This window comes from Oncorhynchus masou, chromosome 22, assembly GCF_036934945.1.
Source record: "Oncorhynchus masou masou isolate Uvic2021 chromosome 22, UVic_Omas_1.1, whole genome shotgun sequence".
Lineage (NCBI taxonomy): Eukaryota > Metazoa > Chordata > Actinopteri > Salmoniformes > Salmonidae > Oncorhynchus > Oncorhynchus masou.
In genome coordinates, this window is record NC_088233.1 from 41,103,189 (window position 1) to 41,226,580 (window position 123,392).

The 123,392-nt window shown below is 43.3% G+C and overlaps 5 protein-coding genes and 1 pseudogene across 7 annotated transcripts in view; 3 read left to right on the forward strand and 3 right to left on the reverse strand.

The window, feature by feature from the left end:
• LOC135508732 (protein kinase C-binding protein NELL2a-like) overlaps window positions 1-11,068 on the reverse strand; it is a 99,318-nt gene extending 88,250 nt beyond the window's left edge. The window contains exons 1-2 of one of the 2 annotated variants that reach the window (XM_064928961.1): window positions 10,730-11,068; window positions 10,290-10,412 (exon numbers count right to left, since the gene is read on the reverse strand). In XM_064928961.1, coding sequence (XP_064785033.1) covers window positions 10,290-10,412; window positions 10,730-10,778 — 172 coding nt within the window. In that variant the 5' untranslated portion in view covers window positions 10,779-11,068. Of the gene's footprint in view, window positions 1-10,289; window positions 10,419-10,729 lie in introns of both variants that reach the window. The other variant, XM_064928960.1, reaches the window with a different exon arrangement.
• A 9,293-nt stretch (window positions 11,069-20,361) lies between these two features.
• On the forward strand, window positions 20,362-24,433 carry LOC135508837 (uncharacterized; annotated as a pseudogene).
• Window positions 24,434-29,260: 4,827 nt separating this feature from the next.
• dbx2 (developing brain homeobox 2) lies at window positions 29,261-34,294 on the forward strand. Of its 2 annotated transcripts, none has more exons than XM_064928962.1 (4): window positions 29,261-29,721; window positions 30,690-30,779; window positions 32,860-33,044; window positions 33,379-34,294. In XM_064928962.1, exons 1-4 carry the CDS (start codon window positions 29,412-29,414, stop codon window positions 33,652-33,654), a joined length of 861 nt encoding a protein of 286 aa, XP_064785034.1. In that variant the 5' UTR covers window positions 29,261-29,411; the 3' UTR covers window positions 33,655-34,294. The 2 variants fall into 2 exon arrangements, with proteins under 2 accessions (XP_064785034.1, XP_064785035.1); XM_064928963.1 differs by having other exon boundaries at window positions 29,261-29,589.
• Window positions 34,295-39,873: 5,579 nt separating this feature from the next.
• LOC135508734 (secreted frizzled-related protein 5-like) lies at window positions 39,874-41,784 on the reverse strand. Its single transcript, XM_064928964.1, has 3 exons — window positions 41,304-41,784; window positions 40,705-40,970; window positions 39,874-40,529 (listed from the first exon to the last, which is right to left on the reverse strand). The coding sequence occupies exons 1-3, from the start codon at window positions 41,585-41,587 to the stop codon at window positions 40,219-40,221; spliced, it is 861 nt and encodes a 286-aa protein (XP_064785036.1). The 5' UTR covers window positions 41,588-41,784; the 3' UTR covers window positions 39,874-40,218.
• Window positions 41,785-48,789: 7,005 nt separating this feature from the next.
• mov10l1 (Mov10 like RNA helicase 1) lies at window positions 48,790-69,937 on the reverse strand. Its single transcript, XM_064928965.1, has 25 exons — window positions 69,844-69,937; window positions 67,312-67,499; window positions 64,009-64,171; window positions 63,746-63,858; window positions 63,156-63,343; window positions 62,596-62,739; window positions 55,493-55,604; window positions 55,200-55,279; window positions 54,863-55,057; window positions 54,339-54,453; window positions 53,995-54,172; window positions 53,775-53,845; window positions 53,577-53,668; window positions 53,049-53,107; window positions 52,763-52,915; window positions 52,387-52,568; window positions 51,784-51,930; window positions 51,563-51,684; window positions 51,359-51,458; window positions 51,060-51,206; window positions 50,549-50,722; window positions 50,019-50,168; window positions 49,681-49,788; window positions 49,214-49,446; window positions 48,790-49,084 (listed from the first exon to the last, which is right to left on the reverse strand). Exons 1-25 carry the CDS (start codon window positions 69,935-69,937, stop codon window positions 49,060-49,062), a joined length of 3,333 nt encoding a protein of 1,110 aa, XP_064785037.1. The 3' UTR covers window positions 48,790-49,059.
• Window positions 69,938-88,259: 18,322 nt separating this feature from the next.
• nuak1b (NUAK family, SNF1-like kinase, 1b) lies at window positions 88,260-118,231 on the forward strand. Its single transcript, XM_064930230.1, has 7 exons — window positions 88,260-89,612; window positions 102,717-102,837; window positions 108,283-108,434; window positions 109,466-109,531; window positions 109,743-109,862; window positions 112,057-112,189; window positions 113,313-118,231. The coding sequence occupies exons 1-7, from the start codon at window positions 89,322-89,324 to the stop codon at window positions 114,407-114,409; spliced, it is 1,980 nt and encodes a 659-aa protein (XP_064786302.1). The 5' UTR covers window positions 88,260-89,321; the 3' UTR covers window positions 114,410-118,231.
• Window positions 118,232-123,392: the final 5,161 nt, after the last annotated feature.

Here is a 123,392-nt window from a genome sequence, read left to right on the forward strand (position 1 = left end):
CTCTTTTGCCTGTCTGTACCAACAACTGAGGCATTGTGAATTGTTTGTGGCTTGTTTAATTTTCCTGCATCCTACTGTCTTTATGTAAAGTTTCAGTGACAGAGTAACACCGTTCTCCCTGTCATTAATACACATTATGCCCAAAATAATGGATATGTCTGAGATAGCATTACGGTTGAGCAAACATGAACATTCTTTGCTCAGATGTAGGATCTTAATCTGGTCACCCTGTTGATGAAGGAAATTTCCTGTGAAATGCAAAATTATATATATATATATATATATACACTGCATGACCAAGAGTATGTGGACACCTGGTTGTCAAATATCTCATTCCAAAATCCTGGGCATTAATATGGAGTTGGTCCTCCTTTGCTGCTATAACAGCCTCCACTCTTCTGGGAAGGCTTTCCACTGGATGTTGGAACATTGCTGCGGGGACTTGCTGCGGGCACTGATGTTGGGTGATTAGGCCTGGCTTGCAGTTGGCGTTCCAATTCATCCCAAATGTGTTTTTATGGGGTTGAGGTCAGAGCTCTGCACAGGCCAGTCCTGTTCTTCTACACCGATCTCAACAAACCATTTCTGTACGGACCTCGCTTTTTGCACAGGGGCATTGTCATGCTGAAACAGGTAAGGGCCTTCCCCAAACTGTTGCCACATTTGGAAGCCCAGAATCGTCTAGAATGTCATTGTATGCTGTAGCGTTAAGATTTCCCTTCACTGGAATTAAGGGGCCAAGCCCAAACCATGAAAACAGCCCCAGACCATTATTCCTCCTCCACCAAACTTTACAGTCGTCACTAAGAATTGGGGCAGGTAGCATTCTCCTTCACCAGATGGTGAAGTGTGATTCGTCACTCCAGAGAACATGTTTCTACTGCAACAAAATCCAATGGCGGCAAGCTTTCCACCACTCCAGCAGACGCTTGGCATTATGCATGGTGATCTGCATGGCTACCGCAGTATTCTGCAGCAAAATGCCATCCCATCTGGTTTACACTTAGTGGGACTATCAGTTGTTTTTCAACAGGACAATGACCCAACACACCTCCAGGCAGTGTAAGGGCTAGTTGACCAAGAAGGAGAGTGATGGAGTGCTGCATCAGAAGACCTGGCCTCCACAAACACCCGACCTCAACCCAATTGAGTTGATTTGGGATGAGTTGGACCACAGAGTGAAGAAAAAGCAGCCATCAAGTGCTTAGCATATGTGGGAACTCCTTCAAGACTGTTGGAAAAGCATTCCAGGTGAAGTTGGTTGAGAGAATGCCAAGAGTGTGCAAAGCTGTCATGATGGCAAGGGTAGCTACTTTGAAGAATCTAAATCTAAAATCAATTTTGATTTGTTTAACAATTTTTTGGTTACTACATGATTCCATATGTGTTATTTCATAGTTTTGATGTCTGCACTATTTTCTGACAATGTAGAAAATAGTAAAAATAAACCCTTGAATGAGTAAGTGTGTCCAAACTTTTGACTGGTACTGTATATATACAGTATATTACATATTATTTTCAGATCTCTGTGTAGCCTAGCTAGTCTTCTGTAGCTAGTCTTCAGTTCTCCAGTCCCACCAGTGTGCCACCCTCTCCCCTGACTCTCCCCAAACGTCTATGCTACTTTAATGGAAGCATCAATAAATGATGACATTTCTCAGAAGCGATCACATCAAAGGGTTGACTCCTGCCAGGGGACTCATGCAGGATGGCATTCTTTAGCACTACGGGAAGCTAAGCTAGCATCGCTGCCTCTCCTCAGCGCATAAACATTTAACTTCCAGCTGGTGGGAGTAGACAATTAACACAATGCAATCTGCAAACACTACCAAGGCCACGATGAAGCCTGACACTGTGCAGGGAGAGCATGTAGAGTAGTCGACGATGCGTGTGATAGGAGACAAGCACGTTATACAGTCTTCAGGGAAGTAACGTGTGCTGCTAGCATTAGCATCTGTCGGATGCTGGCTAGGCTACTCCATGGGGAGGCCATGTTTTGAGTCGTTTCTGTCAACAACAAAAAAAGGTTGTCTGGTTTTTAGGTCCACTAGACAGATGCAACGCTAGACTGCGTCCTCTCACCACAGCTGGTGTCATTAAAGTGTCATTGGCTGAGGTGGGACAGATGCAATGGTGACATGTACCAGATTAGTCTGCCCAGCAGTAACCTGATGGTAGCAACAGAAAGCCTCTGAATGAATAATTAAATCTAAGTGGCCACTCTTCATAATAATGTAGGACATTGGGGGAAATTATTAATGCTTTGAGGTGTCTTTGTGGACTACCTCATTGAATCGTAATTACAGATCAAATAGGGTGACACATAATGGTTTAGTGACTTTTCCCTACAACAGAAATACAATGAGCCATTTGTCAGACTTGAAAAACAAAACTGAACCCAAGCTAAAGGCTCTGGCCCGCAGATGGTACAGTGCTGTGCTTGTCAGTCACGTGCCAGACCTCAGCATGGTGGGTGTGACAGACCAAGACAAGGGTACCACACTGATATCTCAATCCCAGGCACAATGGAGGGGCAGAATGAAGGTGAGGTTGGGGACAGTTTGGGCCGAGGGGCCGAGGGACTGAGCCCGGGGTTCCACAGCAAGCCAACAGCCTGTGATCTGGTGGTAACCTCTCCTCTTCAGAACACATCCTGCTTCCCCATTGGGGGTGGGGAGTGTCAAATGGGGGGAGGGACTGGTTGGGAGGATGAGTTAGGGTGTGGCTTTAGGGAGCTAGATGGACCCCTCTTACTGATGAGCATTACTGTGTTTGGAGACGCCCGCATCAAAAGCATAGAGATAGGACCTCTGCGTCGGTACTGCTCACTCAGGGCATAAGATTAGCCCCAGACAGTACCCTACCAGTAACCCTCCCAAAAACCCTCCACATGAAAGAGGAGTGGATGAAAGGGCCAGATTCCCCCGCTCTCTGCCAAATCAATACCCTAGGCCCCATCCCTATGCACTGCACTGCAAGGCAGGAGCCATCAGAAGCCATCAGTCGATTAGGTATTGGCAGGCGCCTGCATGGGGCGACCACCTGCTTTTAATGACCACTCTAACATGGGCAAAACAGACATTAAGTAGCCTGGAAAGGAACATCCATGTCATACCTTATCTCACATCGGCATCGCTTTCAATGCTATCATTGAACTAACGGACACAGATGAATTAAGGGGGAAAAACACTCATTTTCAGGCATGAAGAAATGCATTGACAAAGTGAGAAGTACAAAGCATCAGGCTCAGAGAGGGTTCCTGGAAAGCAGAGCTTTGTGGTAGCCTAGCCAGCACACTAATCTCATCTGCAGAATGTATACAGCTTTAATGGTTTCACACCAGGTGATTGACTCTAATCTGTAACTGAGTAATGCTACTTTTTTCCTATCAGTCTGAACTCCAAGTGTGTGCACAATGGTGAATGCTCCCCTCCAATTGTATAAGAAATATTATTATTATGAGGCTAATCAAACCCCATTTTATTTGTCACATACTTCGTAAACAACAAGTGTCTACTTACTTTACGTGCCCTTCCCAAAAATGCAGAGAGAAAAATGTAAATATAATAGAAAGATAATAGCACAAGGAATAAATACACAATGACTAATGATAACTCGGCTATATACACAGGGTACCTGTACTGAGTCGATCTCCGATCTACAGGGGTGCGTGAGGTTGATACGTACATATAGGTAGGGGTAAAGTGACTAGGCAACAGGACAGGTAGTAAACAGTAGCAGCAGCGTATGTGATGAGTTAAAAGAGTTAGTGCAATAAGGGTCAATGCAGATAGTCCGGGTAGCTATTTGGTTAACTATTTAGAAACGCATGGGGGTAATGCCAATCTAATCAATGGTTCATAGGTTTACCATTTGGAACAGGTGCCTTTCGAGCTCCAAACCTGGCCTAACTAGCACACAATCCTTTCACACTGCTCCCATATCTTCCAGTATTTTCAGAATTAACTCCTACGCCGTACACATGTACACCGTACACTGTGACTCCTTAAGTGTACAATGTACGGGGATGTAAACAGCCTCTCAAGGACAAGATTCATTCACTGGGTAACATCTGTAGATTACATAGATAATATAGATATTTATTTTTTCATCATTCTGTAAGAGTTGCGCGGGCCTTAATTTACAATGATGAAGATGCCTGACTTGACCCAGAACAGAGTCCAACAATAATAGCAAGTTAAAGATCACAGCTAGGGATGCACGATATATCGGTGAGCATATCGGAATCGGACGATATTAGCTAAAAATGCCGGCATCGGCCCAATGTCTAATTTAACGCTGATGTGCAAAACTGTCAAAGCTGACGTGCATACCTATATAACGTAGGTAGATGACGTGCATACCTATATAACGTAGGTAGATGACGTGCATACCTATATAACGTAGGTAGATGACGTGCATACCTATGTAACGTAGGTAGATGACGTGCATACCTATATAACGTAGGTAGATGACGTGCATACCTATATAACGTAGGTAGATGACGTGCATACCTATATAACGTAGGTAGATGACGTGCATACCTATGTAACGTAGGTAGATGACGTGCATACCTATGTAACGTAGGTAGATGACGTAATGATGCCACTAAAAATACAGCGCTACACAGAACAAAAGCAGAAAAATACTAAGCGCACACTTCCAAAAACAGTGGGTGGATGAGGATTTCGTACTGAGGAAAGACGTATTGCATGCTCAGGAAAGTGCTGGTTCTCATACCGCTGCTACCATTTCAATGGCAATTGAGAACATGTTAGAAACTTGGCTTGGAAACATGAACACACTCCTCGCGCCATTCGAACAACTGACTCAAGAAATAAGTTAATCAACTGCAACTGTAGCAGATGTTATACCCTCTGTCATGGTATTGAAACGCCTGCTCAACAAAACTGCTGATAGAGACCGTGGGTTTAAAACTTACAAAAGTACTCGAGGTTGTGAACAAGCAATTTGGTGGCATTCTCTCTGAGCCTCTTTACTGTGTCGCCACCATGCTTAATACTAGGTACGAGGACCACTACTTCGATGCAGACAAGAAACAGGGTTTACGTGAAATGTTACATACACAGCTGGAAAAGATGAAAATGGACACAGTGACTGTGCTCACCGAGGAAGAGAGGCCACGGTTGAAACTTCACTGCTTGACATGTATGATGAAATCCTGGTTGAGAATTAAACGACTGAACAAATGAACAACCAAACAGCACAGCAAGTAAGTGAAATAAGTAGGTTTTGATTATGTTTTACTGGTAATGGGGACATACGTGAACGCCAACAAAATAACATTTTGGTCAGTGGTGTGTGTGTGTGTGTGTGTGCGTGTGCGTGTGTGTGTGTGTGTGTGCGTGTGTGTGTGCGTGTGTGTGTAACCTTTAACTAGGCAAGTCAGTTAAGAACAAATTCTTATTTACAATGACGGCCTCCCCCGGGCCAAACACGGACGATGCTGGGCCAATTGTGCGCCGCCATATGGGACTCCCAATCACGGCCGGATGTGATACAACGAGGATTCGAACCAGGGATTGTAGTGATGCTTCTTGCACTGAGATGCAGTGCCGTAGACCACTGTGTCCATGTGTGTGTTAACTATTTAATTGTACTAGAATGCTTAAAAAGACGCTAAATGTTAAATATCGGTTATCGGAATTGTGTTTATTTGGCAAGAAAAATATTGGATATCGGTATCGGCCAAAAATGTCAAATCGGTGCATCCCTAATCACAGCGATGTTTTGATCTAAATAATGAGGATAGTGTTAACTTTATCAAGTGGACTACTGGGACAAAATAGCACTGGCCACGTATTTAAAACAACTCCTCTCTAACATTTCACAAATATGCAATCTCTTCAGCTCTCAAAATTGAACCATGCATAAAATACGTTTAGCACAGAATGACCAAGTGGGACCAGTCAGTCCAAACATCTAAAAATCCCCAAACAAAGAAAACAAATAAGGAAATATACCACAGATAAAGATACAGCAGATAAATACATTCCTGCCTCACTCAACATTGTGTAACACCGCCAGTTAGAAAATGACATAGAATTTTCCCCAAACACTCTTTGTTTTAAACATTGGAGGTGAGGCTGAGGTATTTGCGTGGGAGGGTTGGATCCGAGAACGTCTCTTTTGGGACATAACAGTAATGATAAACTCAACAGCAACTCCAAACCCTCCATTACCCCCCTTTGGCTAGCAAGCTTCTAACTGAATAATCCAATACCAGCGCCGGCTCCAGCAATCTGCATTCGGAGGATGGTCTATCCCTCTTCTGTGTGTCCACTCTACTGGAACAAACACTAAACTGAGCCAAGGGCACCTCCAGGACTGCTGGGGCAGCACTGTCTCCAGAACTCTCTGATCGACTCTGCACTGCCATCAGTCCGCCAGCCACTGACTGTCTGACATTCAGAATCTTTGAGCTGGTGTCAACCAGCCACCAGTCCTTTATCTATGTAAATATATGGTGTATGGTGGCCCGGAGGTGACAGAAATAACCCCCAACCACCATCAGCACTTCTGTAACAAAGGATCAGGTTGGCTTGACAGGGCTAAAAACACCTTGATTTGTGGGACAAGTTACTGTCACAAGTCCTTCCACATAGAAACAGTCAGATGTGAATGCTGTGTTTCTGCCGGAATAGCTTTAGTAGCTGTCTGTAGCCCCAGAGGTTAGCCTATTAGATGCCTCCTGTTTGGTTGGTAGACACACACACACACAGAGAGACAAAGACACACACAGGGAGTGCTGCTCTATAATAAATGAGTCTCCTCCATCCCACAAGAACTAATGCCTCTCTGACACAGCTCTGGCTGGCTGGTGACACAAAAGCATCACACGGCACGCAGGGCTCTGGTTTCACACGCATGCAGCATTGTGGATAGGACACCACTCGCTGACCGTTTACTGTCGTGACCATGGCAGGCTGCTTTTCCAGCATCAGTTACTGTAGTAAGACTGTGTCCAATAGGAGTTCAGTGCTGTTTGTGGGTGTGCTTCATATGTACCACAGAGGGATCTACTCTGAACCCTATTTTAATCATGAAGATGTCTTGTTTGCAACCAAAACATAGGATGAACAAAGTTCCTTCTGCAGGGTGCCACCTGCCCCAATTAGGTGCGACTGATATAGCCAGGGGCATTCCTTCCTCCAGCTTTACCATACCAGTCCCTGAGGCATGCCTCTCTATCTGAACTGTGTTTTGCTGTAATGCTGACATATACCTTCAAAAACAATCTGCTGCAGGGGGGGTCGTTCTAAAATGCAATCCCATCCTCCCTCTCTCTCTCTCTCTCTCTCACAAACACACGTGCATGCAAGCAAGCACACACACATTCCCTATCTTCCTCCCCTCCTTTACCACCTCCAGAATCCTCTCTTCTCCTCGCCTTCGCCCACCTCCTAGAGATACCAGCCATCCCCATGGGCAGGCAGGCAGAGAAACAGGCAGCCACAGCCCTGTATACATTCAGATTGGTTTCTAATGAGAGTAGGAATGACCCCATGCAGCCATGTTAGCCGAGCCAGAGCCACACATCTGGATTACAGTCTATCAGCCCCAATCAGACAGACAGCTCTATATCCAGTGAATACACTACAGAGGCCAGAAGGTTTGGCTGCCGCTCTGCACCGCGCCTCCACCCAGCATCACTTACTTAACAGAGACATCCTAAATGAATGATGTCAGCAGGCAGAAGCAGCCATAAATAACGCAGCGCTTTCCTTTCTGCTGGGTGGGTAATTGAATGTGCTTAAACTCTGTTCAAAGGTAATCCAGAGAAATAAGGGCTGTATTGACAGAGGCACACTGAAGAATGTACGGGGGAGTCATGTTTCCATTTTGTGACACCAATGGCGAACTGGAGGAGAGAGGGTGGCATAGTAGAGGATGGGACGTTACAAAGAGGAGAAGGGGCTCTAGCTGCAGACATTGATGCACTATGCGTAAATGTGCTGGCAGGGTCATGGTTAGAAGGGATACAGCTCATTAACCCTTGTCCTAACCTTAACCTAATTCTCCTAACCTGCTACGTTAATTCTCCTAACATGATGAATACGTTATCCTAACCTGCTACGAAAAGTCAAATCTGATGTGAATTTGACAAAAGCTAGATTCCTTTTAGCCATGACCTGCTGGGCAGGGCTACAGAGCAGTAGATTTAAATGAAAGGATAGACATGAGGTATGTGTAGTAGAAGGATTTGGAAATTAGGTATTCCTATAACATCAATGTTCATCCTTTTAGTATTGAATGATATGCTATAAGATGCCAAATGTTCCTTTTGAAGGCATAACTCCACATTTTGTAGACATTGTCCTGGATGCATAGAGCTTCTTCTCCAGAGAACTTTACCATGGAAACACCTATGGGTGAATCCATTTGAATTCAATCATTTTTTGACAGCATTCATTTTGATTGAATTCTTTCCATGTATGTTTGCACATGGTAGAAGTGGCCAGAAAGGGACCTTTTGGAGCCGAATGCCAAATCATTCAGAAGATAAAGGTATTCAATGTTGACCCATTATGCATCCCCCACAATCCATGTTTTTTCACTGGAAAATATAAACAGCTGAGTTCGATGTCATTTAAAAGCTTTTTAAAAAGTGTTGTCAAACGATTTGATTATTTCTTGAAATTTTTTTTATTTTTTAAATAAAAATAAACATTTAATGTCAATTATCTAAAAACATAGATTTTTTTGTTGTTGTAGCTTCGACCCTATTTCACATCATCAGAGGTTTCTGTGTTGTGCCCGCCATCAGCTGAGACACAACATGCTCTTGAACACAGGTTGGGTGTCATTTCAATCATAGAAACATATTTCACCTATCCCTTCAGACTACTGCAATTTAGCTGGTACACCATTGAAATGTAAATTTGACTGAAATTGTACTGTAACTTCTAATTACAACCACAAATATGACAGCAAATGATCTATTGGGGGATTGACAGTATAATTTAAATACAACAGATATTCCCATTCAAGTCAACATTTTCTGACGTGTGGATCTACAATCATCTTTGTGGTACCACTTGAAAGTTGACATTTCAAATGTATTCCCATTTTAGTACATTTATCAGCCAAAACATGACAGCCACCCTGTACTGAAGAGCATGTTTTGTCCCAACTGGGGGCGGACACAACACAAACACCTTTGATTATGTAAAACAGGGGCTAAGCTACAACATATGTGAATATGACAAGAATGGGAGTTTGTGCGTTTTTAGATAATTAGCAACAACACCCGGGTGGGTCAAAAAATGGGTCAAATTTGTGTACCTTTACATCTTAACTGCTTTGGCATTCAGGTCCAAAAATTCACTTTCTTAGCACTTCTATAATGGCCAAATGGGTATGGAAGGTTTTGTTCGAAACGAAATAGGTGCTGTCAAAAAGTGATTGAATTCAAATGGATTTACCCTAATTTAAAATGATGTATTATTTAGTGCTATTTTAAAAGGTGCGAGGGCAGAGCAGTAAAACCTACAACTAGAGCGCGACACCAGCAGAACTCCTGTGACAAACGGCATTTCTCTGTCCAATACACCACCACTTTGCCAGTCAGATGATCAAGACTAGCATGTTAAGACGGGACAAACGTGGAGATTGCTTCTAGTGATATTCTTACTAATGGCTCCTATCTCTGACAAACTAATACAGGTTCAGACTAGACAACCCATAATCAAATAAAATATAATCAAATATACTTCAGACACCGGGGGATCATTGAAGGACCAGTCTGACTAGGGTCCATAGAGCGGCCAATTCACCGTCGTCCACGCTCCATACATCTCCAGGAGCCCGGGGTGTTGTTGCTGACTAATCTCATTATGCCGTCTTTCCATCGTTATTTGCATGTCTGTGTCTGCCCCGATCTGTGTCCTCCCCCCCTCTCTCTATTATGGGAACCATTGCCTTTGTTATGGGCAGGTGGCATCCTGGGCCCCTGGCCTGGCTCAAAGAGAAATCGACAACACAACGCTACTGTATGTCAAAAGAGATGGTTGTGCAAACAGGTTGTATTGTGCAGAAGATGCATAAATTGAATGCTTTCATTTTTTTTGTGAGAGCTTCTAAGAGCATCAACGCCCATTTACCATTAGTCAATCTAATATTATATAGTACAAAACAAGTGTTTCCCCTTACCATGTTTGATGAGTTTGGACTTCATTCTTATGAAAAAAAAACTGCAAACAATCATTGTTGCCCTGTCAACTTCAGCCCAACGCAGCATATTGGATGTCTTTATGGCAGCATCTTACCTTGAAAGTGGAACGCCCGAGACTCGCTGTGAAAGCCCTGGACTTGAGTAACTCCATCAAAACCCTCTCCAAGCGTCAATTCATCGAACACGTTGATGCGTAGAGCAGGATCAACCCCGAAACCTAAAACTTATTGATAGAAAAACAAACACAATAGGCTACGCATGAAGGACAAAATTCATAGCATATTCCGTGACCTGTCCTGAAAGGTTATTGATGCTGGGTAGATGCGCATCTAAGTGTTCAGAAATATATCTGACATTTACAACTGCAATTTTTAATAATAGCTGAAAGTGGATAGGAGAAATAGTAAATTACACGACAATGACAACCCAGTTAGATGATAGCCTACAATCATGTATGTTGTAAAGTGGGTGTCTCAAGTCGTTGACATTAATTAGCTACGAGACATTATGATCAATGGCAAATGTGTGTCCTACCTGAGGTGACGCAGAATAAACCGAGGACAAGAAATAGTTTTAATCCCATTGTGAATCAAAATTAGTCCATGTTTTGTCCACTTCCAAGAGGCAGTACTGTTCAATCCAACGATGTCACAACAGCTCAGTAGCCTTTTACAAATCCCACATTTGTGATAACCGGCTCACCAAGAGATATTATTCCATTCAGTGCGAGCTACCTTATACAGGTATGTTATACTACTGGCATCGGTCAGTCGGCGACACAGGTGGGTAGGCAATAGAGGTTGTAACAAAGCAATCTTCCCAGTCCCTGAAACGCTCCTCTGTTCAGCAGTCTGCACGAGTGCGACAGAGGAGAGGAGAGGAGAGAGACGGTACCCGCTTTCAGGGTGTGAAGGAAAGCAGAACGAAGCGAATGGATCAATAAACCCCCTTGTGGTCTTGGTTGAAAATGCCTTGATAATCCCAAACGCGCACTGAAATACTGTAGTCGTTATTCACAGTATACAAAACATTAACAAGAACACCAAACAAACACTGTATAGCCTCAAAACATAGTTAAATCTATCATTTTTATATCATGGATGGTTGGTCCTTGTATCTAATGTACTATGACTTTGATTGTGGTTACATTTCTCCAGCCCTATACCTCAGGTTTTTTACCAAACAAAGTGGTGTGCTGTCGCATTGTTATGGTTTCAACTGCGGATATACCCTTTAATGACAGGGATACTTGTTGTGTTGTTGATTCCTCCATCAATCCACTCAAACCTTATTTCCCCAAGTTACTGTAGTTTCTCGCATGTGACCCATCATCGTGTGGAGAAGTGGAATGCTCGGCTCTGACAGGAATCTGTTGTTAATTTTCATAGACCACCACAGATGCTTTGTGCTCCACAATTGTGTTGATACCACTTAGCTCTTTCTCCTCCATGGGAGCAATTGCAATATGAAACACTTAGTATACAGAGAGCTGTGCCAGTAAATACAGTGCCTTGCAAAAGTATTCAGACTCTGGATTTCTTCACATTTTATTGTGTTACAAAGTGGGATTAAATGGATTTAATTGTAATTTGTTTCTTAACAATAGACACAACATACTCTAATGTGAAAGTGGAATATGTTTTTCATGAAAAATAAAAGCTGGAGAAAAAAACCATAGTAAATGTATAAGTATTCAGCCCTTTTGTTTAGGAAATAGTAAATTAGTTCAGGAGTACATTTTGGCTTAACAAATGACATAAGAAGTTACATGGACTCACTCTGTGTAAAATAATAGGGGTTGACATTATTTTTAAATGAATAACCCTTCCTCTGTCCCCCGTGTATGCTACATCTGTAAGATCCCTCAGTCATCAAGTATTGAATTTCAAGCACAGATTCAAACAGCCTCATAAAAAAAGGTTAGTAATTGGTAGATGGGTAACAATAACAAATCAGACATTTAATATCTATTTAAACGTGGTCTAGTTAATAATTATGCCGTGCATTATGTATTAAATCACCCAGAAGCCTCAAAGATACAGTCATGCTTCTGAACTGAGCTGCAGGAGAGGAAGGAAACTGGTCAGCGATGTTACCGAGTTCAATGGCTGTGATGAGATAGAACTGTGGATGGCTCAGCAACAGTGTATTGACTCCACTATAATGACCTAAATGACAGTGAAAAGAAGAACACAAATATACAAAATATTCCAAAACATGCATCTTGTATGCAACAAGGCACCAAAGTAGTACTGCAAAAAAACATAACAAAGAAATACATTTTTTTGTAAAAGTAAAGGTGAAAGTAAATGTAAAAGCTCTATGTTTGTGGTATATCCAAGACATGGAAGTGGCAGCATCATCGTATGAGTAGGCTTGACAAATACTGGGGAGATTTTCAGGATAAACATTTATTTTCTTCCACTTTGACATTAGTGTAGTTTGTGTAGATTGTTGACAGAAATGTTTCAATTAAATTCCTTTTAATCCAACTTTCTAACACAATAACGTGAAAGAAATCCAAGAGGGCTGAATAATTTTGCAAGGCACTGTATGTTAATTCTCCCCAAATCTGGGTAAACACTGTTTGAGTTGCAAAGAATCCGAATAAACCGACTGCCAGATGGACATTAATAAAGTAATTTCATATTTTTCAACAGACAGTTCTGATTCTTAAGCAATCTCAACTGCAAGACGGTTTGGCCAAACGTCGGATCTCAGTGAAAATCTCTTGGATTACTGTGTGTCTAGCTGGGATGACTGGAAGAAGACAGTCACAGGATAGTGTTGCTATCCAAGAGCCAGAAGATTCTGTTCTGGGGACATTCCCAAAACCAATCCCAGATTTTCCCATGTGAAAGTATACTACTGTGGTTAAATACTACAGTATTAATACATGTATATAATATATTCACTGTAATGTTTTTGCGTACGTCTGTAGTATTCTATGGTATTTCATTTAGTGCTTTTGCAGACTTTAATGTAGTCTTTTTGCATTTTTGACAGTAGTATACTGTAAATCAAATCAACGTTTATTGGTTGATTTGCAGATGTAGCAAAATGGTTGTGTTTCATGAAAACAGCCCCAGACCAATATTCCTCCACCAAACTTTACAGTTGGTACTATGCAATGGGACAGGTAGCATTTTCCTGGCATCTACCAAACCCAGATTCATCCGTTGGACTGCCAAATGGTGAAGCGTGATTCATCACTCCAAAGAACACATTTCCACCACAGGAGGTTGGTGACACCTTAATTGGGGAGGACGGGATCTTAGTAATGGCTGCAATGGAAAAATGGAATGGTATCCAACTCATCAAACGCATGGTTTTCATGTGTTTGATACTATTCCATTCACTCCATTCCAGCCATTATACAAGCTGTCATCCCCTCAGCGGCCTCCTGTGTTTTCCACTGCTCCAATGGCGGCGAGCTTTACACCACTCCAGCCGACGCTTGGCATTGTGTATGGGGATCTTAGGCTTGTGTGCGTCTGCTCGGCCATGGAAACCCATTTCTTGAAGCTCCTGATGAACAGTTATTGTGCTGATGTTGCTTCCAGAGGCAGTTTGGAACTTGGTAGTGAGTGTTGCAACCGAGGACAGACTATTTTTTACATGCTTCAGCACTCGGCGGTCCAGTTCTGTGAGCTTGTTTGTGGCCTACCACTTTTGCGTCTGATCCATTGTTGTTTCTAGACGTTTCCACTTCACAATAACAGCACTTACAATTGACCGGGGAAACTCTAGCAGGGTGGCATCCTATGACGGTGCCATGTTGAAAGTCGCTGAGCTCTTCAGTAAGACCATTCTACTGCCAATGTTTGTCTATGGAGATTGCATGGCTGTGCCCGATTTTATTCACCTATCACCTTTATACACCTGGCTGAAACAGCCAAATCCACATGCTTCTGCATATATATATATACACTATCGTTCAAATGTTTGGGGTCACCTAAAAATGTCCTTGTGTTTGAAAGAAAAGCAAATTGTTGTCTATTAAAATAACATCAAATTGATCAGAAATACAGAGTAGACATTGTTAATGTTGTAAATGACTATTGTTGCTGGAAACGGCTGGATTTTAATGGAATATCACATAGGTGTACAGAGGCCCATTATCAGCAACCATCACTCCAGTGTTCCAATAGGACGTTGTGTTAGCTAATCCAAGTTTATCATTTTAAAAGGCTAATTGATCATTAGAAAACCCTTTTGCAATTATGTTAGCACAGCTGAAAATCATTGTTTTGAATAAAGAAGCAATTAAACTGGCCTTTTTTAGACTAGTTGAGTATCTGAAGCATCAGCATTTGTGGGTTTGATTACAGGCTCAAAATGGGCAGAAACAAATAACCTTTTTCTGAAACTCATCAGTCTATTCCTGTTCTGAGAAATGAAGGCTATTCCATGTGAGAAATTGTCAAGAAACTGAAGATCTCATACAACGTTGTGTACTACTTCCTTCACAGAACAGCGTAAACTGTCTCTAACCAGAATAGAAAGAGGAGTGGGAGGCCCCAGTGCACAACTGAGTGAGAGGACAAGTACATTAGAGTACAAGTACATTAAAAAGACCCCTCACAAGTGCTCAACTGGCAGCTTCATTAAATAGTACCCGCAAAACACCAGTCTCAACATCAACAGTGAAGAGGCGATTCCGGGATGCTGGCCTTCTAGGCAGAGTTGCAAAGAAAAACTGTCCAATAAAAGGAAAGATTGGCAAAAGAACACCCACACTGGACAGAGTAAGATTGGAAAAATGTGTTATGGGCAGACAAATCTAAGTTTGAGATGTTCAGATCACAAAGAAGAACATTTGTGAGATGCAGAAAAAAATGAAAAGATGCAGAAGGATTCCTTGACGGCATCTGTGTCACGTTCTGACCTTTATTTCCTCTGTTTTGTATTTATTTAGTATGGTCAGGGCGTGAGTTGGGTGGGCAGTCTATGTTTGTTTTTCTATGATTTGGGGATTTGTATGTTTCGGCCTAGTATGGTTCTCAATCAGAGGCAGGTGCCATTAGTTGTCTCTGATTGAGAATCATACTTAGGTAGCCTGGGTTGCACTGTTTGTTGGTGGGTGATTGTCTATGTTAGTTGTTTGTGTCAGCACAGTCCTTATGATAGCTTCACGGTCGTTATTTGTTTATTGTTTTTGTATTCAGTGTTCAGTACTTTCTTTAATTGAATATTCATCATGAACACATACCACGCTGCATGTTGGTCCTCCGATCCTTCTCGCCTCTCCTCTTCAGATGAAGAGGAGGAAGACCGTGACAATCTGTCAAGCATGGTGGAGGCAATTTGATGGTCTGAGGGTGCTTTGGTGGTCGTAAAGTGGGAGATTTGTACAAAGTAAAAGGGATCTTGAAGACGGAAGGCTATCACTCCATTTTGCAACGCCATGACATATCCTGTGGACGGTGTTTAATTGGAGTCAATTTCCTCTTACATCAGGACAATGACCCAAAGCACAGCTCCAAACTATGCAATAACTATTTAGGGAAGAAGCAGTCAGCTGGTATTCTGTCTATAACGGAGAGGCCAGCACAGTCACCGGATCTCAACCCTATTGAGCTGTTGTGGGAGCAGCTTGACTGTAAGAAGTGCCCATCAAGTCAATCCAATTTATGGGAGGGGGGTGCTTCAGGAAGGCTGCAATCTCTTCAGATTACCTCAACAAGTTGACAACTAGAATGCGAAAGGTCTGCAAGACTGTAATTGTGGCAAATGGAGGATTCTTTGGCAAAAGCAAAGTTTGAAGGACAATTATTATTTCAATTAAAAATCATGATTTATAACCTTGTCAATGTCTTGACTATGTTTCCTATACATTTTGCAACTAATTTCATGTATGTTTTCATGGAAAACAAGGACATATTTCTAAGTGACCTCAAACTATGAATGGTAGTGTATACAATATATATATATATATATATATATATATATACAGTACCTGTCAAACGTTTGGACACACCTACTCATTCAAGGGTTTTTTCCTTTATTTTTAATATTTCTACATTGTAGAATAATAGTGAAGACATCAAAACTATGAAATAACACATGGAATCATGTAGTAACCAAAAAAGTGTTAAACAAATCAAAATATATTTGATATTCTTCAAAGTAGCCACACTTTGCCTTCTAAATAAATCACAGACAGTGTCACCAGCAATATTACTGCACGTTTTCTACCAGAAGGTATAACCCCCTCACTCCAAATCTTATTAAATAATACCAGCAGAGCATGTATGACCTCATCAGGTAGATGATTAAACATTCTATAGCACAATTGATCATGACCTGGGGCTATATATCCACAGCCTATTACGGCTGAATGCATTTCATGTATAGTAAAAACAGCATCCAAAGAAGAGTCAACAGTATCCCTTTTCTGATCCACATTAACATGAGGATTTAAAATCTCACACCTGTGTTGCTTATATACTTCATCCAAAGTAACCCCACTGTGTACCCGACCAAATGTCTTCCCCAACAAGTCAGCTTTTTCTTTTATCAGTTACGGACATTTTTAACCCACAACCAAAACTGAAATTCGAGTGGACTTCCTTCTTCAAGACAGCATGGTCACAAAATGGTTGCGAACAGAAATAAACCAACATCACCAACACTGTACAGCCTATACACACAAAGGCCCTTCCAAATAGAACGCTCTCACCTGAACATGATAAAGGCGTGCCTTTATACATTTCCTGCATGTCCTCCCCTAATAAAGGGAAACTGACCAAAACGTTGGTTCCTAGCCTGTCACAATATTCTTCAGTTACACGATTGGAACTGATTGAAGTTTAGGTGAGGGTTATGGTGATGCCCATCTACCGTGGGACTCCTGTTAAACAGCAGGCGGAGGCAGAGATGCAGTTCAGTTTAAGAGTCTTTATAGATTCAGGTAATGGAGATGATACAGGGCAGAGAATGATTGACTGTTGTTGACATGAGACTTGTCTTGAATGGAGACTTGGTTGGCTTTGTATAGAGTATGGTTTATCTGAGAGGAGACAGAAAGGAGCAAACAATAACGGACAATAACAGCAATGAACATACACAATTAATAGGCTGTTATTAATGGCAATAATCAATGAAAATATAAATGCAATAAGCATATAAATTGTTAACCCTATGCATAAATATAGCAGCAGTTATTAACAATGAATGGCCAGAAAGGGGGCTCAATAGCATGCTGCAGCAGGCTAATTTATCAATGGCTACATAGCATGGCTACATAGCATAGCAAAATAAAGCTAACAAAAGTAGCAAGCATAGCAATAAAACAAGCCTAGTTAGCATTAACAGGTGTCCATTAACAGTACAAGTGCCAAGTAGAACAGATCAATAGACTCAAAATGGCTGCTTGACTGAGCTCCTAGCATTTCACAGTCATCAGGATACAATATGAATTATACAAAAAAAGGGTAGACAGAGCAGGTAGGGTAGACAGAGCAGGGAGGGTAGACAGAGCAGGTAGTGTAGACGGAGCGGGTAGGGTAGACAGAGCGGGTAGGGTAGACAGAGCGGGTAGGATAGACAGAGCAGGGAGGGTAGATGGAGCAGGTAGAGTAGACAGAGCAGGGAGGGTAGACAGAGCGGGGAGGGTAGACAGAGCGGGGAGGGTAGACAGAGCAGGGAGGGTAGACAGAGCAGGTAGGGTAGACAGAGCAGGGAGGGTAGACAGAGAAGGTAGGGTAGACAGAGCAGGGAGGGTAGACAGAGCAGGTAGGGTAGACAGAGCAGGGATGGTAGACTGAGCAGGTAGTGTAGACAGAGCAGGTAGGGTAAACAGAGCAGGTAGGGTAGACAGAGAAGGGAGGGTAGACAGAGAAATGTTTGGTGTTTGCAGCCCTGCTCCACCCCTCTATTCTTTATTGATTCATATATGAAAATACACCTGCAATATTTAGCAAATTAAGCACATATAATTGTCTATATTTTAACACAAAATGTACAAAATAATACCTGATACAATAATAAAGTGTGTAGTACCTTCTAAGAAAATGTCACGTCCTGACCTTAGTTTCTTTTTTTATGTCTCTATTTTAGGTTGGTCAGGGCGTGAGTTGGGGTGGGCATTCTATGTTTTGTTCTATGTTTGTATTTCTATGTGTTTGGCCTGGTATGGTTCCCAATCACAGGCAGCTGTCAATCGTTGTCTCTGATTGAGAACCATACTTAGGCAGCCTGGTTTCGCCCTTGAGTAGTGGGTAGTTTTCTGTCTCTGTACCAGACAGGACTGTTTCGTTTGTGCCGTTTTGTTATATTTGTTCTAGTGTTCAGTGTAATTAAAAGATCATGAACACGTACCACGCTGCACCTTGGTTCTCTCCTTTTTCCACCTACGACAGCCGTTACAGAAAAAAGTTTAATACCTGAATTCCCACCAAAATCCCTGAACTCCATTCATGATTTGTCTGCACCAGAAAAATGTTTTATGTGCTATAATTTAGTCAATATCTGATGGATTATAAAAATTCCCAAATGTGGGCTATCTTCATCCATTGTCCAACTGTTGTATTTATTAGAATTGTTTTAACACTTCATTGCTACTGTCTTGATTGGAATTGTTGCTTCACAGTTATGTTTTGAGCTTTGTTGTGAATCTATGGCAAATACTCTCCATACTCCAACTTTTAGCTGTCTGTCTTTATCCAACTTAGTTATCTACTCTTCAACCTATCTTTGGTAACACTGGGCAGCCGTTGTGAATATAACCAAGTTATTGTTTCCAATACGACAACCGTGCCAAGGAAGCACATCTGCTGTATGAGAGAGCTTCCAACTCTCAATTCATTATTAATACTGAATCTCATCTGGGTCAAGGCACAGGAAATGTAATTACTTTGTAATGCCCACATGTCATCATTTCCTAAAGTGCTGTCAGGAAAATAAAGTAATTCAAACATGTGGCCATGCAGCCAAAAATAAACAACAATGCAAACAGCCTCTTATGACAATGACAGAGAGAGTAGGCAGATGGAGGATGCATAGCCTGTCGTTCACTTGGGAACTCACCCACTCTCTATAATCTTGGCAACTAGCAATACAAATATCAAAAAGGCTACAGCATTAAGCAGTCATAGTCAGTGTTGGTAGCTACTTCAGGGTATTTGTGTTTGAAACTAGCTTGGGGAAATGGCTATTCTCGGCCCCCAGTGCTCCTTTCAGCTCCTATGGGATATTATACTGTAACCTGATACTGTACAAGCTTCGTAGGGACAGTTCTCCTTGACTGTTACATAAATCACTTCTAATACTAGACTTGTTGTGATTATACAATCTTCATTTGTCCTGTGCAGGAGCCATGACAATTGACTTGTCTGGAAAACATGTGAATAATTGGGATAAGACATATGATTTCAAGTCTGGAAAACACATATTTGAAGAATTGGGATAAGCCTGAATCATTCCAAGTCTGTCATTATCCAAAACGGTGAGAGATCCTATAAATACAGACACTGTTCCTATTGCTAAGATACATTCATTCACAGTATGGTGAGTAATTAGTAAGCCTATGGACTTGTTACCTACAAGCTTCAAGTTTACAATACAGCTCAATGGAAAGTACAAATCCTGCTTTTGCAGTGGAACACTTGATTTTGGTCTGATTTATATTTCTTGGTGCCATCTTGTGAGCATGGATGGGAATTACAGAGATTTGACCAATGTATTAGTAGAAGTACTGGATCAGAACATGTGGCGTCACTGTGGCTCCACTGTATGGAGGCTGGGGAGAGTTGATACTTTGGACTTATGTACACGGAACAAAAATATAAATGCAACATATAAAGTGTTGGTCCTGCTATTTCATGATCTGAAATAAAAAATCCCCAAAATGTTCCATATGCACAAAAAGCTTATTTCTCTCATATTTTGTGTTTACATTTGTTTACATCCCTTTTAGTGAGCATTTCTCCTTTGCCAAGATAATCCATCCACCTGAGAGGTGTGGCTTGTGCTGGGGAAAATAAAAGGCCTCTCTAAAATGTGCAGTTTTGTCACACAACACAATGCCACTGATGTCTCGAGTTTTGAGGGAGCGTGCAATTGGAAAGCTGACTGCAGGAATATCCAACAGAGCTGTTGCCAGATAATATGATTGTTAATTGATCTACCATAAGCCGCCTCCAACGTTGTTTCAGAGAATTTGGATGTACATCCAACCGGCCTTACAACCACAGACCACGTGCACCACGCCAGCCCAGCGCCTCCACATCCGACTCCTTCATCTGCTGGATCGTCTGAGGAGGAGGCGGGTGCTGCTGTCTGTAATAAAGCCCTTTTGGAGCGGAAAAAACTACTTCTGATTGGCTAGGTCTGGCTCCCCAGTGGGTGGACCTGACTCCAAAGTGGGTGGGCCTATGCCCTCTCAGGCCCACCCATGGCTGCACCCCTGCCCAGTCGTTTGAGAACTCCATAGATTAGTGCCTAATTTATTTATTTCAATTGACTGATTTCCTTCTATGAACACTGTAACTCAGTAAAATCTTTGAAATTATTACATGTTGCCTTTCCATTTTTTGTTCAGTATATATTCTACATTCAGCCATATATATTTTATGACATCTAGTTTATCAGTTTAGAGAGAGTGTAAACCTAAGAATAAAAGTGATAGATTTACACACCTGACTCCAGACAGTATTTTGAATCAATTCCTATTGGGCCAAACATAATCTCCCGGAATCACAATTAAAACAATCTGTAAACACATCCAACGAGTTTGTTGAGTCACAAGCTTGATTGATTTAGTCATTGCGGGCTCGGAATATGGGCCAAATACTATATTTCTGACTACTTTAACCCTCTATTGCACATCGTTGCCATCAGGTAACAGAAAACCTGTTTACTCCTCACACAACCTCATATTATTAAAAAAAAAATCTTACACATGACAATATGTGATGACATGTCTTTAAACAATCCAATGAGGTGCAGAAGTTGGTATGATGTATCAATTAAGGGATGGGACCTTCTTTCAGGAAGAAGAGCAACATAAGCGCATGGTGTGAGTGAAGGGTAAGATACATTTCTCTAAAGAAGCATATTTGATTTAATATATATTTCAAAAATGTTGTTTTCCTGTTTCCTCAGGACAATGTTGTGCAGTTAGGCAGCTTTTTTGTTGGCTCAGGGCAATGTTGTTCAGTTCAGTTCAGTTTTAGTGCAATGTCATTCTCAATGATAGACATGTAATTTGATGTAAAATGATGGCTTGGTCAATATCTTTGCCAAAATATCCACAGACATTCACATGCAATGGACACAGCGACGTTCTATGGGCGAAAGGATCCTAATGGAGCAGTTAGGATCACCCTCTGATAGTGAGGACAGTGAGCTGGAGGACAGTGACAGCGAGGAAGAATCAGGTTTGAGAGGCAGTGAAATACTAGTTTATGCCCCCAACTTGTATTTCTTTATTTTTTAATATATTTTTTTCACCTTTATTTAACCAGGTAGGCTGTTTATGAAAACAGTGCTTGTTTCTATTATATTTCACTTAATAAATGTTTCCCGAAAATATCTAATTTTCCTTGGTGTTTCAGTAACCTGATGGCACGGTGTTGAGGCAACACACTGGGTGTGTGGGTAAAAGTGACCCTTTATATTATTGCTACATTATCAGTCTGATGAGGCAGCCTTAGTCTCATCGCCATTTTAAAAGGTATTTCAAATGTATTTTTAATGAAGTTAAATAGTAAAGGTACAGTATACACATGTGGGGTTTGGATAAAGTGCACTAGTCGATTGCAATGCATAGCTATCTACCAGTGTAGATGTTCCTGACCTTAACTGTTTGCTACCGTATTGGTTGCTCAGGTTTAAGCAAGGTGTGTTGAGTTAGATAACCAGCGTGCAATTCCGCCATGCTTTCAGTCTCCCTGAGTAGTAGTTCTAATCATGCTCTATTTGATGTAGCTCTGTCTTTTAAACTAAAGTTTACTTGACTAAATATGGTCATTTAAACAAATTAATGCAATTAACTTAAATCATGTTTTCCATAGTGTTACCTGGTCTAATAAACAACGTAAAGTTATTCTAATGAAATGCTCTTTCTCATTGGTTAATAAGTGTGGGCGGGTTCGAGGAGCAAAGGTACATATGCTGTGCTCAGGTTGAACACCATTTTGCAATGTGCTCCATAGCAGTTTGTTTGTTTTGTCCCGTATGTGTAGGCAGTTGATTTAGGCTATTCCCAATAAGGAGAGCGTTAGGTTCTGTTTAGAACTGGAAAGGGGTAATTCCTTGTTATGCTGTTTAGCATTTAGGCCTTGTCTTAGCTGCAGCAGGAACCCCATTGAGGGGCTGAGCTTTAGACTCGCTGTCATTTTTGTCCGTTTCCGTATCCTGAATGTTGGTGCTAAGGAGACAAGCCATGTATCCTGAATGTTGGTGCTAAGGAGACAAGCCATGTATCCTGAATGTTGGTGCTAAGGAGACAAGCCATGTATCCTGAATGTTGGTGCTAAGGAGACAAGCCATGTATCCTGAATGTTGGTGCTAAGGAGACAAGCCATGTATCCTGAATGTTGGTGCTAAGGAGACAAGCCATGTATCCTGAATGTTGGTGCTAAGGAGACAAGCCATGTATCCTGAATGTTGGTGCTAAGGAGACAAGCCATGTATCCTGAATGTTGGTGCTAAGGAGACAAGCCATGTATCCTGAATGTTGGTGCTAAGGAGACAAGCCATGTATCCTGAAACCCTGCATCCGTAATAAATTCAAGTATTGTTTTTGTACAATCATGGGTCCCAGCTATCACCTCCTTTGGCTATTCTGGGTCGACAATCAGAAAGACTTCATCTTCCAAAAAATCATATGTAATTGTTTTTCCATTTAAAACCAAAATGTGTGCAGTAGAGGTTAAGTGGATTTGGCCAAATACTTATGACTTCTTCAAATGAGGGGGGACTAGATACATAAAGTGCTTTCATTTTTAAACAGTAAAACAGATATTTATTTCTTTTTCTTTTTATTTTACATTCAAATTAAAGGTACTGTCGCCTCATGAAACATTTGATCTCAATTCCAAAATGCTGTAGTATAGAGCCAAATCAAAAAAACGTAGCTTCACTCTCCAAATAAATACGGACGGGAGTGCATACCTACTCCACAAAAGCTGTAAACCCAGGGCTAACATGTGCAGACTTTATGGAGATGGAGAGAACATCAAACAAATAATGGGTTGAGTTCTCCCACAGCTTTATGCACTGTCAGATTCAAACACTCTGCTATGAGGTCTGCAGCTCACCCAGTGTTTCACTTTATCAGAATACATTACAGCTTAGGTGTTGGCTCACTACCTTCTGAGTGCATATCAAGAAGGGGACTGCGGCTCATAGACCACATCGGTGTTGTTTTAGAATAAGGGGTGCTGTAGATCTGCGGGTGTTGCTAATCTGTCTGTCTGGATTATGAGCTCAGGGAGAGAGCAGAGGGATCAGAGAGAGTTTCATCGAGAGCCAACGGACTAAAGCTACAGAGACGACTTGCAAGCAGACATGCAGCCGGACAACTACAACCCCTGATATCTGGACCGAGCTGAAAGAACTAAGAGACATGGTGGTGGAATGGAGAACAGAGCTGAGGAACACGGAAGCCAGACTGAAGGACAGCGAGGACCAGGCGGAGGAGCAACGACTTTAGCTTAGGCTGACCAAGGAGGATGTGGAGGAGCTGAAGACAGGAAATGCAGCCCAAGCTGATGAACTATCAGCTATGGAGGCCAGAGTGACAGCCAGTGAGAGTGGGAACACAGCCTTGAAGGCCAGAGTGACAGCCAGTGAGAGGGAGGTAGAGGAGCTAAAGACAGAGAGCCCAGTCAGACCAATGGTGGCCTTCTCTGCTCGTTGGGCTAATTTAGGACGAGTAGGACCATTCAATCATTAATATTGGTATACAGTAGAGTCTTCAACACTGGCATGACCTACAACCCAACTGCAAGCATCTTCACAGCACCAGTGAAAAAAGTGTACTACTTCAGATGTACAGCCCATGATTACCACACTATACATTATATGACCGTTTTCCTCCACCACAATAATCAGAGCGTTCTGGATAATTCTATATATGAATCTAATGTATAGGATGCACGTGTGTCTGATACATTGTCTTTAGAGCTGGAGGAGGGCGATGTGGTCTCGATACGTCTCCCCAAAGACCACGCTGTCCATTGCAATGGTTCCCAAACCACGTTCAGTGGCTTCCTACTCTGCCCTATGTGAGGGGAGCACCATGCTGTACTGCTGCAATGAACATCTGTAACAAAAATCTTTCTGGTGTGAGCAGTTCTGGGGGTAATCACTAAGAAGCCATTTAAAAAAATTACTGGTGGTTGTGTTATTTTCTTGAAGGGTGAATGTCTTCAGAGCATTGAGTCGATTGATTTCCCCGGTGTCTTTATTCCAACTTCCATACATTTGTACCCCATTCAGTTGGATACAGACTTAATTATGGTGATTGTGAAGCGGAATGCTTCAGCGGCTGTGACGATGATGTCCGGTCCTTAGACTCGTGAATGACAGTCATGAGAGTCTGAGGAGACATGAGCCTTATGTCATTGTGACGTTCTGGGAATACAGCAGATAGACGACACACAGACACGCACACACAGACACGCACACACAGACACACACACGCAAGCAATATTTGTCAGACCATGAGACATCCTGAAAACTGGTCCTCTCACAAAATCGTCTGTAGCGTCCGAACAGTTTGGCCTACAAACTATTATGACCCTTCTATGGGGTTACAGCAGATAGACACACACACACACACACACACACACACACACACACACACACACACACACACACACACACACACACACACACACACACACACACACACACGTCAGAAGCTGCCACTTACTGTCTGTAATAGTGACTCAGTCACATCAGGGTGTGCATGGCTGAGCTCCCTGTAAGCTCAAACAAATAACATTGTTCTTTGTTTACTATAATAACACATTACCAGTGACAGTAACACTAATTATATGTACATTTAACTCAGTCAAAACAATGAAACCACACATTTCAGTATTTACCTACTAGGCACAAAGTAGTTGAATAAACGTTGTTTCAATGTCCTTTGTCAACATATTGTGATGAGGAATTTACGCGGGGAATACATTGGATTTGAAAAAAGTCATCAACTGTTGTTTTGAGGGTGACATTTCAACCAAAGGATTATGTCATCATGGTAACCAAATTTCAACATAGACAATCCTTGCATAAAATATGTTGAAATAGGCTGGGCAGGTCCTCCTACTGGAGAATTGATCTACTGTATCTACAGATACCATCTGGTCTCCCATTCAGGGTTTAACTAAGCCCAGCCCTGATATTATATTTGTTCCTGACTACTACCAATGAGCTATCTTGAGAGTGACCATTGAGAGATCACCACTTAAAAACGAAACAGATTCACTGTTGCAAAGTCATTCCAAAAAGGTAGGTATAACAGAGCAAATGAAATGGGACCATACTTTCTCACTCATATATCATCAATGGTGCTATTTTGTATAGCATTTGGGAAGTCATCAACAGCTTTTGTTTCAATTCAACACAGAATTCAACTAAAAATAGACAACACAATAGGGCTAGGGTTTCAAGCTCTGGTTGATTTCAAATGTAATGATATTTAATGATATTGCTTGTGGTTGTCAACAGACAAATGTCAGCATTTGAAACATCTGCCTGGATAGTTCCATCTGTGCAACGGACTTAGTCTGTCATTAATTCCAGTTTGTCTACATATTAATAATTGATATGTTGGATTTACGTCTCCATCTCAACCAAGAATGTAAGTTAAAGAATAGGACTAAATCACAGCAAACTTTATTTAAAGCACATTTCAAGTTCGATTTGATTTCGTCCTATTTTTGTCTTTGATTTTTGGTTGAGCTGGAGACGTGAAATCAGCATATAAGTCATTAATTTAACATTACTGTAACTATAAATATCTTCTTATGTAATCAAATAAAGCTTGCACCTTGTACTTTTAATGTAATCTCAACTGGAATCCGGGTCATTTGGTTCTGCTATTAGATGAAGGACAGTGACAACACATTCATCTGTTGTATAAATAAACTAAATATCTGACATTGTATTCCGATTTGAACTTTGCTTTTAAATGGTTGAAGGCGCGGTGATAGACATTTGGGTGACAACTCAACCAAAAATCAGACATTGTTTTTTTTGCACTGGAATTTGGCTGTGCTTTTTAGATGGTTGAAAACATAGTGAGAACATACTGAACATGTGTCCAACTTTTATCTAAATTAATCTAACTCTAACACCTGTTGGAGTGGGTGAATATAGGTTGTAATGTCATTGATCAACGTCTCAACTAGATATTACCCAATTATCCCCGTTGAAATGACGTGGTGTGCTCACTGGGTATTCAGAGTGGGGTTATATTTGATATATCTCTTTCTCGTTGTCTTGCTATATATTACAGACTGTCATAGCTTTGCTTGGCTGTGTTCCTGCAGTGCAGTGCCTGCCTGCCTCCCCTCATCTGGGTTCCATTGTGTGGGTGTGCACAGAGCTGGCTCTGAATGGGCTTGACCATTCATCCTCCACGCTGAAGCTCATTAGAACTCTATAGAAGCACAATTGTGAGCCTCACATTAGACACTTCCTCGCTGCTGCCACAGACACCACACAAAGTGCCAGTTTGCTGCTAAGCTAAGCGCATTGTCTTCTGATTCATAGAGTCTGGCCCTCCATTCATGATATTAAGTTCGAGTGGTGGAATATCAATTGAGTGTGTAATGGCCCGGTATCTTTTTAAGAGGCCAGGGACAGAAAGGACCTCAGCTGGTCTGCACAGTGCTGGATCTCAACAGGACCATTGTGGAGCTCTGAATGGGGGACCCCACTTTTTCCCTCCAATAGAAAGTAGAATGGACATCAAATAAATTCACATGAACTTGCTTTCAGGGTATTTTCAAGAACTGCATTCCCAATGGCTCAATTATACCTCCCTCCCTTGGAATGCTACCTACGGAATCTGGCCCGTTAACAAGTTGTGAATCCTAACGATGCTTTTCATACCAAATATCAAGTCTTACAAGATTACAAGCCATGCACAATCCGTTTGTTTGTAAGCGTAGTCAAAATCATCAAAGAAATAACCCTCTTTGGTACAGAGCTGAAATGGAAATGGAACAACTCAAAGAAACATACACGTTACATCACCAGCTTCTCAAATGACACCTCTCTTACACAAACAACATAGCACTCATCTTGCAGCCATTATCCTAAGCACTGCAGTGTGCTTTATGAAGGTTATACTTTGCTTTTGCAGTATCTATTTATGTGGAGATTAATTGTCTCACACTACTGCCTGTGGCTCAGCCTGTGCTTCACTGTGTCATGAACAAATAGCTCCCTTCCACACCAGACAAAAGCCTATGGCTGTATCACAAACAGTGGCCCATGTGGAGCATGTAAACCCGCATTAGGTACACACAGAGGTAGATAGCACAGCCTGAGCCCACTAACACCCCTCACACGAGACACCACAGTCGCTTTCTCCACTAGTCTGGTGAATATAAAACCTCAAATTTGATTACAAGCAACCTTTGGCTCCCTGGTGGCCAGACAATGGGCCCGGCTGTCTGGAGCAATTTCCATGCCCAGCATGAGGTGTCCCCCGAACCGTGCACCCCCCCTCGCCCTGCCCGGACATGCTTGTTTACTGTCCCCCAATGTTGTTTCATTTCAGTCGGCCTCCTTTTCCCCAGCTCCTCTATTATGAGGCTGGGTATCATTAGCAGGAGCAGTCAGATCAGGGTTACATGGTTACACGTGATGCCAGCCACCCATTGGTTAATATATACCACACGCAACCTCACTGTGTTTGTGTGTCTGTAGGCTTCAACTGTGCCTCTGAAATTCAATGAATGTATAACAACAGGTCTGGGTTTGAGTCCCAGTTTGGCTACTCCTGAATTTGCCGCAATATTATATACAGTGATAAACTGCAGCCGCTTGTCTAATTCTTCTTACATAACCACTTCATTTGATCTTTGATATTTCAACTCCACAGTACAGTAGGAGTGGAGTCTATAGTTTTCATCTCTTACCAAGTCTCTCCCTTCCGTCCTCATCAGAACCTGGCGTTAACTGCTGTAGATCCTTCACATACAGTACTGTATCAGCTTTGTGCATATTTCTGTCAAGCTGGACGGTAAGTCTTTTTAAAACAGACAGAATCTGGCAATTGGGGGCAGAGTAATTTTCTATCTTAAGCAGGAACCAATAGGCCTGTCAAATATGTGAGTGACAAGCCATAGTGGAGTGGTCCAAATAGTCACTGAAAAGAGGAGGGAAGTGGCTGGAGAATAGCACTTAGGCCATTACTGAGGCAATCTGAAAGAGGTATTAATTGGTTTGAGTTCATGGAGTCAGAAGTTGAATATGAATGACCTGATGAGTCTGACATTTGACTAGAAAACAAAGGGGGGAAAATGTTCATTTAAATGTCAAGGATATTTCAGTTCTATGTCACACTTGGACAGTATTACACCATCAGAATAATTATACAAGTATTGACTTTTGAAAAATGTATTAATGAGAACGCAATGTGCAGAATCACATTCTATGTGGGCATTAGCTTTTTTTCTAGTTGGTCATCGTGCAACAAACTTAACACAAACGGTGACCTAGATCAGACCAAACCAAATACTATTATTGTGCACTGTGTGAACGAAGCTGCAACTATTTAATTGCCTCCATGCCTTTCTATGGGACACAATGGGTGCTCTGAAGGTGGCTGCAGAAAATAGAAAACTATTTACTGCAAGACTGAGAAATACATTTGGTCCACGTTAAACTTTGGCCAGCAGTCCATTGTCTCGGGTGTCTATCATTTAATAGGCAAGTTGACATAATGAATGGAGACGGACACACCTTCTGCCACTCCAGAACGGACCCAGTCTTATCTGAATTGAGAATCACATTAGAGCCTCTTAGCCAATCACACGGCAGCCCCGGAGCAAACTGCAGACCCTGGAGAAGAGAAGGAGAGCAGAGAAGAAGAGAGTTAGAGAGAACTTTTGTTTTCCTGGGACTTTAATGAAGTTGGCCCTGGTTAGTCTTGGAGGGATTATAGCTCAGACTGGAGTCACTTGTGTTACTTGGCCCTGTGACTGCTGTGCTGTGAGGTGAGTGAGGGCGCTTTCCTTAGGGTCACATGAAGGGGATGATCGCAGGGCAGAAGCAGAGCGGGAAGAAGACCATGAATATGGCGGCAGTTTCACCTACTCACCCAGGCTTCGGGAGATCAGGGAAGAGCTTCCTCATCGACAATCTGCTGCGCTCGGCGGGGCCATCCTCTTCCTCATCCTCGCCCAACTCAGATGGACCAACAGGTGGGTTCTTCAGGGGTCCACTGACCGGCCACCACAGGAGAACCTGGGGCCCTCAGCATGTTGTCTACGAGGGCCAGAGTCAGAACTGTAAACGAGTCAAAGTAAGGGGGCTCCCTCCTCGGTCACACTCAGGTAAAAGCCTCATATGATACAAAACATCATGATGAGTATTATGTGTGCTGTTCTATCATATTATTGATTGTGAGATCTAGCCTGTAGACATTTGAAACCACACTTGGGGAAAATGCACATTATTTTTCTTTCATGCGTTCAGTTCAGATATAATATTGATTTTTATGGACATAATATCAGATAAAAATGTATACAGTGTACTGTAAATATAATTCTAAAACATTAGAAATTGTATTCATCAAAACGTTTACAGAAGAATGCTCATGTTTAAGATCTATTCTAAGAAATAAGACATAACATGGCACTACACATGTAAAACATTGTATTGTTCACAGTCAAAGTAGAATATTAAAACGGTAATCAACAGTTGAAACAATAACAAAGAAATGTCCCCACCCTTGTTTTGGTAAATAGCTGAGGGATGGTCTGGAGAAATGTAACCACTCTCAAATTCATAGACAGAGCTATGGATGCAAGGACTAACCGTCCATGCTATCAAATTATAGTTTTAACCATTTATTGAGGCTATATAGTGCTTTGTTTACAAAGATTTGACTTAAACAAGCTTATATTTTGTTTTCTGATGGGGTACAACAGTTGAACAAAGCTCATGAGACATATATAATATTCTCAAAGAATCATTGAGTGTGTATCATTAATTTACAAGTCCAAAAATGGGGATGTAGCAAACTACAGTTTGCCCCTTTAATGACCGTATAACCAGATGCTGATATGTTCTACCACATTTCATTTCACTACAGCCATTAATTTATTTTTAATACATTTCATTTCCAGACGATAATCATTTGGCTACTCAAAACATGATGTATGTAATTGTTTTTACACTGAGTGGAAGGTTTAGCAGAAAAATATACTTCCACCGCAGTTCATTCATGGATTTTCACCTGCCAGCATTTATTATACATTTACAGTGTAATTTCATGAAACTCCCTCCCTCCTCTCTACAGGCCTGTTGAGCAGCGTGTTTCTACGAGGCCCTCAGTATCTACTGGCAGCAGTGTGCTGTGGTGGGTCCAGCCCTCCGTCTGTCTTCTCCGGTGAGTGTTTTATGCTTTATCAGCGATGCCTCAGCTCCTCTCTAAGCATTAACAGCAGGGTCTCCAATATTCTCTACGGCTAATTACTGATGCAATGCCAGGGAGCTAATTCTCCACTCAACTCTCTGCACTGCTATTCATGACCATTCACAGCTATTTAGACCCAGAGGGTGGGGTGGGGAGGAGGTTATGGAGCAGTGGTGGGGGGGGGGGGGGTAGAGGCCCCCATTTGCACTCATATAGATACACACACCGACTCACTCAAATATGCAGAGCTAATAAACATTTTGTCTCGGTCAGATTAGGACAGTGATGATCAGTGAGATGCCACTGTAACAGTCTGTTATTGGTCTCTGTGTGACATTTTTATTGCCTCTCAGTGGCATTGAGCTCAGACTCAGCAAAAAAGGAACGTTTGGCTGATAGTTGATCCTACTGTGATAATTGGTCCAGTGTGAGGAAACTGTTTATGATCCTTGCCAAAGGAGGGGATTGTTTGTGTTTATAATGAGGCTCTTAAGATGATTTCCTGTAGCTGATTATCTGAAAAATGCACATCAAACCAGAATCTATATCCCCTGGAATATGAATCTGAATTAAATTATGTAATTGCATTGGTTGTGAAGTCTGTATTAACCTTTTCATAGGGAAAGTCTCATTACGTGGACAATATCGATTTATCCTAACTTCTGTCAGGGTTGTGATGCTACTTGCTAAGTCCTGTGACTTCTGACAAGTGAGGCAGCAAATAGCATCCCTCAGTAAATACCCCCTGGTCCCTCTTAGTGGGCTGACACTTTCCCACAGTGCCCAGCAACAGGACAATGCCATGCTCGGCCGTGACCAATCGGCACTTTCACTCCACCATCCACACGCGACCCCGCTGCAATTTTTCCCCGCAGCAATGAATTCTGCGAAGCACAAAAACACAGAAAACACAGCCATTCCTCTGCAGAAAGGGGGCTGTGCCCAGGAACAGCCCACTCAGCCTTTGTGTGGCCAAAGATCCCCGTTTCCCGACTCCCTCCTTTCTCCTGTCACCTCACTCTCAATCCTGCCCATTTAAAGTTCCCTTAATGGGACATAAAGAACTCAATGAAAGTGACTTTTATAGACTTATTCGAGCTCATCTTCCCATAGAACTGGGCCCATACCTGCAAGAGAAAAGATTTAGTGAGGAGCGCTGAGCCAGCAAGAGTAGTGGCCTTTCAACGAACAGTCTCTTTTGTGGTGGGTCCCTCAGGGTTGCGAGCTCAGACCAAGGGGGCAGACACACACGTAGCCCCCGGGAGTGACCTGTTAATCGTCCGTTTAAGTGGAAGCCATTGAGGCCCAATGGAGGCCTGAGGAGCATGTCTAAACCAGTTACTCGCTCCCCCGAGGTGGTCTGTGTGCAGATTTGTCGTACAGATTAAAAAGGCATTGCTCAATGGTATTTGGTCAATTGTTCCACTTGACTTTTGTTGTGCGTGCACCTGTGAGTGAGGCAGCGTGGGATTGCTCCTCAGAGTTCACCAAATCCCTTTCTCCCCGGTGAAAACGGGTCTCCATTCTCTCTTTAGTCACCCCCATTTTGTTAAATTAGACAGATTGACGCAAGTGGAGAGTAAGCGTGTATAAGATTGGCTACAGTAGATGGGCACAATCCATGTAGATAGTGAGTCAGGAAGTGAGCCATTTAGTGGATGAGTGAGTCTGCCTTTTATCATCAGTATGAGGATATATTCAGTGCTTTGGACTGGACTGGACATGATAAACCAGAATGATGCTGCAGATCATTTCCCATTTATTATTTGGATGATTTTCTAATTCGGTCCGCTTGATATGGAAATATAATACATTTCTTTTCTTATTCAAATGCATGCTTGTTATTGACCTTATTTAAGTTAGACCCATTTCCATATTCAATAATTGGTACTTGTCTCTAGTAGTGCAATGTGCCATTGCCTTCCTGCAACAGAGAATATATGTCAATGCAAATGAGTTAACTCATCCATAACCCTGTGCCATTTCCCTTTCAGGTTATTATTAGATGGAATAAAAACATTAATATGAATGATTTTGACCTCTGACCTTCCAGAGGGAGCCAACATTCCCATGTGGTCCCCGGATACGAGCCCCAAATCCCGGCGAGGGATCCTGAGGAGGGCGGTGTTCTCTGAGGAACAGAGGAAGGAGCTGGAGAAAACGTTCAAGAGACAGAAGTACATCAGCAAGACAGACAGGAACAAACTGGCAGCAGATCTCAGCCTGAAGGAGTCTCAGGTAGGATACCATATAACTCCTGTCTAGGTCGGTGCCCATAACAACCTCCTTTTACATCCCATGCTACATTATAGGCCTTCTCATCTCGCCTCTTCATTGCATGCAAACACATATTATTCGGGTGCTCCAGCCTAGATTTAGTAAATATCTAATCACTTCTATTGTAAGTGTTCCTCATCTTAAAATGCTATTACACTACGGCTTTCACTACTGTGATAATTGCAAGTAGATCAAATAGATCATGCTCTCTGCTGTATCATAGACTTAGATTTGACTAAACAAAATGAATGGCACCTCAGTCTGAATCTCTCACTAACCTGTGTGTCTACTGTAGGTGAAGATCTGGTTCCAGAACCGGAGGATGAAGTGGAGGAACTGTAAGGAGAAGGAGGCCCACAGCGGCCGCTCCCCCATGGAGGAGCTCATGTCCCGGGGCTGCAAACAGGAAGAGGAGGCACCAGAGAGCACGGGCACGGCATTATACAGATCATCATCACAGCAGTGGGACAGGGAAACAGGAGTTACCATAGAGAAAGAGCCATGCAAGAAACGTGTGACTTTGATACAGCCAATAAGTCTGCACAGACACACTATGACCTCTGACCCCTGAGAGGATGAAAGACTGAGAGAAACCACTGGGCAAAAACTGGTTGAATCAACGTTGTCTCCACATCGTTTCAACAAAAAAATTATACATGATGTTGAATCAACGTGGAAACTGATTGGATTGGAAAAAAGTCATCAACATAAGGCAATTGAGTCTTTTTTTCATCCAACGTTTTACCTAAATCCAACGGCATGGTAACATTTTTTGTTGATTTCACATTGAATTCATGTTAGTTGACAACTCAACCAAATGTAAACCAAAACTAGAAGTTGAAATGACGTCTGTGCCCAGTGTGAAGACGAGGGTCAGTGTTGTGAGGCATGATTGAAAAGGGACTGTCTGAACATTGGATAAAACGACTAACACTCCATAACAATAAAATACTCGTCATTTTAATATTGTGTGGGTTGCTATTGTGTAGCAACATTTTGTAGACTGACTAAAAGTGTTTTTGAATGTGTTTTTGGAAAGTGTTTTTGAATGACCAATACAAATCTCAAAAACAAAACATTTATTAGACCATACATTGTATATTAACACACATTGAAGGGTAGTCAGCTACACACAACCATAAATGCTTTAACATGTAATATTGTTTTCAGAATGTTTGTTTTACTCCTAACTGGAAAAAAATCTGTAAATAAAATATTGATTAAATGCTGATTTCTTCATTCCATGTTAATATTCAAGACGCTGAGCATCCCATATTAATACAAGACAAACTTAATAAGTTAGTCTTTAATATTTACAAAAATACAGTTCATCACTAAAGATAGTGCTTTTAAGAAACACGGAATTAAACAGAACAGAAATGTGCTATTTGTTAAGTATTAATCGCAAACTATTAATATCAAACAAACAAGGTAAATATTGACTCTTTGCATCAACTTAATTTAATTGTCAATAAAAGCCTTTGACACTTATGAAATGCTTGTAATTATACTTCAGTATTCCATAGTAACGCTTCTCCCTCTCACAACAGCAATGTCCAAGCGTTGGTCTATATAGGCTACAATGTTGTGCAAACCATAAAACCGGGCTGGCCCAACATTAGAATATCCGGCACGCTTTCACATGACGTTTTATAAGGGGCAGGTGAATTACAGAGGAGTCTATTTGAATGATCTCTGATTGCTTTTATTATAATTTTTACATTGCAAAAAGTGAGAGAAAAAAATGTTTCATTCCACGAGACAAGGCATTTGGCAAATGGGTTTCGGAACGAAACAGTCCAAAACGGAGAGAATCCAGCAGAATTCGGCCCAAATTAAGCCCAACATTCTTTAATGACTCATGATATTTTTATAGCTCCACTAAGCATAGGCCTACTCACTGGATGCAAAACCATGTGACAATCATAACAATTCCCTTGCTCTTCATTCAACCGAGAGTCAAAAGAGATCCCCAACGTCTATGCCCCTCGCACACACTGTCATCTCGCGGTAGCAGCTTCCCCATGCGAAATTGGGGAGCTGACTCAAATGTTATGCATTCATGGACCATACTTTTACAGCATACACTGACATTATAGACAATTCTGTGCTTCCAACTTTGTGGAAACAGTCCTGCACAGAACCCTGACCTCAACCCCATCGAACACTTTTGGGATGAATTGGAACACTGACTGCAAGCCAGGCCTAATCACCCAACATCATTGCCTGACCTCACTAATGCTCTTCTGGCTGAATGGAAGCAAGTTCCTGCAGTAATGTTCCAACATCTAGTAGAAAGCCTTCAGATGTTTTTTTATTTTACTTGGCAAGTCAGTTATGAACAAACTTACAATGACAGCCTACACCAGACAATTGTGCACCACAATCACAGCCAGTTGTGAAACAGCCTGGCTTTGAACCAGAGTGTCTGTAGTTACCCATCTAGCACTGAGACACAGTGCCGTAGAACACTGCACCACTCAGGAGCCCACCTTCAACAGGTGCCTGCCTTGTCCTGGTTCTAGGAAGGATCCTTTCTGTGTCACTAAGTGTTGATCTCTGTTCCTTTAGCATAGATAGCGTGTGACAGGTTGACAGTATACAGGTTGACAGTATATGGATTATGTATGATGATGTTTGTGTTGACAGTATATGGATTATGTATGATGTTTGTGTTGACAGTGTATGGATTATGTATGATGATGTTTGTGTTGACAGTATATGGATTATGTATGATGTTTGTGTTGACAGTATATGGATTATGTATGATGTTTGTGTTGACAGTGTATGGATTATGTATGATGATGTTTGTGTTGACAGTATATGGATTATGTATGATGATGTTTGTGTTGACAGTATATTGATTATGTATGATGATGTTTGTGTTGACAGTATATTGATTATGTATGATGATGTTTGTGTTGACAGTATATTGATTATGTATGATGATGTTTGTGTTGACAGTATATGGATTATGTTATGATGATGTTTGTGTTGACAGTATATGGATTATGTATGATGATGTTTGTGTTGACAGTATATGGATTATGTATGATGATGTTTGTGTTGACAGTATATGGATTATGTATGATGTTTGTGTGTTGACAGTATATGGATTATGTATGATGATGTTTTGTGTTGACAGTGTATGGATTATGTATGATGATGTTTGTGTTGACAGTATATGGATTATGTATGATGATGTTTGTGTTGACAGTATATTGATTATGTATGATGATGTTTGTGTTGACAGTATATTGATTATGTATGATGTTTGTGTTGACAGTATATTGATTATGTATGATGACGTTTGTGTTGACAGTATATGGATTATGCATGATGATGTTTGTGTTGACTATATGAATTATGTGTGATGTTTGTGTTGACAGGTTGTCCATGAGGCGATGCCACTTAGCACTGGACCAGAACAAGCACTTTGAAGAGAATGGTGATCTTGGCTTTTGTTTCTCAATCCCATTTCCAAAATGTGTTAGTCAACTATTTCTTCTTCTCTTCTCTCTCCTGATCCAGTTTCCTGTCTGGTCTGGTCCACCCCTGGTTGTGCGTCCTCTCTTCCCAGTGTTTTTCCCCCAAAGCTGTGAACCTTCAGGCCCTTCTATGAAGTGTAAATCTAAGCTCTGTTAAAAGTATACTTAAGAAAAACTTTTATTGATCATAGTGATTCATGAGTATCATTAAGACAGGTTAATATGCCCCCCATCAACATAAGACAACTATAAAGAAATTAAATAAGTGTTGGAGGAAATTATAGTTGAAATGATTAATAATGTATACATTTCAATTAGAACCATTTATTCTAAATCATATTATGTATGGGCTCTTGGTTAAGCTGTTACTGAAATTGTAAGCAAAACAAATTAATTGTCTGTACCTCTCGGGAAGTTTAAGGGAGAGAGATGACGTATCTTTTCTGACAGATAAGAATGGTCCTTGATGTACCATTTGTGGAGGAGAAGATATCTTTTAGACGGATTGGAATGTCTGGTTTATGAGGGGAGTAGAAAACATCTCCGGACCTGAAAACACTGGGCTATTGTGAGAATCGGAGAGAGTGTGGGAAACTGATGATGTAATTTTCAGTTTATAACCTGTGGAAATATGTGTATGGGGTTAGTACTCTCTTGAAATAAACACTGTTACCTTTGGCTCTTAAGACTGGTCTCAATCTACTTCATGTATAATTAATGAACTTACAAATCATTAATGAATTAGAAATGAATGCAAATTTGGTTTTGGCTACAAAACATACGGGAATATAGAAATTCCACTATCAATAAGTCAATCAAATCAATGATGAGAGAAGAGTCAGAATAACAGCTAGCTGACACAGACATGGTGGCGTAGCAGGAAGATCAGAGTACTGTGAATGAAGTAGTTTGTAACGGCTTTCCTCCTGGGAAGGAGAGGCGGACCAAAATGCAGCGTGGTTATAGTTCATTTTTTTAATATAGGAAAACTCAACGTGAACATAATACAAGACAATAAACGTGGCAAAACCGAAACAGCCCTAACTGGTGCAACAAACACAAAGACAGGAAACAACCACCCACAAAACAAACCCCAAAACAGGCTACCTAAATATGGTTCCCAATCAGACACAATGACTAACACCTGCCTCTGATTGAGAACCATATCAGGCCCAAACACAGAAACAGACAAACTAGACATCCAACATAGAATGCCCACTCAGATCACACCCTGATCAAACAAAACATAGAAACATACAAAGCAAACTATGGTCAGGGTGTGACACAGTTGTGAGTTCAAATCCGAAGTGAAGACATGCTGAAAACTAATTAAAGTGTAAATGAACACACCCAATATAATCATGTATGTCAATTTCAAAGACTTCATGTTAAAAAGCCCTGTGTGTGTATCCCCTAACCTTGCTAACAGACAAAGAGCTGTGGCTGTATCAGTGGTTCATCAATCAGGGCCTTGATTGGCTCAGCAACAGTACCTTAATATGTTCTTTCAATGTTCCTATGAAACGTGTTTAGAACATTCACATATTATGTTCTGGGAACATGGCAACCATTCTCTGTGTATGTTTGGTGGGATGTTGATGGAATGTTCTCCTAACCCACAGAAAACTGGACCCATAAACTCAGCAAAAAAAGAAACATCCCTTTTTCAGGAGCCTGTCTTTCAAAGACAATTCGGAAAAATCCAAATAACTTCACAGGTCTTCATTGTAAAGAGTTTAAACACTGTTTCCCATGCTGGGTCAATGAACCATAAACAATTAATGAACATGCACCTGTGGAACGGTCGTTAAGACACTAACAGCTTTCAGATGGTAGGCAATTAAGGTCACAGTTATGAAAACTTAGGACACTAAAGGGGCCTTTCTACTGTCTCTGAAAAACACAAAAAAGAAAGATGCCCAAGGTCCCTGCTCATCTGTGTGAACGTGCCTTAGGCATGCTGCAAGGAGGCATGAGGACCTCAGATGTGGCCAGGGCAATAAATTGCTTGTACTGTGAGACACCTAAGACAGCACTACAGGAAGACAGGGCGGACAGCTGATCATCCCCGTAGTGGCAGACCACGTGTAACAACACCTGCACAGGATCGGTATATCCAAACATCACACCTGCGGGACAGGTATAGGATGGCAACAACAACTGCCCAAGTTACACCCGGAACACACAATCCCCTTATCAGTGCTCAGACTGTCTGAAATAGGCTGAGAGAGGCTGGACTGAGGTCTTGTAGGCCTGTTGTGAGGCCTGTCACCGGCAACAACATCACCTATGGGCACAAACCCACTGTCGCTGGACCAGACAGGACTGGCAAAAAGTGCTCTTCACTGACAAGCTGCGGTTTTGTCTCATCAGGGGTGGTGGTCGGATTTGCGTCTATCGTCGAAGGAATGAGCGTTACACCGAGGCCTGTACTCTGGAGGGGGGTTGATTTGGAGGTGGAGGGTCCGTCATGGTCTGGGCTGGTGTATCACAGCATCATCAGACTGAGCTTGTTGTCATTGCAGGCAATCTCAAACTGTGCGTTATAGGGAAGACATTCTCTTCCTTCATGTGGTACCCTTCCTGCAGGCTCATCCTGACATGTCCCTCCAGCATGACAATGCCACCAGCCATACTGCTCCTTCTGTCAACTGACATTAACTTCCGAGGACATTATGCGCCCTTAACAAGTGTGATTATTATTTGACCCTGCTGGTCTTCTATGAACATTTGAACATCTTGAAGAATGATCTGGCCTTAATGGCAACTCTTAAAATCTCAGCACAGCCAGAAGAGGACTGGCCTACCCTTAGAGCCTGGTTCCCCTCTAGGTTTCTTCCTAGGTTCCTGCCTTTCTAGGGAGTTTTTCCGAGCCGCCATGCTTCTACATCTGCATTGCTTGCTGTTTGGGGTTTTAGACTGGGTTTCTGTATATGCACTTTGTGACAACTGGTGTTGTAAAAAGGATAAATACATTTGATTGACTGAATGTGTTAACGTGAAAGTGTATTCAGGTAATACTTGTTTGTTGTACATAATACATCTTACACTTGGACATCTTACACTATAAGCACATGTAAGCACAACGCACAAAAAAAAACATTCTGCACTCACCTTAGCCATAAGGGTCCAGCTATTCGGCTATTTTAAATCAAACGTATGTATCAATCATAGACAGTGGAATAACCAACACTACTTCAGTCGAAATACGGTCGGTAAATATTTTATTATAATATCCTTTTCACTGACTTAACAAGACAAACATACATGACACATAAATACGGCATTCACTAAATAGAAAAGAATACTCTTTAGAAATCATTTACATTTAGCTCTTCCTATGTACAGTTTTTCGAGTGCATTCTGTTGCAGTGTGCTTTCAGACAGAGCTGAGCTACTGTGAAGGAGCAGCAGAGGGCAACAGAGGGTCATGTCAGTGAGAGAGTCCAGCTCCAACTCCACGCTCCTCTGCCCTCCTGCATCAAGTCAGTAACATCAGAAAACGTCATATACTTAGGCCTTATACCAATTATTTCCAAGAATACTGATATTATGCCGAGTTCTGGCTTGTGTGAGTGAGGATGTCGTTCTAAACAACACAGATTCATCAGAGCTCAGGTTTTTCCATTCCGATACATCGTCAAGGATCAACACTTGTGGTACTTCCACCTGCGCGTGGCAACTGCGATGCTGTGGTCCTTCTTGTGCCATGGGAAGAGGCGGGTGAGGGCCAGGGTGCCTTCTGGCTGCACCGCCCCAGTCAGCAGGTAGAGCTGGGCGCGGCCGGGCCGGACTAGGGCGTTGGCACACCGTAGGTTAATGAGCAGCCACTGCTGGAGGAGGTGCTGGGTGTCGTAGGGAAGCAGGGGGCCCTGGCGGATAAACTCTACCCGGCCCTCCACCTCAAACTCTGGCTCCCCCGAGGGCCGGCGCCGGCGAGACAGCTTGGCTGTTACAGCTGGGGGAAGAGAGAGGGGAGAGAGGGTCAGTACGCTAGCTTGGACAGAATTACACACATATGTATGGTACAAACGCACACAAATGTACACACAAAAGAACATTAATACATTTCCGTAACACACTAATCAATAGAAACATGCACAGGCATAAAGTACATTATTGCACACGCTTACCAAAGTCATCCTGGCACAGAGCGTCCAGAACTGTCTTCAGTGTAGGGTGCTCCTCCACGGAAGGACAGGCTTGGCATGCAGGCTGAGGCAATGCTTTGGCGAGGTGGCTGTTGCTGTGTTTGGGGTGGGGGGTCAGACACATGTCCTCCTGGGCAGGGAAACGGTCACAGTCCAGCGCCTCTGGCCAGACGTGGCCCTGACAGGCCAGTACTGGGGCACAGCTGTCCCTGACGGCCACGCACAGGCTACGGCACGGCTGGATAAACCTGGAGATGGGAGAGACACAGGGTTACGTTTAAGAACGCAGTGGGCACTCTCTGGAAATTGAAGGAATGTTACACTGTAGACACACACTGGTGTGAATAGTTTGAGGGTGAAAATTGAGTAGTGGATAGATTCCTCTGAAGGAGTTAGCAAGAGAAAGTGGGAAGGAACTTGGCAGACCGACTCAAACACAGGAGAAAGAACAGCCAGATTGACTGAGAGGGATGAGAGAGGTATAGTATGGAGATAGAAACACAGACAGACAGACAGACAGACAGACAGACAAACAAAGAGGACATGAATAGGTAAAAGGCTAACAGAAGCTATAGACGTACGTGTCGAGGCAGATGGGGGCGATGAGGGAGCAGAGGAAGGCTTGGGCATGGGGATGGCAGCCAGTCTGCAGCAGGGGTCTCCAGTCCTCCGAGCGGGGAACCACTTCGCCCTCCAGGCTGCTGTGGCCCAGGAAGTTTGGCAGCCTCATCTCCGAGTAGCCCACGTCCTGGCACACACTCATCTGGTGGGGGATGGGCACACAGCGGGTCGACTGGCCCATGTCAAAGCCCCAGGCTGGGGTCAGGAGAACCAAGAGAGCCAGGGTTACGGTGAGGAGATCCATAGAGAAGAGAAACAAAGTCCTGACTGAGAATCCAAACGAGAAGGTGGATGCTGCGGTTGTTTGTTTCTGTAGGAGAGGTAATGTCTCTCTGTACCAGTGGTCTCCTCTATATATGCAGTCAGCCCAGCCCAATCAGACTGTTATCAACTACCCATCAAAGAGACAGAGACGGCTTGTGAGAGGAGACAATGGCTTGTTTTGTGATGAATGCAGACAGAGAGGGGGGTAATAGATGAATGGAAGGGGGGGGGGAGCATTATGAGAGCAATCACAACCAAAGCATTGCAATGCAAACTATTATATTTGTTTCTACCCAGTACATTTCACCATTGAAAATCCATGACTTTTACACTAGACACTTGACATAGCTACCGTACTGTTTAGTTCACACAGGCTGCTTTGCTGGACATTATGTATTCATGCATATTGCACTTTTTTTTATCTTATGAGCTTATTGTTTTGACAGGTAAACACAGTAGTGTAATGACAGATTCTCTTCTAAAAAACGATTTTGTGAAGACTGTTTATAGTTCATATTCTACACAGGAGTAAAAGTGTATTTGCTTTTAGAGGGTTGTGTAGACAGACAGGAAGTCTCCTTAATATTGAGCCTCTTTCATGTCTCCTCCTTTACTAAAGGGTTTCCTGAGAAGGTTCCCGAGCAGACAGATCACACTACCATTAGCAGGACAGTGTTTCCAGCTCTCTCACCTGGCTTTCATGTGATACTAGATTACTGTCTACTTCAAATGCTAAACAACAGCAAGCTACAGCTGGCTACCTACTGTACATAACTTATCATACTTGACTGCAGCATAGACAGACACAAACAGTCACATGAAGCTATGAGTCTCTATGCTGCTGCTGCAAAAAAAAACATAAAATCCCATTGGTCACACCATGTCATTTTAAAGTGATAATTTCATCCATTTAAAGGCACAACAAAGTTCAAATGGGAATACAATGTCATATATTTTGTATTTATACAAGAACTTCATGTATTATCACTGTGCTTCATTTAACAGCACAACCGAATGACCTGGATGGCAGTTGAGATTACATTAAAAGTACATTGTGCAAGTGGTCAATGCTGTTCATGATTCTGCGCCAGATGATTATTGCCAATTGTCAAGATCTCCACAGACCTGCGACCTTTGCATGTTATCTTGAACCTTCGTGCTTTCTATGATTACGTATGAAGACATTTATACAGTGCCTTCAGAAAGTATTCATAACCCTTGACTTATTCCACATTTTGATGTGTTACAGCCTGAATTCAAAATGGATTACATTTTTTATATATATATCACCCATCTACACACATTATCTCATAATGTCAAAGTGAAAACATGTTTTTAGAATGTTTAGCAAATTTATTGAAAATGAAATACAGACGTATCAAATTTACACAAGTATTCACACCCCTGAGTCGATACATGTATGAATCACTTTTGGTAGCAATTACAGCTGTGAGTCTTTCTGGGTAAATCTCTAAGAGCTTTGCACACCTGGATTGTACAATATTTGCCCATTATTACTTAAAAATCATACAATGTGATTTTCTGGATTTTTGATTTAGATTCCGTCTCTCACAGTTGAAGTGTACCTATGATAAAAAATGACAGACCTCTACATGCTTTGTAAGTAGGAAAACCTGCAAAATCGGCAGTGTATCAAATACTTGTTCTCCCCACTGTATATAGCCATGTTATTTTTTTGTCTTTATTCTTTTCTTTTTTAATCGTTATTTACGGTCACTATTTCTACATATGTTTTAAATATTATCTTTAACTCTGCATTGTTGAAAAAGGACCCGTAAGTAAACTGTTAGTCTACACCTGTTGTTCCCAAAGTGAGAAATAAAATTAGATTTCGATTTTTGGTTGAGGTGGAGCCTTGAACATTTTGGTTGTTGAGGGCATGAGGATTATTGGATAAAATGAATCAGGAGGGCTTGCCCAGGGCAACAACAAAAAGGTATACTTTTGGCTGTACCCCCAGGACCAGGACCGGATTTGGGAAATACTGCCCTCGGCCTAGTCTATTTGTAGGTGGAACCCTGGGTTGAATTGAAACAATAGCTATTGATGGCTTGATTCCATATAAGCCTAAATAGTATCACTGATAATATATGATTTATGAGATCTCTCACGATAGCACAATGGTATAGTCAGAGGCAAATATCAAAGCTGGGCTTGGTTAAAACCCTGGATGGGAGAACAAATGAATAGCTGTAGATAGAACCACTTGCCAGTTGAATGTGCTGCCCAGCCTGTAGTTTTTCCCCCCTCATAATGGATATAACATTGAAGATCTCTCTTGGTTTCAAAGGTACAAATCCAGCATATTTTATACACGGTTTGTCTATGTAGAACATTGGTTACACTAACCAGGTTTCCATCCAACCATTTCATGCAGATGTATTAGCTCACATTTAAAAAAGTAATAACTGGGCTGATGGGGACAGGATTTGCCCGTTCAATTTTATACATGCGACAGACAATATGTTCGTGCGACATGGTGGGATCTTGTTGTTCCGGTAAAATTCATTATGCGAGAAATTGCGGTGGAAACGCAATTTTGATATAATAACCATCATATCGAAGTGAACTTGGGAGTCAAGCGATGAAATGTGTGGTCCTCCAGCTACGACTCGCGAAACATGCAGTTTATTAGGCTACAGATGAAATAAATAATGATCAACTTGACAGAGTGGTGAAAATGCACGTGATGAGGTTGATGCTCCTTTCAACTAAATGTCGAGGGTCTTATTCTGGTGACATGAGGACCGATATGACTGCCGTTCGACAAAATACAAATAACACAGCTCTTATCCATAATTTCATACAATAGGTAGCCTACCGCACTATATCTGCCAGCTGTTGGCTCCAGCGCCGCCAAGAGCAGAGTGGGCGCATATCAACCGTTTTTTTATGACAAAACCATGGAGTAGAAAATGCGATGGAAAGCCATTTAACTTGTATTTTTCATTCGGTACATAGGAAATTAACCGCAAACGTTATATGTGCAGGACGTCATCACGCACAAACTTTTATTCGCAAACATCAGTTTTGATGTAAATCTCTGGTGGGAATATGCGCAGTGCTGTAAAGTACTAAAAAGTACTTAAAGTACTAATTATGTCGTTTTTTGGGGTATCTATACTTTACTATTTATATTTTTGACTACTTTTACTTTTACTTCACTACATTCCTAAAGAAAAGTATGTACTTTTTACTCCATACATTTCCCTGACACCCAAAAGTACTAGTAACAATTTCAATGCTTAGCAATACAGGAAAAAAGTCCAAATAACAAATACTTCCTTTGTAAATTATGTGTTGTTGAGTGCGCCCCTGGCTGTCAAAACAAGTAATACAAAATGACCTTTTGCTGTCTGGTTTGCTCAATGTAAGGAATTTGAATTTTACGTTTACTTTGTACTTCTACTCAATTATGACAATTGAGTACTTTTTACACCACTGTACTTAAGTACATTTAAAATCTAGTAGTATTTTACTGGGTCACTTTCACCTTTACTTGAGTCATTTAATATTAAGCTATCTTTATTTTTACTCAAGTGTGACAACTGAGTCCTTTTTCCACCTCTGAATATGGGCATATTATTTTATACAGATTTTAGAATATTCACATGGAAATCTCTCACAAATTGGATGGAAACCTAGCTACTGATGACAATCCTGAAATATGATATGTCAGATTCATTGTATTTTCCACATAGATTCCACATCACAATATGCTGACAAATTATGATGAAACCATGATGATTCAACCAGCTTGTGCCAGTGGGATTTGTCTTGGCAATTATTTACATGTTTAAATCATAGAGCCAACTTCACCTCTTAAATCTTGTGCAAAAAAGTAATTAGGCAAATTAATACTTTTTATGCTTTCATATTACACATTAGGATACAAAAAAATATTCCAGAAATTCCTGGGAAAAGAGACAAGATGGATTATATTGATCGTAACAGAAAAACTATTTCAATGCAGCTTTGGAGGAACACAGTCATTTTATCGTCAGACAGCCACAGGATGCTCCTACCCTCTCAGACAACTAGAAGAGATCTCACACTGCGATGCAGACTGGTGGTCCAGGCTCCGCTTCTAATGACGGTCTGGCTCTCTCACTCCCTACGTCTCTCAGGACTTTAGCTTCTAATGACGGTCTGGCTCTCTCAATCCTTCCGTCTCTCAGGACTTTAGCTTCTAATGACGGTCTGGCTCTCTCAATCCTTCCGTCTCTCAGGACTTTAGCTTCTAATGACGGTCTGGCTCTCTCAATCCTTCCGTCTCTCAGGACTTTAGCTTCTAATGACGGTCTGGCTCTCTCACTCCCTACGTCTCTCAGGACTTTAGCTTCTAATGAAGGTCTGGCTCTCTCACTCCCTCCGTCTCTCAGGACTTTAGCTTCTAATGACGGTCTGGCTCTCTCAATCCTTCCGTCCTCTTTAGCTTCTAATGACGGTCTGGCTCTCTCACTCCCTACGTCTCTCAGGACTTTAGCTTCTAATGAAGGTCTGGCTCTCTCACTCCCTCCGTCTCTCAGGACTTTAGCTTCTAATGACGGTCTGGCTCTCTCACTCCTTCCGTCTCTCAGGACTTTAGCTTCTAATGACGGTCTGGCTCTCTCACTCCCTACGTCTCTCAGGACTTTAGCTTCTAATGACGGTCTGGCTCTCTCAATCCTTCCGTCTCTCAGGACTTTAGCTTCTAATGATGGTCTGGCTCTCTCACTCCCTCCGTCTCTCAGGACTTTAGCTTCTAATGACGGTCTGGCTCTCTCACTCCCTCCGTCTCTCAGGACTTTAGCTTCTAATGACGGTCTGGCTCTCTCACTTTAGCTTCTAATGACGGTCTGGCTCTCTCACTCCCTCCGTCTCTCAGGACTTTAGCTTCTAATCCTGGCTCTCTCAGTCTCTCAGGACTTTAGCTTCTAATGACGGTCTGGCTCTAAGGACTTTAGCTTCTAATGACGGTCTGGCTCTCTCAATCCTTCCGTCTCTCAGGACTTTAGCTTCTAATGACGGTCTGGCTCTCTCAATCCTTCCGTCTCTCAGGACTTTAGCTTCTAACGGCAGCAGAAAATGAAAGTACATTTGATAAGTAACTCAATGCAATTGTTGTGTGGATTATGCCTGTCTCCACAACTATGTGTATCTTCGACGGGTTTGTGCCCAGAAGGCTTAAAGTCAGTAATAGGGCTGAATCTTGTTGTCCCACACACAAGGAATAGTGGCTGAGGCAGAAGACGTGCCAGGCGAGCCAATCTAAGCCCTGGGGCCCATATTCATAAAGCGTCTCTGAGTAGGAGTGCTGATCTAGGATCAGGTCCCCCTGTCCATGTCATCTTATTCTTTATGATATTAAAGGCAAAAATGATCCTAGAGCAGTACTCTTACTCTGAGATGATTCATGAATACAGGCCCAGTCGGTTTGGCCCCTTACTTTCCCACAGCCTTCAGTCTCCAGTCAGAGCTCCACCGGCCCTAGCTATGCAGCCCCCTTCTAAAGGATTACTGCTTGCCCAGCCCCAGTCTGATCTGAGCCGGGGGCCTGGGTTCAGACGAGGAGCTCTACTGGGGCAATTTAGAGCCACAGACCAATTTGTCAGAACAATGGGGCCACACATTTAACAAGCTCCCTCTGCCATTATCCCGGCAGGGAGCTGTTTTTCTTTCTAACGGCCCCCCTGCCAATCTGTAGACGCTGTGTTTGTGTTGATAATGTGTGGCCTGCCCTAAGCTGCCTGCCAATAATGGAGACTATTGTTTTGTTGGGTATCTGTTCATCAAACATCTAGCGGGGATGCACAGGAACAGCACACTCACATATCCAGTATGTTCACTGTAAAACCACAGTTGGACTAGCTAGCATTCAAGTCTTTGTGTTTATGGTCATCTTACTATAGGTGCATCTACCTATACCATAATTGTAGTGTGTTTCAGTGTACAATAGGGGTCCAGAGAAACTGGTCATTGAACCAGTACCACAATAGCAGAGGGAGCTCTGTACGCTACCAACCACTTCTCCACAATTCAACCGGTCCATGTCAGCAAGTTCTCACACAAGACTCCATTGTTTATATTTAGATACTAATTAATAGTATTTGGAGCTGTAGATCTGTTAGCTTGACTTCCACAAGTAGTCACTCATCATGTTGCCTCTACCATACAGAATTCCTAAACCGTGGGAGTAAGGAACTGAAGTCTTTTCATAGTACATTCACATCTTTTGTTGTTGATTTTAATCATTTAGCAGACGCTCTTATCCAGAGGGACTTACAGTAGCAATTAGGGTTAAGTGCCTTGCTCAAGGGCACAGTTGGCTCGGGAAAATCCAACCAGCAACCTTTCGGTTCTGACCCAATGCTCTTAACTAAGATACCCATAAGTAGTCAACACAGCATCTTCTGACAGTGAAGGAGTTGACTTCGCATAAGCCAGAGCCATGTGTTTTGCAGAATCACATGACATAGCGAGATTTGATCTTTACCCAGAAATAAGACTTACACAAAAAATGAAAGCATTTGTCAGAGGATGGTGAACATCCCGAATTAAGGGACAGTTTGATGAAAAAGCTTTAAATAAAAGGTTAAAAAAAATCCAAGCATGTCACATTGAGCAAAATACAGGGCCCTAGTAGATATGCCAACCATTGGATTTAGAAAACCATAACCTTTCTAATGAGTGACTATTTAAGCATCTCAGACATTTTTTTAGCAATGTGAGGAATGGGATACACTGGGCTGCAGGAGACAGTGTGTCTAAGCATCTGTGGCAGACGGGCAGCGTCTGTCTGTCTACAGGTCCACAGAGACTGGATGTGGCAACTGACAGTCTGAATCTCCAGTGACAGTCAGCCCTGATGGAGCCCAGTGAGAGTGGGGTGAAGAGATGGAGAGAGAAGGGGGTGGGGTGCTCATTCACTCAATAGAACTTTAATGAGTTGCCAACGAGCCTAACTCAAAAAAAACTTCTACATGAGCTCTTTGAAGTGGGATTCAGGTGCCATGGTAACAGTCCCAGTCCCCCTCTAATTCAGGCTAGGTTTCTCACAGGTAGTCCCTGGTACCAGTCCTTAAGACTCATACAGGTATAACGCATCACCAATATTGCATCATCAATAATGCATCATTGACACTGGTGTCAAAGTACAATAACCCAGTAAGAAAAAACACCAAAGGTTTGTCATATTTAATTACTGCCACCCAGTGGACGGCATGATAACAGCAACATACAGCAGTTTAGAAATGGGAGTGCATTCTCTTAATACATCTTTTACAAACCATTTCTCCATTTCCCACCGATTAAGACATATGCAGCCGACGGTGTAGAATAACAAATGCAGAGAGCTAAGTCATCGTAATGTAAAGAATGAAAGAAGAAACTTGTATTTGAACATAATTGTACAGGTAGCAGTGGAGTGTCAGCGGTGAGGGCGGTGAACTCTCACTCTTCTTTCTCACTGGCAGCTCTGAGGAGAAACAGATCAATGTGTGTTATTATTACCGACAAATTAAAAGCCACATCGTGAAGAGTCTTGCTTGTACTCAAATTAAATGGTGTGTGTGTGTGTGTGGTGCATAATACACTCTAAACACACCGGTGTGCTGCCCTGAGACAGGTTGGGGGGTCACAGCCCAGGTAGGCCCCGTTCTCAAAACAATACTGGAGTAACGCGGTGAAGCATGGGTCCTTGACGAGGATGTGCGGGTTGCCCACGACAATGAGCAGGGCTTTGGGCCGAGTGATGGCTACGTTAAAGCGCTTAGGGTTGGACAGGAATCCCAGTATGCTTTGCAGGTCGTTGCCCTGCACCAACTCATTTGCCCTCACCTGGAACAACAAGAGGTCTTTTATTTAGATGTTTTAGGGTAGGGGTGAATTACAACTTAAATTCAGTCAATTTCAGCAAAGTGATATTCAGCTCATACAAAAGTGACATATTATTTAATATTTTTCCATTTCAGAATTGATTCCCTTAATTGAAAAGGAACGGAACAGAGACCCTGTAAAGGGAGAAATTAGTCAGAGTTCAATAATAAGTAGGACAGAGGAAAGGAATATTACCGTGGACAAGATGATAACCAGAAACTCCTGTCCCTGGAACTCCTCCACAGAGCCCACCTTGATGTCAGACAGGCCCACCCGGTGGAGCAGCACACGGATCTTCTCCGACTGGAGAGGAGAGGTTCATGGTTCAGTGGTTCAGACCGGTGTTCAGAGTTGACGGAAAACTGTACTACTGTGACAGAACGAGTCACTTTTTGAGTTTTTGAGGCCTTTTAAATGTTAGCTTAGTAGATATCGCCTGCTAGAGGCTTAGACTCTGGGGTGAACGTCAAAACTAGCAGATTGACAAAACAGAATAGGACCAACCAGTGATGGCCGAAATGTGCACTACTAACCTGTTTCCTGTAGGGGGCGATGATGCCAATGTCACTCGCAGCTACAGGATTGTAGAGCTTCTTGGCCAGCTGGCAGCAGTACAGCATCACCTGTACCGCCTCTCCAGGGTTGAACCACGACGGGTTGTTGCCCTCCCTCATCTCTGTGCCCTGAGAGGGGGAATGGTGACTGGCATTATTGGTGTTCGACATCTAGGTTTTGCTCCAACCAAAGAGGAAAACCCATATTTGTCAAAATGTTCAAAAAATGTCAGTGGTCAGCAAGGAGAGGAAACGCTGATTGTTTGAGAAAGAGACTGGAAGAGGACAGGAGGATATGAGTATGTAAAGACAAGACTATTTAGAAAGAGGCCATGTCTTGAGTTCCTTTTGGGCAAGTTCTGCCTGCGACTATGGGACCCAGTCCCTTGTCCCTGACCTGCTGCCCGTCCCCCCTCCTCTTTTACAACTGCGGATGTAAAAAGGGCTTTAAAAAAATACATTCAATTGATTGATTGACGAGAACAGGGAGTAAGAGACGGGGTCCTTACCCTGACTCCGTGGAAGATGAGGGGGAATCCCTTGGTTGGCAGACGGCTCCAGTGACAGAGGGAGTCCACTACGAGCCTCTGGGCCCTGACACACAGCTCCCCGTTGTAGAACAGTCTAGAGGGCAGGGCCAGGAGGGCCTCGTGGGAACGGTAGTTGTACACTAGCTTGGTCACCTGGAAGAGGAAGAAGGCAGGCCACCAGGAGAACGTGTCAACTGTGGTAGCATCTATTTACCACGCAGTCCTGTGTGGCTCAGTCGGTAGAGCTTGGTGATTACAACACCAAGGGTCGTGGGCTTGATTTCCGCTGGGGATATCCATGAGTAAAATGCTTGCATACATGACTGTAGGTTATAAAACAAGTCTGATAAATGGTATACATTATATTACAATGCAAGGGCAAAACATTATGTAGAAAAACATGTAGAATTTGTATTCATAGTTGGTGGATTCACTATGAAGGATTTTAGTGATCATGGCACTGACAGGGATAGTGCGTGTGTCTACTCACCAGCACTGGGTTGTACCCGCCATTCTCTCTGGAGTACAGAGTGTTGGCCATTAGTCTCTCCAGCAGGGACACCCCCAGGCCGAACGCCTGCGCAAGCTTGGACTTCACAATTGGACCCAGCTGCCGGGGGTCTCCGGCCAGAACTATCTAAAGGATGGCGAGAGCAACAGAAAATATGACTCACTTCCTGATCAGGAGGCTACAGAACACATGGTCAATTATGACTTATGTCCGTTATGGGCAATGGGTTGTTTCTTCACAGTTGCGCCACTGTAGATGTACTCGGTGTTCAATCTAACCTGTCCGTCTCTCTCTGACAGAAGCCCCAGAGGGATCAGTGCCTCTGGCTCCGTGGCTTGGCCAACCTCATCCAGAAACACATGGGTGAAATGACCCACACTGAGGAAACGCAGCAAAGAGACAATGACCTTAGATCAGGTTTACTACAGTTAAGTTTCCTCTGGTGAGGGAGGTTAACACTGAACCCTATTACCCTCCCTCACCGCAGTCCAATCTGGTAGAACATGCCGGCGCTGGAACAGGTGCTGACCACAATCCTGTGAAAGGAGGCGTGTCGGATGTCCTCTCCAGCCTGAGAGTACTGCCTTAGAACCTCCGGGATGGCCTATGGAGGTACAGAGGGAAATGCGATACAGACAGAGGCACGAACTGGTTGGAAAAAATAGGACTGATGAAACTCCTGTGGCGGCAATGGGTGCAGTACCTCTTCCTGTCGACCGGAGGCGTTGACGCGGGCCAGGCTGGCAGAGTTCAGGTACCCACTTTCATGGAGACGGATACAGACGAGGTCTGCAGCACTGTTGGAGGGAGTGCACACCAGCACACGACTACTGGGCAGGCGGTGATACACCTATGGGAGGAGGCCACTATTATTTATTCACGGAACTAAAATGGAGGGAAACTGCTGTAAATAACCAAATACAAGAAACTTGATAGAGTTTGCCAGGTGCAATGGAATCGATGGAACATAGTACAAGTGCAAACCCTGCTCATCAGACAGGCTGACCCAAACAGTCAAAACATTTGAAAAAAAAACAACAATCCTATATAAACCGGGGGTTTGGCTGTATATTTTTCTCACTGCATTGTTGGGAAGGGTCCGTAAGTAAGCATTTCACTGTTTGTCTACACCGGTTGTTTATGACGCATGTGACAAATAACATTTGATATCCATTGGGGTTAATTGCCTTCCTCAAGGGCATGTCCACATATTTTACACTTAGTCGGCTCAGGGATTCAGACCAACAAACTTTTGGTTACTGGCCCAACGCTCACTAGGATACCTCCCAGGTTGAGGGGTGTCTACCTGTAGTATGGACTCTATGAGCGTGATAGTCTTTCCTGTCCCTGGGGGTCCAAACAGGATGTACGGAGTGGGCCGACACTCCCCTGCCAGGATCCGCTTCACTGCCTCCCTCTGAGACGGGTTCAGCTGCTGGTTGAATAACTGGCCTGGTTTAGGGATGGGTTTAGATGGCAGCCTGGAATCTGACAGATTTAAAGAGGCTCAATACTCGTTCCCCTCTCCTTCACTGATCATTCATTCTGTCTCACAAATGTACTGAACTGTCTTGGTTAGGACACGAGTTCTAATGCCCTTCAGGTTTAGGACAGTTCATCAGCTGTAGTATACAGATCATCTCTGTGCTGTCAGAATGAAGGACTCCCAATGCTTATATCACCTGGTTTGGTTTGTGTGGCCTTTGAGACCATGTCAACGGAGACGCTTGACAGCTTCACCCCATCGGTTGTGAGGGTGCCCTCTTTCACCTCCTCTGGACCCCACTCTCCTGTCCATAGAGGGGCCTGAAGTATCACAGCTTTAGGGAAGAACACTGGGAAGAGAGGAGAAGACACACAATCAGTGGTGGACCAGACAGGAAATATATTTACCAGGGGTTGGGGAGAGAGAAGAAGAAACAGTTGAAATTTTGGAAATGGGATTGAGACAAAAAAAGCCAAGATCACCATTCTCTTCAAAGTGCTTGTTCTGGTCCAGTGCTAAGTGGCATCGCCTCATGGACAACCTGTCAACACAAACATCATCATGCATAATCCATATACTGTCAACGCAAACATCATCATGCATAATCCATATACTGTCAACGCAAACATCATCATACATAATCCATACACTGTCAACACAAACATCATCATACATAATCCATACACTGTCAACACAAACATCATCATACATAATCCATATACTGTCAACACAAACATCATCATACATAATCCATATACTGTCAACACAAACATCATGCATAATCCATATACTGTCAACGCAAACATCATCATACATAATCCATATACTGTCAACGCAAACATCATCATGCATAATCCATATACTGTCAACGCAAACATCATCATGCATAATCCATATACTGTCAACCTGTATACTGTCAACCTGTCACACGCTATCTATGCTAAAGGAACAGAGATCAACACTTAGTGACACAGAAAGGATCCCTCCCAGAACCAGGACAAGGCAGGTACCTGTTGAAGGTGAACTCAACATCTAGAGGCTCTCCCAGGTAGCCATGCTGAAACTCAGTGTTCACCCTCAGACTCACGTCCTCATCACTGATCTGTGGATATGGTCCACAAACAGTGTTCAGGTCAGTGTGAACAAAGCACAAGGAGAAATATCAGCGCGGCAAGCAAAACGCTAAGAAGATCAAAACCTGTGAGTACCTCTGTGACATAACCGATGTACTCCATCACCACGCCTCCACTGATTTGCTTCTTCAGTGCCACTCTGTCACCTGTAGAGCAGACAAAACACTATATCAAACATCTCAATTCAAGTATGGCTGACTCTGTGAAAAGACACATTTCATTGTACCCATCTGGTGTGTGTGACAATCAAACGTTCCATTATTATTACAAGGCCAAATTAAGACTCAACAGATACCTATGAAGAGACTGGGCCTGCCCTCAGCCAGGCCAAGCACTTCTAGGTGCAGATAGATGGCGCCTCTCCTGAGGAGGGCTCCACTGATGCTGAACTCCTTGAGCTCGCTCTCAGCTTGTAGCTCCTCCAGCCACAGCAGGGACGAGAAACGGAGACGCATGTTGGCCGCCGACAGAGTCTGTCAGAAATAGAGGGAGATTAACTAATCCATTATTTTACAGTGGAGGTGCAAAGGCCCCCATATCAAAATCCAGAGCGACTTTTCAATCAAAACCAAATTGGAGCCAGATTTCTGTAGGCTGGTGGGAACATGTAATTGACGATAGAAGACTTCCTTCCCTTACCTCTCCAAGACATGGCTGGGCCACCAACACGTCACGGTCGGCCTCCATACAGTCCCGTAGAGCCTGGGGCACCGGGTAGTTACCCAGGAAGTTAGGCAGGTGGCGCTTCGTCAGCCTGTGAAATCAAATAAGAATAGAAAGTCATAGGCTAGCGATTTTATCTAACTACACAGGAGGGGTGCAATTCTAACTACACAGGAGGGGTGCAATTCTAACTACACAGGAGGGGTGCAATTCTAACTACACAGGAGGGGTGCAATTCTAACTACACAGGAGGGGTGCAATTCTAACTACACAGGAGGGGTGTAATACATCAATGTGGACCAAACTGTCATCATTCAACATGTCCAACATGGGTAGAGTAACTAGGTTCGGGGAAAAAAACATTTGATTATAGAGAAAACGTTGGTGGACAGTATCACCAACTAGTCAATATAATCATCATTATTCTATAGGGAAATGTGGTTTGCAGGTAGGCCGAACATACCTACACAACAGAGAAACTATATCAGGGTGTAGTTTACCGTTGAGGTGGATGTGCAGCCATCACAGTGACCACCTGGGCAGCCTGAGGAAGGGGCAGTGGGGCTGCCGGGCAGTAGGGAGCAACGGGTTGGAGAAGACTCTCCTCTTTACTGCCTACTGTGACCTCCAGACGCCTCCCAATGGTGAAAGAGGGGAAGTGCAGGAGCAGCAGCTCCGCACAACGCCCCAAGTTCCTAGGGTAAGATGGAGGGATACATAATCACTGTTTTAAAAAACCTGAATCTTCAGAACAAATTGATTCAGTCAGATAATAGTGACACCACCAGAAAGACAACTATACCAGACTTGTATAGCAGCTAGCTAAGCATGACTTACTTGGCTCGGCAGCCCACTTTCACAGATACCTTCTCCCCTGGTGCGATCTCCACATCTCGCTCATCTGTCCGTATGGCAGGCTTGTGAACAGTGTCCTGATGTGCCTCACCAGTTTCTCCAACCACATCTCCATCTATCTCACTCATCTCCTTCCCATCACCATTGAGCAGTACAGTAGGCCCAGCAGACCCGGACTGCGGGTAGAGAGCGGGACCCACCATGGGAGTGTGCTTGCTGGATAGGCCCTGAATACCCCGATAGAGGATCTGTGTTAGATCAGGAAGCTGTACAACACCCTCTCTCTGTCCCGGTGGGTCTGTCACAGTCCCTAGGTTGAACTGCTCCTCTGAGTCCCAGCCAGCAAACTCACAGCACTTCAGTCTATGGGTCTCAGAGCCTCGATTCCTGTCAAGAGAAAAGAGAATACAGTGCATTCAGAAAGTATTCAGACCCCTTCCCTTTCTCCACATTGTTATGTTACAGCCTTATTCTAAAATGGATTACATTTAAAAATCCCTACTCTACATACATTACCACATAATGACAAATCGAAAACAGGTCTTTAGACCTGTTTGCCAATGTACTTAAAATAAAAAAACGGATACCTTATTTACATAAGTATTCAGACCCTTTGCTATGAGAATCGAAATTTAGCTCAGGTGCATCCTGTTTCCATGGATCATCCTTGAGATGTTTCTACAACTTGAACACAGTGGCCTCTGAAAACTTAAGGTATCAGTTGATTTTTTTATTAAATTAGCAAAAATGTCTAAAACCTTGTTTTCACTTTGGCATTATGCGGTATTATGTGTAACGTACAAAATGTGGAAAAAGTGAAGGGGTCTGAACACTTTCCAAATCCACTGTATATCTGGTACCACAGGAGGAACGGTATCAACAATATCAAACACATCGTTTCCATATGTTTTTTGCCATTCGCTCCATTCCAGCCATTATTAAGAGTCATCCTCTCGTCAGCAGCCTCCACTGTCTGGTGCTATCCCCAAGGTTCGGAAGGCGGCTCATCTACTCCCCCTTCAAAGCTGGTGACCCTTGTGGCCTACATATCTAAAAATCAACCAATTTCAAAACTTCCTTACCTAGCTAAAATATTAAAATCCTTGATTAATTCTCAGATCTTTCTTAGAACACATTTCATAGCTAAATGTACATCAGTTAGGTTTAAGACCAGGTCATTGCACTGCATCCCTAGTTATAAAAGTGGTTAATTGAATGGATAAAAGGCAACATTGTGCTGCCCTCTTCATTGACTTGTCAAAGGCCTTCGATACTATTGATCACTTGCTAATTCAGAGGCTTTCCTCAAATTGGCTAGAACAGGCTGCATGTATCTGCAGCTCAGAAATGGAAAATTGCACAAGGTGCAATTTCGAAATTTGGTTGCGCATCAGCAGTTTCTCTCGTCATGTCAGTCACAGACAGTAACTCAATTAGCCCATGTCAGCTAACATTTTTTAGATTGGTAAAGTAGTTAAGCGGCCAGCTATCAAAACGTAAAGTAATCATGGTCAAATTAACGACCGGGGGGGGGGGCATGTCACTCTCGCTCAGATAAATTATTAAAATCTGCAAACGTTTCTCTCCGCCCCATTGTAAAATGTGTAGAATTGCCGCAAACTTGCTATAAAAAACTGCAACATTTTCTCTACGCCCATGGCAAAATGTGCAGACTTCAGGAAATTTACTCTAAAACATTCAATTTCTCGCTGCTGTCAAAAGGGGGGCCGCAAATATGTTTTGCTCGCAAGATGGGGGGCACACACAACATTTTTGCTTAAAGCACCCAAAAAGCTAGGGTCAGCTCTGACAGTGGGTATGGATGTGAGTACACTGACCCATGATGAGTTCAGATTTTTTGGGGCCCCCACCCCCATCAAAGATGCCCACCCTGTTGTAACTAGTTTACTTCACAGATAACACTATCAAAGAATACACATTTGAGTTCTAAGTCAGGTTTTCTGGATATAACGAAAGGTGTCGATTCTGGGTCCTGCATAGGGCTGGATGATCAGATTAATTAAAATGTATGTTTTTGCGCAATATTCCAAATGTCTGTATTGATTTTATGAGCGTTTATGTCCGCTTGTTCTTGTCTTGTATTTTGGGTCGTCTCTTTCGCTCCTTCTGTGCTGTGTTCACCTCCCCATTTACCCCCGAGGTCTATATATAATGACGAGATGCACGCTTCCGCCATAACAATGGGAGTTGTCAAAGAGGCAGGCGACAAGCTTAGGTCCAAAATAAGCCCATTGAAACACATTGGGCTTATTTTGGACCAATTTTAGCGCGAGTGAAACCTCTCACTTCGCCTTATCCTCTATGGTTTACACACAAACCAAGCCCTCGCCCTACGTGACACGCCAACAAAGTTGAGAGAGCACATCTTCCTCCGACAAGCATTTACATTTTCGATAGCCTAACATCTGCTACAAGAACTTAGTCAGTATTAGGTAATGTGCATTATGTATGGTTCTAGATGCATATTTTCTTTCTACAAATGTTAAACTATTTGGATAAAATAAAGTTATTAGTGGGTCTTGTGGTTGTGGAAGGCTTATATTTAGCCTGGGAATAACTTCACAAGTCCTGAATTCATTTGATATGCAGTGTATTTGACCTTTAATTGTACAACGCCGCTTAGAGAACAATCATTATTTTATTTTTTAATTGAGAGACATATCCTGAATTGCCCACAAGTTTGAAAAAAATAGCGATATAGTCCTGTACTTCACCCTGTTTTACATTAACAATATTGACTTGTCTGTAAAGAAAAATGTAACCACTTGTATACCGAGAATACTGTTGTGTATGGTATTGCCACCATGGTTGAACAGCCTCTATCTGAACCACAGTCTGCCTTCATTACAGAAAAACTTTCTTGACCTGAAATTAGTACTGAATGCAGTTAAAACTAAGTATATATTGTTCTCTAGACATACAAATAACTGATGATTTAAGCATATGTACTTAAAAAAAATGGTGCCCATATTGATTGTGTCCCTGCTTACAAATATCTGGGCATCTATACCGAACAAAAATATCAACACAACATGTAAAGTGTTGGGCTGAAATAAAAGATCCCAGAAATGTCCCACTAAAAGCAGTGCCTTAGACCGCTGCGTCACTCGGGAAGGTTTATACGTTTACTTTTGATACTGAGGCATATTTTACAAATTACATTTACTTTTGATACTTAAGTATATTTGAAAATAAATACTTAGACTTTTATTCAAGTAGTATTAGACTGGGTGACTTTCACTTGAGTCATTTTCTAATAAGGTATCTTTACTTTTACTCAAGGATGACAACTGGGCACTTTTTCCACCACTGGATGTGCTCGTGCCAAAAGCGTATCTATACTGAACAAAAATATAAACTCAGCATGTAAAGTGTTGGTACCATGTTTCATGAGCTGAAATAAAAGATTTCAGAAATGTTCCATAAGCACCAAAAGCTTATTTCTCTCAAAATGTTGTGCACAAATTAGTTTACATCCCTGTTGGTGAGCATTTCTCCTTTGCCAAGATATGCCACTCCTATCAGGTGTGGCATATCAAGAGGCTGATTATAACAGATATCTATATATATAAATATATATAAGATATGCCACGCAGGGTCATTAGGTTTAGTACTCATCACTGCATGGTTGGCCCTCTGATGTCACGAAGGTTGATACATTGCTATGGTTGCATTTATAAAGCCCTTTTAGAAAAAAGTCCCACTGTATCGAACATCATTACTAACCTTTAGACATACTAGTTTACCACACACAGTCTCAGGGATGGCCAACTCTGGAAATTCATTGTCTCTACAGCGTTAGGTAAATCAGCGTTTAGCTTTTTCTGCACTGTTTTTGGGGTAAAATCTTCAAAATGTTAAACGTTCTGGTGCCTCTAGGTCAATTCAGAAAGCTCTTTGAGGACCTTAGTTTTTTTTTACAACCGTGTTTTCTTTCTGCTTGCATTTGCATTTTGATGTGTTTATTTCTGTGATTTATGTCATTCAGGGCTCACCTGAGTCTTGGTTGGACAATGGTCCAAATAATTGTGCTTAAATGTTATTACAGTGCATTTGGAAAGTATTCAGACCCCTTTACTTTTTGTTACATTACAGCCTTATTCTAAAATGGATTAATAGTGACTTCCCATCCCGCATGAGGGAGCGTAATCATCGACTGACACTAATTTGCATAACGCAACGGACATAAATATTCCTAGAAAATATTCCTAGTGAAATATGTTGAGACACAGCTTAGCCTTTTGTTAATCACCCTGTCATATCAGATTTACAAAATATGCTTTACAGCCAAAGCTAGACAAGCATTTGTGTAAGTTTATCGATAGCCTAGTATAGCATTTTGTCCAGCAAGCAGGTAACTTGGTCACGGAAATCAGAAAAACAATCAAATTAAATTGTTTACCTTTGATGAGCTTCGGATGTTTTCACTCAGAGACTCCCAGTTAGATAGCCATGGTTCCTTTTTTCCAAAAATATTATTTTTGTAGGCAAAATAGCTCCGTTTGTTCTTCACGTTTGGCTGAGAAATCGCCCAGAAATTGCAGTCACGAAAACACCAAAAAACATTCCAAATTAGCTCCATAATAATCGACAGAAACATGGCAAACGTTGTTTATCATCAATCCTCAAGGTGTTTTTCAAATATCTATTTGATAATATATCCACCGGGACAATTGGTTTTTCAGTAGGACCGATTGGAATAATGGCTACCTCTGTATTTTACATGAGAATCACTCTGGGAACCATCAGGTGACCAGTTGCGCAATGTAGCCGCTTACGGGTATTCTTCAACATAAATGCGTAAAACTACATCACAATGCTGTAGACACCTTGGGGAATATGGAGAAAAAGTAATCTGGTTGATAGCCCATTCACTGCTCAATAGGGACGCATTGGAACGCAGCGCTTTCAAAACATGAGGCACATCCGGATTGGATTTTCTCAGGCTTCCGCCTGTAATATCAGTTCTGTTATACTCACAAACAATATTTTTTACAGTTTTGGAAACTTTAGTGTTTTCTATCCTAAGTTGTCAATTATATGCATATTCTAGCATCTTGTCCTGACAAAATATCCCGTTTACTACGGGAACGTTATTTTTCCAAAAATGAAAATGCTGCCCCCTAGTCACAAAAGGTGAAATAGTCCCCCCCACCCCCGGTATTCTGGGAGGTCTACCCCGGGGGTTTGTGATAGAGGGGAGGTATGTGCCGCATTGGCTCCCTCTGCTGGGAGTACCTGTGCTGGGCACCCCGACGGCAATAATTAGGGAGAGTGTTAATCACTATTTTTTGTAAGGGGACCACTTTGTGATGAGACAGAGGGCCGCACAGATCTTTATTTGTTGTACTTTTTATTCCAATATTATCAATTGAGAGCAAATGCAATTGATTTGATGTACAGCACATCACAAATATATACATACACACATCAAATAGGCTACATCACATGTATTAGACCCATATTAAGGGTTACCTCAGTAGTTGGATGAGCAAAAAAATGTCCCTTCTGCTCCTTGACTGAATTCATTCTAAATGTATAGTCTGTTGTTGCTATTCATGTGAGGCAATCCAGGTGTGCATTGGTCAGTCTGTTTCTCTGCTTTAGTTTCACAATGTTCATTGTTGAAAATGTTGCACACTGCTTTAGAAGTGGATACTCGGTGTCTGACACAAGGCTCCAGAAATGGGTAACACCTGATCTTAGTTCACCTTACAATGTGTCATAGGCCTGCAGCTCCACTATCTCACTCTCTATTCCAGCACGGTCAGGACAGAGGGTTGTGATGACTGGGGTCAGAGATGACACTAGCACATGAAAAGGGGTTCTCAATGATGTTGTACTCCATATCCATGAATCTTTACTCAAACTCCAAATTGAACTCCAACACACGCACAAATGCATCATAGCTTAAATGTAGCAGTATGTCAGGGTTGGATGTGGTGACTGCTCTGAGGTTTGGGAAATGAACAAACTATCAGGTATGAACAGTGTGGTGATTTTATGTTGAAACGCTGTGACCACACGCAGCATTTTGCCCAGAGTTGTAGCTTTCCCTTGGAGCTGGAGATACATTGTGTTCAGGTGGCAGGTGATGTCAGTTTTTTAAAAATAGCCAGCTTTAATATCCAGTGTGGATCATCCAGCTCTGGCTCCTCTCTCCCCTTGCTTGCAACAAATTCACAGATTTGAGGGTGGAGAGAAAGAAATCTTTCGAAAACTCTGCCACGAGACAGCAATCTCACCTCATTGTGAAATATCAAGTTGTCGTATTCTGTCTGGTATTCCTCCAGAAACTGGTGGAATTGCCGTTGATTCAGTGCCCTCGCAATAATAAATGTTCACCACGAGCACGACTTGCTGCATCACATTCTGTAAGTCACAGTCTTTGAGTTTAGCCACAAGTGCTTCCTGATGAATGATACAATGAAACATAACAAATTTGGGAATATTCTCTCTTTTTCTCATCAGGCCTATGAGTCCCTTCTCCTTCCCTCACATGTTTGGGCCACCGGCAGCACAGAGTTGCCAGATTTGACCGGTCAATATTATTAACAGAATATCCTCTCCTCGTGTTTGTCCCTGAAGGGGCAGTAAACCTAAAAGTTTCTCTCGGAACAACTCGTTTTGAGGGAAGCGGATCCAAACACATAATTGGGTAATGTCACTTACATCAGTGCTTTCGTCAAGCGCAATACTAAAACACGGCGCCACGGATCTGTCAGTAATCAGTTGCTTAGCGATGTCCTCGCTGATGTCTTTGATGCATCGTGTTATGGTCGAGTCAGAGTCACAGTCCCTTATGTGTTCTTAAGGACCTTCAACGCTGCAGAAATGTTTTAGTACCCTTCCACAGATCTGTGCCTCGACACAGTCCTGTCTCGGAGCTATACGGACAATTCCTTCAATTCCTTTTGCTCTGACATGCACTGTCAACTGTGGGACCTTATATAGACAGGTTGGCGTCTTTCCAAATCATGTCCAATCAATTGAATTTACCACAGGTGGACTCTAATGAAGTTGTAGAAACATCTCAAGGATGATCAATGGAAACAGAATGCACCCAAGCTCAATTTCGCGTTTCATAGCAAAGGGTCTGAATACTTGTTTGAATAAATTAGCAAAAATGTCTAAACCTGTTTTCGCTTTGTCATCATTGGGTATTGTTTGTAGACTGATGAGTAAAACATTTTTGTTTAATGATTTTTAGAATAAGGCTGAAATATAACAAAAGTTGGTAAAAACTGAATGCACTGTAAAACAAACACATTTCTACAAAAGCCTTCATCAGGGTATTTACAGATTTACAGGGTAGTTCTCTCATTTAAGACAAGTAGACACTCCATGGCTGACTCACTGTATCCAGACAACCAGCTCCCGGCTCTCTCCCAGCAGCAGAACCCCAAAGTGTGTCTTGTCGCCAACCACCAGGCCCCCCTTGTCCTCCAGGAGACTATTGATCTCCGCCTCTGGGACAGACCTGTTATTGACAGTATTCATACTGTTTGAGGAAAAAGACCAGAGGTAATGGTGTAGGTTAGTGGCCCAAGTCCTGATTCATTAGCAGCCTTTAATACCATATGAATTCCACCTGAGATTTCACCCAACATACATGGTGGAATTCCTGATAATGCCATGAGACAATCACAGGTCATTTCATTGGTACAGGGGTTTGTGTGTGTAGCAGTGGGAAATGTATTAATTCACTGATCATTGTCCAGGGCCTATTTTTGTAGAGATTTGTGTTGGCTGGTAGCCGTGCACAGAGCCCTCCAACAGAACTGTTGGTGGTTATTTACCTGTGTTGGCTGGGAGCCATGCACAGAGCCCTCCAACAGAACTGTTTGTGGTTATTTACCTGTGTTGGCTGGGAGCCATGCACAGAGCCCTCCAACAGAACTGTTTGTGGTTATTTACCTGTGTTGGCTGGTAGCCATGCACAGAGCCCTCCAGCAGTAGAAGGACTGGCTGCTCTCCACCACCACCAGGCTGACCATGTCCCCAGGGGAGGGACGGTACCCGGCCGGGAGTAGTAGGTTGTCCAGGCTGAAGAACACACTGTCCTCCACCACGCCGCTGCTGCCAAACACACTGGACACACGCACCTGGGTAGGGTGGGAGTATGGGAGAGAGTGTGTGTGCAGAGAAGGAAGTGAGATTAGACTTTCAATGCTGCAGAAATGTTTTTAGTACCCTTCCCCAGATCTGTGCCTCGACACAATCCTGTCCCGGAGCTCTACAGACAACTCCTTCGACCTCGTGGCTTGGTTTTTGCTCTGACATGCACTGTCAACTGTGGGACCTTATATAGACAGGTGTGTGCCTTTCCAAATCAGAAGGGGGTGAGACGAAAAGTTTATGATAATTGGACTACAGATCAAAGTCCATGGGCACGAAACATGTAGGTACTGCATGTTGTCATGTCTTCAGTGAGGTAAAAGTTGAAATGCCATTTGCAAGGAATGAATGAATGAATGAATGAATGAATTTCTAGAGGAGGGACTGACCTGGTCCATGCGCCGGTAGCGTAAGGGGGACACAGACCGGGCCTGGCTGCTCCACTGGGTGGGACTAATAAAGTACTGGGCCTGGACCCAGTCCCCTTTCATGGGTTCAAAACCTGATGGACAGGAGCAAGGAATTGAAAAAAGGAAGCATAGAATAGGAAATTAAAGGCTAAACGGGTATAGCATCTGGGAAAGCTTGGCAGCATAGAAATAGATTAGTAGAACATAAATAGGAGTAAATCTATTTTGATCGTTGACAGTACCATCACAAAGAGCTTCTCGTGGAAAAAAAGTGGTCTGATTGATGAAGCCACCGTCCCGGTCACATGACGTCACAGTACCAATCAGAGGACGGAGCTGGTTGCTGTCCGCCTCCAGGGAGGCTCCTCCCCCTCCTTCCTCCCAGGCATCAGCGTTCTTCTCCACCTGAGGAATGGAATGGCCACAGTTGTCACCACAGAACATAGTATGCATGCGTCTCTATTAGAGGTCGACCGTTACGATTTTTCAACGCCAATACCGATTATTGGAGGACCAAAAAAAGCTGATACCGATTAAAGTCTGATTTTTTAAATGTATTTGTAATAATGACAATTACAACAATACTGAATGAACACTTATTTTAACTTAATATAATACATCAATAAAAATCAATTTAGCCTCAAATAAATAATGAAAAATGTTCAATTTGGTTTAAATAATGCAATAACAAAGTGTTGGAGAAGAAAGTAAAAGTGCAATATGTGCCAAGTAAAAAAAGCTAACGTTTAAGTTCCTTGCTCAGAACATGAGAACATATGAAAACTGGTGGTTACTTTTAACATGAGACTTTGATATTCCAAGGTAAGAGGTTTTAGGTTGTAGTTATTTTAGGTATTATAGGACTATTTCTCTCTGTACGATTTGTATTTCATATACCTTTGACTATTGTATGTTCTTATAGGCACTTTAGTATTGCCAGTGTAACAGTATAGCATCCATCCCTCTCCTCGCTCCAACCTGGGCTCGAACCAGGAACACATCGACAATAGCCACCCTCAAAGCAGCGTTACTCATGCAGAGCAAGTCTCAGTGCGAGTGAAGTTTGAAACGCTATTAGCGCGCACCCCACTAACTAGCTAGCCATTTCACATCGGTTACACCAGCCTAATCCCGGGAGTTGATAGGCTTGAAGTCATAAACAGCTCAATGCTTGAAGCATTGCGAAGAGATGCTGGCAAAACGCACAAAAGTGCTGTTTGAATGAATGCTTACGAGCCTGCTGCTGCCTACCACCGCTCAGTCAGACTGCTCTATCAAATCAGACTTAGTTATAAAATAATAACACACAGAAATACGAGCCGTAGGTCGTATGGTCGAATCCGGAAACTATCATCTCGAAAATAAGACGTTTATTCTTTCAATGAAATACGGAACCATTCCTGTTTCATTGCACAACCTTCAATATTATGTCATAATAATTCTGGCAAATTAGGCAGACCAAACTGTTGCATATACCCTGACTCTGCGTGCAATGAACGCAAGAGAAGTGACACAATTTCACCTGGTTAATATTGCCTGCTAACCTGGATTACTTTTAGCTAAATATGCAGGTTTAAAAATATATACTTCTGTGTATTGATCTTAAGAAAGGCATTGATGTTTATGGTTAGGTACAGTCGTGCAATGATTGTGCTTTTTTCGCAAATGCGCTTTTGTTAAATCATCCCCCGTTTGGAGAAGTTGGCTGTCTTTGTTATGAAGAAATAGTCTTCACACAGTTCGCATGAGCCAGGTTGGAGCAACGATACGCACCGCATCTATTATATGCAACGCAGGACACGCTAGATAAACGAGTAATATCATCAACCATGTGTAGTTAACTAGTGATTATGATTGATTGATTTTTATAAGATAAGTTTAATGCTAGCTAGCAACTTACCTTGGCTTACTGCATTCACGTAACAGGCAGTCTCCTCGTGGAGTGCAATTAGAGGCAGGTGGTTAGAGCATTGGACTCGTTAACTGTAAGGTTGCAAGATTGAATCCCCCAAGCTGACAAGGTGAAAATCTGTCATTCTGCCTCTGAACGAGGCAGTTAACCCACTGTTCCTAGGCCGTCATTGAAAATAAGAATGTGTTCTTAACTGACTTGCCTAGTTAAATAAAGATTAAATAAAAGGTGCAACCAAAACATTTTTTATAGCAAAATCGGTGTCCAAAAATACCGATTTCCGATTGTTATGAAAACTTGAAATCGGCCCTAATTAATCAGCCATTCCAATTAATCGATCGACCTCTAGTTGCAACACATGACAACAACATGGTAGCAACACATGACAATATCATGGTAACAACAACATGGCAGCAGCACAACAACATGGGAGAAACATTGGGCACAGACAACAGCACAAAGGGCAAGAAGGTAGAGACAACAATACATCGCGTGAAGCAACCACAACTGTCAGTAAGTGTCCATGATTAAATCTTTGAATAAAAATAACATATTGAAAAAAATACATTGTTGAAACCTATACTCATTTCTAGAGCCTGACCTATTTATCGGTTGACTGATATTAAAATCATCTGATATTAGCCTTTTACAGATGTATTTGTATCAGATATATTGGTCATTTTCGGGGGATTCAATATAAGATGCAGAGAAAACACACCAAAATCCCCGTCCCCATCATAGACTGACTTTTAGTAAAGAGGACGCTCTTTACATGGCAATAAGCCTATCTTTCCTTGGAGCGCTACAGCAAGACTCAACACTCTTCTCCAACGCATCTACACCAGTCAGAGAGGAGAGTGAAGTTACTGCTTCTACCGTGAGTGCTGAGTAGATAGAAGCTTGCCATCTCAATAAAGTGCAAAAAATACACACTGGCCATATACTGTTACGTAAAGTGTCATGGTAGGGTGTTGTGACAAACAATGGATGCTATGCCCAAATCTAAAGCAAGCAGAATGTTCTACTCTGTGGTAATATTATCGTTACAGCCCTTTAGTGAAGACTGCAAAATCTGGAGTGTTATATTTGCTCTTTGCCAAGGGTATTCCTCAAGCTCTGTCATTCAAACATTTTCCAAGACACTAAAAAAAACATAGAAGGTTACAAAGTAGTGCTTCATAGCTACGCTTGGATGCATGTGTTGTCACCTGTCAGGGAGTGGTGCAAATTCACTTTTCGCCAACCCCGTTTCCATGACGAGTGCTAGCTAGCTAGCCAGCTAACTACCTGTGAGTGTACTTGACGCCATTCACATTAATTTTCTTTCCTCAAATTTAAGAAATCAGCTTTGAGTATCTTTATAGGCCTGTTGAAAGCACAATCCTTACAGACATTTTTATTTTATTATTAAAGCTATAATAAAATATGCAGATATTGTATATTATATTTCCACTCTAAAATCGGACCAAAAATCTCACATCGGTCGGGCTCTAGTCATTTCACCCAGCAATTGTAATAAAGGCCAGGATAAGAAGTAAGAAACCAATTTAAATAGTGAGACACAGCCAGGTCTCATCTTCATAGATAACAAAACCATACTGGTTATAGTAAGGTCTTGGTCAAAGTGTCTCACCCTCAGTGCTTTCCACCCTCCTTGGGCACTATCTCGTACTGCAAGGCCGTTGACTGCATCCCCGACTCTGAGCGGCACGCCACCCAGCACCTCTCCAGTGGTGAAGTAGACATCGTCGTCGATCATGCCGTAGTCCTGACACAGCAGGGTCACCACGCCGCAGCGCAGGTTGCGGACCTCCTCCATCGCTGACACACAAAGGATTATGACCGGTCATTGATCATTGCATTGAAAAACTTAGTGGCAAGAAAAAGTATGTGAACCCTTTGGAAGTACCTGAATTTCTGAAAAAATTGGTCATCAAATTTGATCTGATCTTCATCTAAGTCACAACAATAGACAAACAGAGTGCTTAAACTAATAATAAACAATTTGTATTTTTCTTGTCTATATTGAATACATCATTTAAACATTCACAGTGTAGGTTGGAAAAAGTATAGGCCCCTTGGGGGCACAGTACAGCCCACGAGACTGTTGTTTACCCCCAATTTCGTGGTTTGGTAGTTACAGTCTTGTCCCATCCCTGCAACTCCCGTACGGACTCAGGAGAGGCGAAGGTCGAGAGCCATGCGTCCTCTGAAACACAAACCAGCACTGATTCTTGACACAATGTCCGCTTAACCTGGAAGCCAGCCACACCAATGTGTTGGAGGAAACACCGTACACCTGGCGACCGTGTCAGTGTGCACGCCCCCGGTCCGCCACAGGAGCCACTAGAGCGCGATGGGACAAGGAAATCTCTGCCTGCCAAACCCTCACGACGCCAATTGTGCGCTGCCTCATGGGTCTCCCAGTCACAGCCAGCTGTGAAACAGACTGGGATCAAACCTAGGTCTGTAGTGACGCGATGCAGTGCCTTAGACCGCTGTACCACTAGGAAGGCCCACGCAAATAGATTTTAACAAACAATTGGTCCCTCAAAATGCAGCCCTCCATTGACTTTCAAAATCCCAATGTGGCCCTCGAGCCAAAAAGTTTGCCCACCCCTGTCCTAGGCTAATGATTTCTCAAAAAGCTAATTGGAGTCAGGAGTCAGCTAACCTGAGTCAATGAGACGAGATTGGAATGTTGGTTAGAGCTGCCTGGCCCTATTAAAAAAAAACTCACAATTTGAGTTTGCTATTCACAAGAAGCATTGCCTGATGTGAACCATGCCTCGAAACAAAAAGAGATCTCAGAAGACCTAAGATTAAGAATTGTTGTCTTGCATACAGCTGGAAAGGGTTACAAAAGTATCTCTAAAAGCCTTGATGTTTATCAGGCCACGATAAGACAAATTGTATATAAATAGAGAACGTTCAGCACTGTCGCTACTCTCCCAAGGAGTGGCTATCCTGCAAAGATGACAGTGCAGAATGCTCAATGAGGTTAAGAAGAATCCTAGGAGTGTCAGCTAAAGACTGGGCATCTCTGGAACATGCTAACATCTGACGAGTCTACGATATGTGAAACACTAAAACAAGAATGGTGTTCATGGGAGGACGCCACAGAAGAAGCCACTGCTGTCCAAAAAAACATCGCTGCACGTCTGTTTGCAAAAGTGCACCTGGATGTTCCACAGCACTACTGGCAAAATATTCTGTGAACAGATGAAATTACAGTTGAGTTGTTTGGAAGGAACAAAACAACACTATGTGTGGAGAAAGGCACAACACACCAACATCAAAACCAGTATGGTGGAGGGAGCATCATGGTTTGGGGCTGCTTTACTGCCTGGACAGCTTGCTATCAGCAACGGAAAAATGAATTCCCAAGTTCATCAAGACATTTTGCAGGAGAATGTTAGACTATCTGTTCGCCAATTGAAGCTCAACAGAAGTTAGGTGATGCAACAGGACAACAACCCAAAACACAGAAATCAACAACAGAATGGCTTCAACAGAAGAAAATACACCTTCTGGAGTAGCCCAGTCAGAGTCCTGACCTCAACCTGATTGAGATGCTGTGGCATGACCTCAAGAGAACAGTTCACACCAGACATCCCAAGAATATTGCTGAACTGAAAGTTTTGTAAAGAGGAATGGGTCCAAATTCCTCCTGACCGTTGTACAGGTCTGATCCGCAACTACAGAAAACATTTGGTTGAGGTTATTGCTGCCAAAGGAGGGTCTACCAGTTATTAAATCCAAGAGTTCAAATACTTTTCCCACTCTGCACTGTGAATGTCTACACTGTGTTCAATAAAGACATACACATATAACTGTTTGTTATTTGTGTAAGCAGGCTGTGTTTGTATTGTTTTGACCTAGATGAAGATAGGCTATTTTATGACCAATTCATGCACAAATACAGGTATTTCCAACGGGTCCACATACTTTTCTCGTCAATGTAACTGTCAAGGGTTTTGACTAAATCAGAGATTTGACACAGAAAAGTAGTTCAAATTCCTTTGAGAACAGGTGGGTTGTAGCCACTGGCAATGTTGGATCGATCACGTTCTGGGATTTATAGCACTCATTCGCTGTCGACTGAAACAGGACAGGTGCATTGAGAAGCTGTCAGGCTGCTGGGTGAGCTCATTTGAAGACTTACCTGCGCCATATAACCCATCCACTTCAGCCTCCTCTACCTTTCTCCATAGTGGGGCCAGCAACTTGGCTATCACACACTGCACTGCTGTTACCATGTCTGCAAGTAGCTAGATGCTGAAGGTGGTGCTACTGTAAATGAGGGCAGAGGGGAAAACAAAACAATATGACTGGTGGTTTATCAAGCTCATTTACATAAGTGTGGCCACTATTGCACTTGATTGCTTTATCGGTCATGCAACGCATTGCACTTGATAGCTAATACAATTGCCGTTGCATCTAATTTATTAGCACGCTAATGTTGACAGCTATGCGAACAGAAGCTAGTTGACTGACATTATGCTTCCAAAACTCGTCTTTATTGCAGGTTTGTAGCTATATAAACGTGATGAAAATACAACACGGTGCATAACCTAACTAATAAAATATTGCTTTATTCCTAAGAAATTGTTGTACAAGGCAACATACCTCTGTTGCAGCAAATTGCTCTTCGTAAATGTGTTCACGTGCTGCTTTCTCACACACGCGACTAAAAAGATGTAATTGCGTGCGCGCACACGGACACCTTTCTTCAAATAGTCCCGCCAACTCGAACGTTAGCAAGAGCATTGAAAGGTCTGTTCCTATCTGGCGTCCCGCGGGTTGATTCGGTTTGCCCCCCCCAAGTTATCTGAGCAAAATATATTTTTTTAGGGGGGCTAACATTTTTTTTAAACTCTAACACCATGATATCAGCTTCAAGTGATTTAAATTTTGGAAATCTGTTCCAAAGTATTCCCCGCATAATATAGAGAATTTATCCCACTCTAGCAAAATGTCGTTGAAAAGACGACTGTGCCAGACGTCCAATCGACGTTCGGTTTTGGTTGAAATTGAAAACAACATAATTTCAATGTATTTGCATACACATGTGCACAGTATCAGAAATTGGTCTATGTACAATTTTATTAATAATCACACAATCACTCCAGCTTTATTTGCAACATTCAAGTGCTAATTAACTTTATTCCACTACTGAAGAAGCATTAATAACCTACTCATATTTCAAACATCCAGCGTGACAAAATATACATTTGTATTTATTCCATGCCTCACCATTAAGTGAATTATTGCCAATACATATTAACAAATGGGTTTCCATTCAGTTTTGATATTTCATAGTTACATTTCATGTAACATTGACACTGAACAAAAATATAAATGCAACATGTAAAGTCTTAGTCCCATGTTTCATGAGCTGAGCTAAAAGATCTCAGACATTTTCCACATGCACAAAAAGCTTATTTCTCTCAAATTTTGTGCAGAAACGTGTTTACATCCCTGTTAGTGAGAACTTGTCCTTTGCCAAGATAATCCATCCACCTGACAAGTGTGGCATATCTTGAAGCTGATTTAACAGCATGGTCATTACACAGGTGCACTTTGTGCTGGGGACAATAAAAGGCAACTCTAAAATGTGCAGTTTTGTCACACAACACAGTCCCACAGATGACCCAAGTTTTGAGGAAGCATACCATTGGCATGCTGACTGCAGGAATGTCCACCAGAGCTGTTTGTAGTTGTATTTCACCTCCAATGTCATTTTAGAGAATTTGGCAGTACATCCAACCGGCCTCACAACCTCAGACAATGTGTAACCATGCCAGCCCAGGACCTCCACATCCGGCTTCTTCACCTGCAGGATCATCTGAGACCAGTCACCTGGACAGCAGAAGAATCTCTGCACAAACTGTCAGAAACCGTCTCAGGGAAGCTCATCTGCGTGCTCATCGTCCTCACCAGGATCGTTTATATTTTCTTTTTTAAACTTATCTTTCTCCCAAAATTCGCTGTATCCAATTGGTAGTTAAAGTCTTGCCCCATCGCTGCAACTCCCGTACAGACTCGGGAGAGGAGAAGGTAGAGTGCCGTGCATCCTCTGAAACACAACCCAGCCAAGCCGCACTGTTTCTTAACACAATGCCCGCCTAACCCAAAAGCCAGCCAACTAAGAATTGCTATGTAAAATTATATTGTTTACAAACAATGGAGTAAAACAAGCTTAAACTTTGGGTTAGACATTGTATCCTATTCTTACTCTTTTAACCAATGGCATCAACATTTTGGAAAACCATTAAACCAACCAATCAACCAATTCTTGCAAAACACATATCTTAGTTCATCTTAGCATGAAAAAAAGTATAAATTCAGTATGTATCTTCCACCTTGTCAAAATTGTGCATGGTATGTACACTGAGTGTACAGAACATTATGGACACCTGCTCTTTCCATGACAGTCTGAACAGGGGAATCCAAGTGAAGGTCTGGATGCAATCAGGCCACCAAATATACAGTACATAAGCAATGTAAAGAAAAATGTGGGGAAAATGACTTTCACAATAACAAAAAACAAATGTGTGTGTCTGAGGGGAAATAGACCTTCATACAACCAAAAAGGGTGAGAAATTACATGAATATCGGTGGGCAATTTGCACTAATGTAAATGAACATAGATGATGTAACATATTTCCTTTTACTTGCGGGACAAATATTTACCATCAAAACCATGTGTGACCTCTCACCTCACTGGCTGTAGAAGTGTTCTTCCTGACCAGTCCCTCAACAGCTCTCTGACTGAGCTCCACCCTCACTGGGCACTCAGAGTAGAGGAAAGCTGGGAAGGGATGAATGGATCAATCATTCAAAAAGTCAGTAAAATAAAGAGAGTGTTTATAAGCTTAAATGTCCATCTTCCACCCATGGAGAGACCTATATACTGTATCTCACCCTCCAGACAGTCTGGGAGGTAGCAAGGCAGGGTGGCTTGGCTCATCTCCTGGTCAGTAGGCGGGTAAGTAAATCATCACTGGTTCATACACACACTGGACAGGGACATAGAGTAGAGCCTCGTTAATATAACACTACTATAGAGGGAAATAGAAATGGCATCTTTTTGTTGGTGTAAAGGACATCACGCTGCTTGCTTAACAAGTAACACTGCCTCCCGATTCGGCCCATATCTGGCTCGAACTTGGGAACTTTGCCTCACAAACACACCGCCTGACCGTCCTCCCTCAAGTGTCTCATCGCACCACCTCAAATTCCTTGCTAGCACACGTGACCACCCTTCTGAAACGTTTTACCAGTCGGCGCTACACCAAAAGCTAGTCGATGGCACAACTTCAGGATGAAGAGTAACTCTGCCACGGTTCATTGGTAAAAGCCTACGGGGAAATGAAGGCCACTTTTGAAGGGGTTTTGGATAAACACTGAAAATAAGGTCTGCGGTCCAAGAGCCTCAGGGCCTCCGGAAGTGGAGAAAGAGGGTTGAGAACTATCAATATTGTTGCTGTGGATACTAGATAATGAAACACACACACCTGTTTGACCTCGCTGTGGTACTGTAGGCCTAGTTATGTTTTTTTTTCAGAGTATTTTTTTATTTTTTTCTGAGACAATTCAGGTAGCAGACCACTGTCTGGTACAGGTACCCCCACAACACTCACCTCTCCCTCCCGAGCTTTCGCTCACCTCCAGCACTCACTGACTGTTGGGGCGAGTGACTCTGAACTTACAATGGCTAGCACCAAATCGTTATATATATTTTTTTTGTGGGCATTTTGCTATTTTGCCTCGTGACTCCTTTGTTGACTACAAACTTTTCTTTACCCAACCGTGGGACAGACTATGTTTGTTCCCACACTCGGGACTCTGACTCGCTATTGGTTACATAGCCTTTTGGCCACCCATCCTAATCTAACCACCTCTCACCGGCTTTGTATTCTTGTTACCTGATGAAATTGCTGTACAATATGATCTTGTTGCCATCTGATGCACATTCAGATGTCATAAATCAGCACTGCAGAGCTCTTCCTGTCCTATGAGCTCTCCCTGTCCTATGATCTCTCCCTGTCCTATGAGCTCTCCCTGTCCTATGAGCTCTCCATGTCCTATGAGCTCTCCCTGTCCTATGCCGTGCCTTGATTGTATTACTGTTGATGATATCTGGAAATGTGCATGTACACCAGGGCCCATCTACTGTTGCTAGCCCCAATTCTGACTTGTGCTCTGATATCTGCTTCACTGATTTCTGATCTCTTAAAAGCCTGGGGTTTCTGCACGTTAACACTAGAAGCGTATTACCTAAAATGGATCAATTGAAAGTGTGGGTTCACAGCTCCAATCCAGATGTGTTGGTCATTACTGAGATGTGGTTAAGAAATAGTGTTTTAAACACTGTTGTTTATATTTCTGGTCATAACCTTTTTTGTCAAGACACATCTTCCAAAGGTGGTGGAGTGGCAATCTATACCAAGTCACATCTTCAGTGCTCGGTTGTCTCCACCAAGTCTGTCCCCAAACAATTTGATTTGCTGGTTTTAAACATTAAACTTTCAAATAGCTCTTCGTTGACTGTTGCTGGATGCTATTGTCCTCCATCAGCACTGGCCTGTACCCTACCTGCCGGCAAATGAGAAATGAGTGCACTCAGGCTATCCGGAAGGCCAACGTTAGTTACTTTAAGGAGCAGTTCTCTCTCTGTGGGTCCAACCCCAAAAAGTTCTGGAAAACGGTTAAAGACCTAGAGAATAAACCCTCCTCCTCACAGCTGCCCGTGTCCCTTAATGTTGAGGATGTGGTTGTTACTGACAAGAAGCAAATGGCTGAGCTCTTTAATCACCACTTCATTAAGTCAGGATTCCTATTTGACTCAGCCATGCCTCCTTGCCCGTCCAACATTTCCTCCTCTCCCACCCCTTCTAATGCAACTATCCCCGATGCTTCTCCCTCTTTTCCCTTCTGTCTCCCTCTTTTTCCCCTGCCCTGCAGGCAGTCACTGAGTCCGAGGTGCTAAAGGAGCTCCTTAAACTTGACCACAAAAAAACATCTGGGTCAGACGGTTTAGACCCTTTCTTCTTTAAGGCTGCTGTCCCTATCATCGCCAAGCCTATCTCTGATCTTTTTAACCTGTCTCTCCTTTCTAGGGAGGTTCTCATTGCTCAGAAGGGAGCCACGGTTTGCCCTTTATTTAAAGGGGGAGATAAAGCTGATCCTAACTGTTATCGGCCTATTTCTATTTTGCCCTGTTTCTCAAAAGTGTTGGAAAAACTTGTCAATAATCAACTGACTGGCTTTCTTGATGTCCATAGTATTCTCTCGGGTATGCAATCTGGTTTCCGCTCAGGTTATGGATGTGTCACTGCAGCCTTAATTAAAGGTCCTAAATGATGTCACCATTGCCCTTGATTCTAAGAAATATTGTGCTGCTATTTTTATTGACTTGGCCAAAGCTTTTGATACGGTTATCACGGGCGTTGTAAGAAGTGGACCAAGGTGCAGCGTGGGGAGCGTACATATTCCTTTTATTAGATAAATGTCGCAAACAAAAACAATAAACAAGACAAAATGACTGTGAAGCTTAACAGGGCTATGATGCCTCGAACAAAGTTAACTTCCCACAAATAACAAAGGGGAAAAGGCTGCCTAGGTATGATTCCCCATCAGAGACAACGATAGACAGCTGTCCCTGATTGAGAACCATACAAAACATAGAACTAAAGAACATAGAATACAGAACATAGAATGCCCACCCAAATCACACCCTGACCAAACCAAAATAGAGACATAAAAAGACTCTCTCAGGTCAGGGCGTGACACCCCACTTTGGTGGCGCCTCTGGTGTGGAGACCCTCGCCGCCGACCCCGGACTGGGGTTGCGGGCCCCGGACTGGGCACCTTCGTTGCGGGCCCCGGACTGGGCACCCTAGTTGCGGGCCCCGGACTGGGGACCCTTGCTGGAGGCCCAGGACTGGCCCCTGGAGCAGACATCAGATGAACCAGGCTGGGGAGACCTACCGGAGGCCTGGTCCGTGAAGGAGGCACGGGATGAACCAGGCTGGGGAGACCTGCTGGAGACCTGGTCCGTGGAGGAGGCACAGGATGAACCAGGCTGGGGAGATCTACTGGAGGCCTGGTCCTTGGAGGAGGCACAGGTTGAACCAGGCTGGGGAGACCTACTGGAGGCCTGGTCCTTGGAGGAGGCATAGGATGAACCGGGCTGTGGGGGAGCACAGGAGATCAGGTGCGTAGCCTTGGCACCACTCTTCCAGGCTGAACGACCACTCTCGCCCGGCACCTCCAAAGCACAGACACAGGTTGAACCAGGCTGTGTGGGAGCACTGGAGCTCTGGTGCTTAGCACTTGCACCGCTCCTCTTGGCTGCATGCCCACTTTAGCACCTCAGGACGAGTATGGAGAGCTGACTTAGGTGACATCAAACCGAATGTCATGCCTCATGCACCAACACAGCAGCCCTCTCATAGCCAAAATAGAGACATAAAAAGGCTCTCTCAGGGCAGAGCGTGACAACGGTAGATCATTCCATTCTTGTGGGCCGGCTAAGGAGTATTGGTGTCTCTGAAGGGTCTTTGGTCTGGTTTTCTAACTACCTCTCTCAAAGAGTGCAGTGTATAAAGTCAGAAAATCTGCTGTCTCAGCCACTGCCTGTCACCAAGGGACTACCCCAAGGCTCAATCATAGGCCCCATGCTCTTCCTAAATTACATCAACACCATAGCTCAGGCAGTAGAAAGCTCTCTCCTCCATTTATATGCTGATGATACAGTCTTATACTCAGCTGGCCCCTCCCCGGATTTTGTGTTAAATGCTCTACAACAAGCTTTCTTAGTGTCCAACAAGCTTTCTCTACCCTTAACCTTGTTCTGAACACCTCCAAAACAAAGGTCATGGAGTTTGGTAAGAAGAATGCCCATCCTCCCACAGGTGTTATTACTACCTCTGAGGGTTTAGAGCTCATACAAGTACTTGGGAGTATGGCTAGATGGTGCACTGTCTTTCTCTCAGCACATATCAAAGCTGCAGGCTAAAGTTAAATCTAGACTTGGTTTCCTCTATCGTAATCGCTCCTCTTTCACTCTAACTGCCAAACTAGCCCTGATTCAGATGACCATCCTACCATGTTAGATTACGGAGATATAATTTATAGATCAGCAGGTAAGGGTGCTCTCGAGCGGCTAGATGTTCTTTAACATTTGGCCATCAGATTTGCCACGAATGCTCCTTATAGAACACATCACTGCACTCTATACTCCTTTGTAAACGGGTCATCTCTGTATGCCTGTCGCAAGACCCACTGGTTGATGCTTATTTATAAGACCCTCTTAGGGCTAACTCCCCCTATCTGAGATTCTACTGCAGCCCTCATCCTCCACATACAACACCCTTTCTGACAGTCACATTATGTTAAAGGTACCCAAAGCACGCACACACATCCCTGGGTCGCTCCTCTTTTTAGTTTGCTGCAGCTAGCGACTGGAACGAGCTGCAACAAACACTCAAACTGGACAGTTTTATATCAATCTCTTCATTCAAAGACTCAATCAAGGACACTCTTACTGACAGTTGTGGCTGCTTTGTGTGACTTCTTGCCCTTTGTGCTGTTGTCTGTGCCCAATAATGTTTGTCCCATGTTTTGTGCTGCTACCATGTTGTGTTGCTACCATGCTGTGTTTCTGCCTTGCTGTGTTGTTGTCTTAGGTCTCTCTTTATGTAGTGTTGTCTCTTGTTGTGATGTGTGTTTTGTCCTATATTTGTATTGCATTTATTTTTAATCCCAGGCCCCCGTCCCCACAGGAGGCCTTTTGCCTTTTGGTAGGCCGTCATTGTAAATAAGAATGAGTTCTTAACTGTCTTGCCTAGTTAAATAAAAAATACATACAAATAAATAAAAGCATTCAATGTACTGTGTTTTTGTAAACCATGGCAGCCAGCATTATAAATAAATAAAAGATGATCAGCCTCTGTGTCTGTGAATCATTTCTCCTTAATGTATTTTTCATGTCAGCCATGCCCATCTTTTCAAAGAAACACCATTTATTTCAGTCTCTAGTTGAGTAAAATAAGGAGTCTATTAGCGCTTCAGTCCTTGTTTCGTTTTCACTTCTTGTTACCTGGTAAATAACCAACAACCATGGATAACTACAAGGGAAATAAGGTGAGGAAACAGGCCAGGTCAGCCAGGCCCATCTTTTTAAAGAAACACCATTCATTTGAATCTCTTGTCGACTAAAATAAGTAGTTTTGTTCTGGTCACAAGACAATCCAGAAAATTGCTGTAAACAGCGCCACACTCAGGCAAAACACGGAATGTTCCATTCTCAGCCATGCCCATCTTTTCAAAGAAAACTATTTAATTCTATCTCTATTTGAGCAAAATAAGTATTTTTGTTGTGATCACAAGAAAATCCTAATAATTCAGGGAAAAAGCACTACAGGCAGGCAGAAAAATCTGAATGTTCTGTCAAAAAACGAGAACAATTAGTTTCCCTGGCTGATATGGCTGCATTGCTACTTAGAAATACTAAAACAGCAAATTAATAGATGACATTCACTGTTATAAACCTGTCCCCAATATAATCATATAGTTTACACAGACACACTGCAGACCTTTGACAAATACATCTCCGTGTGAAAAGGTGTCCCATGCTCTGTTTTGTCAACAAACTCAATGTATTCTGAACACTAGTGATAACCAAATTATCCTTATAAACAATACACCTCTCTAGTATGTTTTATTGCAAACCATCTGGGACTCTTTGTTCCCCTGTTAAGTACTCAAAGATATTTGACTTATTAAGTCAAAGACTAAATTAACTGCAATTGAGTACACATTATGAATCATAATACCCATAAAAGTCACCTTGTCTGAAAAAGATTTATATGGCTATCAAAACATCTTGCCAGCGTTAGCCTAAATGAAACACAGCCCTTATTTGAGGTGTTTCCAAAATTCCCAATGTGAAAATGAATGGTGGAAAACAATTGGGACCATTTCCCTGTTTGACCACTAGGTTTTATAGGTATTATGACACCTTTACCGTGGGGCTCTATAAGCGCTCCATCTCCACATTCCAATAGATCTATTTATTTCACATCGGCTCCCTGATCATCTACTCAAGAAAAAATCGTCCGGCGGCTGAATCTCGTTGATAATCCCTGGCCTAGGGAGACTATTCTTCAAGCGTCCTTTAAATGCCGACTCCAGCTGCTGCTGGTTGTCATTTATTTAAAAAGTAGATACAACGTTTATTTAATCAGCTATGGTGGTTTTTGTAAATTGCTCAAAACGAAACATTTTAATTTGACTGAATATTAAATTTTACTCTCACAATAATGATATTGGGTATAATAACGGAAGAATTTATCATGATGCTTTGTCCAAATGGTCCAAAAAAAGGTAGTGTCAAAGAAGCTAACGACCTGGTTAAAATTGTCTTACTGTTTGCCTCCAGCCTCTGGGCGCGTTCTACTGCTCAGGCGTTGCGGATTTAAACCAAATCTTACAGTTCCTGGATAGGTATTTTACATATCAGCTAACCATGTCATATGTTATAGCAATCAGGTGCCGAAAATAAATTATGTGGTAAACACAGGTTTATGAGATTTTATATATTTTGTTCTATAAAATAATCTTCATCAGCTAATGTCACTTTTTGTGAATTGTGAAGTATTTACATAATCAAATCAAGTACATAAAGCACATAAAGGTTTCAAAATTCATAAAGGGCATGTTAAAAATGCACTATGCAGAAATCGTCCGCGATTTCCTGGCTGCAAAAATTCTAAAAGTTCCCCTAATTCCAGTTTATGTCACAAAACAAGAGAGAGAATCATTGCACCATCTAAACCACTGTGAAATATATTTTCAATAACCCAACATATTGTATTTTCAGCTGTTTGAAGCTGGTGTACAAAACCGAAAGCAAAAGGCACAAAAACGAAACTTAAGAACGGGAATCATAGAAATTGCGCAAACAGAACGTATCTACCACTTCTTAAACTTGCTTTCAAAGAGAACAACAGACCTATAACACATATTTCTATTTTAATTTGTCTCGTCGCCCAAAAAGTTACATATTGCAGCTTTAACTGACTGATGTTATCTCATAGAACAAAACGTAGCCTATAAAATCCCCTAAACCTGTGTTAGCTTCAGACTATAACCCTGTTTTTTCCCTGTTCATTTGCCCCCTAGGAATGGCTGAACGAACCAGAGGCAACTCATTTCCAGGTTTTAGGACTACAAGCTCTATAGCTATGGGAAACATGCTTTTCACACCACTTTTTCATAGCAGGTTCAGAGAATTAACGTAGTAGGTTAGGAGACTGAGATTAAGGTTAGGAAAGGGTTAGGGTTAGGGTTTGGGAAAATGCTCTCCTAACCTGCTATGAAAATCACTTTATATTGAAGTGGCGTGAAAAGAGTGTGCCCCCTATAACTATGTCTGTGTTTAAGAGCATCAAAACCATGACGTGTCATAGGTCTGATTGTGACTGACTGACTGATATACAAATAATAATGAGTTGTTATTTATAATGCAAGTTGATTTGTAGACCAGTCAGTCGGCAGTCGCATGCACCATCAGTGTCGAACAAGCCCAATCTGTCAGTCGATGACACAGTCAATGAAGTGGCATGCAATCATTGGTTTATGTATGCAACATTTGAGCAGGGGAACGCCACCAAACCGAATTATGTATGCAACATTTGAGCAGGGGAACTACGCATGCTGCAGTGTCGAACAAGCCCAATCTGTCAGTCGATGACACAGTCAATGAAGTGGCATGCAATCATTGGTTTATGTATGCAACATTTGAGCAGGGGAACGCCAAACCAAATGTAATAAATGCAAATGTATTGGTCATGAATTATGTATGCAACATTTGAGCCTAAATGGGTGATGAACATGCACACCAAAATGTCCTGTTAATTATGTATGATAGGGCAAAAAAAAAATGGATATAAAAGTTGGATATTTTGATTGGTTGAAATGGGAAACGTCATCAATCTCACGATATTTGAAATGGAAGAAAGAGATAGCAGGACACAAATGTCAGCTTAAGGGAAAAGCAAGTTATGGAACACTGAGGAAAATGGTGGAATGTTATGTTTGAATCAGATGGCATGTCAAGTGGAGATGAGCGTGAGAAGAATTTATGCCATGCGAGAGCTGCCCCACTCAACTGTAAGTGCTGTTATTGTGAAGTGGAAACATCTAGGAGAAACAACAGCTCAGCCGCGAAGTGGCAGACCACACAAGCTCACAGAATGAGACCACTGAGTGCTGAAGCGTGTTGCACTAAAAGTAGTCTGTCCTCGGTTGTAACACTCACTACCGAGTTCCAAACTGCCTCTGGAAGCAACGTTAGCACAATAACTGTTCGCTGGGAGCTTTATGAAATGGGTTTCCGTGGCAGAGCAGCCACACACAAGCCTAAGATTACAGTGCGCAATGCCAAGTGTCAGCTGGAGTGGTGTAAAGTTCTTTGGAGTGATGAATCACGCTTCACCATCTGGCAGTCCGACGGATGAATCTGGGTTTGGCGGATGCCAGGAGAACACTACCTGCCCCAATGCATAGTGCCAACTGTAAAGTTTGGTGGAGGTGGAATAATGATCTGGGGCTGTTTTTTGTGGTTCGGACTAGACCCCTTAGTTCCAGTGAAGGGAAATCTTAACGCTACAGCATACAATGACATTCTAGACGATTCTGTGCTTCCAACTTTGTGGCAATGGTTTAGGGAAGGCCCTTTCCTGTTTCAGCATAACAATGCCCCCGTGCCCAAAGCAAGGTCCATATAGAAATGGTGTGAAGAACTTGACTGGCCTGCCCAGAGCCTCAACCCCATCGAACACCTTCGGGATGAATTGGAACGCCGACCGCAAGCCAGGCCTAATCGCCCAACATCAGTGCCGACCTCACTAATGCTCTTGTGGCTGAATGGATGCAAGTCCCCGCAGCCATGTTTTAACTAGTGGAAGGCCTTCCCAAAAGAGTGGAGGCTGTTATAGCAGCAAAGGGGGACCCACTCTATATTAATAATGCCCATGATTTTGGAATGAGATATTCAAAGAGCAGGTGTCCACATACTTTTGGCAATGTAGTGTAAATTTAGGAGTCAAAATTAAATTATCTTAAGTTACATAATAAGTTGCATGGACTGACTCTGTATGCAATAATAGTGTTTAAAGTGATTTTTTTAATGACTACCTCATCTCTGTAAGGTCCCTGAGTCGATCAGTGAATTTCAAACAGATTCAACCACAAAGACCAGGTAGTTTTTCCAATGCCTCGTAAAGGGCACCTATTGGTAGATGGGTAAAAAAATAACATAAACAAAGCAGACATTGAATATCCATTTGAGCATGGTGAAGTTATTAATTACACTTTGGATGGTGCATCAATACATCCAGTCACTACAGTTGCTGAAGAGGAAAGAAACCGCTCATGGATTTCACTGAGGCTAACCACTTGACTTTTTCCACATTTTGTTAGGTTACAGCCTTATTCTAAAATTGATTAAATAGTTTTTCCCCCTCAATCATTCTAGGATGAGTAGACATTTTAAAATGTGCAAATTTGATACATTCTCTATAATTTAGCCCAACAGGGTGGAAATGTTTGAGTGAGACAAACAAACTAACATCATGAAAATGGAACATTTTATAAAACTAAGTGTTTGCATTTATTTAGCTTCAGACCATTGTTTTCCCACCCCCAAAATGTGGACACTTCCTGAATGTGATGTCATTGTGGGAAGTGGCTGTTTTTTTTAAAATGGGATTACTACAAACAATAGTGTAAAGTGAAATCAAGGACACAGAGCAATATAAATATAATAATAATAAATACAATAATCATGAAAAAAAACAATTTGATGAGAGAGATTTTAAGTAGGATTATAAAATAAGAAAGATTTAAAATATTTAATTATGTCACGGCCGTCGTTGGAAGGAAACCAAGGTGCAGCATGGTGAGCGTACATTTTCTTTTATTTATATAAAATATTGCCATAAAAACAAGAACTAACAAAACAACCATGAAGCTTAACAGTGCTAAGTGCCACAAACAAAGTTATCTACCCACCACAAAAGGAGGGAAAAGGGGCTACTGAAGTCTGGTTCCCAATCAGAGACAAGGATAGACAGCAGTCCCTGATTGAGAACCATACCCGGCCAAAACATAGAAACACAAAATCATAGAAAACAAAACATAGAAATCACACCATGACTAAACCAAATAGAGACATAAAAAGGCTTTCTAAGGTCAGAGCGTGACAAATGACTTATTTTTCTCATAGAAGTTGATTAGTAGCACACAGAGACATGGCAAAAAACCCTACATCCACTAAAAACAAAACACATAAAATTAACTTAGATATCTATATTTTTGTGTTTTTAAACAACACCTAATTTTATATTCAAAACCCTTTAGAATACACATTTTACACTAAATAAGAGTTGTTATTTCCTGAGCACCCAGCTAGTAGCTAAATTTCTATTGCTTCTTCTTGTTTACTTTACCTTCAAAACAGACTTGCTGTACCCCTGATCAGGGGACATCATAACCTCGAGAGACAGTGCGAAATAGTTCCTCTTCAGTTGCCAATAGAACAGACTGACAAATTTGAATTTTTAATCAATTAAATAGCTAGGCCTATTGATTCTTGAAGAGTGGAACATGTATAAGTACTTAATGAACTTAATTCACCTGTCGTACCCCATCAGAACTCAAAATACATGCTTGTTTCACTCAATTGTTTATCAAGAATATCATTTTAAACAAACCCTATATATTAGCCTCACACTAAAATTAGTTAAAGCATATGCTGATTCCTGGCCTGGACGATTGTTAGAATGAGTTTAGGCAGAATGATCTACTCCATACTCTTGCTCTGCTCTCTCTCTCTTAGTATCAGTGTCCGCACCTTATCTCTTCCCTGGTGTTGGTTCATTTGTTTTGTTTTTCACATTCTCACATGGTTTCTCTGAGTGCTGACGGCACTCAACTATCTTTCACCCAACCCCCATGAAACATATGATCTCTGTGTGTCTGGCAGACATCTCTCCTTGGATGTTGGTCCACCAGCATTGCTATTCTATCCTTGGGAAGGCCTGCCAGCTTCAAGACCCCTCCATCATGGACTGAAAATAACCTTGTTTTGACCTTGGACGACATCTTTGCTTGGATGTTGGTCCATGTGAGGTAGGCGTCACTGTGGATGTGCAGTGACTTTCCAGCCAAACGTGTTTCCTTGTGGTTGTGTTTTTGCATAAGTCACAGTATACAAGTCAAATCAGTTTATGTAAAAAAATATATACATATATTTGGATACAGCGTGTCCTTGTTTCACCTCTGTCCACGTTCCCTCAGGCTATTCCTGGTCTATTGGCAGTTAACACAACTTTCCATCTTAGACAGGTGGGACACTCACCATATACAATTTATGATGAGGTGATTTGGTAAGTCAGTGTGAGTCGAGAAAGATGGAATGATCTGTTGACATTGGGATGAAACTATATGCCCATTAGGCTGACCCCTCTTTTTTTGTTTCTATTTTTAGAATAGAAGCCGTAGGCCTATTCACCTGAAATGTTTACATTGTTTCTTAATTATTGCTTTTTTATGACTGTTTCCCAGATATCCAATGTAATCTCAAAGTATGTCTGAATTCTTGAGGTGTGGATCAGTCCCTATTTTGGGCATTCTAAATACAGCAGTGTTGTTTTCTCTTTACAGTGGCCTAGTTTCTTATGTCATATGAAAAATATTCTATTTTGGATGCCCACTGTGTGCCCAAATAGTTTTGTTGATCTTGAAGTTGTTATTGTGAGTTACCTCTGCCAGTTCGCCAGGGGTTCTGAATACCTGGCAGAAACACATAGGCTGTGTCCCAAATGGCACCCTGTTCCCCATATAGCGCATAACTTTTGACCAGAGTACCCATAGGTCTCAGTTCAAAAGTAGTGCACTATATAGAGAATAGGCTGCCATTGGGGACGTAACCATGCATTTCACGGAAATCACTGATCCAGAGTTCAGAGATGTTTTTCGGATTCACCAAGAGCACAACATGAAATTGTAGTTTGTGAATTATTACTCTGATTTTTTATTATGTGTTTTATAACCATACAGTTACATAACCTCTTTTATAAATACATGTTATAACTTTTCGGTTGGGTACATTGCAGAGAATGGAAATTGACATTTGGGACAGGGCTATGTATAGTGTTATAGCTGAGGCCTAATATTATTGAACACACTGACATGGAAACATAAAATACGTTCTATATCAGGTTCCACTGTTTTGGAAATGATCTATAGTGACATCTGTCACTGACTGTCATAGGCTATAACTTATCTCCACCCGGCACAGCCAGAAGGGGACTGGCCACCCCTCATAGCCTGGTTCCTCTCCAGGTTTCTTCCTAGGTTTTGGCCTTTCTAGGGAGTTTTTCCTAGCCACCATGCTTCCACACCTGTGTTTCTTGCTGTTTGGGGTTTTAGGCTGGGTTTCTGTACAGCACTTTGAGATATCAGCTGATCTAAGAAGGGCTATGTAAATACATTTTATTTTATTTGAACCTACATGGGGTAACCTACAAAATGCAAGTTTACTGATTAGAGAATATTATTTCAAAAATATGACATAGTGGTAAATATGTTCCTAGAGGCGACTGTGACCAATACAAGCAGATCAACATCTCTTTTATGTAGAAGCCATTCGATTTATTTCCACAGGTGCTGCCCAGAATCCACTTTTATGGCCATTTGGCAGCAATCATCCTCTGTCTAATGGTTAACTCATTGGGTTCTGACTAGCTGGGAACTCTAAAATCATAAATTCATAAATAAAAACCTTTAGTGGAGAGGAATACATTTTTATTTGGAACTGCTGCTATTGTTTGGAAATAAATTGCGTCAGGAGAATTATGTGACTGTTAAGCCTGTCCTCTTGGTTGACTTGGTAAAGCTTTAGATCACCAACAACGACGAGACAGCGAGGAGGTCAGAGACCTGGCCGTGTGGTTCCAGGAAAACAACCGCTCCCTCAACGTGATCAAGACTAAAGAGACGATTGTGGACTACAGGAAAAGGAGTAGCGAGCACGCCCCCATTCTCATCGACGGGGCTGTAGTGGAGCAGGTTGAGAGCTTCAAGTTCATTGGTGTCCACATCACCAACAAACTAACATGGTCCAAGCACACCAAGATTTGGCATGGGTCCTCAGATCCTCAAAAGGTTCTACAGCTGCACCATCGAGAGCATCCTGACTGGTATGGCAACTGCTCGGCCTGCGATCGCAAGGCACTACAGAGGGTAGTGTGTACGGCCCAGTACATCACTGGGTCCAGGCTTCCATCCAGGACCTCCATACCAGGCGGTGTCAGAGGAAGGCCCTAAAATTGTCAAAGACTCCAGCCACGCTAGTCATAGACTGTTCTCTCTGCTACCGCACGGCAAGCGGTACCGGAGTGCCAAATCTAGGTCCAAGAGGCTTCTAAACAGCTTCTAGCCCCAAGCCATAAGACTACTGAACATCTAATCAAATGGCTACCCAGACTATTTGCATTGACCCCCCCCCCCCTCCCGTTTTACGCTGCTGCTACTCTCTGTTATTATCTATGCATAAGTCACTTCAATAACTCTACCACATGTACAGTAAATATTACCTTGACTAACCGGTGCCCCCACACATTCTGTACCGGTACCCCCTGTATAAAGCCTCACTATTGTTATTTTACTGCTGCTCTTTAATTAGTTGTTACTTAATTTTTGATTTTTTGTTGGTATTTTTCTTAAAACTGCATGGTTGGTTAAGGGCTTGTAAGTAAGCATTTCACTGTAAGGTCTACACCTGTTGTATTCAGGACATGTGACAAATACAATTTGATTTGATTTGATGGGACATCTCCATATCTCTCCACACTAGAGGGCAGTATGTACATTATATTTGTCCAAGAACAAATATTTGCACGAGTGCAAATAAGGCCAACTTTGCATCATATCAAATATAAATCTTTGACTGAGTCCGTGTTGCTATAAATGGATACCCAATGACCATGTTTAGAGAGAAAAAATAACACAAATATTCTGCATGTATTCTGCTATCATATAGGTCATAGAGGAAAACAGGTCACTCTAATCAGATGATGTTTGACATAAACTTCCTCTCTCTAATTAGTGCATAAATTACACCATACACAGCCCAACGTTAACAAGAGCAATTGCAGTAAAACCAATGAGCTGCAGGCTGCATCAGGTCATCTCCTGGTAACGTCTCAGAGTCTGGGTCTAGATTAGGACCAGAAGTGAGGTGAGTCTCTCTGGGGTGTGCAACATTACAGAACCCAAGATCGAAATGTATTGTGTAGAACTATTGCAACATTCTGAATGTTTCACTAAATACAAACCAGTTTAGGACCAGAGGTGAGGTGAGGCTCCCTGAGCAGAATGGCACTGGGACATCTGATACTGCAGCTAGATTGAGCAGGACGAGGGCATAGCCCAGGGGTGAAAAATTCACTACGCTATTCTCCTTCCCTGGCTACTAAACTATCTTACAGTAGAGGGCTCTTTTTTCCTTCAGAAGAGGGATAAAACCTGGACTCACTCAGAATAATCTTTAAATATTTAATCTATAGATAATAAATCAAATGAATACATTTATTGTGGATTAGTGTTAGAGTTAATATGGCAACCTTTGACCTCTGCTGCTTAAAAACAAAAGTCATATTTCAAGAATATTTCCATGAAAATCTATTATTCCACAGTAAATGGCCACTATGTCCACTCTGTAAAAACCTACAGACAACAACATGATATTCTTGCACGTAGGGATCAGTAGTGTTATACAATGTGATGTGGCCTTCAGCAAATTGGTCGGCCTTAATTAGAAAATCCCTTATGATATTCTGTTGCGTTCCTTTCCATTCTAAGAACCAGATGCAAACATGTTGCATAATGATAACATACATCCTGTGGTATCCCCAGGGAATGACAGTAACACTGAGATAGATTGTGAATTCTGCACAGCCAGGTTCTCAACGGGTCTTACTGTATGTCATCCGTCATTGTCATGCCAGAGTAGGAATGCATGACATGTATTTCTGCTTCCTGATTCACAAGTACCGTTGGCTCTTATAGACTCGCCCACAGTAACAGCAGTGGTTGTATTATTAATGGAAACAATATTGGTTTGAAAGTGAAAGACCTCCTGTGAATGTGAAGGACCTCCTGTGAAAGTGAAGGACCTCCTGTGAAAGTGAAAGACAAAGTGAAGGACCTCCTGTGACTTCATAAAGGTTTCAGCAATATTAATAATTAAACTGCCTCAACTTGAGTTGCCAATCAAAACTGTATGTTCTCTTGCGCTCTAATAACTTTGACACAGCTCAAATAATGAATGACAGGCAGGTTGGAGGATACTCCTTGACGGGTTATTACAATGTTAGGTTTTATCGTGACTTTTGTGTCTGAAACACAGTTTAGTCATTAGGCTAGAGTAAAATGACTGTAGGTTGCCACAAACAGGGCTGTATATCCACAGCCTCTGTCAAGGGAAAAGCAGTCAGCAGCAGCAGTCCAAAATCCAGAGAGAGGCAGAGAGCACAGCGGAGAGAAGGAAGGAGGACTGTAAAACTCCGCCTCCGGACTCGATCATTTCACATTCCTTATTCACAGCCCCTCACGTTAGAGAATATAGAGAAAGGGAGAAGAAGGGCACAAGAAGAAGGAGAGCAAAACGACAATGGCAATAATCAAAACGTCTGAGCTTGACATATCCGATCATAGCGCATCTGCAACGTCGACTTGGGCATGGAGCACTCGCGCCATACACAGAGCTCAGCTGAATGACGTTACACCTGGTTTGAGGACAAAATGAGGGTGATCTTCATCCAGAACGCCGGTTTCGTCGCTGCTTTCTCGGGAGGCAATGACGCTGAAGGTTTCGCCTGTTAGTTGTGAGTTAACGATGTTGGCAGCATTTTTACGGAAGATTATATGAACGGCCTAGAATAAACGAAAGACTATGAGATAATAATGCCAGTATAGGCTACTACACGGATAACGAGAATAGAATAGCCTGATGTTTAAATAACCTAAATAAAATAAAATATTTCTGGATTGCTAAATTTTGAGCACCATTGTTCATACCCGAGGAGACATACAATCGAAAGTGGATTCAGCTTCCGACATGCATTCGTCTGTCGAATGCTGAATACATATTTAGAGGACTGCAGCCCTAGAATATACCTTCATAGTAAAACATGTTTAATATGCATTGCATTATGTATCAGGCGCGCAAAGACAGGTGATGTCACATGTCTCCTTTATAACCCTTTTGTTTTTTATTTAATCGTATAATAATGACTCACTCTTGTAAGCCGACAAAGGAATGACTAGATGTGGAGAGAATTCTTTGATCAGAAAAGAATGAACAAAGGGAGTGATCATTAGACAATCGGAATAATTTCTATGTTTATTACTATAATATTTACGCATTATTCCTTGTAATTTATTTTATTTATTACGACTATTATTAGGCCTATAATAAGTATAACTATAGTATAAATATTTGTAACAAATAGCTTAGTTTAAGATATTTAACCGTGGGAAGTTAGTTTGAATACTTCCCCAGAGATGGAAACAGCTTGTCTCTCGGCCCACCGAGGGCTGACCCGTCCTGAGGCCAAACAAACCCCCACCTCGGTGGGTAAACCATCTAGGGGTGATCTGTCCCCTCCATCGTTACCTGCCGGTCATTCAATGGCAGAGACACCGGCAGCTAGCGATGGCAGCAGGAGAAATTCAGGCTTCAAGAAACACCACCACAAGCATAACCTGAAACACCGCTACGAATTGCTCGAGACTCTCGGAAGAGGGACCTATGGCAAAGTCAAGAAGGCAATTGAACGACACTCCGGCAGAGAGGTGAGACATTTATTTATGCATAGGGTTTTTAAACACTCTTTACGTATAGGGGTTTCAAGAACCCTGTATGCCTGAGACATCTGTATAAGTTCTTCTTGCGTTTACACAGGCAATCAATTCCGATCTATTTTTCACTAATTGGTCTTTTGACCAATCAGATCAGGAAAATATCTAATGTAATTGGCCAAAAGACCAATTAGCGGAAAAAAAGATCAGAATTGGGCTGCCTGTGTAATTTAAGTCTACAGACCTGAGACGCCCAATCCTGAGCCATAGAAAACATAGCTACAATAAAGAGGCCCCAAATAGCTACTTTGCTGTGCTCTAGACATGTGTCTTTTTCTCCTCTGGGAATTTCCCCGTGCTCATAAGGCCCTAGAGACCCTGGGAATATCTTGAGCACGCGCTGTCCTCAACGATACACATCATTGAAACAGGCCAACAGTCCTCCAAGACACTTCAGCCTACTCACATTGAATGGGCTGGAATGTGCCATTTATTGAGGTAAGGTTAAGAGGTTTCTAGTTTGTCAAACTCAAACTTGAGAGCTGGCCTAGAATAACACCTCTTTTTGATGTTGTTGAAATAATTGAACTGCATGTTAAAAGAGTATATCTATATTTTTTATGTAACCTTTATTTACAGTTGAAGTGGGAAGTTTACATGCACTTATGTTGGAGTCATTAAAACTCATTTTTCAACCACTCCACACATTTCTTGTTAACAAACTATAGTTTTGGCAAGTCAGTTAGGACATTTACTTTGTACATGACACAAGTCATTTTTCCAACAGATTATTTCACTTATAATTCACTGTATCACAATTCCAGTGGGTCAGAAGTTTACATACACTAAATTGACTGTGCCTTTAAACAGCTTGGAAAATTCCAGAAAAATATGTCATGGCCTTAGAAGCTTCTGATAGGCTAATTGACATAATTTGAGTCAATTGGAAGTGTACCTGTGGATGTATTTCAAGGTCTACCTTCAAACTCAGTGCCTCTTTGCTTGACATCGTGGAAAAATCAAAAGAAATCATCCAAGACCTCAGAAAAACAATTGTCGACCTCCACAAGTCTGGTTCATCCTTGGGAGCAATTTCCAAACGCCTGAAGGTACCACGTTCATCTGTACAAACAATAGTACGCAAGTATAAACACCATGGGACCACGCAGCCGTCATACCGCTCAGGAAGGAGACGTGTTCTGTCTCCTAGAGATGAACGTACTTTGGTGCGAAAAGTGCAAATCAATCCCAGAACAACAGCACAGGACCTTGTGAAGATGCTGAAGGAAACAGGTACAAAAGTATCTATATCCACAGTAAAACGAGTCCTATATCAACATAACCTGAAAGGCCGCTCAGCAAGGAAGAGGCCACTGCTCCAAAACCACCATAAAAAAGCCAGACTACGGTTTGCAACTGCACATGGGGACAAAGATAGTACTTTTTGGAGAAATGTTCTCTGGTCTGATGAAAGAAAAATATAACTGTTTGGCCATAATGACCATCGTTATGTTTGGAGGAAAAAGGGGGAGGCTTGCAAGCCGGAGGACACTATCCCAACCATGAAGCACGGGGGTGGCAGCATCATGTTGTGGGGTGCTTTGCTGCAGGAGGGACTGGTGCACTTCACAAAATAGATGGCATCATGAGGCAGGAAAATGATGTAGATATATTGAAGCAAAATCTCAAGACATCAGTCAGGAAGTTAAAACTTGGTTGCAAATGGGTCTTCCAAATGGACAATGACCCCAAGCATACTTCCACAGTTGTGGCAAAATGGCTTCAGGACAGTAAAGTCAAGGTATTGGAATGGCCATCACAAAGCCTTGACCTCAATCATATAGAACATTTGTGGGCAGAACTGAAAAAGCGTGTGCGAGCAAGGAGGCCTACAAACCTGACTCAGTTACACCAGCTCTGTCAGGAGGAATGGACCAAAATTAACCCAATTTATTGTGGGTAGCTTGTGGAAGGCTACCCAAAACGTTTGACCCAAGTTAAACAATTTAAAGGCAATGCTACCAAATACTAATTGAGTGTATGTAAACATCTGACCCACTGGGAATGTGATGAAAGAAATAAAAGCTCAAATAAATCATTCTCTCTAATATTATTCTGACATTTCACATTCTTAAAATAAAGTGGTGATACTAACTGACCTAAGGCAGGGAATTGTTACTAGGATTAAATGTCAGGAATTGTGAAAAAACAAAACAATTTAAAATCTATTTGGCTAAGGTGTATGTAAACTTCAGACTTCAACTGTAACTAGGCAAGTCAGTTAAGAACAGATTCTTATTTACAACGACGGCCCACCGGGGAACATTGGGTTAACTGCCTTGTTCAGAGGCAGATCGACGTATTTTTACCTTGTCAGCTCAGGGATTCAATCCACCAAGCTGTCGGTTACTGGCCCAATGCTTCACCCACTAGGCTTCCTACCGGACCTACGACTGTGTCTCTTTGACCAATGTCCCTAAACTGTTTTGTTTTTGTTTGTGTTCTTGGTGTTGTTTTGGTCAACACTTTCCTGGAGTTTATCCATGACTGGGAGGACAGCAGCATGTCATTGAGTGCTCGTCATCTGCCCCCATGCACCATATTTGGGGACCCTTGCACCTCACCTCTTCAGATATTTCTATGTGATGCATAATTTTACCCATGATCCCCTTTTGGCAGAACGAGAGGAAATTTCCTTACGTGTGTTCAGATTCAGAATGCCAGGGGGGAAACTCAGTCGGGTCAACACGTCCCTCTGTGTTCCATAGCTCCTGGCACATGCATGCTTGGTGGGGGCACCATTAACCCATAGCTCAAATAGCACCCTCACATGGCCTGCCTGGCTGGTGCCATTGCTTTATGGCATCAATGCCTTATTGCAAGTTTTCCAACTCATTAAACAGACAGGGTGCTTGGTTCAAGTGAAAATCAGCATCTGTTTGGGTCTGTTTCTAAAAGCCTAGTCACATTTGGTGAAATGTTTAAGGCTATTATGTTATATCCCATTAATTACCACAGTTTCACCACTTTGTATGTCATTGCCATCTCCACATGCCCTGACATCATTCTAGAGATTTATGGAGTGATGGTAATGCCTGATCCCCATGCATTCCTCCTCTATCAGTTAGCCTGGCCTGCCTTAGTGCTTCAGCCCTTAATGATTCCACTTCAAATAGCAGGCAGCAGAGCTGACCCTGGAACAGTGTGTAGGTGGTAGCTAATTATAAATCAACCTGAACTGTTGCCGTTGAATGTGTCACAACATTATTACCAGTACAAGTGGCCATGGGCCCTTTGTAAATCAACACTTGAGTACATTCAGTTCAGAGGCACGCAGACAGAGATAGAGAGGGTGTGCAGACTGTGGCCCCAGGGCACGTGTGTCTGGCATGGTGCTGTGAGAGTGTACATGACCCCTGACCTAAAGAGCCCCTGGTGTCCATGTGATAGAGATAGCAACAGGGTGATCGTTATGGAATCCCTCTGCTGACCCTGCCCGTATTACTTTCCCTGGCATGCCCCAGCTTCCTTTGCAGCTGGACTAAATGAGAAGAGCAAAAGGGCAAAGAGAAGAGACTGATGACTTGTGTTTGTGGGTTTACCATTGCAGAGAGATTGATTAGATGTCAGGGTGCATGAGAGCATGTGTTCAAGTGTGACAGCCTGTCGACATAGAATCTGCACAACCTTCTGTTGTGTTTGTCGGCTGCTCACTTTGGATGGAACGTCAATGTGTCTGTGTCCTCATACAGTATGTGTGGTTTGATTTGACTACTGTATGTGTGGTTTGATTTGACTACTGTATGTGTGGTTTGATTTGACTACTGTATGTGTGGTTTGATTTGACTACTGTATGTGTGGTTTGATTTGACTACTGTATGTGTGGTTTGATTTGACTACTGTATGTGTGGTTTGATTTGACTACTGTATGTGTGGTTTGATTTGACTACTGTATGTGTGTCTTGATTTGACTTTACTGTGGTTTGATGTACTGTGTGTGTCTTGATTTGACTACTGTATGTATGTTTGATTTGACTACTGTATGTGTGTCTTGATTTGACTACAGTGTGTGGTTTGATTTGACTACTGTATGTGTGGTTTGATTTGTGGTTTGACTACTGTATGTGTGGTTTGATTTGACTAATGTATGTGTGGTTTGATTTGACTACTGTATGTGTGTCTTGATTTGACTACTGTATGTGCGGTTTAATTTTACTACTGTATGTGCGGTTTGATTTGACTACTGTATGTGTGTCTTGATTTGACTACTGTATGTGTGGTTTGATTTGACTAATGTATGTATGTCTTGATTTGACTACTGTATGTATGTCTTGATTTTACTACTGTATGTGTGGTTTGATTTGACTAATGTATGTATGTCTTGATTTGACTACTGTATGTATGTCTTGATTTGACTACTGTATGTATGTCTTGATTTTACTACTGTATGTGTGGTTTGATTTGACTAATGTATGTATGTCTTGATTTGACTACTGTATGTGTGGTTTGATTTGACTAATGTATGTATGTCTTGATTTGACTACTGTATGTATGTCTTGATTTGACTACTGTATGTGCGGTTTGATTTGACTACTGTATGTGTGGTTTGATTTGACTACTGTGTGCGGTTTGATTTGACTACTGTATGTGTTTGATTTTACTACTGTATGTGTGGTTTGATTTGACTACTGTATGTGCGGTTTGATTTGACTACTGTATGTGCGGTTTGATTTGACTACTGTATGTGCGGTTTGATTTGACTACTGTATGTGCGGTTTGATTTGACTACTGTATGTGCGGTTTGATTTGACTACTGTATGTGCGGTTTGATTTGACTACTGTATGTGTGGTTTGATTTGACTACTGTATGTGTGGTTTGATTTGACTACTGTATGTGCGGTTTGATTTGACTACTGTATGTGTGGTTTGATTTGACTACTGTATGTGTGGTTTGATTTGACTACTGTATGCGTGCATGGGGTTGGATGTGCAAAGGTCAATGTGTATGCAATTCTGACTCTTGTGTCTGTGTGTTTGGGTGCATAAGGGCTCCCAAGTGGCACATCGGTCTAAGGCACTGTATCTCAGTGCTATAGGTGTCACTACAGACCCTGGTTAGATTCCAGGCTGTATCACAACCGGCCATGATTGGGAGTCCCATGTGGTGGCGCACAATTGGCCCAGTGTCGTCTTGGTTAGGGTTTGGCTGGGCTAGGCCATCATAGTAAATAAGATTTTGTTATTAACTGACTTGCCTTGTTAAATAAACATATATATTTTTAATAAAAGGTGCGTGTGTGTGCTTACATGCGTGTATGTCCGTTTTAGTGTGTGTGTGGGAGGGAGGAGGTGCCTTGCACAAAGGGAAAAGGTTGTGGTGACAGCAGTGGGCATTGACACATGAAAGGCCGTCCCCAGCAGGAAATTAAACACGAATGGAAAGTTATTATCCTGTGGGGGGGTCCAAAGCAGAGGGAGGGAGGGAATGAGTCAGGGAGGGATGGGGGAGGAGAAGGCAGGGAGGGAGATGGGAGGAGGGGAGCAGTTTAAAGATAGGGAACCCCATCATAATGGAAGGGGTGGGCTTTAGTTTAGGGGTAAGAAAGTCACATTCATTTGAGTTTAAAGCACTAGATTACCTCACCCCCAAACAATGGATTCACTGGGGATTAACTGGGAGGAGAAAATGACTGAGATTCACTGTTATGGGCTGTAGTTGTGCAGTTATCAGCAGTTTTTCTTCTTCACTCTGGCACTGTGGTAAAAAGATGGCTCAGCTCTCTCAATCAATCATAGGGTCCTCCCTGCTATTGTTAACTCCCCTGACACACACACACACACACACACACACACACACACACACACACACACACACACACACACACACACACACACACACACACACACACACACACACACACACACACACACACACACACACACACACACACACACACACACACACACACACACACACACACACACACAATCTCTCAATCCACACAAATGAACATGATCTAGTGGGGAACTAGTGATGGATACCTCATCTATTTTAATGGGTTGAGAAAACGCCGGTCGTTGTCAGGCTCTAGGGGAGCGGAGCGCGGCCTCTCGCATCAAACACACTACAGCCAACAGCCTCTGGAGGAGGACGATACCTGGCACAGGGTAGCTGGGCAAGGCCGGCAGGGCAGCCATCTGTGTGACTGACAGTAATAGCCCACCACTTAAAGACAAAAGCAGGGCTGCAGTACTGTAGCCAGTCAGCCAGCTGGCAGGTGGATGATACACAGGCCTGCGTGTTTAATGATCCCACCCACTCCAGGGTCCCAGGGGAGTAAGAGACGAGCCCTGTGGGATGGATGGAGTTTTGTCTGCGCTGTATTTTTGGAACGCTGTCTCTAATAGGTTGACATATTTCTTCTTGTTTCTCGTGTGTTTTTCGTGTTGATTATTGCATTGTTGGGTTTTGCATTTGCAAGAAAGGCATTTCACACGTGACATTATAAACATAACTTACAGTATAATGAGGGTCAAAGGGCAGTGTCTATTGATACTGTACTTTCTGCAATACATGCAGTCCAGTAGTCCACAAATCTCTCAAAAATTAAACCACACACACCACAGTAAGACCTTTGTGTATTTATACATAGGGTTGCACATTTTGGGGAATATTCAGAGGTGTCACGTTCTGACCTTAGTTCCTTTGTTTTGTCTTTGTTTTAGTATGGTCAGGGCGTGAGTTGGGGTGGGCAGTCTATGTTCTTTTTTCTATGATTTGGGATTTCTGTGTTTGGCCTGGTATGGTTCTCAATCAGAGGCAGCTGTCAATCGTTGTCCCTGATTGAGAACCATACTTAGGTAGCCTGTTTTCACTCTTGAGTTGTGGGTGATTCATTTTCTGTTCTGTGTTTAACTTCACCGTTCAGGACTGTTCGTTTTGTCGTATTATTGTTTTTGTTCAGTGTTCAGATTCTTATTAAAACAATATGGACACTTACCACGCTGCGCATTGGTCCTCACCTTCTTCCACCACAGACAAGAGGTGTAAACCTTCTGTGGGAATTAACGGGAATATATGGGAATTAATGGAAATATATGCAAATTAATATTAGTACCATTTAAATGTAGATGTTTATTGCATTGGATATATTTACCATATCAAATGGAGACAGAAATAAACATTTGACCTTATCATACGGAGACAATTGCAAATTATTAAATCCTTCCAATGGAAATAAAAAAACAATTTAGTTACAAATTTAACTTGAATTAAATGAGTTGACTCTTCACATGGGATGATTTCACTGAACAACAAAAGAAAGGGAATATTTAATGATCCCCAATGATCCATTGCATCTCCTAAAAACGTTTTCAACATACATCTGTAAAATGATAGTCTAGAAACTAAAGCTTTGGTTGTCTTCCTCTCAGGCTTTCATGTCTTCTCTCTGGACCTCCTCAATGTCCACCTCTTGAACATCCGACTCTGAGGCCTCATCTTCACTGTCACTTTCCAATCTTGTTGAGGATGGCTCGTTGTCAGGCACAAAAAGCCCAAAATTTGCCCGGATGGCCACCAATTTTTCAACCCTTGTATTGGTTAGCCTGTTGCCTGCTTTGGTGTGTGTGTTCCCAAACAAGGACCAGTTGCGCTCTGAGGCGGCTGATGTTGGTGGGTGATGGATGATGGAGGCAGGAGGTGAAAGAGCCACAGATCCACAAAACCGACTGCCATATTGCATCTTCATCCCAAAGCCCTTGGTTGGGAAGTGTACTTCGCCAGACTACCAAGAACCTTGCCCTCATCCAGGCCAAGGTGGCGAGACATGTTTTTGATGGCACCATAGGCCTTGTTAATCTCTGCACCAGACAGGATGCATTTGCCAGCATGCAGTGCCTTGCCAAAGTATTCATCCCCCTTGATGTTTTTCCTATTTTGTTGCATTACAACCTGTAATTTAAATAGATTTTTATTTGGATTTTATGTAATGTACATACACAAAATAGTCCAAATTGGAGAAGTGAAATGTTAACATGTTACATGTTAAAAATAATAAAAAACAGAGAAGTCTCTATATAAGATCTGGTGCAACCAATTACCTTCAGAAGTGACATAATTAGTTCAATAAAGTCCACTTGTGTGCAATCTAAGTGTCACATGATCTGTCACATGATCTCAGTATATATACACCTGTTCTGAAAGGCCCCAGAGTCTGCAGCACCACTAAGCAAGGGGCACCACCAAGCAAGCGGCACCTTGAAGACCAAGGAGCTCTCCAAACAGGCCAGGGACAAAGTTGTGGAGAAGTACAGATCAGGGTTGGGTAATAAAAAACGGAAACTTTGAACATCCCACGGAGCACCATTAAATCCATTATTAAAAAATTGAAAGAATATGGCACCACAACAAACCTGCCAAGAGAGGGCCGCCCACCAAAACTCACAGACCAGGCAAGGAGGGCATTAATCAGAGAGGCAACAAAGAGACCAAAGATAACCCTGAAGAAGCTGCAAAGCTCCACAGCGGAGATTGGAGTATCTGTCCATAGGACCACTTTAAGCCGTACACTCCACAGAGCTGGGCTTTACAGAAGAGTGCCCAGAAAAAAGCCATTGCTAAATGAAAAAATAAGCAAACATGTTTGGTGTTTGCCAAAAGGCATGTGGGAGTCTCCAAACATATGGAAGAAGGTACTTTGGTCAATTGAGCTTTTTGGCCATCAAGGAATATGCTATGTCTGGCGCAAACCCACCACCTCTCATCACCCCGAGAACACCATCTCAACAGTGAAGCATGATGGTGGAAGTATCATGCTGTGGGGATGTTTTTCATCGACAGGGACTGGGAAACTGGTCAGAATTGAAGGAATTATGGATGATGCTAAATACAGGGAAATCCTTGAGGGAACCCTTTACCAGTCTTCCAAAGATTTGAAACTGGGACGGAGGTTCACCTTCCAGCAGGACAATGACCCTAAGCATACTGCTAAAGCAACACTTGAGTGGTTTAAGGGGAAACATTTAAATGTCTTGGAATGACCTAGTCAAAGCCCAGACCTCAATCCAATTGAGAATCTGTGGTATGACTTAAAGATTGCTGTATACCAGTGGAAGGAACCCATCCAATTTGAAGGAGCTGGAGCAATTTTGCCTTGATGAATGGGCAAAAATCCCAGTGGCTAGATGTGCCAAGCTAATAAAGACATACCCCAAGACACTTGCATCTGTAATTGCTGCAAATGGTGACTCTACAAAGTATTGACTTTGGGGGGGTGAATAGTTATGCACGCTGAAGTTTTCTGTTTTTTTTTTTATTTCTTATTTGTTTCACAATAAAAAATATTTTTCATCTTCAAAGTGGTAGGCATGTTGTGTAAATCAAATGATACAACCCCCCCCCCAAAATACATTTTAATTCCAGGTTGTAAGGCAACAAAATAGGAAAAATGCCAAGAGGGGAAAATACTTTCGCAAGCCACTGTACTTGGGGTCCAACATGTACGCTGCGGCATGTATGGGCTTCAGGCAGAAGTCTTCGTGCTTTTTATGTATTTCAGAACTGCAGTCTCCTCTGCTTGGAGCAACAGTGAAGTGGGCAGGGCAGTATGGATGTCTTCTCTTACATCTGCAAGTCTGAACATCAGACAGGATGGCATTGTCTCCTTCAATCCGTGCAATGGCTACTGCTATAGGTTTGAGGAGTTTCAGGCTTCTTACCACTCTCTCCCAAAATACATCATCCAGGAGGATCCTCTTGATGGGGCTGTCCATATTGGCAGACTGTGATATGGCCATTTCTTGGAGAGACTCATTCCCCTCCAGGAGACTGTCAAACATGATGACAACACCCAACAGGTGTTGCTGGGCAGCTTCAATGTGGTGCTCTTATTCTTCTCACTTTGCTTGGTGAGATAGATTGCTGCTATAACTTGATGACCATTTACATACCTAACCATTTCCTTGTAGAGTGTGTCCATTGTTTTCAGTTCCACGATGTCCTTGAGAAGCAGATTCAATGCATGAGCAGCACAGCCAATGGGTGTGATGTGAGGTTAGGACTCCTCCACTTTAGACCAAGCTGCCTTCATGTTCGCAGCATTGTCTGTCACCAGTGCAAATACCTTCTGTGGTCCAAGGTCATTGATGACTGCCTTCAGCTCATCTGCAATGTAGAGACCGGTGTGTCTGTTGTCCCTTGTGTCTGTGCTCTTGTACAATACCGGTTGAGTGGTGGAGAGGATGTAGTTTATTATTCCTTGCCCACGAACATTCGACCACCCATCAGAGATGATTGCAATACAGTCTGCTTTCTCAATGATTTGCTTGACCTTCACTTGAACTCTGTGGAACTCTGCATCCAGCAAATGAGTAGATTAAGCATGTCTGCATGTTATGCTGGGCGAAGAACATTCAGAAATCTTCTCCAATACACATTGCCTGTGAGCATCAGAGGTGAACCAGTTGCATACACAGCTCGAGCAAGACGTTCATCAGCATTGTTCTGACTATGTTCCTTTATTGAGTCAAAAAAACTTCTCATTCCAGGAGGACCATGAGCTGTTGTTATCGATAAGGTGTCTGATTCATCATTTCACCTCGAATAGAAGCAGAGGGACATTTGTCAGAGGTTGCTTGTTGTGAGTGATGAGGGAACATTATGCACTTGGCCAGTTGATTCTGCATCTGTTGCATTCTTCACATATGATTTGGCACAGTATTTGCAAATGTATACAGCTTTTCCTTCTACATTAGCTGCAGTGAAATGTCTCCACACATCAGATAGAGCCCGTGGCATTTTCCTGTAAAGATTAGAAAACAATTGGTAAAAAAAACCAAATACAATTCCATGTACAGATAAATAGTTAAGGAGTTACATTAAACAACTCCTTTGAAAGATACATGTTTTAAGACGAAGCATGTATGGAAACAGGTGAATTAACACTCCTCAGTTAGCAGGCTCAAGCAAACTAAAACCCACATGGTAGCAAAATCTATCTAGCAGAAATGGTTAACAAGTTAGAAATTATTTAAATACACTTTGCTGTAGGCTACTATTTACTAGTTAACAAAAAATAATGTATGTGATATAAAATATTTTCACCCAGTATTGTAATAAAATTTTACCAGAAAGCATGTCGTTCTTGGCTCAGACAGTGTAGTAGTGTGGGCTCAATAGCATCTCATTAGTGTGCAAGATCTTGAGAATCAGCTGTACATGTGATGGAAGAATACACTGTGCATGCAGAGGGTTGCAATTCCATTGAATTGGTGATAGTTGAACCAAAATATGCCGCAAGACCTAGAATTGCCTTATGTGTATCCCACAAAAAGGTTAATTGTTATAAGCTAAATTTTTTGACGAATTTAAGCAAAATTCCCCAAATTCCCGGGCTTAACTTCCCATGGAAATTTTCCAGGAAAATTCCGGAAATTTACTGGAAAATTTCCGACCCTTTGCCATCCTATTTCTACATCACCATCTCCAAGTAGAGTGTGTCCTGTATTGTACTTCTATAGGAACTGAAAGATCCCGGCCTTCAATGAAAAACAGCACAATTGAAAAACGGACCGGCAGCGCAGACAGTGTGCTGCTTCACATAAAGACAGACTGGGGACTTCCCACTTATGGTTTAGGATTTGGCATGAAGTGAATACAGTACTAATGCTGTTGATAACAGTGGAGGTACAACACTTAACCAATAGAGACCAGCGACTAACTAAGACCTAAAGACGGCCACTCAGCGTGTGGAAACTAAACAGGGCCTTTCCTTGTTTATATTTACATCTTTTTTTATTCTATGTAATCAAGTCCTGCTCTGGATGAGGAGAGTTATTCTGGTTTGGTTATTTTTATGAATTTACACAGTAATTAGCTTGGCACACTGAGTGTGTGGTTTGTACTGCTGCCTGGCTCTGGAGTAGAATTGGCCTCCACTGTAATGGACCTCTCTCTTAGTAAGGAAAGCTTTTGTCGTCCCTATGGGCTAGCTAACAGAGACTAGGGGGAGGCTAATTAGGAGGAAGTCTCTGCTGACCTGATTAAAAAAAAACTCTTATCCAGAGCAATTTACAGGAGCAATTAGGGTTAAGTGCCTTGCTCAAGGGCACATCGACATATTCTTCACCTAGTCTGCTTGGGGATTTGAACCAGCAACCTTTCGGTTACTGGCCCAACACTCTTAACCACTAGGTTGCCTGTCGCCCTTGACCTTAGGCCTCTGGTTTGTAGTTTTTACAACAGATGTGGGTGTAAGCCTATATACTGTACGCCGTGTGTATGTGTTTGTGGGCGGCATGGTGTAAATCAACACGATACGTTGGCCTGAAAGTGTGTTCGTTTGGCACTAGCATCTACTGTAATGTCTTCACAGGCTAGTTGAGAAGGTTCAGCTCATCAATCCACTCCCCCTGCTGGCAGGCACACACACCGCCCCCGAGCTGCAGTTGCCATGGAAACCCACCGCCCAGAAACTCCCTATTCTCCTTGATGTTCTACCTGATATGTCCATTAGACCGGAGTCAGGCTAGAGGGAGTCGCCCCCGCCCCAGCCCCACTCCACACACATCACAGACTAGATAGACCAAGCCCCTAGCACCAGCTGTCTGTTAGTACCAGGGTGAACACTCCGTACAGAGGAGTTCTCATTACTGCACCACGCGCCAACACTGTTTCTTTCCACCGAGAACACCTTCCTTTTGTCCTCTAAAGAGACGGGGAATTACACAGCAGGAGCCTCTGATGACCGAGTCTCAGTGCCTCTCCTGTCTGTGTTGACTGGCTGAGTGGAGAGCAGAGGTCACAACGGGTGGGTCACTATATGGGCTCTGGGAAGGAGGGTCAAAGAGTGTTCCTTTAGATTATGTTATGTAAGACATACTGTATTCTGCGAAGGTCAACAGGGCAAGCATTCTGGCTGTCCAAATGTCTTTGCTGATGTACGTGCAACAAGGTGTCTGTGACATGCTGTGTGGGTGTGTCGACTCGCGGTTTGGCCTGCGTTGGTTTATCATCACAATCTCTTTTGTGGGTTTGATTTGACCTGCCCACTAATTTTCCACAGTCAACTGACCAGAACACTGTTCTCTGTTCCCCAGGTGGCGATCAAGTCCATCCGGAAGGAGAAGATCAAGGAGGAGCAGGACATGGTTCACATCCGCAGGGAGATAGAGATCATGTCCTCCCTGAAACACCCCCACATCATCTCTATTTACGAAGGTAGGGTGTCTGTCTATATGCACACGCTCACACACACACAGCTTTCAATCTCTTCCTCCTTCCCCTTCCTGGTGCTGCTCTAGGATTGCCATGTTATGGCAGGCAGATGTCATAATACAATCATGGACCTTTGGGTTTTGAGATGTTATTCCTCTTTTGCTTCTCTGTCTGAGCCCAGTGTCTTTCAGAGAGTGTGTGGACACGTGTGTGTCGGGGGGGTGTCCGTGAGGTTTTGCCTCTCTCTCCCACATCTGAGAGGTCTCCTCTTGTGTCTTCCGCGGTCTCAGGGCCATACATCTGTTAGTGCTTAGAGAGATCTCCAGCTGGGAGCCAGACTGAGACTGAGGAGAGTAGGAGGGAGAGCGGGAGAGTGAGAGAGAGAGAGAGGTAGAGAGAGAGAGAAGTAGAGAGAGAGAGAGAGAGAGGTAGTGAGAGAGGTGTAGAGAGAGGTAGAGAGAGAGAGATTGCCTCAGTGGTTAGCACTCCATTAGAGAGAAGGCTAGCCCTGAGCCTGACTCCACAGATATGCACAGGGAGGAGAGGCCCTAAGCTCACGCTAACGCCACATCCATACAATGTATCAGTCCCACTAGACAACCCTCCAAGACACAAAGGCTTCACTCATGTCTTGTGTTGCATATTCACTCTTTTGACTTGACCCCACACCTCCGTTTGAGAGAGGAATTGTGATCAACAGAGAATGTTGATGCAGCTGACATGACCTTACATTTCCAATCCGAGTTTGAGCCGTCATGTCAAAGGGCAGTTAAACAATGAGTCAACATCAGACGAATGCCTAGTACCTATTTCTATATCCCAAGTCGTTCAAAAACAGTTTTCTCTGCCACGTCAGAACTGTTGTGCCACATCGCCTAACAACAGTGCCCAAACCGGTTGACTATGACTGTTCTGATTGGGTTCAAAGTCTACCAAACCCCACGTGTTGGTGACGAACAGTCTAACACAGAGACATTTGTCATGGGAACGGGCCAGTCGTCCGTGAGTGTTGTGGTTATTGTTTTTTAAATCTAGTTTGTGTGTGTCTGAGAGGTTGATGAGGAGAACACTTCTATAAACCAGCTTACAAGGAGACGAGGTGCTGCTCCCTCCTATGTGTCTGCCGTGCAGTTAGACCCACTGTCTGCTACCAACACTTGCCAGTCAATTCTTTGGAGAGGTTGCCTGGTTTCTGGTGTTTCTCTTGTTTACTGTTGTGGGCTGGCCCCCGCCCAGAATAGCGTTGCAAATGTATAGACACACACACATGTGTATCCGGCAACGCCCGTGTCAACAGCTAACTGCTTGTGTGAAACAAAGCTGAACCAGATGTGTAGTGTTGATGGATTTTTTTGAAAAATATATTTTTCTGCCTCCATCAGCGGGCCTGCGAGCAATTGAAGCACATTTGCTTGTCACTTCCAGCATAATTCATAACCTCATAACTCAATTTTAAGGGAACAATTTCAAGACAAGTCTTCCTGAAGCAGTCAATATGGTCCATTCCTTTGAGATGGTATTCATAACGGCTGTTTGTGTACTGTTTTGTGTTTTGTTCCCTAGCGAACTTAAAGGCTGTAAAACAAGCCTGGTGTGACAGGGACAAGCACACCCCTCTCTGGTTTAGAAAAGACAGGACTTTAAGAAGAGGGAGATTTCTCCTACTCATTCTCTGGTTTGAATGGAAACTGCTCTGCCTAATGACTACTGTACATTGCCCTAATTGTGAAATATGACAAAGCACTAAATGTCCATGTTATAAAGGCCTCTGTCAGACAACACACATTTGAACACACAAAGTAAATGTTCTTTGTAACTTCACTGTCCCCTGCGCTCCGCTGAAGTAGCGATTTAAGCGTGACTCTCATGTTAACAGCTCAGGGGGCTAGGCCCTAAGCTGACCAAGCAAAGTCCAGGGCAGTGGGACAATAGGTGCTAATTAGTATGATCTGAGACCTGCTGGCCGCGGAACAAAGAATTAATGAGTGACAGACGGAGGGGGCGGCTAGCTAGCGCTACCCAGCCCAGCAGGCCGTGGATAACAGGCCTCCGTTATGTGAACCAGGTAATTATCCCTGTGAATCTTGGGGGGCTGGCTCTCAAACGGACCCCCGCCACGGCTCGCCGGAAGGGTCGTCCCGGGTCGAAGCTTTGTCAGCCAATCAGATCCGACCCCCAGGACAGCTGGCCCGGTTTCCGTGCTGCCTGCCCTGCCCGGCGGAACAGCCAAAATCAGGGAGGGTTACCATCAATCAGCATCAACATGTTTTTACCACAGGATTATTCCCCGAAGGGGAGGGGGAAGAAGAGGGGAGGGGTGGGCCTGTGAAGGTGCTCGCTCATGGGTGACTAGGTCTCCACCCTGGGAGCCCCTGTTGTGTGGGAAAATACATTGACAGTTCTCATCCCTCACATGGTGCACTGCTGTTGGCACGGCAACATGCCCTGGCGGTAGACGTAATGATACATGGGAGGCGAGATAGATAGTAGTGGAACAGGTTGTCCTGTGTCTAGTCTGTAGGGCGTTGAGGCTTCCTATCTCTTCTCCATGTGAATAGGGCTTAGTGTGGGGGCTTGGAATGTGGGAGAGAGTGGTGAAAGTTAGTGGCATGATGAGAAGTTGATGATTTACTGTCCAGGTCAAGGCAAGAAGACACTATGGACCTTCTGTTAACTAGGCCCCCTCCTGTATTTATTTTCTATTTTGCTTCTTCCCTTCTCTTCCCTTTTCTTCCTTTCTTTACTGGTTTCTTCTCGTCTCGTCCTCTGTCATGTCGTCTTCTCTCTTCTCTTCTCCTCTTATGTACTCTCCTCTCATGTCCTCTTCTCTCTTCTCTTCTCCTCTCCTCTCATGTCCTCTTCTCTCCTCTCCTCTCCTCTCATGTCCTCTCCTCTATTCTCATGTCCTCTTCTCTCTTCTCTTCTCCTCTCCTCTCATGTCCTCTTCTCTCCTCTCATGTCCTCTCCTCTATTCTCATGTCCTCTCCTCTATTCTCATGTCCTCTTCTCCCCTCTCTCCTCTCCTCCTAGGTCCTCTCATGTCCTCTCCTCTCATGTCCTCTCCTCTATTCTCATGTTTTCTTCTCTCCTCTCTCCTCTCCTCTCCTCCTAGGTCCTCTCCTCTCATGTCCTCTTCTCTTCTCTCCTCTCCTCTCCTTTCCTCTCATGTCCTCTCCTCTATTCTCATGTTCTCTTCTCTCCTCTCTCCTCTCCTCTCCTCTCCTCCTAGGTCCTCTCCTCTCATGTCCTCTCCTCTCCAAGGCGTTTGGCTGATTACTAAAACACCCCCTCCCTCCCAGAAGTGTTGTTAAGACTCAAGCCAGACACATGAGGTGGGGTTGGTGGTGATGTAATGTAATCAGAGATGCAACGTGCTCTGGAGTTTGAACACAACCAGTTTGCTGTGAATCTGGCAGAGGTTCTCATCTAGATGATATTCCACATGTCCACTGAGAAGATGAAGTAGATTTTTCCACAAATGTTTTGTGATGAAACCTCTGCTTTGAAACAGATGGTATCTGTCTGTGTCCACGCTGACTGAAACAGATGGTATCTGTCTGTGTCCACGCTGACTGAAACAGATGGTATCTGTCTGTGTCCACGCTGACTGAAACAGATGGTATCTGTCTGTGTCCACGCTGACTGAAACAGATGGTATCTGTCTGTGTCCACGCTGACTGAAACAGATGGTATCTGTCTGTGTGTCCACGCTGACTGAAATTTCGATGGTGTCTGTCTGATGGTAGATGGTATCTGTCTGTGTCCATGCTGACTGAAACAGATGGTATCTGTCTGTGTCCACGCTGACTGAGACAGATGGTGTCTGTCTGTGTCCATGCTGACTGAAACAGATGGTATCTGTCTGTGTCCACGCTGACTGAAACAGATGGTATCTGTCTGTGTGTCCACGCTGACTGAAACAGATGGTATCTGTCTGTGTCCATGCTGACTGAAACAGATGGTATCTGTCTGTGTCCATGCTGACTGAAACAGATGGTATCTGTCTGTGTCCACGCTGACTGATACAGATGGTATCTGTTTGTGTCCACTCTGACTGAAACAGATGGTATCTGTCTGTGAACACGCTGACTGATACAGATGGTATCTGTCTGTGTGTCCATGCAGACTGAAACAGATGGTATCTGTTTGTGTCCACTCTGACTGAAACAGATGGTATCTGTCTGTGTGTCCACTCTGACTGAAACAGATGGTGTCTGTCTGTGTGTCCACGCTGACTGAAACAGATGGTATCTGTCTGTGTCCATGCTGACTGAAACAGATGGTGTCTGTCTGTGTGTCCACGCTGACTGAAACAGATGGTATCTGTCTGTGTCCATGCTGACTGAAACAGATGGTGTCTGTCTGTGTCCACTCTGATACAGATGGTATCTGTTTGTGTCCAACTGAAACAGATGGTGTCTGTCTGTGTGTCCATGCTGACTGAAACAGATGGTATCTGTCTGTGTCCATGCTGACTGAAACAGATGGTGTCTGTCTGTGTGTCCACGCTGACTGATACAGATGGTATCTGTTTGTGTCCACTCTGACTGAAACAGATGGTATCTGTCTGTGTGTCAATGCTGACTGAAACAGATGGTATCTGTCTGTGTCCACGCTGACTGATACAGATGGTGTCTGTCTGTGTCCACGCTGACTGAAACAGATGGTATCTGTCTGTGTACATGCTGACTGATACAGATGGTATCTGTCTGTGTCCACGCTGACTGAAACAGATGGTATCTGTCTGTGTCCATGCTGACTGAAACAGATGGTATCTGTCTGTGTGTCCACGCTGACTGAAACAGATGGTATCTGTCTGTGTCCACGCTGACTGATACAGATGGTATCTGTCTGTGTCCATGCTGACTGAAACAGATGGTATCTGTCTGTATGTCCACGCTGACTGATACAGATGGTATCTGTCTGTGTGTCCACGCTGACTGATACAGATGGTATCTGTCTGTGTGTCCACGCTGACTGAAACAGATGGTATCTGTCTGTGTCCACGCTGACTGAAACAGATGGTGTCTGTCTGTGTGTCCATGCTGACTGAAACAGATGGTATCTGTCTGTGTGTCCACGCTGACTGAAACAGATGGTATCTGTCTGTGTGTCCACGCTGACTGATACAGATGGTATCTGTCTGTGTGTCCACTCTGACTGAAACAGATGGTATCTGTCTGTGTCCACGCTGACTGAAACAGATGGTATCTGTCTGTGTGTTCACGCTGACTGATACAGATGGTATCTGTCTGTGTGTCCACGCTGACTGAAACAGATGGTATCTGTCTGTGTATCCACGCTGACTGATACAGATGGTGTCTGTCTGTGTGTCCATGCTGACTGAAACAGATGGTATCTGTCTGTGTGTCCATGCTGACTGAAACAGATGGTATCTGTCTGTGTCCATGCTGACTGTGTCCATTCCACTGCTTCTGCCTCCTCCAGTGTTTGAGAACAAGGACAAGATCGTGATCGTGATGGAGTATGCCAGTAAGGGCGAGCTGTATGACTACATCAGTGAGCGCCGGCGCCTGAGCGAGAGAGAGACACGACACTTCTTTAGACAGATAGTCTCTGCTGTGCACCACTGTCATAAGGTAAGATTCTGTAGAGAAACACACACACACATACTTCTACTAATCAGACGCAGGGAGAAATATCAGAACCATGTGCCTATAACCGTGTATATCCCTCACATTGCCAAGCAGTCTGATGCATTAGCTATGCTTTCCTTGGCCTCTTAGTGTTCTGGAGGACAGATTCAATGCAAGTCAGTGTCACCCATAGTGTGCTGAGCAGACCCAGCCTCTGCTGTGGTTCCCTGCGTCCTCATCTGCGGTCATGTCTCTCCATGTCCCTGGATCACCCCTTAGCTCAAACCGGGACACTCCATCATCTCCACCCCTGTAGAATGGATCCTGGCCCACACACTCTCCTCCTCTCCCCTCGACCATGGTCCTCCAGAAAGGGTGGATGTCTGGCTGCCCCCCCCCCCCCCCATAGTCCTCATCTCTACAGCTGGGATAGGATGATGTCATCCTATCCCAGGGGTGATATAGTGTGGTTGACTGACACAGGAAGGAGGTGCACTGTGAGAGGGCTGATTAGAGACACCTCCCCCCTCTCCAATCAGAAGCATGTGAACAAGTGTTCCCTGTCACTGCTAACCAATTGAAGACACACAGCACAACACAGAACCCGGCCACAGCTGTAATGAAGTCACCCCATCACTTCCAGATCTGAAATGGCTGCATGTGTTTCCTTTCCCTGTGTGTACCACATGTTAGTGCCTGCCTTGAAAGGGCCACTAACTACAGAGTTGTTTTTAATCCGGGGCTGTTGTGAGAACATGATTTATCTGGGTCCTTAATTACAGGCTCTTTTTTTTTATTGTGACACATTGGAGGGAAAATCTCTGCAGATGTCAACACAAAGACGATAGAGTGTGAGGCAGGGAAATGAAACAGCACGAGACCAATTGGCCCACTCTGACTCTATCCCCTGAGAGCAACACAGGAGTTTGGTCTCTGTAAATCACCACACCGTCAGCAAGCAGATTGAACTGCGAACGAATGGCCCTCTACTGTACCGAGCTAGAGACAACCTATGGACTGTTTGTCTTTCACAGAACGGCGTGGTGCACAGGGATCTGAAGCTGGAAAATGTGCTACTGGATGAAAACTGTAACATTAAGGTAAGAAATAGTCATTTTTAATCAGCTCTATCAACCTGGCTTGTGACCTTGGAGCAGAGTCTGTAAATGTTTAACAGAGTCTGTAACTTTGAATAGAGTTTAGATATGCCAGACCTTTCTGGCACCTTGTCAGCGCCATGAGACTTTGAATGACCTTTGTTATGATGTTTTACCAAACCTCTATGATGTTCTGTCTCCGTCTCCCCACTAGATTGCTGACTTTGGGCTGTCCAACCTCTACCATAAGGACAAACTGCTGCAGACGTTTTGTGGCAGCCCGCTCTACGCATCACCGGAGATAGTCAACGGAAGACCCTACCACGGCCCAGAGGTAGGGACTAGGCACCACACAGGTCAGAGGTCACAGACGGACACAATGAGACTGGGTTTCTTTTGTCCCTGGGAGAAGTTATTACTAATCTCCAGGACCTGGCACTGTGGGGCGGGAGTCCCAGAGCTAATAGAGAGATAGTGGTGTAGGGAGGGAGGGAGGGAGGGAGGGAGGGAGAGAGAGAGAAAAAGAGAGAGAAAAAGAGAGAGAGAGGCATTAGGTCTCCTCTTTGATGGGATTACACCCCAGTCAGTTGCTACTCCCAGCAACTCTCACATCCTCAATGGGAGGCCTCAGATGGTGTCTCAGCTCCCTTTGAAGACTTTAAACTTCCAGACTTTAGCAGTTACACAGACAGGCCCAGTAACTTCATTGCCAATGATGGGTGGGACTGAGAAATTGTTTGGTTGAGAAAAAGGGAGAAAGAGTGACAAAATAGCCCCAAACTATTTATTGACTAATTCCAAAGTAATTGTTCTTCAGGGCGTTTCCCGAATTGCAAGAAGAGTTGTGCGTTATAAAATAAAGTTGTATTTTTAGACCGAAAAGTCCAATCATTCAATTTATAGAATTCACTGTGCAAAAAAACTCAACAGAGATTGTAATTAAAATGGCAGAACCAAGTTGCGGAAAATCCACAAATTGCAGCTGACACAAAAACAGAACACAACAATGGCACTCGCCCTGTCTCACCCTCTCAGCAGCCCTGCCAGCCGACCAATGACAGAGAGGTCTCAGTCAGTGAACCAATGACAGAGTGGTTTCAGGGTGAGGCATTCGTGACTTTGGCCCTAGAGGAAGTCCAGTCAGTGTGGAGCTGCTGGAGCAGCCCTATCTACTTTCCTGTGCCCTGACAGTCAGTCCCTGACAGTCAGTCCCTGACAGTCAGTCCCAGACCTCAGTCCCAGACCTCAGTCCCAGACCTCAGTCCCTGACAGTCAGTCCCAGACCTCAGTCCCTCAATCCCAGACCTCAGTCCCAGACCTCAGTCCCAGACCTCAGTCCCAGACCTCAGTCCCTGACAGTCAGTCCCAGACCTCAGTCCCAGACCTCAATCCCAGACCTCAGTCCCTGACAGTCAGTCCCAGACCTCAGTCCCTGACAGTCAGTCCCAGACCTCAGTCCCTGACAGTCAGTCCCAGACCTCAGTCCCAGACCTCAGTCCCAGACCTCAGTCCCAGACAGTCAGTCCCAGACCTCAGTCCCAGACCTCGGTCCCAGACCTCAGTCCCAGACCTCAGTCCCAGACCTCAGTCCCAGACCTCAGTCCCAGACCTCAGTCCCAGACCTCAGTCCCAGACCTCAGTCCCAGACCTCAGTCCCAGACCTCAGTCCCTGACAGTCAGTCCCAGACCTCAGTCCCAGACCTCAGTCCCAGACCTCAGTCCCTGACAGTCAGTCCCAGACCTCAGTCCCAGACCTCAGTCCCAGACCTCAGTCCCAGCGCTGGGCTGGCTATAACCCCGTGGCCATCAACAGCCAGCCACATTCCTCCAGGAGTCTTGTCCTTCCCTTCCCAAGCCTGACGTCTGGCTAATCAGTGGCTGGCAGTGTGTCTCCTGAGATATGTCAGGGCCAGGATATCACAGCTCTGCCATCTCTGCTGGACTCATTAACCACCCTCCACCCCCCCCTCCCCCTCCATGCCCCAGACACTGGTCTTACATAACCCATTTACTAAGAAAGCCACATTGCATTAGGTTAATGGTCACAAAGCGCAGGCTTCTGGCTGACACACAGACAGAGACAGAAAGTAAGACAGAGGGAGAACTGGAGAGTTCTGTCTACATGGAAACAAACTGGCACACTCCCGACTCCACACTCTGGTGTTTATCACTGTTTCTATGGCTGAGGGGATGGAGAAGGAAAGTAGGGCCAAGAGCAATATGGTATAGCTGTGCGGTGCTTACAGTGTTTCAGCTGTTGCTACACCATAGCTACGTCGTTCCAGTTCAGACACAGTACGCTCCTTGTTAATGTTTTGATAATCTGTTGCTAACTCAGTAATGGCATTGAGCCTCATTTATCAGTTACTGGAAATTGGAAAAGGGAAATGTGAGATTCCTTTTCAACTGCGTCTCCGGTGACTGATTTAACTGATTGATCTCTCACGTTGAGTCTCTCACGTTGAGTCTATCTGATCCTGATCTGTGTAGGGACCTGTGTATTGACACATGTGTTTGTATTGCTGTAGGTAGACAGCTGGGCTCTGGGGGTGTTGCTGTACACCCTGGTCTATGGGACCATGCCGTTCGATGGAGGAGACCACAAGAACCTCATCCGCCAGATCAGCAATGGGGAGTACAGAGAGCCCACCCAGTCCTCAGGTGCAGAACAAAACCCTCAACCTACACAGTCGAAGATCTAGTCTCCCTCTATGTATACACCCTCTACTCTACACTTTTAGAAAAAAGGGTTCCAAAAGGATTCTATGGCTGTCCCCATAGGAGAACCCTTTTTGTTTCCAGGTAGAGCCCTTTTGGGTTCCATGTAGAACCCTCTGTGAAAAGGGTTCTACGTGGAACCCAAATGAGTATTTCTACCTGGCACCAAAAAGTGGTTCTTACTGGAACCAAAAAGGGTTCTTCAAAGGGTTCTCCTATGGGGACAACCAAAGAAACATTTTAGGTTCTAGATAGCACCTTTCTTTCTAAGAGTGTCTCCAGTACACTGTCTAAATCAGGGATAGGCAACCCGCGGCCATGCGCCCCGCAGCCCCCCTTTTGAAGGCCCTCGGATCACCCCCCCCCAACTTACTTTGCGAGTTAGAATAGTAGGATACACATGGTGCAATTTTGAAATGTGTTTGTGTATTAGCAGTTTTCTTTTGTTTTGTTATGTCAGGCACTGATAGTCAGTCAATTAGCCCGTGTCAAGCTCAAATTTGCTAGCTTGCTAAAGTAGTTTAGCAGCCAGCTATCTAAACTTGTTATCATGGTCAAATTACCAGCCGGGGGGCCCCATTGATCTTTTTTGTCAGTCTCACTCAGATATCATATTAAAAACTGCAAGCATTCATCTCCACCCTAAAGCAAAATATGTAGAATTGCAAGAAATTGGCTATAAAACAACTAATTTTCCTCTCTGCCCCATTTCAAAATGGGTAGAAATGCATGAAAAAATTTATACAATGTCTAAATCTTCTTTCTGCCCCATAACAAAATGTGTGGAATTTAAGCAAACTTGCTTTAAAACGGCCACATTTTCTCTAAGCCCCGTGGCAAAATGTGTACAATTGCACAAAATGGACTCTAAAACGTACAGAACATTTCTCTCCGCTGTAAAGACGGGGGGCCACTAACGTTGCCCGGCTCTGGTCTAAGTAGAACTATTATTAGATAATACTGTAGCAACAATAAAACCCTGAAGTGTATCCCGGCTCATACATGCCTTCTGCTGTGCTCATATCCAGAATGTCAGTCTATGCTCCCCTCCTGTTGCCCCTCCCAGATGCCCGCGGTCTGATCCGATGGATGATGATGGTGAACCCAGAGCGGCGGGCCACGGTGGAAGACATCGCCAACCACTGGTGGGTCAACTGGGGCTGGAAGAGCAGCGTGTGCGACTGTGAGACACAGCGGGACAGCGGCACCTCCTCTCCCATGCTGGCCCGCTTCATTGACTGGCAGAACCGCACCGAGCCACGGCCGGGAAAACCCACCACCCTGCTGCCCCTGGTCCTCCGCCAGCGTCCCAAGAAGTCCAAGAAGGAGAATGAAGTGGGGGATGGGCCCCACGGTGGAGGGGAGGGTGACAAGCCAGGGCTGAAGAGGCCCAAGGGGATTCTCAAGACCAGGGTGACGGAGGAGCAGCGCTCACCCAGCCTGGAGGAGGTGGAGCTGGGGAGTGGTGGAGCGATGATGGAGCTCAGGCCAACCAAGGGAGAAGGAAGCTGCTCTAGCCCCGACAGAGAGGAGGAGGAGGAGGAGGAGGAGGAGCCTGCCCTGGCAGGGGGCTCGCCAGCTAAGATGGTGCCCAGCCTCCCCAAGAAGGGCATCCTGAAGAACAACCAACAACGGGAATCAGGGTACTACTCCTCCCCGGAGCGCAGCGAGTCCTCCGAGTTGCTAGGGGGCGCCACCATGTCCCGGGTCACCGCCTGCAGCTCCCCTCCTAGGAGAGTGGTGGGGAGGAAGGGCATCTTGAAGCGCAACGGGAAGTATTCCACCTACAGCGGCCCTCCCTCAGCTGGTGCTCTCGGGGAGCCTTCCTCGGCGGGTGACTCAGGCCTGTCCCGTAGCCAGAGCCGTCCATCCAGCATGGTGTTGGAGGACGACGTCCTGTCCCCCAGTTTGTCCCCCGACTGGCCCCCCACCGCCCCCCACCGCCCCAACATCAGGGCCTGTGTGTCAGCCGAAAACCTGCTGCAACTGGCCAGCTTCAAGGGCTTCCAGGCGGCCCCACCGCTCCACGGGTCAAAGTTCAGCCGGTCCCCCAGAGAGCTGGGGTCCCCGGGGGACAACGGCAGCTTCTCCTTGCTGGGGGACCTGGACGACATGACTCAGGTGTACCAGCAAGCCCTGGACATCAGCAGCAACCTCACCTAGCCGGGGAGGGCGGAGGGGGAAGAGAAGAGGCAGCCAGCTGGCCAGGCTGAGGCTATAACATCTGTCTCTGTTGGTGTGTATGTACAGGAATGTGTATGTCATTGACAACCATTGACCAGTGTGTTGGTGGGATAGCCTGCCACTTTTGGGAGGTTATTGTTTTCTTTCCGGGAATTGAATCCTTGTTAGAAACTATATCATACACACACTCATACATACACTATTATGCACTTCTCAGTCAAAGGAAATTCAGTTAGCAGGGTTTTCAAACGATGGAGAGAGAAAAACCACTGGCACGAGAGAATGCCACCCAGCCTGCCTCCTCCAGCCACCCGTAGACTTTGCTGTATTCAAATGTTTACATATTCAGCAAAAGGCAAGTTAGAATCACAATTGCAGCAACCAGAAACTGGTTGGCTCTCGAAGCGAGCCATGAATTGAGTTGGAGTTTAAAAAAGCACCTTAGAACTCACACAGAGCACATGTTTTTTGGGATCTTTTACTTCCTGTAAAAAACAAACCAGGGTCTTGCGCCAAAATAACTGACCATGTTAATTATTTATTCATATTTGCGTAGATTTTAGTTGAATAGAAAACTGGTGGGTTCTGGCAGTACTGGAAGAGTCCAAAGCTCATTGTCTCCAACCCTTTGTGTGGATTGACATATATAATTATTATGTTACCCATTAAAATGAAACATGTATACATTATATATTAATATGGCCGCATAAGTAAAACATGCACCATAAAAGCGCATGTCCTGTAAATTAGCATATGGTATTAGGGAATATGTAGGAAGTGCCTTTTAGATCCATATAAAATTATGTATGTCATTTCCTGAAAGTGGAGAGAGATGGTTGCCAGGCCAACCTGTCACCAGTTGTGCTGTTTTGATTCATATACATGAATGTGGTGAGAGAGACCCAGGACCTTAATGGAACCCACAGCAGCCTATAGCCTTACACAGTCACAAGTCACTGGTCACACAGACCTAAAACAGCAGTTTAGAGGAAACAGTCCCGTCTCCGTCCCCCCAAAAACAGTATCAGGAACAAGATCCAAGCCCAGAGAGATGACAGTCTTAAACCAGCCTTTTCATGCAGTTTGGGGATTTGGTTTAAACACACGGCCTGGACAGGCGAGCTGGAGAGGTCTGGAGCTGCTCACCTTAGTGAAGGTAGATGGCTCAGATGCCCTCTCATTGCCCTGGAATGTTCTTGGCAAATAAACAGCCATGTCTGTGGTTGTTTTGTCTGTCTGTCTATAGTGCTGGAGTTGCCTCTGGTTTGAGGGCTTCTCTGTCAATTGGCATAACTAGGCTACAGAGTCATACCAGCTGGAAATGGCAAAGAAACCCGACACTCTTAGAGAAAAGGTTTCCAAATTGGTTCTTCAGCTGTCCCCATAGGATAAACTTTTTTGGCTCTAGGTAGAACCCTTTTGGAACCGAAAAGGGCTCTTCAAAGGGTTATCCAATGGGGACAGCCGAAGAACCATTTTATGTTCTAGATAGCACCGTTTATTTTTTCTAAGAGTGTCCATGTCATGTGTAGACCCACACAATGCTCAGGTTGTTATTTGTGGATGTTAAAGCCTAGTTCATTTTGAACCCAGGCGCCCCCTCCCACTCCACAAAGGGCTAAGCAGGAGGATTTGTTTCAGTGCTCTAATGACACAGCACATTCCACAGACAATGACTGGAGACGTGTTGGTGCGGGAGATGTTATCGGCACCTGGCAGGGGGGGTTCTGTGGTGTGTGTGCTGTCAGGCCTCCAGCTGTGTGTACAGGGCCATTATGTCAACTTAGCATAATTAGCCAGCTATTGTTTCTATTAGAGGAAAGTAGCGTGTAGCAGAGAGGAAAATGATGGTGGAGTGAAAGTGAGAGGTAGAGTGTAGTAGAGGTTTGAGTGTGAAACAAGTGTTGGAGGTAAAGAGAAATGTTCCTGGTGATGGTGCGATTTGAGAGGCCTTTCCTGTTGGAAAGGGCGAAAGATTTGAAGGAAACAGATATGTAGACTAGTGAAAGTGACATAGAGAAAGTGAGTTCGGAGTAAAAAAGAAAGGAAATTGAACGTTTTTTTTTTTTTTAAACCAAAGATGAGAAGAAGCTTCAATGATTCAGGGGATGAAATGGATTGGGTTCTGTATGTGCCCCTGAAACTTTTAACCATAGATGGGGAAACCCCATCTGAAAATGAATTCATTTTACAACAATAATAGCCTGGCAGGCTTTTGTTTTGTTTCTACTTTAGTGTTAAGGAATTGTTTTAAGCCAAACGCTGGAGGCTGTTAAAGATAGTTGTGTCATAGGCCGAGTGTGTTCTGTGGAATGTGTTTGTGTGGCGTGTTTAGAATGGCCTTAGTGTGCAACACATTTCAACCCTGGGATGGGGCGTCAGATCTGTGACTGATACTTCCAATATATTATCAGAACATGTGTATGGGAAACTATAGCAACCCCCACGCAGCAGAATGAACATGTTGACTGTTGTCAAAGGTCTGCTGGTGCAAAGTCCTGGGTATTGATTGAAACGACAGACCCGTTCTGTATTATATTGCATTTTATTGCCCTTTGTATTGCCTTTTATTGTCAACTGGATTTACAGTGATAAAATTATACTATGTTAGTATTTTGTTTCATTACGCTTCTGTTTTTGATTCTCCAAAATATAGAAACTTTATATTGCTTTATGTTATGGCAGAAAGTATTTCTTCCCTGAGTTTGGCCGTAAGAGATCAGAGGACTGATCTGACGTCAGTGGGATCTGAATATTTCCTCTGTTTTGGTACACCTGAGGGGTGAGAACAGCTGACCTAAGTTCAGTCATATTGCGGTGTTGTACCTGTGAACTTACATCACGTAGATAGAGAACCAACTGTGTTATAGAGCCTGGTGACCCAACCACAGAGAACAGGGCCTTGTACATTTGTACACTTCCAAAGAAAGAGGTGCCCATTGACACCCCCCAAAAGGGAACTCCATGGCCTCTTGTTATGTCCGTGACCTCTCTAAAATGCTAACACATAGCATAACACAGGGATAAACACATACTTGTAGGTGCCATCACATTGACAACCACTTGTTTGACCCCAGACAGGTCATGGTAAGACTCCATCTGTACCAAAGCAGGGAATTCCTAAACTAAGGGAGTGATATCAGGAAAAACAAAGGAAAGAATCTGATTAAACTCTATCTGCCAAACTGGAATTAACTGGTGCATATCCGTTAGTAGCAGAAGGTCTAATCATAGGGAAACCTGACTGGATAATGGTATTAAGACAATAATAATAATAGTATTATTATGTTATTTAAGTATTATTTTTGTTACGGCTCATTCTTTTTCTTGGCTGTTGCCATGGTTCTGATTTTGATATGGTATCAGTTGGTGAACCTGGACTGCCAAGGTGCTTTATGTTGAATGCCCTTTCTATATTGTATGATCCAGGTATTTCTTTGTTGATAATGCTAATTATTATCAAGGTGTTTTTTTTTTATACTTGTATTTATTGGCGATTAAGCCATTTGATTTGATGTATAAAGCTACTCTGTCCATGCTTTGGCCTGCTTGGGGATGTGTTCATAACGTAAATGGAGAGACGTTATTGTCTGGGATACAGCCTTAAGGGAGTGATGATGTCTCATTTCATTGTGAAAGCATTGGCCGAGTATGTGTTTTGGGAGTTACAATCTGATTTCATCGTGTATGAATAAGTCTCAAGACATTTTCTGGTGAGGAACCAAACGTCATGTGTCCCTCTACTACAAACCGTCTACTGTAGTACTGTACCAACTCAAATAAATGGATCACGTCAAAGAAGTTGTGTTTCTGTGTCTGTCTTTCTGTGTTTTCATTTTTTTTTCTCTGTCTTGCTTCTCTTGGCATTTAAGTCCTACTGTAAACTATTTGCAAATTTGGAGAATTGGTTGAATCCGACTGGGCAAAAACTGGTTGAAACAACGTTGTTTCCATGTCATTTCAACCAAAACATTCAATGTGATGATGTTGAATCAAAGTGGAAAACTGATTGTATTTGCAAAAAGTAATCAACGTCAGGGAACCCAACTTTTAACCTAAGTCCACTGACAGGGTGACATTTTTGGTTGATTTCACATTGAATTCACGTTAGCTGACAACTCAACCAAATGTATATCAAAGCTAGACGTTGAACTTACATCTGTGCCCAGTGGGATCTCTCTGAGAAACTTCAAGGTCAGACAAGAAAGTGAGTGAGTGTGTGTGTCTTGGAGAAAGAATAGTTTCTGTTAGTGAGAGCAGAACTGAGAGAATCGGTTGGTTGTCATTGGAGAACATTTCTGCTGTGAGGTTAATTTGATCCACTTTAAGAGGGAGTGGATGGCTTGCTGGTCTGGCTGGCTGGCTGTCTGGCTGGCTGGCTGGTCTGGCTGGCTGGTCTGGCAGGCTGGGCTGGCTGGCTGGCTGGCTGGGCTGGCTGGCTGGTCTGGCAGGATGGGCTGGGCTGGGCTGGACTGGCTGGCTGGTCTGGCTGGCTCTGGCTGGCTGGGCTGGCTGGTCTGGCTGGGCTGGGCTGGCTGGTCTGGCTGGCTGGTCTGGCTGGTCTGGCTGTAGCTAAGGAGTCTTTGGCCTTTGGTGCTGATGTGTGGGGCGGCACCCCTGGCTCGTGCTGTCCAGACCAGACAGGGCAACAAGCCCAGGAAGAGAAACATGGTATATCTAAAGTGATCTAGAAACTTCTCACCAAATATCATACTGGCTTACTCAATATCTACATGATATAGGGTATAATCTGTCACGGGTTTATATCTACAGAACAACTAATGTACCTCCAGCAGTTTTTAGTCTCACACATCATTACTGTTATAGGTGCTGTGCTTCATAAACTGTTGGGCCCTGAAAACACTAACAAATTCAACCATTCATTATACACCACTATGAATCAGTCTTTTTAATTTGTAACTAGATTCCTGGCATTGAGTTTCCATAATGTGTGTTTGGAAAAGCCTCGGAGGGAGAATATCAGAGGTGAATGAACAGGATGAAATAAGGAACTAGACTGAGCAGCTCTTTAGGATCCGTAGTTTTAGTGAGGCTGGGCTACGAGCCAGGTTTACCTCAGTGCTGCACTCAGATCAGTCTTCAGCCAACAGTTTCCCGAAATGAATAGCAGGTCAGAACAGAGATAGGAAGTTACAAAACACTGTAGCTGGGTACAAAGGAATAATTCTGTAATAAATCTGATGTCTGTCATCATCTAGGTAAAATAATGCAGACAGTCAGCAATAGCATGGATTAGAACTGCAATGTTCAAATCAGAACGACACACTATAACTACTGACATTGATTTGACCTGAGTTTCAAAGAATTGTTTTTTTTTCTTCTGGCTTCTTCAGGAAAAACCCGTTTCACTTTTTGACCCTCAAATAAAATGCAGCTGCCAGACCTTCTGAACTACCTCCCACCCCCTCCCCCCCTTTCTGTTGAAGGTAACCCTGTGAGTTTATCCATGGATGGGAAGGAGAGGGGAGGGGGTTAGACCCAATACCCAGACTCAAATCCCCCATCCGGTCCTATATTTTGACCCTGATTCTGCCTGGGAGACATGGAAGTCAATATACATTAGGGTTTGGATCCTACTAACAGCTTGGCCTCGGAGCGTCTAGTCAAAAGGGACCACTGCTTATTCCATCCTATTTAACTAAGCTGCAATGGACAGAAGACAACCCGCAGAGAGGAATTTGCTGCGTACAGGGTAGAGAATCTGTATGAAATGCAAATAATACTTGTTCAAGATGACTAATCTTTAGGCTGAAGAAAAAAACGGTTTTAAATGAGAGCCAATTAGGAGAATTTCTGCAAATAGAGCAAGAACAGCAGTTGAGATCTGGCCTAGTCAGTGCTGCCTTGGCACGTTTGGCTGCTGCTGCAAGCAGCCGTCAGGATATTCCACATTGAGGGTTTTAGGGTGGGTGTTGTAAACCGAGCTGCCCGTTCATAGCCGGAAAAATAAACACAGGGTCGGGCCCAGAGCAGGCCTGAGTACAGGAGAGCGTGTGTTCCTCAGATAGCTGACACATTGTTTTAAAAGGAGCTAGGGGCTGTGTGTGAGTGAAGGCCACTCTGTATACACGCCGGTCACAAGTTCAGATCTCCCCGGTGCTCCTTTCCCTCTGAGCCACTGTGATAACATGGTGAATGGAGATGGAATAAACCACCCCTTTCCTCTCTCCTCTCCTTTTCCTCCCTCCTCTCCTTTCCTCTCTCCTTTCCATCTCCTCTCCTTTCCTCTCTCCTCTCCTTTCCATCTCCTCTCTTTTCCTCTCTCCTCTCCTTTCCATCTCCTCTCCTTTCCTCTCTCCTCTTCTTTCCATCTCCTCTCATTTCCATCTCCTCTCCTTTCCTCTCTCCTCTCCTCTCCTTTTCATCTCCTCTCCTTTCCTCTCTCCTCTCCTTTCCTCTCTCCTCTTTTGTCCCCCCATCCTGCACCCAGTCCTGTCCCCCTCGCTCCCTGGCTCTCCTGTCTAAAGGAACATTTTTAGCGGGGGCACTGCTATTCTGGAATTCGGTGCTGACTGGCTGCTGCTGGATGTCTGAGCGGCGATCTCTTCAGGAATGTCTGGCCCCAGGGCACGGCGGACGACCCGGGGCTCTGATTACAGACCCTAGCTCTGTTCTGTTCTGCCCTCTCTCTCCACCAGAGCAGAGCTACAGACCCAGAAGAATGGAAAGGAGAAAGTGCAGATGAGTTGGTTTTTCTGTCTCTGGATCCAGTTTGTGTGTGTGTGTGTGTGTGTGTGTGTGTGTTTAAGGAGACACATGCTCGTATGATTTCATGTTGTTTATTATGATTGACTTCCGAAGAGGATGTGTGTGTGTGTGTGTGTGTGTGTGTGTGTGTGTGTGTGTGTGTGTGTGTGTGTGTGTGTGTGTGTGTGTGTGTGTGTGTGTGTGTGTGTGTGTGTGTGTGTGTGTGTGTGTGTGTGTGTGTGTGTGTGTGTGTGTGTGTGTGCGTGTGTGTGTGCGTGTGCAATCGTGTGTATATGTATATATACGCGTACATGCGCATGCTTGTGTGGTCCATGAAAAGAAAATAAGCAGCACTAATGGGAAGTTTTCCCTGTCTTGGATCGGCTTTTTTGGGTTTCAAAGCAAATTGTTTGCAGTGGAAGTAACGGCATCCAGCACACCTGTTGTTCATGATTACTCAGATCCGCTGGAGCTGCTCTCTGTGCAGAGAGGCACACTGCATGCCACTCAACAACAACAACGGAACAAGTCTTTTTCACAAGGCTCGTAAAACATAGAGGATGGTGCTCTGCAAGGATAGGGAACGGAAAGGCATCCTTGATTAACAGATTAAACAAACCGTTTCTGTTGGGGACAGTAGGTCAGTTGTTTGAAGGGGACTTTGCAAGAATTTGTTATCGGTCCCTCTAGATTTTTCCACATTTCATTGGCACATCTGACAAGCTCTCACAGAACACAAGGGCTAAGTGTCAACAGCGGATCATTTTGATAGATAGTCTCTCCCTCAGGCCAAATCAAAAGCCAAGGGGTGTATACTACATGCTTGTCTTGCGTATTTAATGACATGAACCAGCACTTTAGAATGGTGTTGAAAAAGTTCATCCGGTTTGAGAAGTGAATTGCGATTCCCCCCCGAGGACGAGTGGTTGGGGCGTGCAAAACAATGATGAAGTGACACACAACAAAGCTTGCGAAGAAGGGTTACCTGAAGCTTTCACTTCTTCTGGAACTGACGATGGAATAACATAGCAGCAGAGAACACTTTGATTTGAATTGCAGTGGCAATGCATTCTAGGCCTGTGCAAGCTGATGAGAAAGAGGAAGGGTTTCTTTTTCCAAATCCATCCATATTCCTCTTGTCAACGTAGCGTGTGCTTGAAGTAAGAGAGCATGAAATGTGAATAGTGTGCTCTGGTAGCATGTAGCCTCCAGTGTGTGTATCAGTGGGCCTGGCTCTCAGTACAGAAGGGGATGTGGGTTAGCTTTAGTATGCAACTGGGGCGTGGAGACCGGCCCAGGCCAGGAGGGAGGAAGCCTGTCAGACAGACGCGGCTGTGGCCGGTCCTGCTGGGCCAGTCAGATAATTAAACAGCCCTGCTGTCTGCCTGTTCCCGACTCTCCTCTCCTCTCCTCTCTCCCCAGGGTGTGAAGACTAGAGGGAGGGCTGAGAAAGGAGTCTTGGCCAGGGCCCAGAGATGTGTGGCCAGCAGCTCTGCAGCTCTCTGGGACTCTGGGTTTGAGTGGTGCTGGTTTTAGCTCTTCCTTCAATTTGGTTTTTGTTTCCGGACCTTTCCCTTCCCCCCACCACCATCCTCCAGCTCACCCCTGCCTCCCGTCTAGGTAGAAATGCAGCAGACTGGGCTGGATGGCTGGACGGGCTGGATGCATCCCCCAGCTGGATCGAATTCCTCTGGTTTCCATTTGTGTCTTCCTCTCCTTTTTTTCTGGGTCAGTGTTTCTGGGATTAAAGTTTATTTCATTTTTTTCTTCTTTTCCCTCTCTTTCTGCTCACTACCATTTTCCTCTCTGACGAACCATTTTTCATATAAAGTTTAAATTGTCTCAAAACTGGTGAATGAAACTCACTATACTATGGGCCAAAAATATAACAACAAAGGACAGGCCTGCAACACTTCGGATTGGCAATAGGCTCATTATGTAGTAGTGGAGATCTGTAAAAGTGGCAGCTTTGTTCATGTTTTAGTTCCTAGAATTCCTGTAGCACGATTCACATTAAGATGAGGATTTAAGTGTCTATGTCATGGTGTACAGTACTGCATTGCCTCATTCCTACATCACTGCCACTCTTCCTTATGCTGTACTATCTTGTTCCTGACACAATGGCTCTTGTCACATGCCCTTATCACCCAGGGCTACAGACTGCACGTCTTCAAACTGACATGATTATGACTGATGTGACCAGTCCAGGGCTGTGGCCTCCTTGTCTCACTTCCTCTTCCTCTCTGTTCTTCAG

Coding starts and splice junctions, on each gene's coding strand:
- dbx2 (XM_064928962.1), top strand. CDS start 29,412: ATGAAGGGGATGATCGCAGGGCAGAAGCAGAGCGGGAAGAAGACCATG. Junction 29,722..30,689: donor CCCTCCTCGGTCACACTCAG/GTAAAAGCCTCA, acceptor TCCTCTCTACAG/GCCTGTTGAGCAGCGTGTTT. Junction 30,780..32,859: donor CCCTCCGTCTGTCTTCTCCG/GTGAGTGTTTTA, acceptor CTGACCTTCCAG/AGGGAGCCAACATTCCCATG.
- LOC135508734 (XM_064928964.1), bottom strand. CDS start 41,587: ATGGATCTCCTCACCGTAACCCTGGCTCTCTTGGTTCTCCTGACCCCA. Junction 40,971..41,303: donor GCCCCCATCTGCCTCGACAC/GTACGTCTATAG, acceptor TCCCATCTCCAG/GTTTATCCAGCCGTGCCGTA. Junction 40,530..40,704: donor TCTGTGCCAGGATGACTTTG/GTAAGCGTGTGC, acceptor CTCTTCCCCCAG/CTGTAACAGCCAAGCTGTCT.
- mov10l1 (XM_064928965.1), bottom strand. CDS start 69,937: ATGGTAACAGCAGTGCAGTGTGTGATAGCCAAGTTGCTGGCCCCACTA. Junction 51,207..51,358: donor TGTCAGAGAGAGACGGACAG/GTTAGATTGAAC, acceptor GCCATCCTTTAG/ATAGTTCTGGCCGGAGACCC. Junction 49,447..49,680: donor TGGTTATCATCTTGTCCACG/GTAATATTCCTT, acceptor TTGTTGTTCCAG/GTGAGGGCAAATGAGTTGGT.
- nuak1b (XM_064930230.1), top strand. CDS start 89,322: ATGGAAACAGCTTGTCTCTCGGCCCACCGAGGGCTGACCCGTCCTGAG. Junction 89,613..102,716: donor AACGACACTCCGGCAGAGAG/GTGAGACATTTA, acceptor TCTGTTCCCCAG/GTGGCGATCAAGTCCATCCG. Junction 108,435..109,465: donor CTGTGCACCACTGTCATAAG/GTAAGATTCTGT, acceptor TGTCTTTCACAG/AACGGCGTGGTGCACAGGGA.